Consider the following 144179-nt stretch of genomic DNA (forward strand, 5'->3'; position numbering starts at 1 on the left):
GACTCCAACCCAAGACCTGAATTGGAAGCATTAACAAGGTTTGGGAAAAGAAGGGCTTTGAGAAAGCAGAAGAATTTTCACTGCTATTGACAGAAACGCAGCAATGCGGCTCCTTTGCAGCATCCCAGAATTCCCAGGGCAAACCCTGAGGGCCCAAGCTGGGATTTCAAAGAATTCCCAAAAATTAGAGCTGAATGGCCTCAAGAATGAGGGACCTCCCAGTAACTGTGCTGGTCTCCCACTTGAAGCTTCAGTGTGAATTATTCCTCATTTTCCCCCTTTCAGCCATGTCCTGGCCCACCTCAGGTGGTTTTTTCCTCTCACACAGCTGCTTTTCAGCTCTGGTCACAAAGAACACATAGAGATAGGGCACGCTTTGCTTAAAATGCAAGCACCAACACAATGAAATACAAATTGCGCTTTGTTCCATTGCCTGCTGGTTTTCACCTGCACCTCATCACCTCACACCTGGTTACAAAACTGCCTGTGTGTGTTAATTACACCTGCTTCTAATTAAATAGGAGGTTTGCTTCAACTGTTAATGCTCTGATTCCCAGATACTCAATGAGGAACCTCAGGACCTGGCTGAGGATGGGCTGACAGTGGGGACATTTTAGGTGTGCAGGCTGGATGTTCTGAGATGTTCTTCAAAAATATTGGGCAGGGTTCAGACACAGCAAGAAAAAAAAAGTCAAATGTGAATTTGACTTTCCAGGTTCTTGGAACCTGACCTGAGCCACAAACCCAGACATGAAATTTATGGGAGTGGCCTTTCCCACAGGATGTCTTGTCATTGTTTTCCCTCACACCACATGTTGCTCCCCATAATTTAAACATCCATACCAGTCTCAGTGGCAGCTCAGGGCAGCTTCAGCCTGAAGCTTTATGGATATTTAAGAAAGAAATTTCATTTTATCTACTTGTAAAGACTCACTGCATTCTTTGCATCATGATTCAGATCCAAGGAAACCTCTCCTGACCCTCTGTCTTCCAGCTCTGGGGACAAAAAGATTTTGTGTTGGCATGTGCTGCCACCTAATGATATGGAAACCAAGACTTTGGAAGGAAAAACCACAGAATTGCATAAAAAAAAAAAAAAAAAACAAAAAAAACCAAAAAAAAACAAAACAAAAAAAAAAAAAACAGCTACAGGAGGGATTTGTAAATTTTATCACCTGGAACAGGGAAGGGCAAGTCCATGTATGAAAAGCTGAGGGTAGAACTGGGTGTGAGGTGGGGATTGGATCCAAACCCAGGTTCAGACCGCTTCTAACCAAAAGGTGTCCCCAAAGCACCGCAGAAATTCTGCCCACAGGTTCTTTGTGGAGCACCTGCAGCCCGGGAGGAGGCTACCCTGCAGCTGAGAGCTGCACAGGAGCCTTCCCCAGGGAGATGCTGCCTCCTGCACTGCACAGGGCACGCAGCACAAGCTGCTTCCTACAATTCCCGTTCTGAAATGGGACTTTCAGCTGGGAGAAATCGGATTTTAAAGTCAGATTTCACTCACTATATCCTTGAATAAGAAGAGAGAAATCTGTCTTGGATAATTCCATGTAAATGCAAAGTGGTGGCTGCAGCAGGAAGCAGAATTCTGGTGTGCAGAGTTCTCTGCGTTTCAAGGTTCCTCAGACAGTTCTATCAGCCCTGAAATATCCACATTTCTTTAGTAACAAGCCCAGAGAGGCAGAACCACATTTCCTGCCCCCAGTGCTGCCTCTTCACTCCATCCTGCCTGCAGACTCCTCCCCAAAACAGAGCTAACAACACAGCTTCCCACAGGCTGGATCATTTCACACAAAACCCCCAAGCTCTATAAAAATACAGGTAAATTGAACTCCTGCAGCTGAACAGATAAAAAAATTATTTTACCTTGCTACAACAACTCAAAGGATACTTAGTATTAGGATACACAATAGGATTAGTCCAGACTGTGTGTTACAGTCCCAAAAACCCACACTTGGCTTTGTCAATATCTGCTGAAAAAAACCCTTTAATTCCAACAATTTTAAACCACTTTACTTGAATTAGACAAATAATTAGGATTTTTTAATTAGCAACAGCACTGTAATACACAGAGCAGGCTTACAATTCAACCTGCAGGGGTGGGAGGTGGACAAAACAGGGGTTTGAGGAGGCTGTTTGCCAAGGGTAGGAATAATTAAGGGAAAACTTGCACATTCCGTGAATCTAAAACTTGCAAAAAATCTGCCAATTTGGATGACAAAAAGGCCTCTGAAAACACCCAGAAACACATGGAAAAAACCAAAAGCTCCAGAAGTAACAGCACTAGAAAACTAGTTGGAAAATAAAGCTGCCACCCCTCCTTGCTGTGTGCTCAAGGAAAGGAGAGGCCACAGCTCTCCTTCCAGCTTCTTCCCAAAAATCCAACTTCTTCCTGCCTTCTCTCCTTATCACTTCACTCTCCTTCCCCAGTCATGGTCATCATGTGCAGTCAAATTCTTTTAATTAATCCAATTACATAATAGCCCTTCCCCTTCTGCTTCAGGAGCAGAGGCTGCAGTGGCAGCTGAAGATGTTGAAGGGGAAGCTCAGATGTTGGGAAGGACAAAATGGTACCTACAGGAGGTGGGAGAGGAGGAATCTGTGTCCCAAGAACCCAAAAGGTTTCCTGTGAAGTCTCAGGAAAGAGCTTGGCAAACACACTGAGACTTTTAAGTATAACTTGGGCTGGTTTGCTGGAAATAATATCCAAAGATAAGAAGGAAAAATGAAAAGCTGATTTGTCACTTGTACCACATCATGCTTTCACCCCTGCAAACAGCCCACAGAGATTCCTTGTTCCTGTTTTATCTTAATCGCCTATTCTGCTCTTACTTCTGTCTTCTGAGCTGGTTTTTTCTGTTTTTCTGAGCTGAATTTTAGGTCTCCAGGTCTTTAACCTGTGATTTTTGCCTGCATTTCAACCCAGACAAAAAAGCTGATTTCACCGGGAAAGGAAACCAAAACCAGGCAAGGTGCTAAAGCCCAGAAGAATTCCTGGGCAGATTTCTGTTGGAGTTTACACATTTGTTCTTCAAAGGTGATGTGGGGACAGGCTGAGGGGAGTCCTGGGTGTCTCCAGTGCAGGCAGAGCTCAGCTCCTGCTGCTCCACAGAGGGCTGTGAGCACAAAGGAGGCAGAGGAGTTCTGTAACTTTATTCAAATAAATAGAGAGGCCATGAGCATTTCCCTGGGGTCTCTCAAATGGTTAGAGGATGCAGCCTCCTTTTTGTCCCAATTTCCTGGCTTCATTTCCCTCTCTCTTTCCCCATTGGCTGAGATATGTGACAGGTACAGACTTCCCAAATCACCTAAGACAGACCCCTTCTAATGTATAGCCCCCTTTTTCTTTTCCTAAGGAATTTCTGGTTCCTCCCATTGCTTCTTCCATCTCTCAGCATCCAGCTTTACCCCCAGTTTGTGAAGACAGACCCTTCTCACTCCTTTCAGTGAGTCTTCCCCATTGTTTTTCACGTCTCAGTACCCAGCTTTATTTACCACCCCCCCAGTTTGTTTTTAAAGCCAGCTCTCTCTCATTCCTTCCACTCTGAGCACTGGGGAAGGCACAAGGGGCCAGGGCTTGGCTGTGCCCCGGTTCCCTGCCCTGCTGGGCTCCAGCCCTGCCCTCCCCGAGCCTGTGGGTGCCAGGGCTGTGCCACCAGTGCTGAGCAGTCCCACGTCACTGCTGCTGCCAAACTTAGCCCTGGCCCTGGAGGTGTCTGCCCAAATCGCTGCTGTTTGCTCTTCTGAGCATGGCATGCCTCCATTGCAGACAGCTTCCAGCCCTTTGGGAAGAGGACAGGGATGATTCATCCGTGAGGAGCAGGGGAAGGAAGGGGATGGTGTCAGCCCCGGCTCTCAGTGTTCCTCAGAAGATGTTTTACAGCAATGTTGAAGAAAAGCTGCTGTGCCTCTTCCAGAGTGGAATGGAGGGGGGATTGAGGGGCTGGATTAACCAGCACACTCCAATATTTTGTCATTTACCACTGCTAGCAAGGAATTCTTGACTATCCTTGGGCTTCTCTTGTTTAATTGGAATACCACAAGGACTCCCGAATTCTAAAAGCCATGGAGATCATCACAGGCTGGAAAGAGCCTCTCCATCAGCTGATAGCAGCACCTTGGGAGAAACAGGGGCCTGGCTGTGGCTTCTGGCACAGAGTAAAACAGCACAGAAGCAGCCAGGAGTGGCACAGAGAGGAGTGGAAAGGTTTTGTCAAAATCCACAGCACATTTTCCTTATTAGAGCCAGGCTTGGGTAGCCAAGATGAGAAAGAGCCTTTAAGAAAAGAATTTCATTTCCTGTGTGCAGGCTGCTGTATAAGAGAGCGCCTCAGGGGGTAAGAGCAGAAATTTTCATGAGTGTGTTGTGTACTTAGCAAGAATTTCTCCCTGTTCATGGGCCAGAGATGTGAGAGAGGATCATAGAAACCTCATAGTGAGGTTAAGCCTCACCCAGCTCCACCCCTGCCATGGCAGGGACACCTTCCACTGTCCCAGGCTGCTCCAAACCCCAATGTGCAACCTGGCCTTGGGCACTGCCAGGGATCCAGGGGCAGCCACAGCTGCTCTGGGCACCTGTGCCAGGGCCTGCCCACCCTCACAGGGAGGAATTCCTGCCCAATATCCCATCCATCCCTGCCCTCTGGCAGTGGGAGCCGTTCCCTGTGTCCTGTCCCTTCATGCCTTGTCCCCAGTCCCTCTCCAGCTCTCCTGGAGCCCCTTCAGGCCTTGCAAGGGGCTCTGAGCTCTCCCTGGAGCCTGCTCCTCTCCAGGTGAGCACCCCCAGCCTGGCTCCAGAGCAGAGGGATCCAGCCCTTTCATCACTTTTGTGGCCTCCATTTGACTTATTCCAACAGCTCCACATCCTTTTGATGCTGGAGGCCCTGAAGCTGAACACTCCAGGCACCCAGAAGAGCATAAAAGCATAAAATCAGAGCACAAAAGATCATGGGGGGCACAGAGCTGGGGGTGAGGCCGTGGCCGGGACGTTATTTCATTTCAGTTCAGCAGCTGGAAGATGCAATTCCCTTCCTGTGGCATCTCCCTCCAGCACCAGCCTCTGGCTGGGCAGGGAGCTGGAGGCACTGGGAGCTCGGCTCGGGCAGGGTTTTCATCCCCAGCAGCTCCTGAAGCCACTCCCTGCATGGCTCTGACTGTGCCAGTGGCACAGAGGGGCCCCAGCAAAACCAGCCACGAGTGCCAGGGAAGGGCCAGCAGCAGGAAAGTGGTGGCTGGTCAGCATTTATATTTATATCTATATCTATCTATATCTATATCTATATCATCTATATCTATATCATCTATATCTATCTATATCTATATCTATATCATCTATATCTATGTCATCTATATCTCTATCATCTATATCTATATCTATATCTATATCATCTATATCATCTATCTATATCTATATCTATCTATATCTATCTATCTATATCTATATCATCTATATCTATATCTATATCTATATTATTTAATTTATAATTTTATATTTCTACTAGTTATATTTATATTTGTATTATTTATATCTATATCTATAATCTATACTTTAATTTTTACAAATTTCAAAATTTTAAATTATTTTTATATTTTAATTTCTCTTTTATATTGTAATTTATATTTGTAATCTTTATATTTACTTTTGTTTTATATTTTAACCTATATTTATTTATATCTATATTTTATATTTGTATTTAGAAATAATAAATATAATATAATATAATATAATTAATATAATTAATAGAATAGAATAGAATATATATGGCTAAGAGAAACTGAAGTTCCCTGGGTCTATATCTATATTTATTTATATCTGTAGTTTATATAGATATTTAGATATTTTATATATATCTGTATTAATAAATATCTATTCATATAGATATAACTATTATATATATTGATTATATATTTGGATATTTATATATCTATATAAATACATAGTTATCTACCTAAATGTATATATCTATTTATATCAAAATATCTTCATAAAATATAGGTATAAATAAATATAGCTCTAGACCCCAGGGAACCTCAGGTTCTCCCAGCCACAGATTTGCTGCATGACCTGAAACAAGTTGCTAAACCTCCTCTTGTTTCTCAGTTGCCCACTTCACGTCAAGGGACACTTGTTTGCTCTGCCAGGGTAGCTCTGATTATTTCATTCATTAGGGGAGTGTCATGCCAAGCACATCGATATAAACTAAAATACACAGAATGGGGTTTGCCCATTTCCTTTAATTTTTGAGAACAAAGTAAGTAGACGAAATCTTGTGCCCTTCAAAACCAAACAGAATCTTCCTTTGTGTAAAATGTTACACAAACCTTAGTGTTTGTTCATTTTTATTGTATTATTTTTAATAATTCTGCAAATATTTCAGAAAATGGCAGTTTGTTCCTACTGCATAAAAAAATCATCACCACACTGCTGGATTTTTTACATTTTCCCCTCATATAATTTCAAAAAAACCCCCAACCACAGTTAGGCAATTTACCCTCCCACTTCCCTCCCCACAAAAAGAAAAAAACAAGGTTTGTAATCTGTAAAGCGTTAAAGAAATCAGCTATTAGGAGCACACAGAGCACAGCACATCAGCAACACCGGGGATGCTCTAGAGCACAGGTGAAATGTCCGTAGCAGCACGAGGGAGCAGCTCCTGGGCACGGCACAGCCTTCCTGCAGGGCTTGGGCAAAAAACCCACCGGGGCAAGGACCACAGCACTCACACAAAGCACAGGGAGCACTTTTTATCCTACAGCGGCGTTTATGCCAATCCCAGTGATGCTTTAGGATTTTAGCTTTTGTATTTTTCAATTCCTGTGCTGCATTAGTGCGTAATTTAAATTCCATACAGGGTGCTAGTTATTGCCTTCAGGTTTTATTCAGACACAACAGTTCCTCTCTGGGCCTGGAACTCAAGGACACCTCACTGCCTCAGGCCCCACAAAGTATAAACAAAAGTGAGCTGGGGGAGCAAACTGGGGGTAAATGACTCCATGACCTGCAGCTGGAACTGCAGCGTTAACCCCTGATGTGTAAATGGCCCAAACTGATAATTGTGTGAAAAACTCGTGCCCATCGCCCACCTTGGGTGCAGCCTCTGGAGGCTGTGGCTGCCCAAGGCTTTAATAAATACCCACTTTATTCTCCTAACCCTGCCTGCCCTCTGCTCTAGGGGCCCTCTAAGGCAGCAGTTTCCTGTCCCATCTGGAGTGCCAAAAACACCAAGGCATCACCTTAGCCCCTGTGGAGACACTTTGTGCCCATGGGTGGCCTCAGGAGCCATGGTTCAGGCACTGAACCTCTTGGCACTTCCTCAGAATCCTGACTGCCGAGGGAATGACACTGAAATCCAGGCCAAGCACAGCCGAAAGGTTCTCAGGAGTCCTGAAATCCAGGCCAAGCACAGCCTAAAGGTGCATCTCCCTTTACTGATCAGAAAACATCTTCCCATTCTCCTTGTGAGGGACCGTAACCCACCCAAGGCCCACGTGTGGCTTCGGGGCCTTGGTTCTGCAACCTGGGTGGGTGGAGAGAAAGCCCAGGAAGGGACAGACACTGGGTCACAAGTATTCCTGATTTGTTGGGGCTTCCAAAATGTGAATTCCTAGATTTTGGAGTGTCAGTGTCAATTCAGTTTCTTCACTGTATATAAATCAATCTGTGGTTTCAATTCTGGGAACATTTCTCTGCTGGTTTTCCCATGGGACTGAGTTTTGGCTCCCTCTGAGGGAGGCACAAAATGATGGCTCTGTGCTTTCCTTAATCCAGGTTTCTTCCAACTGTCCTGCTCCAAGCACTTCACAATGGAGACATGCAAACAGGACTTAGAGGATTTCAAGTCCTCTGCTAGGCTTCCGCCTTGCCACACACAAAATAAAGCCCTACAAATAAGATAAAGTAAAAATGAAATGGCTCTATTAGATTTAATGAAGTGACTCAAGACAAAGCAGTTCCATAAAAATGCTTTTTTTTAAGAAGCAACAGCAAGAGCTCAGAGAAGTGCTGACTGCAGGTACAGTTCTAGCCAATATTAAGATATATTTAGTGATTTTTAGGGAAATATTTCCTTGGGAGAAGGTCAGGAGACATTTCTGTTTCTTACATCTCCAGGTGCTGTCTGAGCTCCAGCGGGTTGGATTTGCAGAGAAGGCAGCAGGTTTCATGACATTTCTTCTGGGCCGTCTCTTGTCTCTGCCCCCAAATCCTGTGCAGTGCAGGATGCTGTTCCTCCACAGGTTTCTCACACAACCATCAAATAACAAAAACAAGCCAAGAAAAAATTGTCCAGAACAAATAATAGCGTTTGGAATATTATCAGGTTAAAAAACCACTTCCTAAGACAGAGCTTAGGAATTTTCATACTGGGGCATCTGCACACTTCCTGGCACAACCATCCAGCAGCTGGATCCACATACAAAACCAGCTTTAAACCCAGGGTTTTAACCCTAACCATTCCAGAGCAAGGCCTGACTGAAATACCCATCACTGCTCCCTCTGTGCCACCGAGGGGTCACAAGAGCCCTGTGTGAATCCCCTCCCTGCAGCACACAGAAACGACCTCCTGGCACTCCTGCACAGATAAAGGACATCACCCCAACCTTCTGCTAAAGAAATTCCTGCTCTGACTTCAGTCCAAGCCTCCATCCCATCCAGGGCAGAGGAATCAGTGCCTGATCTGAGAGGACCTGGAAAGGACCTTGAAGAGGAATCAGAACCCCAGGAGTTGCAAGGATCATCCAGTCCAGCTCCTGGCCCTGCACAGGCAGCCCAAATCCCACCCTGTGCCAGCAGAGGAGCTGTGTAGTGCTACACATTGGCACTGTAGGATCCTGGATTCCTTTGGAGGGCAATGAGTTGTACAGACAGAGAGAACCCTGAACCTGGCCCTAAACCTGTTCTTTTCCCCTCAGAACATCTCCAGCTCTGTGGAATAACCTTGATCTCCTGTTGGAGGAGCACACACAAACACAGGTCACTCCAGGGAGCAGGAAGTGCTGGCCAAAATTCAGGAGCAGCCACCCATGAAGGAAAATGGAAAGGTTTGGGAGCACATCCTGTCAGAGACCAGGAACTTACAGCAGCAAATTCAGAGCCCTTCAGAACCAGCCTCTATCCAATCTCCAGGAAAACAGTGGCTCAGGATGGGCCTGTTCCACATTTGCAGCCCTGCTGAAGGCGGTGGAGGGTGGAGGGAAGGAGGTGGGAGCAGCTGAGGCGCCATCAGCACCACCAAACTCGCCCTGAAAGGAGATTTCTTCCCAAGCAAACCACAGGACAGGCTGGTCCCCTTTATATACACACATGGACAGCTGAAATGGGCTGAAATGCTTACAGGTTAGAAGGTCTATACAACATTACACCTGCCACAAATCAAAGTAGAAAAGTTTTACAGCACATTATACAGGTCCCTCTAAAGTCTAAAAAAAAAACCAAAAAAACAAAAAAACAAAAAAAAAAAAACAACCCACATTGACTGGAATCACCATATTACAAGAAGTCATCACTAACAGACCATATAATACTATTTCTTTTTCTTTTACAGAATCATTACAGATAGAGTAATTTAAAAAAATCACTTTTTAAACAAGTATACAATTTTCACTTTAAAATTAACTGGTTAATAAAATTCTGTGCAAAACAAGCCAGCCTCTATAATTAAGTGAATTTATTTATTTCTTTATACAAAAAAAATAAAACAACAAAAAAAAGTTCTTTCAGAAATGCGTCTCCTTTTCTGTGATGGTGGAAATGGTGCCATCTCCTTTCAGTTTGGCATCGCAGTCATTTATTGCTGCAATGTAGGCTCCTCCTCCGAGCTTGCCCCGCATTTTCAGGTCTGAGCTAGGTGTAATCAACTTCCTGAATTTCTAGAAAATTGGAGAAATTGGAAATCATTACATTTTTCTTGCTCACAGACACACCCCTCTTTAACAGATTGATTATAAAAGGCTTTTCTCCTGCATGTCTGCCTCTAATTTATTTCCCTGTTGTGGGCACACCTTCAGACCCGCAGGCTGCACAATTCTGGATAAATCCTGCCAGGCCAAAGAAGGCAAAGCTCAAACCAAAGTGAATTTTTATGCTGATTTAATCATCCCCTTTCATGAAGACTCTCAGCACTGTGTCTGCTCTACAGCTACATTCTGTTTCTCATTTTATCATCAATGATGTCCACTGGAAAAAGCAAATCAACCAGAGACAGCCGAGGTGTATTGAGCTGTGATAAAGCAAAATCTGCTTTCTCTTTTCTAGCAGTGACATCCACAGCAAGGTTGCTGCTCACAGCAGGAGGTTGGCTCCTCAAGAAGCTCCCAGCTGTGATTCAAACAATCCTCTTGTCATCCTGGCAGGGAAAAGATAACGACCTGTCTGCAGTGCTGCAGCTCCAGCAAAGTCTGCTCACCTGCAGGGACAGGTGGGGCTGCTGCATTGAGAAAATATTTAATGTTTAGATTTGTGCAGACTTCCCTTTTTGACTCTCTGAGACAACTAAATCACGGACAATTCAGTTCCAGTGAAGATTTCCTAGGCAGTCTCCAGGCTGTGTTTAATCAGCTGAATGGAGTCTTTGCAATATGGACAAAGTGAGGCTTTTCTGCAATGTTGGAATCCCAAATGGCTGAAAAAGGTTTTTATTTTTGTTTCTTCCACTATTGCTTCCTTCACTGCCTTTCTTTGGAGTTCCCACAGAAAGGAGCAACCTTCCAAGCTTTAATTTGATAATAATCTCAGCCTAGACCTGAGCTAACTTGACACCAAATGTCAGAAGATTCCACTGAATCTCTTTATTTGCCTGAGTTTCTCATTTAGAGAGCTGACATTAAGAAAACTGTCCAGAAAATGGGTGTGTGGGCAACCCAGCTCCTGAAGAAAATCCTGGCAGCTCAACAAAAACCATGGAAAAAGGGAATGGCTGGTACAAACCTTGAGGGATTTGGGTGATGTTACAGACATTTTAAACTACAAATTGTGCTGGGACAGAGCACCTTAAATTGGTTAGTTTACCACTGGCAGCAAAAAGCCCAACAGGAATTCAGAATAAAGCAGAGAAAATTGAGAATAAAGCAGAGAAGGTTCAGAATTCTCTTTGCAGTGGCGGCTGAGAGCCCTAATGCAGGGAACAGGGATGTGGAAGTGCTGTTGTGATTAAAGGATGCAGATGAGGACTCCCACCCCCTTCCCAGCTCTTTTTCCAGCACCACTGATCTGCAGCTCTCTCTCACCTCCATGAAGGTGCCTTCTGTTTTCCAGAGCTTGATGCAGATCCACAGCGGGATGCAGACCATGGAGGAGAGTGCCATCATCCACCCGATGCCATAGCCCCAGTCAGGGTAGATGTACACATTGTTGTACTTCAGGGGCTTGTATTTCACCAGGAAAAAGATGAAGATTCCCTGAAACAAGCAGAGATATTGTCAGAGGTGTTTGTGCAAACCCTGCGTGTTTAACAAGGATTTGGCTGAGTGTTTAGGCCAGGCCAGGCTGCCTGAGGAGGGAGAGCAGGGAAGCTCTTCACTCAGAGCAAAAAACCCACCAGCAACATCCTCTTTTCTGTACAGCTTAAATAACACATCTCAGAGGCTCCTGCAGAAACGAGCAGCCTCTCAAGTTTAATCCTATTTACCTCTTGATGACAATAAACCCTGCACTTTGATGGCAAACAGCACCTGGGCAGGAAAGATTAAGTTTTGCTGCAGTGAACCAGCTGTGATTAAGTAACATCAGCTGGGTTCTCTCCAACCTGTCAGGATGAAAAAGGAAAGCCAAAATTTTTGAAGTTGCTTTAATCCACTGTGTGTATCTGCAATGCTTTCATCCTGCCAAAAACCCTAAAAAAATCTGTCTAAATTTCTAATCAAGCAGCTTGGACCATTTCAATGTATGAAATAGAGAAAAGCTACCATGTAATTTTCTCCAAAGTGGTGAGACGAGTGCACAAGAGCAAATGGTATAGAGGTCATTTCAGATTTGGTGCAGATGGGTCAGAAATTTTCCTAAGTTTGCAAATGGGAGCCTGGATCTCGAGGTACCCCAGCTGCTGTGGTTTGCAGTTGCCATCACTGGAGTGTTACACAGCTGGAAGGGGTTTGGGCATCTCATCCTCAGTTTTAAGGGCAATCAGATCATGCTGCTTTGGAACTTTGTCCCTGTGACACTGCCACAGCTCTGCAGAGCTGGCACCAACTTCCTTCCCCTCCTTCATGCCTGTGGGATGGGCTTTTGGCTCTTCTACTACTTTTGAAATTAAAAAATGTCTTGTCTCCTTTGGAAAATGTTCACTCCCCCCCAAAAACAGAGGAGGAGGGAGGGGAAAGCAGCAAAGGACCCAGCACAAGTCTGGAGGAGCTCGAGCTGTGTGTTGGCACACAAGGTGCACCAGCTACAGGGAAAAACATCTCTCTAGTTCTGGCAAATGTTCATTTAGGGCCCTGACATTATTTTTTTTTATGATTGTACATACTGAGATTTTTCACAGAATATTTAACAATTTTACAAATCCTACAGAGTGTTTACTACATAATTAATTACATATAATTTAAATACATGCTACAAATCAACAGGCATTTCTCTCAATTATTAGCAGCAGCAAAAATATAAAAAACATGTTCAGAATATCATGTTCTTTATATCTAAAACAAGTGTTTTGGACATTCTGTACTTACTGCACAAATACCTGGAGTTAGGACCATCCAGCACCACTTAATCAACGACACAGGTTTGTACCCAATCATGTCTTCAATGTTCTCATAAAAACGATTGCTGCCTGCCCAAAAACAAAGGAAAAGCAGATGTAGAGTGCACATGGAAAGGGTTGTCCAGGTCAGGATTTAAAGCAGTGAAGAGAAAGCCCAGACAGAGATGGGAAAGCTGAAGCTGCCCCTCTTTCCCTGGCAAACTCCTCCCTGCAATCTGCCCTGTGCTGGTGGCAGGGGTTGATAAAAAATTCCTGCTGCTATAAAACTTCTGGTGCTATGAAACTTTTATTTCATACAGATCATTGTATCTCTTATCAGAGAGGGAGATTTCATTAGTGTGGCACAAGCTGTCACAAAAATATGAACATTTCATTTAGTCCTACTCTCCTTTTTCCTCCACACCTTGAGTTTTGCTTCCCTTCGAAGCCAGCATAAACCTAATATATTCTGCTTAGCTGGTATATTCTCTTCATTGTGGAATCAAGCTGTAAACAACCCCAGTCAAAGAGTATCTATTTTATATATAAATATGTTGAGATGTTATATTTAGATGCTACGAGCTCATGTGTGAACCCAAGGATAGCTGGGCACATGTGATCTGCAGTTGTGTGGTGCTTTACAAAGTGAAATTGTCCAGAGTGTGCATCTTTGTGGAGAAAAAGGAATTTATGACTTTTTTGGGGGTGTGAGAATGTGGAAGGTCCCATTCCATAAGGGTACAAGGTTCTCACTTTGCTTTTATTCAAATAGAAAACTTTGATAATAAAAACAGAGCAATTTTCATGACTCACCATATACCCAGCCTATGCAGACGCACTCAAATATGGCCACAAAGAGCAGGCACATCCCACTGGCTGCATAGGAGTCAAAGAGCTGGAAGACATACATCCCACCCTGGAAGAGAAAATAGGAAAGGGGAAAAAAAATGGGTTGGCACTGGTGGGAATATTTCACAGCAAATCTCTTTTAATTACACTGTCAAGCTGTTGGCTCCCTGGCAAGCTTCCTACTCAAGTTGGTTTCTTCTTGAACAAAGAATATTAATTTCTTGGGTTTTTTTTATACTTTTCACTTCTTTTAGGGTGGTAAATCTGGAGTGGAGAGAAGTAAATTTGATTTTTTTTCCAAAAATGCTTCCCCACCTCCCTGCTTTTCCTTCTATTTGTTACCACATCAAGCTGTAGATATTCCCAGGTGCTTCTGACCTCCAGATCCTGGTTCTGTGTCTGTGTTATTAATATGTAAAATAATTAATTAAAATGTGGGGAAAGAAGGTAAAATCTGTAGATACCAAAATCCCTCTCTGATGGTGAGGGACTACAAAATGAGTAAAGTGACCTAAAAAGTGTGAATGTAGCTCACAGACTTGAAGCCACATGACTGAAAAAAGTATTTATTATTTGTCATGAAGAAAAAGAATCATCCAATCAATAACATTATGGTTAAAATAATTAAAATTATATGGATAATATTACACTTCTTATGTGAGACACAATCATTTATCACGTCTGCATTTAATATTGAAATAATGAGGAGGAGGAGTTCACAAGAGAGCATTTCAATGGAAAGGAATTCCAAGGAAGGAAAGAGGCTCTTGAGACAAGCTCCTCAGCTGGAAGGTAATGTTTCTTGGGGAGCTCATATGACCCATTACATCTCAGACAACTTTCTGCAGATGGAAGAGAATCCTAAAAATAGGGAGAAAACAAAATTTCTACTGCAAGGTCATCATGGTGAGGCTCAGCAAACACCTGAGCAAAATGCAAATTTAGAAATCAACCAACTAAGACAATACAAGGTAAGGAGAACAAAACTCCTGCATGGATATTCCTGCAGTTTGGAGAACTTCCTTTTCACATTTCAGGTTTATATTTTTTTTAGCCTGAATATCTTAATATCTTTTCACATTTCAGGTTTATATATTTTTTAACCTGAATATCTTAATATCTCTCTGTTCAACATGTGCCCTGTGGAGGGGTTATTCCAAGATTTCCCTTCTTGCATAGCAAGGATGATTTATTTCACTGAGAATAAGAATGATTTACAGATAAATATAAAGTCAATAAGTATATAAAATTTCTGTTCAATGTGGTATTTCACACAGAGAATCATATCTCTTATCAGAGAGGGAGATTTGATTAGTGTAATTAAATATTAATGTTCCAAGTTCCAAATTATTCCAAGTAGGAAGGGACACATCAGAGATTGGCTGCACTGATTGACATGGCTGATGATCTGGAAACCAAAGATGGTTTGATTTTCTCTTTTCACTTTATTTATCTTCTTTATTGTTCTTTCCACCCAAAATGTGGTTGTTCCTGCCCAGGGTAAGCAAGCAGAAACCACGATCAGTGTGTGTGGCTGGCTGATGCAAAGCAGATGGAATTTCCTTGGCTGGGCTGTGTATTTTTTATTAAAACATTTCCTGAGCTCAGCTGATAAAACAAGGCCACTTCTCCTGTGGATATTCTCAGTTCAGTCTGAAAGAAAAGGAGAAAGATTTCTGCCAGGCTAAGCCTGGGTAAAAGTCCAGGAGGAATGTGAACCATCTGTTATCCTGTTTTCCGTTCATATTGTTTATAGATATGTTCTTACCACACTGACCTAAGGCCAGTGTACCAATCAGGTGAAATGTTTTTACTCCAAGACCAATGAACTTTGTCTTCATGATGTTCTCTATAAAAGAGAGATGTACTTTGAATAAACGTTCATTCTTTGTCTTCTGAAGATGGAGTCTTTTCATTCCCGTCCCTGCCTCAACAGTGACATCTCCCATTTCAAAGGTTACACAGGACCTGAGAACAGTCTCTTAAATATTTTCTTGCCACACTCCTGACAGGGAAATGTGTCTATGGCAAAGGTTCTTGTGCTTTGTCTGTGGTGATTATAACCACAAGTTGTTCCCTCTGAGCAGGGCAGCTCTTACCTCAGTTAACATGATGAGGCCGAGGAAGTAGGACACGACGGAGAGGCCGAGGATGAGCAGCTCCCTCCTGTAGCCCCTGCGGAACACCTTGGGGTACATGTCCACCACAGCTGTCACGATGCTTTCCACACACACAAACTGCAGCAAAATACAGCAAAGATCCAGTCAAATCTGTCTCCTCTGCTGCTGGCATTGGGATTTGCCACCTAACACTTTAAATATCCTCCTGTGTTTTCATCACAGAGGGTGGGCGATCCCTGGGGATGCTCCATAAGCTGAAAGGAACATCTCCCAGTGAAAAAGTCCAAAGTTATGGATTTCCACCAAATTCAAACAGTAGGATTCGCTAATATTATCCCAGACTGCATTTGCCCTGTAGCAGGTGCACTAAATGAAAACTAAACCTTTCAAATGTGGCTTGAATGGGAATTAAATAATGTACAAATCCTTCATGGGATCATGTCACTCCAGGCACTTTTGCCAGTTTTGCCATGCATCCTCCGACCTGCTAAAGGAGCAGCAGGGTTTGGGGGAAGTTCTCTCCATTTACCAGAAAAGAGAAGTTCCCCAGAGCTGTTGAGTGCCCAAGCCAGGTACCTCTAACAAAGGAGGGCAGGAACATGCTCAGTGTCTTTAAACATCAAAAAAAGCAAAAGACTCAAGCTTCTGACTCAGGGCTCTGGAGCAAGGTTTCTAAAACAGGCCCCAAATTAATACCCCAAAATAGACATTGGAAGAGTCAAGTGCAGAATCCAGGAACTGCTCACTTAAAAAAAAAAAAAAAAGACTTTTAAGAACCTGTTAGATCATTAAAAAGAGCAGTTATTAAAACATTAAATTTAAGGATTGGAAATGTCATGCAGAACAAGCACAGCTGAGCTTTAGAATCATAAACTTTCTGCACCCAGTCATGCCAAGGGCTGAGCTGCATGTTAAAAATCCCAGGAACTTCACGTTTTTCTTCAAGCAGCTTTTATAATTTTTACAGTCACACAGGGACAACAACTTCTGTGCTGCCCCTTTGCTGTAGGATATGACTACACATTTCTTGCTATGGTATCTTGCAGTAAAAATATACCATAGAAAATGACATTATCCCTATCTGATATTCAGCTTCAAAATTCATTGCAAAGTGCTTTAAAAATGGGCTGGTATTTTACTGAAGCATGAATTTTAATCAGCCCTGTTGAAGTTCAGACTGATTTCCATGTTAATAATGAAAGCTGGAGTCAGGCTGAGCCAGCCTTTGCAGTGAATCATGAAGGAATATCCAGCATCACAACTCAGATCTGAAATAGCAAAGAATTAGGTTAGGGTTCAGTCTTTCATCAGGCTGATGCTGTTTAGCTGTGACTTCCACCTGTTGGGAAGGCTGAAAACTCATTGCCATGGGGTTTGTTTCATACCTGGCTGTCCAAGCCCAGGAAGATGAGCATCATGAAGAACAGAGCTGCCCACAGAGGAGACAGAGGCATCATGGTGACAGCTTTAGGGTAAGCAATGAATGCAAGTCCTGGTCCTGAAAAGGAATAAAGAAATGAAAGGTTTATACTTGTGTGGGAGTCTGAGATGCAGTTCAGCTCCTCCAGAGCAGCCTGAGCTGTGGGAGAACAGCATTGCTGACACCAAAAGTGTGGCTCTGGCTGAGCAGGGCTCACTCAGCATCACTTATCAGACTGCTTTATCTGAACACACCCATTTTCTCACCTTTCCTCTGCCTGCTCCCTCCCCCATCCCCTGTGGGAGCTGAGAGTGAACAGCAGTGTGGATGCTCAGCTGCTGGTCAGGGTCAGCCCACCACAACCTGATTCTTCTGTCAGGGCAGATAAGAGGAACTAAACCCCAGACTGGACTCCTTGACAAACTCTACATCTCTCATAGTCTAAACAATTGGTGATGAGGCTTATCAGAAATGGCACAACCCTGCCTGCACCCTGGCCAAAGGATTCTCAGCTTCTGTTCAGACATCCCAGTGCTTTCTGTTCCCCTTTTTTGTGTGGATGTGAAGCTCTACAAACATCCCTGAATAAATCATAGCCTGAATAAATCAAACCAATCACAGTGATTGCCTTATATAACTCAGGAACATATCCTGGAGTCTTCACTTTTCTCTTAACTTGGTGCGAGGCAAAGGTTGGTTCCCATCCTGCTGTGTGTTTTGGGGTGCTGCTGCTGTGTGACATTGGCTACATGTTTAGGGAAATCATCAAAACAGAACATCGTTGTAACAGCACAGATAACTTCTCAGAGCTGCTAAGATACCTTCTCACCTTGCTCATGTTTTTCTGGTTTTATTTATCAGCTGCTTTTTATGAAGCCGGCCAGCTTTCAAAGCAGGGGCACAAAGGGCCTCTCCCAGCCACTAAAGGAGAACTCTGTGCTCCTGCTGCAGTAACTTTAGTGCAGACCTCTCACACTCTGCTGCTTCTTCATTTAAAGCAGCATTTACAAGCTCCTATAATGAACTGCAAGCCAGTTGCATGGAATTTAGGAAAAGATAAATATTTTCCATGATAGCATCAGTGAAACCCTGCTTGTTTTGCAGTTTTCCTGGGATTACCTCCATGAGAGTTATTTTTCCTCCTCAATAGCTCAGCATTACATTGAGGACTTTTTTTTGGTAGTGGTTTTTTTTTTTTTTTTTTTTTTTTTTTTTTGGTTTTTGTTTTTTGGGGTGCAGCCTCTTGTTCTTTTTCTTCTCCTTGAGGATGTTACAGCCACAAAGATGTGGAGTAACTTCCATTGGATGCCCTGTCAGTGGTGGTTGTGGATGGTTAATTTTTCATAAATCTGGTCCTGTGTGCCCTTCTGATTTGTCACTTTAACAGCTGCAGCTTTTTTTCTTTAATATCCTTTTAATTTTTTTTTCCAGAAGGAATAAATATTTGTGTATTTCAGTCTGTCTCATTGAAAGAAGGTGGAATGCAGGTGACGATTAACAAATAACTGAGTTTATCTCTGCTACACAACATTCTGGATGCTCAGCTGGAGAAAGTTTGTGTAGTTTGTGACTCCCTGAATTCATTAATTTGTTCTCTGCACAGCAACATTCATCTTTTTCACACAAATGTATGGCCACGAAAATACTTCAGAACTCCTCCTGCAGCAGTTATTCCATTGAGTCAGCTAATCCACAGGCCATGGCACAGACTCTGAACTCAGGCCTCACCCTCTGGGCATTTCTTGTTAACTCAGAAATCTGCTTTGGGAACTCACCTGATTCTGCAACTTCTGCAATGGGCACGCCTTGTTCATAAGCCATAAATCCAAGAACTGAAAAGATAGCAAAACCAGCAACAAAGCTTGTGCCACTGTTCAAGCAGCAGAGCATGATGCAGTCTCTGAAAATATAAATAAAAAACACTGCAGTTGATCTCCAGAGCTGGGGTTTCTTCCATCCGCTGAGCCAGAGGACTGACAGAACCCTGGGCTGCAGGAATGGAAAGCAAGTTGTTCATTAACAGAGAGGTCCCAACTCAGATTATTCCTGAGAGCAACCAGGAATTAGCACGTGCAGGAGGACACCATCAGAATATCCTTGCTTATGTTTTAACTGCTGGAGTTGCAAACCTCTTGCAAGTCACTTGCTGTTCTCCAGTAAAATTTTTAAAAAACATGTAAAACTTTGTCAAACATAATAATTGTTAAGAACAATTTCTCCATGATAATTATACTAATAGATTCCAGAGGATATAAACTTATTAATAAACTCTATGAAATGGTAACATTTGTTTCCTGGGGAAAAAAAAATCCCATGGTCAGCTCCTTCTATCCCTGTTAAAGAGCATTGGCAAAATACATCCATGTAAAATACAGTTTGGTTTCTAGACATATTTGAGAGGCCGTGGTAATGAAAAGCACTGCACATAATCTGGAAGTGTGTGCATGCCTAAAAAGGTGTCTAAAAAGAGGCAAAGGCAGTGCAGGGACAGAGATGTCTCAGACAAACACATCCCACACTTCAAACCACGGCAAGGACAAGGCCAAGGTGAAGAAGGATTTCTTTGCCCAGGCTGGAAATGTCACAAGAGTAAATCACTTTAAAGAAAGGGAAGATCCTCTTGCAGAAAGGTGTGATTTCCCCCAGAGCCCAGGGAAATATTGTTGTTCCTGCTGCTCTGACATCTCTCCAGGCGTGACAGAGGATGAGGCAGTGATGATTTATGCTGACAGTCACTCCTTGAAGACTTTGCAGAGACAGCTGTGTACTTGAGAAAGTAATAACCTAACCTGGATGTCTGAGGTAAATTAGAAACATCTGAAACACAAGGCAAGCCTAGACATGTCTCAAGCTCATCCCTTAATCTGCTTTATCCCCATCCCTCTGTGGCTCTGAAGCAATTTTTTGTGCAAGTTATCAATAAGAAGAAAGGACCCTGTAAAATCCAGCAGGTTCTGAACTCACAGCTTCAGTAATTCAGTAAAGGATCACATCTTTGTCACAGATTTGCTGTTGAGAATCAGAGACAATTCCCACTTCAAAGTCCTGGCAATTATTCCCTCAAAACTTCTCTGCTGATCTCCCTGCCTTGCTGTTTGTCTCATTTAGTATTTTTACCCTGTAACAGCATCTCATCAGTTTTTGGAGCTCAAAGTGAGGTGAGCAGTTTCAGCATCTTGTTCCTTCCCTGATGAGCCCTGCAGTGTCTCCCACATGTGCCCAAAGTTCTTCTGACTGCCCTGGGATGCCCCTGAGCACCAGGCACACACATTCCCCTGGCAGGGAACACCTGGGCATTCCTGAGCTGCAAAGCCAAAGATCAGCTCAGCCTCTGCGCCATGGGAGGCTTTGGCTCCCTCTCATCACCTCAGCTACACCTCACTGTAAGTATTATTCTGTGAAGGTTTATGTTTTCACAACAATTTCAGGATAAAAATAATCTCTGTGGCACAACATCTACAAATTGCTAAAATATGTCCAGCAATGAAAAAGAATGAATATTCCCATTTGTAATGGAGACTCAGACATGGACAAGTGCAGTGATGTTCACACTTCTTTCATGCCCTGACTCTCTCTAACACTGTTCATTTGCAGTGAAATACTTGCTGAAAATACAATTCTAACCTTTAATTATTTGCTTTTCATGTGAAATGCTCCCCGTAGTTATGCCCAGCCAGGCCAGTTCTACACTTTGGATGTTTTAAAGCAAAACAGCAATCCAAAATAAAGGACTGAGGAGCACAGAGGCCTTTGTGCTTTGCAGAGATACAAAACAATGAAAAATCCCCTTCCTGACCTTCTCAGTGAATTTCAGCTCTAAAGAGCTCTGGAGGGACACTCACCCCCCCTCTCTCACCTCAAGAACTGGTGAATTCAACACCAAGAAATTAAATCTGAGCGTGATGAAACCCAGTTGATAAGAGAGGTCAGAAAGATGAATTTTATAATCCTCTGGGGTAAAAAGAGAGCGTCTGCTTTGGTGGGGATGCAGCCAGATGATGCCTCCACTGAGCATTGGGCTGTTTTCTTCAGATAAGATTTGGTTTAGATAATTCCCTGCTTCAAATGCAGTCAAAACAAGATATTTCCTTCTTAGGAATGCACTGGCACAGGTTATTTGAGAGCTGCTGGTTCCTGAGTGGGGGCTAAAGGCTGGAGCCTCTGGCAGTGAAGCCTCAGGTTTAGCTTTCATATTTTCAGATTCTGTGCTGCTTTAGTGTGTGGGTCTGAGCTTCACATCAGGGGATGGTGAGCTCTCCTCACAGAGCAGGGAGACAAAACAATTCCTTCTCCAGCTGGGCACCAAGGACAAATGATCCAAACCTCAGGCCCAGGAGCACAAACAACGTGGGCTGGAGAGAGAAAAACAAGCAGGATGGGACTGCATGGGCTAAAGCTGGCATGGGACAATGAACTGCAATGTGCAAATGGAGCAGAGCTGATCACAGGGAGAGCCCCCGGGAGCGCTCGTGCATTTTGGGACCATTTGGGTTCATCTTGGGTGCAGCCCTGGCTGGGCTCTGGTGCTGCCCAAGGTGGATCCATGCAGGAGATCCTTTTAATAAATCCCTGCTTTATTGTTTGGCTCTGTTCCAGCCTCTGTTCCAGCTCAGCCTTCTCAAGGCATCAGTTCAGGGGCTGCTGCTCTCTCCTGCAGCAGGGGCAGAGCCCAGCTGGACAGTCCCACAGAACAAGAGGATCCCAGGGATCTCCTCTCTCAGGGAAGTCTGCAAACCACAGCACTGGGGTACAAATATCTGCAAGATAAATACACATTTCTCCAATGAAATGGGGAAAAGGGGGATTTTCATCCCCTCCAGCCAGTGAGGTTCCAGTTCTTTTCAGGTAACACCACCCCAGCTGAATCATTTCATCCCAGGGAGGCAGTCACAGACAGAAAACTGCTTCTCTGGGAACCCTCATAAAAATATAACCTCCAATTTCCCTTCCCTTGGCTTTGCAGGAGTTCTACCAACCCCTCAGCTCCTGGTTTTTATCCCATAGACATAAGTACCCTGTAGTTCAGGGTTTTTTTTTCAGCTATGGGAAGAAAAACCAGAAAGGGGATTCAGATCCATTGATTGTGAAACCAATGAGCTTTAAAACACAAATGCTCAGGAACCATTGGAAGGACCACATGAATTTTTCATGTGCACCCTTGGCAGGAGGACATCAGAGCCTGACTGAAGCCCAGATTGATTTCAAGTGAAAGGAAAACTTCAAATTTTTATGAAAACTTCACATTCTTCCAAATTAAACTCCTGCCAATCACCTGAATAATTCAAGATGTGCATCACTTCTCCTCTCTCTGCCTGACAGGCAGGACACTTCTGAAAGTTCATCCTGCCTTCCTTAAGGAGCCTCTCTGAGCCCTCAGAGCCCCTGGCATCCCTCCAGTCCCTTCCTTGCCTTTATGGATCCCTCAAGACCCAGTGAAGTAATTCCCATTTCTCTTTTCCTCCTCGACTAGAAACTTGACAAAGGACAAGTCTTACAAGTTTTGTCCACATGTGAAATGACTCCTTTATCTCCTGCTCCACAGTGGGAACAGGGGAGCTGACCCTGGGCTTGTACCTGGGAATGGATTTGGGATTCTGAGCTGGATAAAAATCAGAGGAAACATCACAACACCTGTCTGTGATCCCTGTGGGGAAACAGTGCCAGGGCTTTCACCTTCTCAGAGGAGTCACTTGGGATGCAAACTCTGGGACATCCAGGGAGGAGCTGTTTTTATGTTATTCAATTAAAGATATGTAAGGATGACAAAAATTCATTTCCTATTCAAAGACACGAAGTGACTTTTGCAATTCATTTACCACATTAATGAATTTAATCAGGTTTAAATCTTAAATTCACAAGGCCCACGTGCAGTTCAGACTTTCCCATTTCTCACTGAAACACCTCTTGCCATTATTTTCCACTGCAATTTTCCCTTAAGATAAAAAATGGAGTAAAACAGAGCAGAAAACGTTGATGTTACGATCAGACTGTGGGAATTGCAGGAGAAAAAAACCCCAGCTTGATTTCAGTTTTTTAAGTGCTGGTTAGAATACAAAATTGTGGTTTTCACATCAGAGCTCTGTTTATGTCTTGCCCTGCCCAGCTTGGCCACGTTCTGCTCTTCACTGCTGTCCTACCCCTTCCCTCAGACTCATTAAAAATCACATGTCAGGACACATTAACATTTATTTCCTAGCTGGGAAATTTGGAAAATGTTTTGTGAGGGGAATTGTGGGGCCTGGATAGAGTAAAAGGTGTCTGGCTGCAGCATCCTGCTCGGGAGCTTCAGAGCAGAGTTTTACCAGCTGAGCTTCAGGCTCAGGGGGAAGGAAGGAAAATTCCATAAATCCAAACTCCTGCTTTTTGTAAAAAAAAAAAAAAAAACCCAAAAACCTCAGGAAAAGCATTCCTGCACTCTTTGTGGCACTGACATTTTCTAGCTGGGATACATCTGGAAATAAATAAAACTAATAAAAGAAGAGAGGAGTGGTGCCTTTGCTAAAACTTGTGCTAATTAGGGAAAAGATTCATTAGCAGCAGCTCTGAAGGTTGTAGGGATCTCACACCACTTTCTGCAGCAAAACATTCTGTCTTGCTAAGACATGGAAAGAAGGAGCATTTCCTAAAACTGCTCCTGAGGTCTCCAAGCAAAAATGTAATTTAGAATTTAAATATATTTGGCAGGGGGGTTGTTTAAGATTCTTTACTTTTGCACCATGTTATTTCCTTTACAGAAAAATGAAATTTTAATTCTCTGTCTGGAGATCTTAATGAAGTCACTACAACCAAACTGTCCTTGTAGGAATTTTAGGAGAACAAATTCAATAACCATGAATTCCAGAGGAAAAGACTACTGCTCATATTCTGCCCATGCCAGTATCGGGGAACAGGGATTTTGTGCAAATCAATCCTTTGGGCGTTGACTCAGGAGAGATGAAAACCTCCTGAAGTCATTGGCAGTTCCCTCCTTGGGAATACAGAGATAAGCCATGAAATGCTCCCCATTCCCTCTGGGTTGGGGCCTGCAGACTCCCCAAAAAGTGGGGAAAAGTGGCATTCAGAGCACAGACCAAACTGAGGTGATTTTTAATGACAATTTTTGGTAGTACTTTTTCAAAAGCAGCTTAAGTAATGCACACACATTCAATGATACCTGTCTGAAATCCATGTATTTTTATATGAAATGTCTATCTCTGTGTGTGCTGAGGGGCTGTGGAAGGCTCAGATTTGCCCAAAAGGGATGAAAACACCACATTTTGGAGCAGAGTTCCTCTGGAGCAGTTCCAAGAAACATTACAGATATTTATCCTATAAAAACGTGTGTGTGTGTGTTTATGGTCATCCATGGAAAAAGGGGAAGGGAAGTGATTCCAAATGTCACCCCAAGAGCAGAATTCCAGCGTGGAGGCTGTTACCTGTAGCAGTTGTTGTTGTAGTTGTTGTAACTCCCCAGGGCAGTCAGGCACCCCAAGCAGATGGCGTAGGAGAAGAAGATCTGTGTGCCAGCATCCACCCACACCTGGAGACAGAGAGCAGGGAGAGCTTCAGAACCCAGCCAGGAGAAATCACCCTCCTGCCAAATACTGGCTGCAAATCTGCACAGGTGGCCCTGCAGGTTTAGAGGGTCTGGCAAAGCTTTTACAAATCAGAACCTTAAAAAAATAATGTACTGAGAGGGAAGTTCCCCTCCCCTTCCCAGCTGGTCTTTACAGGCTCAGCCTAAAGGGAGACAGAATTCCTAGAATGAAAAGGGAGACAGAATTTCCATTCCTGGAATGGAAAGGGAGAGAGAATTCCTAGAGAAGAACCTCACCCATTAAATTGATTAATTTCTTTAAGATAGTTTTAGTAATCGCAGCCTAAATAGAATCACCTGCATTTATCTCACTCCCGTTGGACAATTATTTATTCAAATTTTAAAATTTAGTGTGAATAAATGCTCTAAAGACAAAATGTGCTATTCCTAGATAATACATAAATTAAGCTGGGGAAAGAAGGGATAACATATCCAGGGAAATGATGTTTTCAGCAAACTTTAATGGATCCAACAGGCACAAAGTTACAGTTCTGGTCACGCTACAATCAACAAATAAAAGTTCTGTAGAGTTTAATGAGTCTGTAGCTTTGTAATGCTATTGTGGGAACATTCATATCCTAAAGTGATGCAAACAATTTTAAATCAGAGAAAAGGAAGCATGAGTTGACACAGTGAGATTCTTCTCCTCAGAGCAACCTCAGAACATTAATGAGCAGGTTCATTTTACGTTAACAGTACTGCAGCAAAGCAATTTATTTCACTTGACCAGTGTGGGTGTGTTCCCACTGGAGCTGAAGGCACCCCTTGAAGTCCTGGTTTTAACATGAGAGTGACATGGAGAACCCAAACCCACAGAGCTGTGATCCAACAAAATCCTGCTCCTGTTTTCCTGGGATAAATGATCTCTTTACGTCCTTTGTTAAAGCAGAGCAACCAAAAGAGCAAACCCTGAGTGATGATCAGGCAGAGGCTGTGCAGCCACTGGAGCCAGGGAAGAGGGAGCACAGGGAATGATTTCAGTACTAATAACAGCCATCAAATCCTCCTAAACACACGAAGGGGATGTGTTTGTTTTACAGCTCATCAAGTGAGACCTTGCTCTCTGGAGCTGTTGACTGTTTCTGTTTAGAAATAACATTAAGATCACATTTGATTTACATCAGAGGCTTAAAGGGTTTTGTTGCTGTCACCCCGAATAAGACACAGCTGGTTACATCCCAGAGCTTCACCAGGAAAAGCTGCACACAGAGAGGCTTTTGACAGACAGGCTCTTTAACAAGACTGGAAGCTCCCAAAAAGCTGTGAGGAGCGTGGGTCAGCTGAAAATGCTCCGTCTGCAGGGCCCAGACAAAAGCTGGGAGACTGGATCAGCACACGGATCCTTCCCTTCCCTTCCTGCCCTCCCCTGGCTGCAGGGCAGGGCACTGAGAGGGGCAGCAGCCCTTCTGCTGGCACAGCCCCACCGGGGGGATTGTCCCTGGAGTGCCAGTCCTGCTGCACCTGGGCCAAAGGAGAGCTGTGCTGGAAGGGAGCAGCTCCAGAGCTGCTCGAGCACAGGAGCAGAGAGCACAGCCCTGTGCCCAGACAGACAAGCAGATCAAACTCTGGCCACAAGTGATGCTATGTCCTTCAAAGGAAACAAAGACTGTCACATCCCACAGGGAGTCAGCCTGAAAAGTGGCAAACTCTGAGAAACCTCTTCTGCAAAGAAACAGTCACATATTCTGTAAAACTGGAATCAGACTGAAGAGAGGTTTTGTTCCACTCTATGACATCAGTCTAGAAATTCCCTCAGAATTTAGGGCTGATGTTTAAATAGGAATGGACAAGCAATTTAATTTGCTGAATGGAATAATACAATCTGTATAGCTTCTTTTGGTTTTATACTCCGAGAACAAGTGACATTTAATTCGTTCAGGTTTCTAAAATGGCAAGAAAGGATCAGCAAACAGGAACATAAATTTAGAAACCACAGGTAGATTTTCTGTGGCTGAAAAACCCGAGAGCTGGAGTAACCCTGGTGTAAACTGCCAGACACACCAGCACTTTCAGGCCCTGAAGGTGACATTTCAGATCAGCTCTCCATCTCATTCCCCAGCAGCCAGGGACCATCTGATGTTTAGCCTCGGACTGCAGCGCTCAGTTCGTGGCAGGAGAATTTGGTGAGGTCTCAAATTGTTCATTAGTCTAATTGTTCATTAGTCTGTGTCACTCCAGCTTGGTCATTCCCAAAGGGAACCTCAGGGGAAGTTGTTCTCATTCCAACTAGATGGGCTCTTGTAGACACCAGTCCCAAATCCAGGTGCCATCCAGGTGCCACCCACCCGGCTCACGGCCACAAAACCATTATGGGATATTTCTGAGAGGCTGAGTCTGCCTTAAACCAGAAGTTGTTCCCCTTTCTGTGCAGAGCAATGACTTTCTGAAGGGCATGGACACAGAGGCAGAGCAGGGACAGCAGCTGGGACCAAAGAGGACATCTGACTGAAAGGTGACCCAGCTCAATACTTCTCTGCCATGAGTAAAGTCCAGAGAAAGGACCTGAGAACACCAGAGAACACCCTGTGGGTGCTTTGTGAACTTTGGACCTTGAAAACCCTTAGGTCAGTGATAATAAATTCAATTTAGCACTCACAAACTTAAGATTGGAATTGTTTTCTAGTTTCTATCAGCTCCTGCCTTAAAGGATGGAAATAGAATTTTTTAGCTTTATTCAATTAATATTAAAAGTTTCCATGCCCAAATGAGATTAAAGCTCAAAAACTTTGATAACTAATACTAATATTTGAAAAATCACAATTTCAACGGACAGAACCTTACAAAACAATAAACAGGAGCATTTTCTACTAAAAATGGAAAGTGCTGCTCTGCAACATCCAGCTCTTGAGTCTGGCAACGCCCCCATTTTAACTCTGTCTGGGTGACCTCAATTTGGCCTTCTTGTGGCAGGTCTAGGACACAATCACCATTTCCATGGATGTTTTCTCTGCCCAGGGAGATGAATTGAGCTGGCCAAACACAGGATGCTGCTGTCTGGAGGATCCCTTGCCTCCTTTGTAGCTCATGCAGTGAAAGCAGGATAAGGAAGAAAGAAGGGGGATGTGCTGTAGTGCAGACAACAGAGCCCTGCTCTGGAGAATTAGGTTCTTTTCATGTCCCTGCCATAAAGTTTCTATGGGATGTTATGTCCATAAATCACTTCAAGCAACCTTTTCTCACATGCTTCTTGACTTGGCTATCCCCTAATGGGTGTCCAAAGGGAAGGAGAAAGTTATTGAGCACTCACTGCAGCAGATGAAGTGAATTAAAGTCACTTCTTGAACAACTAAAAAACTCCACAGTTTAACAAACCAACTTCAAATTGAAAATCCCCAGAAGAGTGACAGCCCCTCATTTTAGTCTCAATACAAAAGTCTTTCTGTCAGTAAGATGGGGTCATGCCATACACTGAAAATAAAAGAAATTAACTATCTGAAGCACACAGCCAGTGCAGAATTAAGTCCCGTTGCAAGGCTGAGCCAGTTTTTTTTTTTTTTTTTTGTGATGATCAAGCCTTATGCAGTGAATTTAGAGGGCCAGTCAAGGGGTGAGAGGGATAAAACAAATATTGCATAACTGTCCTGAGATGACCTCAGTGCCTGAACAAAGCAGAGACCTCAGGGACAACCTGTGATGTGTTGATGTTGATTATTTCCATCATACATGGAATAAAAAGCAATTCCTTCAGGTGGAATAAAAAACAATTCATGGAATTGTTGTTTCTTTTGGAAAAAAACAAAATCACAGAATAAAAAACAATTCCTTCAGGTGAGCACCTGAAGGAATATCTCAAATTCCAGGGGTTTCTCTAACTTTGTACCTTCCCTTTACTTTCTGTACTCTCTGGATATATTTTGAACAAGCTACAGTGCAGGTGTTACAAAATCTTTCTGTGGATGCAGGAAGCCTCTCCCAGGACACTCTGACTTTAACTGGCACTTCCTCCATGACAAACAGCTGAATAACTCAACAATTTTTTTTGTAGTTGTGTAAAAAAAAAAAGTTGTGTGTAAAATTATTCCATGCCTGGGCAACATAGGAAAATCAGGCAGATATTTTCAGTCTGATCCTCCCAGAAAATAGGCAGGGCTTTTTAAGAAAAGAAATTATATTCTGTTGTCACCTGAGAAGGTTCATTTTACAGCCCATGGGCTGCTGTGCAGCTTCTCTTGTGTGGGTAAAGCAGCACACACATCCCCCCTTCTCTTTTCTGAATTCCATTTCACAGGTTTCCGTGAAATTCCATTTCACAGATCCGTGGGACACTGCTCAGGTGGCAGTCTGGGGTTCCAGGGTCATGGCTGAGCTGCCACATCCGAGGGTCTGCATGTGAACAGGAACAACAACGGAGCACCAGGAGGGTTCTCCCAGTAAATAAAATCAATATATTGGTTTTCTGTCTGCCCCTGGCCTTTTCTACAGCCCACACAGCTCTGTTTGCTCACTTGAGAATTCCTGTCAAAATCAAAGGTATTAATTTCACATTGAAGCCCAAGCACTGGCTGGAATCTGCCTAAATATCCACTTTTTTTTTTTCCCGTAGTTCTTAGCAGTGAGGTTGAACAAGAAAGCTGAAAACATCCTTAATTCCAGAGTGTAAATGACAATCCCATCATGAAGCACTGCCTGAGACTATGGGAGAGCTCACAGACCAGTTAAAACCTGTGCTTGCTCTTTAAAACATGATGTTCCAAATGTTGACAGTCATTTATTTCCCATTTTGTTATCAGAGAAGGAGCAATCACTCCAGGTTTTCTTTTAATTTAAATTATTCATTACTTTTTGATGAACCTCAGCAGTGTTTGTATTTTAAAAAGCAGTTTGCCTTCGGTTTCAAATGAGAATTTTAAAAATAAAGCCATGGCTGTCAGGAGATAATAAATGAAATTTCAAGGTTAGGGCAGAGAATAACTGCAGAATTTTATCACCAATGCCTGAATAATGCAACCTGTTGACAGATAGGTTTAGGCATGACAGGACTGTAGGAAACCATCAAAATGTGAAGTCTTGACCTTGAGGTAACACCTGCACTTAAAGAGTGACCCCATCAGACATGGGGCAATTAGCAACAGGTTTAATTAGGAGCACTAACAGAAGCTTTTGGAGAATCAAAGCATTTCAAAAGTACCTGACAGACCTATCCCTAACAAAGGCTTCCTTCCTCTCCTCTGGAATGAGGTGGGAGAGGTTCAGGGAGTGCTGCCTCTGGCAGCTCCAAGCACTGCTGGAAGAGCTCAGAACAATTTCTGACCTAAACCATAGGAAACCCCCAAAATAAATGTTAAAAAAGAAAAAAAAAAAAAAAAAAAAAAAAAGATAAAAAATGCAGTTTCTAATAGCTTTTGGAAGAAGGTGAAGTCCCAGTTCCACCCTATGCTTTCATCTCCAGTATCCTGGGAAGTTCTTTTCCATCAGTGGATCATTCACTGCGAGGAGCTGGGTTGAAAACCAGGGGGAATTGTTGTTTTCATCCCACAGAAAGCATGGGGTGCTGTGACATTTACATTTTTTGTCAGAGAGACATAATTCTGTCTCTCAGGAGAAGCACAGAGAGAAGAGAAGAAAACAATCTTTATCTCTGCTCCTTTGTTTTCCCCATGTGGAATGTGGTGTGGAGATTGTTTACCTGCAGTGATTGCTGGGTTGGATCCTGGTGAAGGTTGTTTGGGGTCAGTGACCAGTGGGATCCAGCTGTGGTTCGGGCTCTCAATAGAGTCACGAGTTTGTAAGTAAGAAGTATGTAGAATAGTACAGTATCTCTTTAAATAGTATATTAATGTAATATAGTGTCGTTTTAATAAAGCTATCCTTCAGACTCCTGATCTGGAGCAGACATCAGCATTTCTTCCTGAGTCAGGGGTTGCCTGATTCCCGATAGGGTGCTCATGCTGGGAACCTCCCCAAGAAATCCGGGTTCACTCACATGGAGAAACAGATCCCACCAGGGTGGGCTGACCTTGCTGAACTTGCCCACAAAGCGAATTTTAATATTTCCTATTTACAACACTCCTTTTTCCAGCTTTACATCCCAGGTCTCTCCAATAAAGGACAATTTTATCCCCGAGCTGAACTTTTGGTGACACCAGGGAACTGAGAGTTATTCTGCTGTAATGTGCAATGAAAAGAATCATTCCCTAAATTGCATTTTATTACACTCCTCTGTTACAAGTCCCATCTTTATGTATATATATAAATATATTTCCAGGAATAATACTAAAAAAGATAGCAGTGGAGGACTGAGCATTTTACCTCTGATCTTATTCCAATAAAGTGATTTTTTTCTGGCTTTTTCATTATAAAGAACATCTAACCACATCTCAGCCTGCTCTGTTGGGCCTGGTGTGGCAGTAGGGGGGAAAGTGAGAACTGCACACACTGGGAGGGAGACATCAGAGCTACACCTGGCTGCTTCCTTTAACACGTCCCATGTTCCTCCAACTGAAAAATGTTATATATTCACATGGCACCCCCTACAAAGGCAGGCAGAGATGCAGTTTGGGTATTTTCAGTGCAGAGTGCTTTGTGAAAGGGATGGAGGAGAGGCTGAGGCACCACGTCTGCCCAGCTGAGCAGGAGGGTGCAGCACCTTCGGATTCTGCACAAAGAACAAACCACAATTCACTGCCACCAACCCAAATCCTTGTGCAAAGGCAGGAAACGTAAAACCAACCACTTTGCATTTACTCTCCAGTCACTCTCCTGCAATCAAGTGAATTTTTTACTTAAATAGCAGCAAACATAGAAATCAGCTGAGTGTCTGGGCTGTGCAGCTGCCAAAATACAGAATTCAGAGGTCAAAGTTCTGTTCTATTCACAAAATAACCCAAACACTTGGGAGATGCAGACGTTCAAAGGGAATAAATCCATTCCTTGCATGCATCCTGCTGTTCCCTGACTAGCAGCACACTGATTATATCTCATTCTTATCAATCCTGCAGGCAAAATCAAACAGGGAAGAATAAACTTTATTATCTCCATTTTCCCACATTGTCAACACAGTTGTTGTATCTGTATAGTTTGTCATATTTGACTAAAAATAGTCAAATATGAAAATTTATTTGACTATAAAATAGTCTCAGTATATGTTTAATAAAAAAAAATACTACAAATCTTCTGAACAGAGTTAATTTAAGAGACATTTTGTGTTTAAAAATCAGACAAAAGAAGTTATTTCATAAAATTAAACCAGTTAATCTCTGGGGTCCCAATGAAAACCTTTTTGCTGAGTATGAAAATACAGTTTTCCACTGGGAACTAGAACCTTGAAACATCCAGTGAGTAAACCAGACTGTTATAATAGAATTTCAAAGCAGAATATTACTTTAGCTACAGACACCGGTTAAATCCCTGAGGATTTTTAAGATGCTCTTCACAATAAACGACTCTGGATGCCACTGCCTCAACAAACACAATCTCTGATACAACTTACTACTGATATATTTATTTTCCAATGAATATAGCCCTTTAAAAGACAGCCTTCAACATCTTTTATCCTCTCTGCATTTATTGAACCTCTGCTAGGAGTGTGAATGTAGAAAAATAAGGCTATAAATCAGACTATCCACTGAAGGTGTGCCTCGGGCTGCTTGAAGTGGCAGCGCTTGTGACAGCCATCGATGTAGAAGTGTTTGGTGTGGTGTTGGCCGAGTGAAGCTCAGCTCCTCCAGGCTCCTCCAGATGGCAAGAATAGCACAAAACTATCCCTCAGTTATCTCCAAGCAGCCTCAGCTCCAAGGAGTTGTGGCTGAGGGCAAAGCTGGGGTGCCTGGCTGAAGAAAATAAAGGAAAAACCCACTGGATCCAAGCAGCCTGGCACCATCACCTAAAATAAATTAAGCTCTTTAGCCCCTGCCCCCTGTCCCCAAATGCCTTCTTGGAAAAGAAAAAAAAATAATTTATCTTTCCCAACTCAGTGGGAAATGCCATTAAATGGGGAACTAAACCCAAACATAATATGAGCTGTGCATTGTGGGGAAGCAGCAACAGAAATGGTGAGTTTTGGATGCAGGAGTGAGTTTGTGGCTGAAGTTTACTACCCAGGGCTTTCTAAACAACACAGCTTCTGAAAGCAGAGCCTTCATTAGAGCAGGAAAACAGCACTTAAACGGCCAGGCAGAAAATGGCTGAATTAAGCTCTTTTCCCCTCTCTTTAATGGTAGTGATTTTCAAAAGATTCAAAGTAGGTTAGGGGAAGAATAAAACAGCTATGTTTCTAGTGTCTACCTGACAACAGCTTTTGTAGGGGTGAATAATTACATGAAAATCACTTCCTTTCCACCTCTCTTTGGGGTTTCTGTGGGTTGCTAGGCAGTCTCTCTGCTACCTTCTGCTAATGTCACTTCCAGAGGGCTGAATACAGTAAATTCATTGGGAGAATGGAAACTCGGGAGAAGAAGGACCTAAATACTCGAGTTTTGTTTATTCATTGCTGCCTTTGGAGCCCAGCACTATAGCTGGGATCACTTTACAGGTATTGAAATGCTAATTTCCCAGGGGGTGTTGTCAGCCAAGTACCACCCAGTTAAAAAGGGACAGGACCTTCCTCCATACTGGAGCCACACCAGTTGCATGTTCCTGTGGCAGCATCCAGTTTGGAAAATCAAATGCTGGAGCAAAGCAGGCTTTGAGGATCCTGAAGGAACTTACAGGAGCAATTCCTTCCTCTCATTGCTTTTCATGAGTAAAACATTCCTACACTCCTTAATCTAAAATTTAGGGGTATCTTGGTTGCCTTGGTGTGATTCCAAGAGGAGCAGCCACAAGGTGCAGTTGTACTTCCCTGAGTAAATCATGAGGATGTTCACAGAGAGGAGGGGGCAGAAAATCCTGGCACAAGGTGCAGTTGTACTTCCCTGAGTAAATCATGAGGGTGTTCACAGAGAGGAGGAGGCAGAAAATCCTGGCACAGGTTCCCAGAGCAGCTGTGGCTGCCCCTGGATCCCTGGAAGTGTCCAAGGCCAGGTTGGACAGGGTTTTGGAGCAACCTGGGACAGTGGAAATTGGAAAGTCATGCCCACCCCAGGAGGTGGCACGGGATGATCTCTAAGATCCTTTCCAACCCAAGCCACTCTGTGATTGTGCATAGGTTAAAAAAAGAAATAAATTTCATCCAAAGATTCCTCTCCACTGCAGAGTGCTGGCTGAGCAAAGTGGGGCTGGAATGCTCCCTCCCGAGAGCAGGGATGAATGGCTGTGGGAAGGGCAGCAACCAAACCCAGAGCAGGGTTCTGAGAGCTCTGAAAGTGTCTTTGATTTCCACTTTCAGTCTCCTGAGCCTGGGATTCTCTTTGATTCATTTTCATCCTCAAAGTCACCTCCCCCAGCCTGGCACAACAGGAGACAGGGAAATCCAGAGGCTTTGAATACATTTCCCTGTCAGCATTTTCTCAGGGCAGGACTCAGATCCTTTGAAATATATATCAGCTTTCCATTAATTTAGTTCTGGAGCATATGGAAGGAGATACCTGGCAGTATAAAGTATACAGAATATCCCAGAGATATTACTCATATAAAATCATTTATAACCTTATGATAAGATGATTTTGGGGGGAAAAAAGGTATCTGGAACAATTTTGTGTCTGTGTGATAGGAAACAAAAATTGTATTCAGTGGATTGGTAGCTTGACTTTGGGAAACTGACAAGCTGGAAATATTTTTAGAAAGATATTGATATTTAATCACAATATCTCCTTTTAAAAGGTATTGATAAGAGGCCAAGTGTCATAAAATCCCAGTACCTCTTTTTCTTCACTTCTTCATTTCTTTAAAGTGCAAAATTTCAGGGCAGGAGGATGCTTTGCATTGTTCTTCTGGGGTGTTTTGGGTACGGAAAACCATCCCACCCTCTGGCAAGGCAGAATCACTGACTGAGCCTCCCCATGGTCCAGTTTGCTGGGGAGCCCTCTTGCCTTAAATGCATCATAAGTTCTGCCTTTTCTACACTTTCATTATATAAAGCTTCAGGCATTTGAAAATATTTTTTTTTCCATTCTGTGTATGGTATGGAAAAAGCACAAAGAATAACCATTGCTTTTCTTTCTTTTCCCATATTTCATATATTTAATGTATTTCCATGTATATTTAATATATCTTCAGTCCCAGAGACACCAGAATTTACCAGGTCTTTTAGGCAGCCTGTTAATGTAGTTTCCTATAAATTATAAATAAAGATGCTGAATTTTTAAAAATAAATGCAGGAAGTGCAGTCAACTAATTTTTAAAATGAGGGTGTTGATTGGAGTTCCACTTTACTGAAACACTACCTACAAGTGCTCTCAGGATGAGAGATTTGGCAGCTCCCACATCCACCAGAATGCACTCACAGGGGTTTCAAAATATTTGCACTTAATCCAGCTGAGGCATTGATGGGAGAGGTGACCCTGAGTAATTTCTGCACCACTCTGAATCCAAACCAAGATGGTTTTAAGGTGTTTTTTCCTCAGATATTCTATTTGTGTTACATTTGCCAGAAAGCAGGGTTCTGGGGTGGGTTTGGCTTTTAGGTTTTCAGAGGGTGCAGGAGATTTAGCAAAGGCAGTGGGGCTCCATCTCCTCTCACCAAGCTGATCACTTCAAAATATCCAATTTTTCTTACAGACCTGCTCAATTGTAATATCCCACTGACAAAAACCCTTCTTTATTTTGGCTTTTTTATTAACTCCTTACTCTCTTTAGTTTTTTCATCATCCTTGAAGGCTGAGGAACACTGGAGATACCAAACACAGCATCCAGCCCTGATATTTGAAGTATTTGCAAAGGGGAAATGTATTGGTTATGATCATTATTCACAGACTTCATTCAGAAATGAAGGGGAAGCTGTACTTGGATTATATAATATCAGGTGAAATGTTATTTAATCTAACTTCTTTAAAAATAATAATTCACAAGGATTCTTTTTAAGCCACCTGAAGAATACTTATCTATAAGCTGAATTCCTAACAAAGGATCTAAAAACCCTGTTCAAAACAGAGAAAATACAGTTACAGAAGCTGAAGATAGTTTGATCTTAAATTCTTCCTTTTCTTGAAAGCAGCCTAAGTCTTGTATAAATATCTGATACCAAAAGATCCTCTCAGAGTTGGTTCAGTTTCTGCTGGGAAAAGAGAACTGCTGCCTGTAGAACAAAGCCTTTGCACCACCACAGAAGGTCACATATCAAAAGCATTGGTTTTCCCCCAAAACACTGCAGTTCCCTCCTTCAGAGGAGCCTATTTTCTCTGTTTCTTATATGAGGAATGAAAACCATTCCATTGGGGTTTTTCCTGCTCTTCAGGAATCCCCAGGGACTTTCAGTGAGCCCTGAAGATCCCAGACCACTTCAAGTTCAAATTTAAAGCTCCATATTTCACCTACTTCCATAATTCATCACATGCAAATGTCTCTGTGTGAGGCAAACGTACGTTTAGCACTGTGCAGTTATAAAAAATAGAGAACAGGATGCCCAGAAAATAAAGAATCTGTTGCATCACTACTGAAAATTGTGCATTTTTGCATTTCAAATAGATGAAGCTTCTGCCGTGTTAGGGCACAAAATTAAATGAAAATTTTCCCATCAATTTCCAGGAGCTTGGATTTTACCTTGCTTGAATTTGTAGAATTAGAATTCATGAAAAAACAGAAATGTAACTAAAAGACTGATTAATCAGCTTCTTTTGCTTGCAGAAATATTTTATAAGCTAAATTAAATATGTAAAGAGTTAGTACATAAATATATTCTACTACTCTAAGGTAACATTTGGCAGATGATGGGCTTGAGGACACAATATACACAGTAAAAACTAAAAAAATGAAAACTCATCCCCTACATTATAAAGACCTTAAAATTGAGTTGTGTTGGAATAATCAGTGTGTGCTATAAATACTCATCTAAATAAAAAAAACCAAAAACAAACAGCCTAGAGGAATATATTTCAATTTTCTGAGCAGTAAATCAAAGTTTGTCTCACCAAAGCTTAAATGTGTTCATTAGAGCTTTGTTCCCCTCAGAAATCCCTTAGAGGACAAAACTGCCAAAGGAACCCTGAAGGTGGCAGTGGGGTATTAGGCCAGTTGGAGAAAATGGGGAAAAATTAACTTATCCAGAGATTCTCCCCTTGGATAAACTGTCCCAAAGACAAAGATATTCCCTGCTAATATCCCTGCATGACCTTAGGTCACCCAAGGCATTAATTATGACTTCAGGTATGCAACAAACACCTCGTAGCTCCTGATAAAAAAAAAAACCTCCTTCAACTGGACAGTTTTGTCAAGGGATATCTGAGAGTGCTTTGGTTTTGCATACCAATAATACAGATTTTTTTTTCCCCAGGTTGCATCCTGCAGTGAGCTCTGACAACTCTGCTTAATTCCTTGGATGAGGATGTGACAGGCACCGGCAATCCAGGGTGAGACCAGCCCTGGTGGAAACAGCTCTCCTAAACTGTGCCTTGATGCCTTGAGAAGGCTGCCCTGGAACAGAGGCTGGACAGAGCCAAACAATAAAGCAGGGATTCATGAAAAGGATCTCCTCCGTGGATCCACCTTGGGCAGCACCAGAGCCCAGCCAGGGCTGCACCCAAGATGAACCCAAATGGTCCCAAAATGCACGAGCGCTCCCGGGGGCTCTCACTGTGATCAGCTCTGCTCCATTGGCACATTGCAGTTCATTGTCCCATTCCAGCTCCAGCCCATGCAGTCCCATCCTGCTTGTTTTTCTCTCTCCAGCCCACGTTGTTTGTGCTCTTGGGCTGAGGTTTGGACCATTTGTCCTTGGTGCCCAGCTGGAGAAGGAATTGTTTTGTCTCCCTGCTCTGTGCAGAGAGCTCACCATCCCCTGATGTGAAGCCCAGACCCTCACACTAAAGCAGCACAGAATCTGAAAATAGAAAAGCCAAACCTGAGGCATCACCCTTCTTGGTTACACATTTTTTTAAATGTTTGTTTGTTCTCACATTTTCTACAGCAGCAGTTCCAACACTAAAGGCTGTTTGGGACAGTAAAACTTCATTCCCACTTTCTCAGATCAGATTAAATCCCTCCCTCAGTAACTCCTCATAGGGAGCTGGGGATGTTCAGCCTGGAGAAAAGGAGACTCAAGGGTGGCCTTATCACTCTACACCTCCCTGAAAGGTGGCTGTGCTCAGGTGGGGTTGGGCTCTTTCTCCAGGAACTGACAGAACCAGAGGACACAGCCTCAAGCTGCACCAAGGGAAATTCAGGTTGGACGTTACGAAAAAGTTTTTTACAGAAAGGGTGATAAAGTTCTGGAATGGGAGGTGGTGGAGTCACCATCCCTGGATGTGTTTAACAAAGCCTGGATGTGGCACTGGGTGCCAGGGTTTAGGTGAGGTGTTGGAGCTGGGTTGGACTCAGTGATCTTTGAGGTCTCTTCCAACCTGGTGATTCTGTGACTCTGTGATTCCTCCGTGCTGGGGAAGATGTCATTGATGCTGAGTTAGGTTTTCCTGCTCACACACCTCTGCTGTCAGAGCCTGCAGCCAGCAGGTGATGGTGAGGAAATCTCTGTCTCCTGCCTCCCTGGAGAGCAGAGGAGCACTCCCCAGAGCACAGCCCCCACCTCTAGCTGCCACCAAAACCAATCCAAGCTGGAAGGCAAACGGAGCTGGATTCAGCAGTGTGGCCCTGCCCAAAGGGCAAGAACAGATTTCCATAATCAGCTACCCTGGCACAGTGCCCTGGGTGGGCACCTCCACGCTGGAGCCTGGCCCAGCTGCTGGAATGGTGCCACTGGCAGCTGCATCCCAAAAATTAAGAAACCAATGGAGTTTCTATAGCAGTACCAGTGCAGAATTCACCTCACTCTCTCTCCAGCCTTCTGTGCCTTCTATATTTGGCATTGGAACTAGCACAGAAGCTGCTGGTAAAGCTTAGAAACAGCAAACAAAAAAGATAAACTCCCCCCAAGAGAGATTATTGTTCCTAAGGGTTTTTTTAAGTGGTCAGCAACCACGTGGTTGAAGGTGAAAGAAGCCTGGGTTTATATTCAAAAACACTTTGGAAAAATCTGTCACTAAAAGCTCTTTATAAACTTGAGCAATTGTGGTTTAAGAAAGTCACTGTTGGAAAAATCTCTGGGGAGCAACCTCCTGGAAGGTGCCAGGGGACTGGCTGACCATGAGCCAGCAGTGTGCCCTGGAGAAAAGGCCAGCAGCTCCTGGGCTGAGGATGAGGAAGAGTTACCAGCACCCTGAGGGAGGTGGGTGATCCCCTTCCTCTGCCAAACACCACAAATTCAGAGCTGGGATCCCAGTTCATGAGAAACAGGGACTTACTGGAGCCCAGTGAAGGGCTAAAGATGTGGTTGAGGGGCGGCTGCATCTTGAAAAACGTGAAAGTTTGAGAGGTTGAGAGAGCTGGGACTGCACAGGTTAGAGGAGAGAACTCGGGATTCTTGAGTATAAATAAATGTGTATAAATAAATACCTGGGATACCCTGTGTATCAATAAATACAGGGAATCAGTTCCTTCTCAGAGGTGCTGACAGAAGGACAAGAGGCACAAATTGAAACACAGCAAATCCCATTTAAATTTAAGAAAAACTTGTGGAGAGAGTAGTAAAACCCTGGAACAGGTTGGCCAGAGAGAGCTTGTGCAGTCACCACCCTTGGAGAGCTCAGAACCTGACTGGCCATGGACTTTGGTGGGGTTTGCAGTGCTGGGTTTAGGGTTGGACTTGATGGTTTCAAAGGTCTTTTCCAACCCAAGTCATCCTGGGGTTGCTCTGGTTGAACCTGCTTTGGGGAGCTCTATTCAAACTGGAATTTTCTGCCATTTGCTTCACTTTAATTTACACTTTATTTTACAGCAGGGACACAGAGACTGCCCCAGCAGGGTGGACTCCCCGGGACAGGGCACCTCCCACTGAAAGCTGGTCAAAAACCAGCCAGAACCCCAAATTAAATCTGGACTCTTGTGTTTAACAGTTCACAATTGGCCCATCTGTAATTAATTGAATTAATTGATACTTTCACCTCCCACATCCTCCAGCAGGGAGTTCCACCATTTAGTCATTCATTGTGTGAAAAAGCACATTCTTTTGTATTTTTCTAAACCCACTACATCTCCATTTTTATAGACTTTTGCCAAAGCCAAGGCAGGGCTCCAGGAGGACCTCCTGAGTTCCTGGCTGAGTGCCACCCAAACAGGGAATGGTGCCTTGGCTCTGGAATCAGGAGGGCTGAGCTCCATTTCCAGGTTTGACAGTGTGTAAAAGCTTTTTTGCCTTTTTTTTTTTTTTTTTTGCTTTTTCACAGGAAAAACCCATCAGTGACTGTTGGGTGTATAGTCCTACACTGCTATTTAATGAGCATCACAAATAAATACAAATCTCTGAACAGCCACTCCAAACACTCCGTTTTCTACAATACCTCCAAAACCATGGCCCGGCTTCCAGTAATTATCCACTAAGTAACACTGTTATAATTTGATTTATTTAAAAAACCAAATTTATTGCCTAAAGACCAAAAGGAAAAAAAGTTTTTAATTTAACAGAAATGTCTGTAGAAAACCCCTCAGCTAAACCCGGTGTTTAATAAACCCATTAAAAAGGCCAAGTGACAACTTCTGACCCACCCCTGTGTCACACAAAGAAAAACTTAATTGAAGGCAGCATTGATTTCATGCTGCCCACAGAACAGTCCAAATATTGCCCTTCACAAGCAGAATGAAAACTGAGTGTTTAGGCAGAATAAGTCCTAAAGACACAATTAAAAGTTAATTATCTTTTCTAAAGTAACCTCAAAACAGAGAAATGAAATCTGGGGCAACACATTGCTTCAAATATTGGTAGTGACAATATGGGTCACCAATCCAAAAGGACAGACAAGGAAGTATTTAATTTTATTCTAATTTAATGCCATTTCGGTCACTCAGCCTTCCTTAAAGCTACCGATGTGGATAATCCCATGCTAACTCAGCCAAAATTGGCCCAGAAATCTGTGAAAATCCATAAAGCTAACCTAGAGCATAAACCACTTTATTAAAACATCCTTTTTCATTTGAGAGCCATCATTTTCTGTTTAATAAGATTTAATAGAATGGAAAGGATTGATATTACTTTACATCAAGACATGGAAATAAAACTGTTTTTTCACCTTTGCTAGTGATACTAGCAAAAGTAGCAAAAGTGAAACTAGTTTCACTTGCTAGTTTGACTTTTGCAAGGGATACTCATTAGCTATAAATACATTAAAATGTGTTCAGCCAATACAGAGGTCATGCGCTGTCCTTTTTTTATTGTTGCTAAAACCAGATATCTGGGGAAAGATTACAGCAACAAATCCCAATTTTAATCTAGGCAGTTAAAATGCATCCCAATTCAAATGGCTGGAGCACAGTGCCATGGGAATGCTCCCCAAAGGTGGCTTCCTCTTCCTGTTGTCCCCACAGGAAGCCTGGGAATCCCAGCACCTCCCCTACCCTGCCTGGGGGTCACAACGGCTCAAGGACACCTCGAGGAGCAGCCAGAGATGGAAAACCAATAAATGTCTGCAAACACCACTTGTGGGTGGATGGATGTGTCCTCTCTGAGAGCAGCAAACCCAAATGAGTTCCACCATCACTCATGTCCCTCAGCCAGAACAATTCCAGGGAGCAAAAGTAGGAATCCACCGGGGCCACCTCACCACTAAACCCTCAGCAGATCAATTCTGTGGCAGCACAAGCAGGGAATTGCTTCGGAATCCATTGCAGTGACCTCCTCTGAAATGTAGGTCACAAAACCTTATAAATTTATTTACTGCAGCCTCAAACCTCCATAATCACAAATACACACTCTACTTTTTTTTTTTTTTTTTTTTTCCTGTAGCCTCATCCTCAAATTCCACCAATGAAAGTACTGAGCAAACAACAGTCATTGATTTTGTCATTATACAGAACCGTAGAATAACTAAATTAAGCTTAGATTCATCTCTCCCCATACTGCCAGCTCTTATGTGGGAATTCCACAAGCACAGCTACGGAGGCTGTGGGACCACAAGCCCCAGGAAGGAATCTGGGGTGGCACCCTCAGGAGAAGCTCAGGTTCTGTGGCTGAATGAGCAGGAGCCCAGCTCTGGGACTGCAGGGCAGAGATGATAACTCAGGGTGGCCCAGCCGCCTCTGCCTTAGAGCTAATTGCTGGTGAATGGTGGCTGGAATTTGCTTGGAACCAAACCAAGAGCCTGGCACCCACCCAGGCTCATGTGCCAAGAATCTCTGAGATTACTCCAGAAAGCTCAGAGCTACAATTTGTCCAACCAATCTCTGATTTTAAGAACTAATTCCTTTTTTAAAGGGGTGTTTGGGATTTGTGGTTTCTCTCAGTTACAAACCACTGAGAGTCCCCCTGACAATTTAGGGAATTTAAGGAGCTACTGACAGCATCCAGGCAGAAAAATCAGAATGAGCTCCCCAAGTAATTTTTATAAATAAATACAGGGAGGGATCAAAAAAGACAAAGCAATAAAGGAAATTTGGTTTAGACCTTCAGGCACAAGCTTGTGTTCTGTACCCTGTGACAGATTTGTCTGGGTGAAGTTAATTAAGAAAACAAACAAAGCACTGCTGATATCCTGGGCTTGTTTTAAAGGCTTATCTGAAGTGTTCAAAGAGTGATTTAGGGGTGGTTCCACCCCAAAACCATCCTTGGTGTACAGTGTCTGTCCCTCAGAATCACTCCTTGGATGTTCCCCCACCATGGGAAGGACCTTTGGCTTCTCTCTGGTCCCTCCAACCTGCAGCACTCCCTGCACAGAATGGAAGAAGACAAAAAGGGACCATGGGTTGGTTTATTTCTCTCCCTTTCTCAGTTGCTGCCAGCTCACTTAGTGTTGCCTGCTTCAACTCTATGTTTTGGAAATATGCACTCATCTCTTACTTTTACTTGACCATGGAGCTGATGTAAAAATTTAAGCCAGAGCATAAAATTTAAAAAACAAAGCCGCAAACAAACAAAACCAAATCAACAAAAAACAAAACAGAAACAAAACAAACCCCAAAAACCCCTAACAAACCACCTGAACTACTTAAAAACTAAACAACATAACAATCTGCAGATAAGTGGAGTTCTAGAAATACAAAAATACATTTATCAACAATATACCTGTACTGAAAATCATTGTCTGCTCAGTGTCAAAATGCACAAAAAAAGTCGATTAAGCCCTGTGTTATTTAATTTCTGCCTGATTCACTCAAGCTGAGGCATCTCTGCTCTGGCTCTTGGGCATTCCAAGTGCTCCACAGGACCAGGGCAAAGAGGAATTTCTGGGACTGATGATTTATAGGAACCAAACTAAACTTTTCCCTCCCCTGTTCAATACAATGACCCTGAACCACCTCACCTACATTGTTGCCAAGACCAAATTACCAAACAGATAATGAAAATTTGGAATCCCTCCTCCTCTGGCACATTTTCTGCCTTCATCACCAGTTACTCACTGAGGGCTGCTTCTCTCCACCAGATTTTTTGGTGCTGCCATCATTTCCCACCTCTGTTGTGCTCCCCTTCATGGCTGGATAAACAAATTCCCTGAGCCCCCCAGGCTGGGAAAGCACCAGGAGCTTTTTGTGAGCATCCCCCAGAGCGCCCATGTAGTTTTATTATTTTACACAGAGGGATTTAGAGCATTTTAAAAGCCTGAGTTGTTTTTAGAGTGGCAGGAGCTGTGTACCCAAGTGGTGAATTTTAGTAAACAAGCCACTCAACATTCACTGGAATTCTGCTGTGAGCCTGGGCCTTTTTCAAGAGAGCTGGGCAGTGGAAAACCTTGCATTTATGCCACAGAGCTGGCAGAAACATAAAGTAATACTGAGATCAAGACAAAAAACGTGCTAGGATAAAAATTGCCATTTAGAAACCGTATTCAGGAGCTTACTTCTTGACATTTTGCCTAATAAATGTACAGACATTGATCAAATGTTTAATTTTGCAGAAGAATGAGGCTTCAATTTAATTTTATTTGCAAATTTGTGTGAAACATAAAAGCATTTGGCCAAAAACTGGAAGGTTATTTGAGAAGCTAAATGCTGTTGCTCCATTTTTTAAATTAAGCATTTGCTTTTTAATTCCTAAGCAAGGTTTTGTTTCAAAATGTAGTGATAAGTAAAAATAAAGAATTCAAATGTTTAAAATAAAAATACTTTTTAAAGCTCTGGTCTGTGTGAAATGTTTTCTGTTTGTTCTGCTAAAATATCACTGTGCAAAGGAACTTGTGTGCAGAACCACCAAGAACCAGATCCCGTTTCCCATTTTTAGGGGTTCAGCTGCACTTTTTGATTCAAGTATTCCCTGGAATTGACCACAAACAAATGAGAGATCTGTGAACCCTAACCCCAAACTGCAGCAATAGCTGCAGATTTCCTGCCAAATTTGTAACACTTTTTTTCCATGCATTTCATTCCCTCTCTGCTTGTGACACCCAAAGATTTTCTTCTCTTTTCCTTATTTACAGACCTATGTTGCAGCAGCACTCTGGGGTTGGCCCTGGTGGGACAAAGCCCATTTTATTATCTCTGTTCCCCAGTGGCATCAAAAGCTGTTCCTGCAGCCAGGATTCTGGGGAGAATTCTGGGAAAATTCAGTTTATTGAGCTTTATTGAGTGTTTAAAGCAGCTGCCTATAAAAATCCATATGGAAAAATCAATTTACATGTGGAAACTGAGATTGTGCACACAGCTAAGGAAGGTTTTCCTTAAAATATTCATGATTTTATAGGAATTCCTGTATTACAAAGTTTTCTGGGATTTAATGTTAACACACGAACATGTATCTCTTTAAAGACTCGTCTCAGAGGAAAGAATATGAAGTCACATAATGCACCACAGCCAAATGGGAAATTAGGAAAATGTTGATTTCCCACCCTGTCATTTATCCCCACAGGCAGTTTTGGTGGTATCACATCAGTGTGAATATATGGGTGTGTGTTTTATCAAGCAGAAGGGAGAAACAACTCTGCAATGGGAGGTAAAGAATAAATTTGGGACAATAATCCAACAAATAATCCAACAACCTAAACCAACGTACAGCAACACAGCGGAGTAATTTATCCATAAGGAAGGAAGAGGCAGCCTTGCAGGAAATCCATATTTAAGCAGCAATGTCCCACAGTTTTTAGTGGAGGCAGTAAATGCTGAGGGAAGCACCTTTCAGCCTCACAGCCAGCCCAGAGCAGGCTCCTCTCCCAGGGCAGCTTTTGGGGTGCACTCTCTACTTTTCAGCATGTTTGCCCAGCCCTTTTTTGTTGGCTTATTTTGAGAGTTCAGCTGTTACTTCAGTTCTAGGGTGGAAATAAAAAGAGTTTCAGAAATGCCAGGGGGATTAGAAAGCATTTTGTTGTACAGGTCTTGAAAGATTAATCTTTAGGAGCACTCAACTTTTTAAAGAGCAAATTCCAGATTTTCTGCAAGAAGCATGTCATTCCACCAGTGTGGTAATCTTATCTTTTCCTTTTTTCTCTCATTCCTCTGTAATAATGGAATTATGAATCCTACTAGCAATTCTCAAAATAGCTCTCTATTTCCAATGTCTCAATTTATATGGTATCATAAACCCACTTGCATCACAGAAATAACATGGAATATTCATTTTCTTCACTTATTGACTCCCCCCACTGTGTGCAAACTCCCTTGTTATTATTTCCTCATTAATATCCATCTGTCACTTAGCATTTTATCTGAATTTCATCTGAAATATGTACTTTTAACAACAGCCTTTCTCTGCTAGAAGACTGGACTTCTAAAGTAGCTGAGAGAGTGAAGTCATTGATATTATTTGTAATTGGAACTTTAAATGTTCCAATTTAGGCAAGAAACAGCTCTCTAAGTTTCTCTTGTATTTCTTTTCAGGTTCCATCATGAAAGCAGTGGGAAATCTCTGGCTGTCATGCCCACGCTCTGAGTTAATGTGTGGATCCTGTCTCCCTCCAGTGGCAACTGCACCAGCCATAAAATCTGATATTAAAGTGCAATTAAAGCCTCTCTGACACTCAGATGATGCCTCCCCACTGCCAAGGTTGCTAAGGGGTTGCAGGGACAGCTACAAGAGCATCCATGTGGCCCAAAAATTCCAGAGAAATCCCAAAATGAGCCAATTCTTCCATCAAGTCTCTTCTCACTGCCCAAGCCTGCTCAGCTTGCTGCTGCTTGAGCAGAAACACAGGGAGAAACCATGGGGAGAAGGAGGCAAGTCGTTTGTTCAGGGCTTGAAGTAACACCCTGGAGCCATAACAGGAGTTCAGAAAGCACATTTGGCACATAAAATTAACAGTCACAACATTGTGCTGGTGAATAAACCAGAGCTGTCTGGTGAGCCATGAAAAGGTGAGCACTGACACACCCCAAAAGTTTGTGTATGGAATTTAGACTGAGCCTTTCCCACAGAACACTGAAATTTGCCCCAAACCTTTCCACTTAAATGCACACAAAATTTTTGCACTTAAATATTTCCAAAACATTTGCACAATATAAAACCCAATGTGGTGAGCAAACACTCCAGGCACCACAGGGAGTTATTTGCTGCCCCAGGAGAAGCCCCTGGGTGTCTCCATCCCATCCTTTTGAGATGTGTGCTCCCAACCAGATTCCTGCCAGAGAATGGGATGCAGCTGCCTTGGAGCAGGGAAATGCAACGTGCTCCCAGGTTGGCCCTTCATTTGGGGAAATTCATTCCCTTGATTTGGGGAAAATGGGCAATTCATCCCAGGAGGGATTTCTGCCCTTGTTCAACACCTCTGCCCTTTCACTGCATTTGGGATTTGTTGTTCTCCCCACTCTTTAAAGCCACATAATCCATAGTGCAAAATCTGCAGGACATATTAAATGAAATAATTCCTCACTGGGGAGGTTATAAACTGCATTGTAGCAAAAACACCTTTAAGCATCACACTGGGCTGAATCCTTGAATTTCATTCCTTACAATTTCAAACCTCAGTAATTTGTAATGATGGTGCAAACAGCAGACCTGGAGAAGAATTAATTCTTTTCCCAGTTTAAATTTGAAAATTTAAAGCTTAAATTTGGGTAGGGGATACCTACCTAACAGCAACACAAGAACCTCACCTCCAGCAGCAAGGCTTTCTCCTTTCACTGAGAGAACACTTTGAAATTTAGACTATTGCTTGTTCAAAGGTCCAGGCAGAGGGGGAGTTGTAGTTACACAGATAATAAATTTGACTGAGGATTTTCATCCTTGTAGACTTTGTATGGATTTCTCACTTTCACTCTTGTTTTAATTTACTGCAACTCACACCTGGTTCAGACTGAATACCTGCTGAGGGAAACAATCCAGAGAATGGGAAGAAACTGCGAGGAAAAAGAGTAAATTCCATCCCCTTAGCAGCACTGGACAAGTGTGATAGAAGCTGGACATCTTTCTCCTCTCATTGCTACTATTTTTTCCCAGTTAATTTCTTTTTTTTTTTTTTTATTGCTGCCCAAACTCTTATAAAAGGCAAAAATGCAGTAAATCACTGAAGGCTTTACTAACTTATTGGTGCCAAAATTCAGGATGTGTGACCTGTCTCTGAACCATTTTCCCAAGCACTATCCTTAAAAACTCGCCATCCAGTATTGAAGATATCCTAATGGAACAGTTTTTCATTCCACTGCAAGTTTTTCCCTTAGGGAATCATGGAATCATTAAGGTTGGAAAAGACCTCTAAGGTCGTTGCCTGTCACATTTCAAAAACAAAACAAAAAAGCATCCAAAAATTCTCCAGCAAGCAGAGAGCATTTCATTGCCAACATCTGAAAATCCCAAGGTTTCCATTGTAAGGATCAGCAGGTTTAAATGCAGGGCAGGTCTGAAATCACAGCTCAGCAACCTGGATTTTCTGAGCATGAAAGCACCCGGAAAAAATGAAATCCTAATTTCTTTTACAACCTTTTCTTTTTTGAAGAAAGCAGAGCAAACATTTATGTTCGAGTGCAGTGTTTGCTCCACTCTTAAAGGCAGAAAAGAGGATTTTCCTCTGCTTTGGAAAAAGGCTTCACTGGCCTCGAGGTGGCGATAGGATTGTGGATTCCAGGGCTGCAAATCCTAAAACTGAGTCAATCTGCATGACTGCTTCTCCCTAGAGCAACTCAGCATCCCTAAATTTTGGAAATTAGGAGTTAAGGGAAGAGACATTCTCAAATGCTTTTGCAGTTTGGGTTTTCAGATCAGGATTTAAGGAAATATCACCTCCACACTGATCCAGTATTCCCAAATTTCTCTCACCTGTATGTATATTATAATTAGACTGATTGGAAAGCAATTGTTTGCAGTTTTGGTTAGCAGCATCTTTTTAAAATATTGTTATTTATGTGCTGAAACAGATTAATATCATGTTAAGGAGGGGAAAAACCACCACCATAAACTCATGCTAATACAAAAATTAAGGAAATGCAATGAAAAATTACAATTTCCAGGGGGAAAATAAACAATGTGCATTTATTTTAGAGTAACTTTCTACCAGAAAAAAAAAAAAGTGTTTTCTCTGAAATAGATGTACTAAAATGTTCTATTTCTCTACAACTATACATGAAAACAGCCTAAATGCCACAGAGGAAAAAGCATTTTTTGAACCAGAGGTCAATGTAAGGAACAGAGGGATCTCAGCAGTATAAAATCTATCCAGAGCAAGTGGGTTTTCAGGTTAAGCTGATGCTCATTGCTGTGCACTCATGTTTTGGTAATCATTTTCAAGAAGGAAAGTCCAGTGGGCTTCAAGCCAGCCAGCCAAGTCTCAATGCCAAGGAAATTTATGGGCAAAGTCCTTCTGGAAGCCATCTTCCACTTGTCACCTGTACATCCCAGCTGCCTAAAAGTGAATTCTCCTGGCTGAGCTGGCAAAGAATTGCAGAAATGTTTCTGCCACCACAAATCTTATTGCAATTTTAACCTTTTCCCACTGCAAATAAAAGATCTGAGGAGCCTAAAATCAATTTACCTGTCATGGCTCTGATTTTCCTGTACCTGATTAATTTGGTTTCGTTCTTCAAGCTCAACATTCACATGAGAGTTTATCAGAGAGGAGCTACAACCTGTACTCTTCCCACAGAGAAAGGGAAATCTGTCAAAGATTTTGGAAATCAGCTGCTCAGTGCAATTGTGGCTGTGTTGACAGATGCTCTCGTGAATATGTTCATTAAAACATTTCACAACTTTAAAATTAAAAAAAAACAAAATAGCAACTTGGCCAAATTTTAGCATACAAACATACAATAAACAAGAAAGCTTTATTTTTATTTTCCTCCCCTTTTTAACAACCCTCTGTTACAGCAGGGGTTAAACTGATGTGATTTTCCATACAATTTTCCATACTGTTACTTCCTGATCCATCAAACTGCTACATCTGCCCCTCCCTAAACTTCTTCCAGACACGAATGTTTGCAAAATCCTCTTACAAAGAACCAAATGTTTTGCCCAGAACAGCTCAGTGAGCACACACAACTACAATCACCTTCAATCTGTCCAGGGACAAGCAGAACCATATTCTGAGTCAGGCTTGCACACAAACCCCATAACAATCCCATTAACTTGCAGAAGCACTGCTTTTGTGTGAGTTATAACTCAGCAAAGATCCCTTATTTCAGCTATAAACAGCACCTGTATCTCCCAGATTAGGGCAGAGGGATGTATTTCAAGCCAATTTGAGCATGAAGATTATTGAGGCCTTTTTGTTGATGAAGGAAAACACTTTTGAGGCTTAAATAGAGCTCCAGACTGTTGTAGCTTCCACTGATGCAACACAAAGTGATTGGTATGAGCTGTACACATGACAAAAAATGGCATTTTCAGAGGGAGGAGATTGGGTCTGCTGGAGAGATAGAATATAAAAATGAAATGGAGACCAAAGCCCTTGGAAGCTGAGGGGAGCTGCAAAGATGAATAGCTGCTCACAAAGCTTTAACCCACCATGGAATGCAAATAGCACAGAGACAAAAGAGTCCACAACTTCAAACTGAAATGAGCCTTGAAGAGAAATTTCATTTATTTAATCCCCAGTAAACATAGCTGGCTGTGGGGCTCAAATACCTCTCTGCTAATGCAGACCCAGCACCCTCCCTGAAATATTATTGGAACAGGCCTGCAGCTGAAGAGGAAAACAAGTTCTGCTGTCCACATGATTTATGCTCTGGCATTAGGGAGTAAATCCACTGACATGAGTAAACATGGAAACTGCAAGCACAAATCTCCAGGTAGTTTCAGTTGTGCTCCTTGGCAAAAAGCTCCAGAACCAATTGGCAAGAGCTTTATGGAGTGGGGGAGGTTATCCTAATATCTGTGGGTTTGAACATTAAATTCTACATTTCCATAAAATGGAGAATGCCTATATATCCATCTTATTACCATTAAAAGTTGCACTAAAGCAAAACAAAAGGGTGTTTTTTAAATAAAACTAGTTGTGCCAAATTCTAGTTTTAAGTCTGAAGAACTAAGCTTCCTCTATTTCTTGGGAAGTGACTAAAGATTGCACGCATTAGTCTGAAATCTTTCTTCAAGTACTGAACTAATTATTCCCAACAAGGTATTTCAATTTTGGTGGAATGACAGTTTTTTCCAACACAAAAATAATTCTCTAGAGCCAACAAATACTACAATTCAGTTACCTGCATTGGTGTTCACCATCTCTGTTGTGGCACATGTTACTTCACCTTCTTTCCACTAAAAGGTGTTTAAAATCCAACTAAAGAGCAGGAGCTTGTCATTGGAAGTCTCCCTGAGCCTGAGGAGGAATTGGCTCCTGAAAGCATTCCCAAAAGGAATTCCAGCCCACATGTGAGGAGGGACAAACAGACACAGCCCACATGCCTCCAGCCCTTAGTGCTTCCCAGGCTGCTCCCACCAGCCCATGGCTTTACAAATTGTCAAGGCAACAGGAATTTCTTTACAAGAGGCACCAGGACAGTAAATAAGCATATAAACCCTCCCTGGGGCTGGCAATCATGTCCCTTAAGCTGGCAATAATGTCCCTTAAGCTGGCATGCCCTCCCTCAATGACAAACATGGCAAGGGTGTCAGTGGCACGTGGGAAATCCACAGGCAGAGCAAAATCCTGTTAAGAGCCTCTAGAAAAGCACCGGGCAAGGGAAGGAAGGAGCTCTTAAACAGCAGCACTGACCCCTGCTCATACAGAGAGTTCAGCTCCCCTGGGAGCAAAGGCTGGGAGAGCTGGGATTGTTCACCTGGAGAGGAGAAGCTTTGGGGTGACGGAATTGTGGCCTTGCAGGGCCTGGAAGAGCTACAGGAAAGGTGGAGAGGGACTTTTTACAAGGGATGGAGGGACAGGGCAAGAGGAAATGGTTTCACATAGACAGGGCAAGGTTGGATGGGATATTGGGAAGGAATTCCTCCCTGGGAGGGAGGTAAGGCCCTGGCACAGGGTGCCCAGAGCAGCTGTGGTTGCCCCCTCCTTGCAAGTGTCCAAGGTCAGGTTGTGATGCCTCAGGTTTTGGCTTTTATATTTCTCAGATTCTGTGCTGCTTTAGTGTGTGAGTCTTCATATGAGGGGATGGTGAGCTCTCTGCACAGAGCAGGGAGACAAAACAATTCCTGCTCCAGCTGGGCACCAAGGACAAATGATCCAAACCTCAGCCCAAGAGCACAGACAACGTGGGCTGGAGAGAGGAAAACAAGCAGGATGGGACTGCATGGGCTAAAGCTGGAATGGGACAATGAACTGCAATGTGCCAATGGAGCAGAGCTGATCACAGTGAGAGCCCCCGGGAGCGCTCGTGCATTTTGGGACCATTTGGGTTCATCTTGGGTGCAGCCCTGGCTGGGCTCTGGTGCTGCCCAAGGTGGATCCATGGAGGAGATCCTTTTAATAAATCCCTGCTTTATTCTTTAACTCCATCCAGCCTCTGCTCTGGGGCAGCCTTCTCAAGGCTGGGGGTTCAGGGGTTTTCTTCTGCTACGGGAAGAAAAACTGTAAGGGGGATTCAGATCCATTGATTGTGAAACCAATGAGGTTTAAAACGCAAATGCTCAGGAACCATGGGAGGGACAACAGGAATTTTTTATGTGCACCCTTGGCAGGATGACATCGGTTGGACAGGGCTTGGAGCAGCCTGGGACAGTGGAAGGTGTCCCTGCCACGGCAGGGGTGGCACTGGATGCTCTGTAGGGTCCCTCCCAGCCCCAACCACTCCATGACCACACAGACACTGCAAGTGGAGCAAAGCCCAGGCTGTGGCACAGGATCAGGGCACCAGAGCACTGCTGGGGAAGGCAGGGAGATCCTGCAGCTCCAGCCCCACCCTCAGGGGTGAAACACCAGCTCAAACCAGGCAGAACAAAGCGGGGCCACCCCTGTGCTCAATAAACAGGGCAGAGAATTCCCTGTGCTGGCTAGAAGGAGTTGGGGCACCTGGGGCTCAGCTGGACCCAGGCTGGATTGCTGGATTCACTGCAGGCTGAGCCTGCTGGGAGGTGCTGACAAATATCTGGGAGTGTGCCAGAGGATCCTGCCCTTCCCTGTGTGCCAGGGCTCATTTCTCAGCTGACCTGGGGCCACCTCTGCTGCAAGTGCAGCTGGAATTCTGCAGCCAGCACTGACACCACTCCCCCAGCCCTTCCACTTCCCATCTGTGCTGACACACAACACGAACATTGTCAGGTCCAAAAGACACAACCTGATCAAATTTTCATCTAAACTTTTCAATCTTTTAAAAGATTATTTTTCCTTCTGTTTTTTTTTTTTTAGTTTGGTTTTGTTTTAGTTTTTTTTTGTTTTTGTTTTTTTCTTTCTGTATAAATATTACTTGTTTAAAGCAAACGTTGCAGATATTTCAGATGCCCAAGGAAATTACCTGAAGGAGCCCCTCTATTGTCTTTTATTTTATTTAATTTTATTTTTATTTAAACAAAATACATGTCTAAAATAAGCAGGGATTTTAAAAAAAATATGCTGACACATCTTCAGTAAGCAGATTTAAAAATTCATTTTGACAAATATTCCCAAATTCCTTTCTGTCTGTTTCTCAGGATCCATTTAATAATGTAATAGCCTCAGGAGAAATACTGTGTAATGTCTTTTACAGTGCCAAAGCAGATCAGTAAAATGCTGTCTGCAACCTGTCAGGTTCTGTAGAGATTGTGTCACTTTTTCCCTTCAATATCACGCAAATGATGGACAATAACTGTTTTATTGTAATCCTCCATCACTGGAAATAAAAAAATCCCACAAACTTAATCCATTATTTCCACGTTCTGCTCTACATTGGAAGTAACAATTTCCTGGTTTGAGCACTTCATTCCTCCTCGGCTGCATATTCTGCTGTAAAGACAGCAATCATCTGAATGAATAATTTCTCTGTTAATTCTGCCTGAGATTTAGATTTGGAACGAGCAAAGAACAAAAAAAAAAAAGCAAAATCCCAGTTAAATTTGTTCCCACTGAACTGGTGGCAACGCTCTTGTCCCTCAGTGGCAGAAGCACCAACTGCAACTGGCTCTGAAAATCCTCATTTATCAACCAAAGTACTTTCCAATTTAAAAACTGATCTGTTCCAACACACAGCATGGCTGTACAGGCCCGTCCCCAATTCCACATCCCCAGTGAGGAACTGGGTAACTTTCATTTATTTAGTTCTTTGCCAGCTGTTTTTTCCTCCTCATTTTAAATCAAAAGTTGCATTTAACAGAGGGTAGTCAGCAGACACATCCATTTGATGGCACTGAAGGCCTTGCACCTGAATCTCTGTAATATTCCCTTGCATTTCCTTCCTTCTCTGCACTGCTGTGCAGCACATCCACTGCTCCCTGCACATCCTACACGCCTGGAACGTTCCACCTGAGCAAACATTGGGATCTGGCAGAGGCAGATTCCTTCCCAGGTTGTGTTGGGAGCATTTCCTCTCTCATCGCCATCAAGGAAAAGCCAACACCATTCATCTCTGCAGCCAAGAGAGGCCAGGGACACGGTGTTGGATTTAGCTCTTTTCTGACCCAGAGGTGAGGCAACTGAGAGGTGTTTCAAAAACTTTTATTCCATTTCAGTCTCATGGGAAGGGTGAGACAATGCAGATTCTATAATTCACGCCATCACAATGAGAAGTCAACTATTTTTTAATTACACTGTAAGCATTTCTTGGCCTCTCAGCTTTTTGCCACACCATTCTGTAAGTGCCTTAAAGCCAATTATCTAAAACTACCCCTTGTGGGTCCTACCACAATGCATCTTTCATAGCTCTATTTCTCCAAAGTATCCAGTCTTTTTTGCAAGGCCATCCTTTGAAACTTGTTTCTACTTCAATTTCTCTCTCAGCAATATCTGTCCTATTCCATGGTATTTCTAAGCCAGCATTTCTTATCTCAAAGTTTGCATACAGATGCATAGAGTCTGGGCCTTCTGTCAGGCTTGGAGAATTCTTTACAAATTCATTTCCCACAAAGGGATCTGTGCAATCCCCCAGCAGTCACCTGCTTTCAGACTTCAAACCCAAGGGGCTCTTGCAGTTTTTCCCAGGCAGAAAGGCACCCAGCCACGCAGCCATGGTCCTACCTGTGGGTCGGAGAGCCGGGAGATGTCGGGGTAAAGGTAGAACTTGATGCCCTCGGAAGCGCCGGGTAACGTCACCCCCCGAATGAGGAGGATCATCAGCATGATGTAGGGGAACGTGGCTGTCACATACACAACCTGGGGAGGAAACAAACATCAGGAAAGAATGCTCTTCCAGCTGCAGCAAAACCACCTTCTTTTCACATCCACTGGAGGAAATGTGCTTTGGGTGCCTTCGTGCGGGTGGTTTTTGTCCTCCACCCATATTCCCTTCTAAACTCTTCAGGGCTTGTGGGACATGTCAGCACTTTTTAATAGAGATTGGGAAGTTCTCTGTCAGTGTATTATTTCCAAACACATGATAACAGGTAATTGATTACATATGTTATAACAATACAAGCAATGGATTCTCAGTCACCCTAGAATTACTAAACTGGTTTCTCTTCAGGCTGCTCTGTCTGCATGTCTGGGATTCAGGAACAAGCATTTCATCAAACCAAAAGGTTAAATTCTATCCATATTTCCTTGGTATTTGATAGAGAACCCTTATCTTACAAAGAACCTTCAGGCAAAACTTCTGAGGTGCTGAACCCCAGCAATTTCTGTTTTCACATAGATAGCCACACTTTTTTTTTCCCAGAAATTAGTTTGTTCTCTGCATGGGCAGCAACAGGAAACCTACAAGAAGTCACATTTTCCAAAGGAAAAGCGAAGCAGAATTGGTCCATTTTCACAATCCCACACCTGAAAGCAGCACATAGCTACTCAAACTCAGAGAAGGAATAAATAATAAATTCCATGGCACTATCAATATTTTCTTTAAATGACAACCACCTCTCTATAAATGTAACTCTCTGTAATCTCCTGTGGCCACGTCCACCTGCCTTGCACCTGCACCTGCCACTTCCACCTTACTCTTACACCTGCCTTGCACCAGTCAAAATTAGTTAAGCTGCAAGAATGGAAAAAAATAATTTGGTGAAAAATACAACCTCAAAAAATGTGTGTTTTAAACTGAGGAGACCAATATCTGTCTACTATGTTAATGAAAGGGACACATCAAAGAATGACCTGTGAAAGGATTCTCAGACATATTTTTGTAATTAATGAACTGAAATTGGATTTTCAGACTATTTAACCCCAAACATTAAATGATCTCCTGTGCCTCATCAGGTACCCTCAAAAATGGAGGAACTCTTTTACTTCAGCAGGTGAGTACGCTGTGCTGGGAGAGAGCCATTCATTCCCATTTTCTCCCCCTCCCGAGGAGCTCCTGAGGTGAGGCAGGATGGGGAATTTAGGAATCAGTGCCATTATTAGCAGCATCATCACATCTGTGGGGCATTAAAAGTTTCCTGAATTGTTTTCTTTTCTTTCAACACATCGAACCTCTCTGAATATCAATGTGAACACAACTGTTTCTAATTACACCACATCCTATTTTAATTGACTTTAATTGCTTGGTATGTTAATTTGCATCCCAATGCTCAAAATGCTTTTTTTAAACCCTTCTCAGAGCCATGCCAATGTTTAAGCAGTTGGAAACAAAATAAAAATTTCTGGCAGGCGAGTTTTTGCACCAAGTTCTCCTCTCAAAATGTGCTTGAAAGAAAAATTTACAGTGATATTTAGACATGCAAGTAGGTGGAAATGCACCCAACAACTGAACTATCCTTGGGTGCTTAACTGAAAGTACATTGGAACCAAAGACCCTGAGAATGAATATTTTATTGGCTGCCATGAGCTTTAAGTATCAAAGAATAGGAAATATGTTGAGTAGCAAGTACTGGAAATTTAAATACCAAAACCTTAAAGAGGCTTAGATGTCACTCAAGGTTAATATATAGATATCCAGGTACCTACGAAATGATTTCATGAGTGAGGCACCATAAAGATTTTGAGAACTGAGTTAGATTTCAGTTTTATCTTTTCATACCTAAATATCTTAACAGCACAGATATGTGCCTGTGTTGCAATTTGTCCCCTGGGACTGCTGAACTTGTCTTAAACGAAAAGGTGTGTTTGTGAACACTCCAGGCAGATCATGCTGCAGGGTGAGGCTTTTGAGGATAAGTAGAAGAAATTCAGGATAACCCTGCTGAGAATAAGGAGGAAGATTTCCATGCGGTGAACTGAGCCCCAACCCATGGAAATCTCAAAGCTCCAGATCAGATTTCATTGGCCAAAGCTCCCACAGACCACAGCAGCCTGAGCTTCACACACTTCCTCACAGCAGCATGAAGCAGTGAACCTTCCTCCTTTGCCTGGCTCTTGCTAAGGACACACAACCAGAATTCCTGAACTAAATTTCACTTGGAGGCCAGGAAGGTGATGGAATTCTCCCCTGCAAGCTGCAATGTTCAAGCTTGTTTGCACTATAAAGAACCAAATTTTATAAATAGGATAAAATTTATCTTGATGCTTCAGGAAATTACTGGCTTGCTAAGCCCTGTCCCCTAAAATTCTCTACTGCTCCCTTGGGCTGTAAACACGAGGAATATCAATGCAGGAATTGCCAGAGATTTGCCAGAACTCACTATTTAAGTGTTTAAGGAAAATCAGACCTGCCCCATGCCCTGCTCATCCTTATTTTTCAGAGAGTGTTTTAAGCTTGGTGTAATCTAACTTTATTTATTTAAGTACTTATTTGAGACCATGAGCGTGGAGAGCCAGAGTGAAACTCCAACTGTGCCCACACTGCACTACACTCCTGCAAGGAGAAACTGCTCAGGAACCAAAATTTCACCCAGTGATGCGATAATGAAAAGAGTATTTTTTATCCAGGGGAACAAATTGGCACAAATATAGAAATATAATTATCATACCCCTGCCTGGCAGCTCTGCTGTCTGAGTAGCCACACCCAGGAACCACCAATTTGAGCAGGATTTCCATCAAAAGCTTTCAAATTGTCCCACAAGGCACAGTCAAATTAGATTTGGCCTCACTGATATTTGCCAGTTTCACAAATTCTGACTTCCTAGATGGTACCAGCAGATGACAGACAAGATAAAAGATTTTCTTTTGCAACTGCCATGGGATAGTGTGAAATATTCCATGCAGCATTGTTGGGAAAAAAGGCTTTGGTTTATCTGACTCTGCACCATCTACAGAGCTACAAGAGACAACTGAAAAGGGAGATTTTCCACATTAATTGGATTTACAATGGTATAAAGGAATGACAGCTGATTCACAAGGTTTTTAAAAGCACGTCAAAAGGGGGAGAACATTTGAGGTCCACCTACATTTTAAAGGTAACATTTCAGATGCAGAGAAAGAAAAACAAGCAAAAACCCAAGAGAAAACCAGGTAAGTGGATTTGTACAACTGGAATGAGGGGAGGGGTTAGAACCAGCACAATGGCTGATTTTTCTATTTTCCCTGTGTGTTTCTTGGATTTATTCAGCATCATCTTCTTTTTGTCATCTTTGTTTATCCACAGAGGGAATCTTGCTCCAGAATAATCCTGCTAAACCATCCTTAACCAGATTGCCTATGAACTGCAGAATCCCTTCTAAATTACCACTGAATCATGTGTGAGTGCAGGAATAAATTCAAACCCCAACAGCTAAGAATATTTCATGAGATTTGAGGTCTGAGAAATAAGTATCCAAAAGGAAATATTCATTGGGAATGAAAATTCAGTGAGATGAGCCACAAAAGAGGGGCCAGGAGAGGACACTGGGTGAAGGGATGGGAGCACCTGAGTGATCACAGGAAGAAGTTTCCACATGAAATAATAACTGCAGAAAGGAATAATTCCAGCACCACATCACACTGAGGTCATTGCCTGGGACACAGAAAAATCCCTAGCTGGCAGAGCTGTGCAAGTCCCAGTTTTTTTTCACATGGTGGTGAAGGCAATAAATAAATAAATGAAAGTTTGAGCCCCGCTGGAATGGTTTCCTTCACAAGTCAATGAAAAATTCACTCCAAAATTCATTGAGTCAATTTAAAAAAATCCAAATCAAAATGTTCTGCTTAAATTTGGTTTGGCATTCTTTTAATGGAATGGGCAGAAGGGAGTTCTCTCTTGAATGAAAAATTCTTTAACAAGCCAAAGTTGTTATTTAGAAGCCTTAATCCCACATTAAAAATGGGTGAAAAAGCCTATTTTCCATATATTTTTGCGGCACAAATTATTCTTTACATTGGGTCTGACTTTATACACTTTTCAGCACTTCCCAAATTCCATTTCAAATATTCTGTGTTCACAAAACTGCCTGCCTGTAGTCCAAAGTTCCAAAAGATAGAGAAGTTATGGTGGAAGGCTGAATCCAAAGTGCTCTATTAGAAAGCCAGGCATGCAGCTAAAACTGGAAAACCATGAGGAAGCACCAAGGGCAGACAATATCCATGCACAGCAGCAGCTCATTTTCCCAGCTGAATTGAGTGAACAATTCACTTTCATGATGAGCTACTTCTCCCCATAAATATTCCCAAAGCAGCAGCAAGTTTTCTAAATATGTGTAATTTCCCAGCTCGTTCCAACAGCTGGGTTTGCTTCCAGCCTGCCCAGAGCATTAAAATCAAGATCTGTCTTCTTTCTGCTAGAATTGCTCTTCAGGCTTGGTAGTTCTTTTGATGAGGTCTACAGACCTCCTACTTAATTTAAAAAAAAAAATCAGTGTATTGTCTAGAGCTAATGTAAAGATAGATTTCCTTGTATGTGAGTAAAAATTCTCTTATTACCAGATCCTGCCCCAAAACATTCATTTGTAAGTCTACCAAGAACAGAATATGCAGTCAAAAATCTCAGTCATGGAGACCAGAACACACAAAAGTACCCATAGAAAGTGTAGAAACAGTGAATTTTATCCCATTATTGGAATCATTTATGTGATCATCTGCATTTAAACACTGTAATAAATTAAACTAAAAATAAATAATAATGGAAAATAAGTTTATTCTTAAATTATTAAGAATAAATAAATGAATAAATAAATCATGGCAAATGCAGTTAACCAGATTAATTCTTGATACATGCACAGCTTAATAATGACCTAATCAGTGACAAATAATGTGCCAACAGCTTCAAAAACAGGGGGAGTGGTCATAAATAATGGGCTGGATCCTGAAAAAAGACTTTAAATCATAGTTCCTTTTATTTCAAGGATTCATTCCAGCCTGAATAGGCCTTGGTCAAGTTCATAGTACCAAATTCACAGTAAAATTTACACATTGTACAAATCAGTTCAGATTATGGTGACTGCTCTGAAGTGTTTTTAAATGTTCACAAGTGGATCCACACTAAAAAAGGATCAACCTGAACTAGAAACTGAGCGACTGTTGGAAATGTTTCATTCATGTTATTACATTTTTGCTGTCATTAAATACCAGAAAGAAAAGCATTTATCTATTTCCTAGATCAGTATCTGTAGTAAATACAACTCAGGAGCTCAGTGCCTCCTCCCAGTGCTTCCTCAGTCTCCAAAATTATATTTTCCACACTCAACATTAATCCTCCACTCGCCAACTGTTCTTAGAGGAGTTATGGTGATAAAAAATTGAAGGCTGCAACAACTCTCAACAGCAACAGAGCCAAAAATGTGCTCTCCATTTGCTGGAAAGTGTGTTCCTCACGTTGTGAACGTGCTGCTGCCACACTGCTCTTACAAAAATGCCAACAGTTGTAAACACTGCGTGCCCAAAACAACTCTGGGAAGCAGGGGAAGGGCTGTGCTGGAATTTCTCAAAGGCAGAAAACCTTCAGCAAAACCAGCACCACGATTTGGCAAGCACACACAGCTCTCCCAGTGGAAATACAAAAGCAGATTTACAATGCTAAATCCTGGTGTTATTGTCCCTGGCACCTGGAATGTCTTTGTGGGAGGTTTTTCTTTAAAAGCAGTGGATGTTTTAGGGTTAGAGGGGTCTTTACCCAGAAAAAAGTTCTTGATTAAGTTTATTATCTCCACCATTAATGGTGCTGATAAACCAGTGAAATAACAGCATCCTATAACTGTAATTTGATTTCTTGTTTAACATTCAAGGGCACAAAGAGGAAGAGCTGCCCTCTGGTTGTGGGGAAGGGCTGTGCTGGAATTCTCAAACACTGAGAGCTGCAGAAGACCTTCAGCAAAACGAGCTCTATGATTTGGCAAGTACACACGGCTCTCCCAGTGGAAATACAAAAGCAGATTTCCAATGCTAAATCCTGGTGTTATTGTCCCTGGCACCTGGAATGTCTTTGTTGGAGGTTTTTCTTTAAAAGCAGTGGGTTTTGGGTTTTGTGGGGATTTTACCCAGAAAAAAAAATTGAAGTTTATTATTTTAGCACTGAAGTTGACTGAAGTTGATTATTTTATCTCCACCATTAATGGTAATGAGAAACCAGTGAAATAACAGCATCCTATGACTATAATTTGATTTTTTTGTTTAATATTCAAGAGTACAAAGGAAGAGCTGCCCTCTGGTTGTGGGCAGGGAGAGGAAAACTGATGGGGAGGAAGCAAATTGTTTGAGCTCATCACTGCAAGCAAAGTGTTTATGTAGAGCTCCCATCAAGGAGGGAATTTGCAGAGCCACAAATATCTCAGAATTAAAGACTTCTATTTAATCAAGTAAAAGTCAACTTTAAAAATCAATCAGGAAGAATTTTAAATATAAATTAGGACTAATTAATCAACTGAGGGTTGGGGGTTTTTTTCCATTTTGTAAAGGTATTTAAAATGTACAAGCTTTTATAAAACAAAGCTGTTCCTTTCCAGAACCTTCTAGGATTTTCAGAGCTCTCAGTGCCACCTATTTACCTTCACAGACAAACCTGATACTATGAGTTACACATATACCCAGAAGTTTGCATTTTGCTTTAAAAAATGTGTAATATGGGATGCCTATTCCCCACAGCAGCCCCGTTTCTGTGCAAATAATTCAGAATTAACCCACAGCAGCACCTGAGTTCCCAGATGTGTAATTGATTTTACACAGGCAGAAATAGGGGTTCAATAAGGCACTACATGAATTGGAATTTTTACTTATTCTAGACAGACCTTCCAGTTCTTACTCCTCAGGTCCTGACCCATCCTAAAAATGTTTAACCTTCAAGCAGATAGAGATGCAAAGCTCAGGACAGGGCAGGAGGTGATTTTTCCTGTCACTCCAAAATGTGTAAGATCTTAAGTGTGCATTGGAATGGACTCAAAATTTTTGGCCAACTCCTTCTCCAGGTTCAGGGTTTGTTTGCCCTGTCACTCTTCCTGGAGAACATGAAACTGGGTTTCCTGGAGGAGTGTTGTCCTCATTATTAGGGATTATTAAACTCCCTTAAATGATTAGTTTCAGTGAATCAACATTTTCCAGTAAGTTTCGGATTTACCAGAGCATTCCTTATCATCTCCAGGTGAGATTCCTGCTTGATTTTCCTCACTTGTCATTCAAAAAACCCCTCAAACAAACAACAACCAACAAAAACACACTACCAAATGAAAATCAACACTGAGGTAAAAAAAAAAAAAATGCTGGATGAAGTCTGGGAAGTGGAAGCAATGCTATGGCCAAAGGTTTATAGGGGAGGTTTTCCAGCCAGAAAAAGGTACAAAAGGTGGCCTCAAAAGGTAAAAGGTGCCAGCTGGAAAAGATCAGTGTGTCAGCCAGACTCTGCTGTCACCAAATAAATGCATAACATTGCAAATATTAAAAATACAGAACATTAATTCAATGGTAATAAGATTTTTCCCTAGAATTTTGCACCAAAACTAATCATATGTGAGACTTTCTTTGAAAATTATCCTATCAATCGTCCAAGCACTCCAGCAGGTTTGGTAGTGGACATCTCTAAATCTAGCAGTCACTTCTGCAGTTTTCTGGGCACCACAGCACTATTTAATTTGTGCAGTAAATGCTGGGGGGGAAAAAGATTTGTAAACTGGCAGACAAAGATACCCTATAGCACAGCCACGCCTTTTTGTCTTTGGATGATTTTTGTAATCATGAAGCTGAAGGAGAAGGGTCAGAGCTCACCAGGAGGGGCAGGGAGAGGCAGCTCTGATTTCTGCTCTCTGGGACAGGGACAGGAGCCAGGGAAAGGCTGGAGCTGGGCCAGGGAAAGGTTCTACCCCAGAGGGTGCTGGGCACTGCCCAGGCTGCCCAGGGAATGGTGACATTCCCGAGGCTGCCAGAGCTCCAGGAGCTCCCAGGGATGCCCAGGGTGGCATTGTTGGGGTGGCTGGGCAGGGCCAGGAGTGGCGCTGGGTGATTCTTGTGGGTCTCTCCTAACTCAGGATATTCCCTGATTCCATCAACTGTCTTTTCCCTTCCCAGCAAAACCATTTCGTGATTCTATTGGGAAGTTCAGGACTTTTGTAGGAGAATAGAGAGCTCACATTTCTGTGGGAAAAGGTGTGTTTGTGTGCCCCCAGCCTGCCAGGCACTGAGCAGCAGGAGCTCTTATCTCCATGGTGACAGCTGAGAGATGGATGCGCCGCGAAGCATTTGCAACACCACTTGTGCATTAAGTCTAATAACAAAAGCATAATAAACAGCCTCACCACTCAGACTAACAAGCATCCTTATCATCCTGACCCTGATTCTCCACATTTCCCTTCCCTGTGGCTCCTCCACCCCTCCTAATGCAGTTAGTCACACCTTGACTGAGGGTTTATTGCCCTCGAAGCAGCCTCTAAATGTAGCTGCTAAAGCACCTCAAGGCTGGCTTGTAGGACACCAATCTGACGCTGCTGCAACTAATTTGTGAGTTTGAGAAGAAAAGGTGACGTGATGCATAGAAAAAATGAGAGGGATCACACGATAAAACCCTTAGGCTGGAAGATAGGGTGGCTGAGGAGTACGTGACTGCCACTGATTTATTTTTCTCTCTTAGGGAAATGCTTTGATCTCTCAGCTCTCCCTTCAAGCCCTCAGCTCGGCAGAGATCTCCGAGTGGATGCTTTGGGGAGGTAAAGGGCCGCTCCCTGGGGAGCACAGACCTCTCGCTGTGCTCATCCCACACCTGGAGCACCAAGATTCCAACCTCAGCAAGGCACTCCAGGGACAAGGGACACACAAACCAAAGCACAGAAATTCTCATTCTTCCAAACACATTTTACAGCCACAGGAAAGAACCCCGAATTTTTTACTACACTTAATTAAGAGCAGTGCCTTACACTTCCTACAACACAGCTATCTAGTAATTGTCTCAAGTGTCTGCTCTCCATGACACAACCCAGCCTACAGAGGAGGTTTTGAGTTTCTTCCTTTCTTTTTTGGAGCACGCAGGTTTTCTCCAGCAGCAGGAGTGAGTAGCAGGTGCACAGCAGCCAGCTCCCTCCTGGGGATGTGTTTTAGTAACCAGCCCAGCACCAGCAGCTGCCTTTGTTGCTCGTGAGGCAATTTATTTCATTTCATTAAGCTTTGCCATCCTTGGGAGCGAGTTTGGATCTGAGCCACGGGAGCTGACACTGGGGTGGGATACAGGACTCAAGTTTGTAAATCTCACAAGGACAGCCTTGTAAACAAAACTTGTACTACAAAGACATCTTCACAATGGAGATAAAGCCAGAAAAGTGGACTTTGCTGGCTGCAGAAAGCAGAGACTGCCTTCCCACTGGCAGGAATTTTGTTTAATATAGCCTTGGCATAGAGTGTCGTGGGGATGGATACCTAAAATTGCAGTTAAGGAGCCAGTCCTAAAGCTGGACAGATTAGCAGGAGCTGAGGACAAACGACCTGTGTGAAAATAAGAAACTGCAGCTATTCTGTTTCATGGGAAGAAAGATTAAATTGGAGCAGCCTTAGGGAAGTCAGAGCTATAAATGTTTGTGTATCCCATCTGAGGGACCCTGTGTGCTCCTGCAGAAGAAAAGGTGCAAATAATATTCCAAATACACAAAGCAAGACTCAAGAAAAGCAATATTTATTGCAATTTCTGTGCAGAAATTCTGTGCACACATAGAGACCAGGACATGGCAACCACACAGTTTTGGGAAATGCAGCTTTGGAAACCCCTCAGTTGTAAATCCCAGCCAGCAGCAGTGCCCTGCACCTGCAGGAATAATATTTTAACCCTGGCACGTGCATCAACAATGATAATAAACTGGAAATGTTATATTTTGGCTCCTGTTGGGTGCTCTGCTGCAGGGAATCGTTCATTGATTCCAGGGAAGGGGGGAAGAGGATGGGTAAGGAAGGGTCGGTTCTGAACCATGAAGAGATCATACTCTGAATAAATGACTGCAACTGTCACATTTCTGACACATCTTTGTTGGGTCAGTGTCATTTTGGTAATGAGGTAAAAGTTCCTGGTAGCCTCAATGGCAAAAAGAACCCGAATTTATTACCTTTAGCCAAACACGAAAAAAAATCAGTGCGTTTTCCCCCCAGGGATTGCTGTGTTCATCTGTGCCCTGGGGCTTTCCCTTTAATTTTGCAACAATTTTCCCTGCATTGCCACAGCAAATATCCCAGCTGGCCCTCCACCCTCTGTTCCTCCCTTCTGCTTTCTCATACTTCAAGTTCACAGACCAGGTGATTTCTCTGCCCAAAACCTTTCCCATCTGCATGTGCCCTGAGCTGTCCCTCAGTGCCCTGAAACACTTTTTACTCCCTTCAGCTGTGGACCAGGGCTTAGATCCACCCTAAATATTCACATAAAATTGGGTTTCCCCACTAAGGTGCAGCTGGGAAGGACTGAAATCATGAAGACACGATTTTGATTGAAGTTTCCTGTATGAAACCTTCCCCAGCTGTCAAACAGAAGGTCGGGAAAACCACCGAGAAACACAAAAATCTAATTTTTTTAACAAACCCGAGGTGTCCTTAAATGCTCAGAGCACAGGAGAGTGGAAATAAAAATAGTTTTGAAAGCTCACAGAGAGGAGGCGGAGAGCAGGAACTCTGCATGCATCTCATGAATGTTCTACTTTCCCCCTTTGAATACAGACATCAGCCTTGGCCACTGTTAAAGCTTCTCCATGAAGGGCCATTCTTTGCTGTTACTTCAGCCTAAAACAAAAGACACTTCAGGAGATACAATCCTTGCTGCCCAGTTCCTTTTCCTGGGCTCCTACAATGGGCCCTAGTCTTTTTTTTTTTTTTTTCCTTCCACACATCTTTCTCTTCTATTTTTTTTTTCTGGTTCTGTCCCTTTGCTCCTTCTTTCTGCCTCATTGAATCCATTAAGGCCTTTAGATGGCCTGCTATTGAGAAATAAATTTTCTTTGGGACTAGTGACTGAGTCTTAACTGCTGGCAAGCAAGGCTTAACTCCTGAGGGGAGGGAAAATGATGGGTAAAATATAGAAAAAATCATCTCTGAGTTTGGGCTCTTCAAGCACACTGGATACTCAGCAGTGTCTTGCTCCTCAAGAAAGAGGAATAACCTAATCCCAGGAATTTTCCCACTTCTCTCATGCATTAATCTTGACACAGTGAGCTCTCTTTCTGCTTGCATTTCCCAGCAGATGAATATATTCTCTTATATTAGGGTCACATGCCAGGGAGATTTACACAACTGGTAATGACAAGGCCTCAAGAGAGGCTCTGCTATAAGAGAGGTCCTCAATTAACACAGAATTACCCCCAGTCAGAAATATTAGCACTGTTCAGGCCTATTTTTTTATTATTTTATATTTTTATTGTTTTCCATCACAGAATTGTTGGCCCAGTTCCATAAGTGTAAATCTAGTGCCTGTGCATGCAGAAATAGAAATCCAAATCTCACTTGATTTTCTTCCTCAGTTTATATCCCAGAAGTAGCGAAAGACATATTAGCTCCCCTTCTTGGGGTTTTTTCCTGCTTTGTGACTCAGGGGCTGGAGACAGCTACAGAAATTCTGTGACTTTTTCTGGCTGCTGTTACAGACTTGCTGCAAATCTTTGGGTAGAATAAATAGGCTCCAAGCCTTACAGAGAGGTAGGCAATTCAAGCCAACCAGCTTTAAAGCTTAAAAAAGTATGTTGTTCTTTGGAGAAACCATTGAAGCTTACTGCTTTGTATTTGAAATTCTTTGTTTTAGGCAGAAAAAACGATCACACTTGAAAAGAACAGGTATAGGGCTGAGTTATTTGGTTCTCCTCATTACATTTTATTATTTTTATTACCAAAATATTATGAATAACAATAAGGTTGAGCATAATTGGGGGGTACATAATTCATGGTGTGGTAGATTATTTCAAAGCCACCAAAGCCCAGTTCAAACCAAGAGAGCTGAAATTTGCCTCAGAACCAGGACAAAAAAACTTCAAAGTTCTGAGAGTGACAGAAATCATTCACAAAATATAAAGAAATATGAGCTGGAAGTGTTTGGGGGGGGTACAAAAAGAACTTCTTATGTCTGGATAATGAAGTTTTCTGGGGATGTACATCCATGAGCCATCCCCTGCTCCTCTCCAGGTGGAGGAGGGAGCAGAACTATAAAAACAGAGCTAAGGGGGAATATTTGGAGTTCAACAGTGAGAGGTGACACCACACTCACCCAGCCAGCAGGGCCCGGGAGCTCCCATTTGGCATTTTAAATTGTTCACAAAAATTCAGGGCATTTTCCTCAACAGCAAAATGAAAAATAAATTATAATCAAAAGTTAACTACAGTTGCAGCTTTATTTTATATATTTGATTTAGTAGTGCATAGTGTAGAGTTTAACTTGTTGGAATGGAATAAACCCAGCTCAGGTGTCTATTTTATATTGAATTATTCAGAACTGCAGCCTGGGACAGGTGGTCCTCAAAAGCATCATGAAATGAAGAAAAACCCAGGGCTCTCTGCCTTTAGTTACACCTTGTTAAAATGTGAGTGTGAATGAAGGATATCTTAGTACATTTCCTTGGCTACCTCAATTATTCCTTACAAATGGTCCAGTTTTCAGTGACTGTTTCCTGCCCATCACATTGACAGATTAACAATAATGGCAAAACCCCTTTTCAGGACATGTTTCTGTTATTGTTAAGAGGATTCTATGTCAAGATGTCCCAGCAAACAGGCTGTACCTGTTCTCTTTCATCTCTGTTTTTTTGACAGATATAATTAATTCAGACTTCCAAAAATTTCCTGGCCCTGAACCGGCCCTTCAGTGCCTTCAGCTCAGCGAATCAAAGTGATCCATGGCACTAATTAACAAGTGAGGAACAGTGCAGCATTGCAAAGACAGCAGCTGTGCAGTTAGGAAATGAATTTCTGTGAATCACAGAATAATTGATGCTGGAAAAGACCAACCCTTGACCCAGCTCTGCCAAAGCCATCACTGTCCCCAAGCGCCACATCCACGTGTCCTTTGAACGCTTCCAGGGGTGGTGATTAAACCACTGCCCTGGGAGCCTCTTCCTGTGCCTGGTCACCTTTTCAGGGGAGAAATTTTTCCCAATATCCAACCTAAACCTGCTGCAACCCGAGGCTGTCTCCTCTTTCACAAAAATCCCCTACAACATTATAGGCTGGGGACGGTGTGGCTGGGCAGTGCCCAGGCAGAAAGGGACCTGGGGGCACTGGTCGACAGCCGGCTGAACATGAGCCAGCAGTGTGCCCTGGTGGCCAAGAAGGCCAATGGCTCCTGGCCTGGATCAGGAATGGTGTGGCCAGCAGGAGCAGGGAGATCATTCTGCCCCTGTGCTTGGCACTGGTCAGGGCACACCTTGAGTGCTGTGTCCGGTTCTGGGCCCTCAGTTTGGGAAGGACATTGACACACTCGAGCACATCCAGAGGAGGCAACGAGGCTGGTGAGGGGCTGGGAGCACAAGCCCTGTGAGGAACGTTTGAAGGAGCTGGGGTTGTTTAGCCTGGAGAAGAGGAGGCTCAGAGGTGACCTCATTGCTCTCCACGACTTCCTGAAGGGAGGTTGTAGACAGGTGGGGTCGGTCTCTTCCACCAGGCAGCACTCACAGAACAAGAGGACACAGCCTCAAGCTACGTCAGGGAAGGTACAGGTTGGATATTAGGAAAAAAATTTTCACCGAAAGAATAATAAAGTACTGGAATTGTCTTCCCAGGGAGGTGGTAGAATCACCATCTCTGGATGTGTTTAAAAAAACACTGGACATGGCACTTGGTGCTATAGTCTAGTTGAGGTGTTAGGGCACAGGTTGGACTTGATGATCTTAGAGGTCTCTTCCAACCTCATTATTCTGTGATTCTGTGATTCTCTCATCCTGTTCCTTGTTCCCTGGGAGCAGAGCCCAACCCCACCTGGCTGTCAGATCATTTAGAGAGAAATAAGGTTCTCCTTGAGCCTCCTTTTCTCCAGGCTGGACATCCCCAGATCCCTCAGGGAGTTCATCTTAAACCCCTCAGACTGATCAGAGCTTTAAATGCACTCAGCAGCCTCTTCAGGACTCTGGCCTAAGTTTTGTATGTAAAGGTTAAATTAAATGCTCAAAGCAGGAAATATCTGGGGGTCTGAGTGGAACCTAACTTATTTTCCTAAATGGAACTTTTAGAGAACATTACAGGTGAAGGCAATAGGCACAATGGCTGGAAAAAGAGAAAAAAAACACAAGCAAAAGAGTAAAACAACAGATGATGCCCTCATTTGCACATATTCAACCCTAAATCCTGCTTCTTGTGGTACCTGCAGCAGCAGAGTTGTTCCTTTGAGAAAAAAAATAATTCTCTGCTTTGCTCTGGTGTTTGTAACTTTTCCAGTGGGGTGGTGTAGAAAGTGAAACACTTTAATGAATAATGAAGGTGACCAGGACAATATCAGAGCCTCATCCTTTTATGTTTATATTCAAAAGCTACACCACCCAGAAATCCTGCCAGCTCATTGCTCAGGGTTTACAACGAGCTGCAAACTGAACAGTGGATCTAGAGATGCAGTGGATATCCAGTGATAGATCAGGTGAGAAGGCACAGAGGAGATCCTGTGCAATCATGAATCTGTCACTTTTTTGACTTCACAGCACTATTTATTCAAGCACCTTAGCTCATGTTTCTGTAGAGAGAGAAGCCACATCAGATCTTTGGCTCATGTAGCACAGCAAAACCTCCCAGCAGAGCTCCCTGGGCTGTGGGTAACAGAGCATCTGCAGGATGGAAAGGGGCAAAAAGTGACTGACAGAGCCCCAGTATTATCAAAGGCTTGATGACAGCGTGCAAGACATTTGCAAATCTGATTATGACCTGAAAAGCCAAACAGATTTATTTTAGAGCAATATCCACAGCCTCTTGGCTCTGGGTCTACAACATCCCTGCTCCCAGCTCCCACAGTCACCCTCTGTATTTACCAGCCTCTGCTCCTGGGGCAGCTCTAAAATATATCCCATTGAGAGGCAGCTTAAATTCACACTAAAATATATCACAGCTTAAATTCAACACCTTCTAACATCAGCAGGAAGTGGAAATTCAGGGAACTGAGCACAAAGAGAAGGAAAGGATCAAAATATTCAGAAGTCAGAATCAGACAGAATAATATTCAGTGATTATGGCATGTACAGTAGTTCCAGGAAATGTTAAAGAATGGATTCCTGTGAGATTTTTCTCTCTTGCAGCTGGTTCTGCACAATGAGAAGGATTTCTCATCACTTATTAACCAGTAACTAGTGCAGAAGTAAGAAAGAACTATTTGAGTTTAGCTCTGGCAAAAGGATATTTGCATGATGTTAACAAGAACCCGTTCAAAAAGACACAAAATATATGAGAATTGGTCTCAGTATTCATACAATCAGTGTGATATTCTAATACTCAGTACAGTCCTGGAGGGAGAATATTCTTTGAACACTTCACACCAGAAAATGCTGGCTTGGTGTTGAGTCATAGCATGACAAAACCTCATCTACAGTTTAATTAATGTGCTGTGGGTGGGGTAAAATGTTCTGATATCAATAAATTAAAAATGATGCAAAGACTGTGGGGGGTTTTAATACTTTTGATTCAACTTCTCCGCATCTATAGCACAAAATTCTGAAGCACCTCAGTGCTGATTACCTCTCATTCCCCCTCAAGAGGTCCAGGCAGGAAAGCTAGATTAGTTTTAACTTGAGTCTATTAATTTAGATTATTAATACAGAAGTCTTTTCAAATCAGTAATTGGAGACACTCAAACCCATGCTCTGTAGTGACACAGATGATACAAAAAATGGGCTTTGATTTGGGCTGGATAAAAAATGTAACAAGGTAATAAAAAATAAATAATTTTTAAACAAAATTAAATATTGTAATGAACTAACATGTAGGAAATAATTAATTAATGGAGGCAAATTAAGCATTGGAGGAGGTTTTCCCAAGACATGAGCAATCCCTGTCCTTGGAGGTTTTTAAGCTGCAGCCAAACACCAAGACAACAGCTCCAAGTTCAGTGCTGAACCTTCTTTGACCACAAAGCTTCACCAGAGACATTCCAAGGTCCCTCCCAACCTTTGCAATTTTATAACTCCAAGTCCCTGCCAGGGTTTCAGACCAGGGATATCAGCACAGGACAGGGATGTGTTGATGCACCCAAAAATTAACAAAGAGCAGGAAAGAAGACTTAAAATGTTCTTCTATAGCTGTGAGTCCACCAGGCTCCTCCCTTCAAAAGGAATGGGGCAGAAGTTGCAGAGAGACACAACTGAGGTCAGTGGAAGGCTTTGTTTGCAAAAACTCATGAAAATAAAAAATAAAAAGGAAAATATTAGAGTTACTGCCTTCAGCAAGTAATTTAGGAAAAAGTACATTGGCAGCCTCTGGTGTTGCTCTTTCAAAGTTTAAAGCAGAAGGGCATTTAGCTAAATTAATAAATGGATAATCAAGATGCATAAAAGAACAGGTTCCCTTCTACCTGAAGATTTCACTAATCAAATAGGAAGATAAAAAAATTAGGGAGACTCAGCAGCTCTGTGTACAATATAGAAAAACTCAGAATTGCCATAACCAGAAATCAAAAGTATTTTGGAAAAATCAGGTACTGAATCAAACACAATGATCAGAGACTGGAATGATAATTTAAATGTTTAAAAAATTAACTTTCTTCAGTCTTCTACAGAATTCTTACCTCATCTTTGGAAGCATTTGATCTCAGCTACTGAAAACTCTTCTCCATGAGACGGAGATCAGATATTATCAAGCAAATTTCAAAATACACATCAAATTATGGTAATTTGAGAATATTTTTCTCCTTCTGATTTTGAGTTTCTCATTGAAGGATCCTGTATTTTGCATATTTGCAACATTTAAAATGTGAAAGCTGGCACACAAATACCTTCAGACCTAAGATTGGATAATTCAAGGCAAGAAAAGCTTGAATAATTAAGGACAAGGACCTCTGAAAGGGCACAAATCTATTTCACCTGAAAGCTGCCAGAATCACCTGGATTTATTCTGCTATTTCACATCTGTTGGAATGGGAAATGGAAATGCTTTGTGAGAAAGTGATGAATTTCAAGAGCAGTAATGGAAAAGTTTGGAACACCCTGTTAACAGGGTAATAAGCACTTCCTCTGGAGTTAAACTTTGTGTTAGGCTTAATATATTTAATATCCTGAAATATTAAATATTCATGAGCTGTGGAAGTGCTGGTTGGAGAATGATGGGGTTATTTTATAACAGCTTTTAAGGCTTGGATTCTTTTTCCACTGTGCATTAGAATGCAGAGTAAAAAAGAGAAAAAGGGTGAACCAACCTCCTGAATATTTCACAAAGCACCAGTGTGTGGAGAGGACACACCTTCTCCCTCTCACCTGGTTCCCCTGTCCTGTTTCTTTCCACTGTCCTGTCCCACAGACACCTCCCTTTGTGAAAGTTTCAGAGGTGATAAAACTTTAAGTTTTTTGCTTTGAATAAATGTATTTTTTGATTGAAATTATTCAATCCAATTAAAGTATGTCATAAATTTAACAGACTGTTATATTATTATAATAAAAAACCCCAGAAGTCAATTTTAAATATTTCCTGGAAATGAGCATATAATAAATTCAATTTAGTGGAAAGGCTTATGGATGAGCTTAAATATGAATTTTAGAAATGGCATTAGATTTTAAATCGAAACTTCAGCCCTGAAATCTGCTACATCATTTATATTTCAGAACATTTAATCCATTTATAGCATTCCCAGCACCTGAGTGCTGTCTGTGTTTTTAAGCTGGGATGTTTGCTGCTCTGAGAAGGCAGTGCCAAGGCCCAGATTTCCAGAGATTAGGCTGGGAAAAGTGGCAAGTGGAAGAATATTGAATAAACAGTGCATTAAAAAATTAAAACCAGTAAATCTATACCCAGGGACTAAACTGCACTGCAGAAACAGAGCTGCAGAAAGGAATTATCAATACTGGCTAGGACAGATCCTTCCTGAGAGCCATGGACCCTCTGGAAAGGCAGATTCATGGGTACCACAGGCTCTCCTGAGAAATGTGGGAATTCCTCAGGATTCTGGAAACAGAACACCAGCTCATGGCAAACTGATTTAAATGGTGCAAGTATTTCTTGAGTCTGCCTCTTACAGAACCCTGATCCAAATGTTTTAAGCTCGAGACCTATTAAGAGGAATATTGGGCATGAATTCCCGTCTCTTTGCACTTCTGTTGAAAGACTAGAAGTTATTTCTGCTTGTTGAAAAGTTTAATATCCCATTTATTGTGCCCAACACAGGCTGTTCTTTCCCAAGCTGACCTCAGCAGAGAGGTGGTTATCAAAATCACACTTAAATAAAATCCATTTATTCCACCTACCTAAAGCTGAGGGTTTAGCTAAGCCATCAGAAAAAGAAAAATAGAAAGGTCAGACAGGTTATCCACCTTCAAAGCACAAGATCTGGTTCTGGGGAAATGCTATAAACTGAAAAAATGGAAGAACAATAAAATCCTGGATGTAAACTCCAGAAATGTAAAATAAATTCTTTCTAAAGCCACTCCAGCCCCTCCTGAGGCCAGGATTGCTCCCAGTGCTCTTTCTGTGAGTGCCTGTGGCCCAGCCTCGCGTGCGTGCACACGCGTGCAGCCACGGAGCCTTCCCCTGCACCCCTGGGACAGATTAAACCATGCTAGAATACATTTCCATCCGCAGACATTCCTTCTGATGGAGAAAATAAAACCAGTTTTGCTCAGTTTCATTTCTTCCCCACCAGCTGCAGCCCCTTAGAAAACTCCAAAGTGCCCGTGCACCTCCCTGAGCCCACGTCAAAGACGTGAGGACATTTATCTTGTCATTCCCTTGGATCACTTTGGCTTCTCCAGATTCCTCTCTTTAGGATTTTCCCCCTGCCTCTAAACTATTCATTCTCATCCCAATGCCTCAGGTTTTGGCTTTATATTTTCAGATTCTGTACTGCTTTAGTGTGTGGGTCTGAGCTTCACATCAGGGGATGGTGAGCTCTCTGCACAGAGCAGGGAGACAAAACAATTCCTGCTCCAGCTGGGCACCAAGGACAAATGATCCAAATCTCAGCCCAAGAGCACAAACAACGTGGGCTGGAGAGAGAAAAACAAGCAGGATGGGACTGCATGGGCTAAAGCTGGAATGGGACAATGAACTCCAATGTGCAAATGGAGCAGAGCTGATCACAGTGAGAGCCCCTGGGAGCGCTCGTGCATTTTGGGACCATTTGGGTTCATCTTGGGTGCAGCCCAAGGTGGATCCATGCAGGAGATCCTTTTCATAAATCCCTACTTTAGCTCTGTCCAGCCTCTATTCCAGCTCAGCCCTCACGAGGCACCAGTCCCTACCCCTGGCAGCGTTTCTCAGCAGTGATTTTCCCTGCAGTGATGGAGGAGGGGCTGCAGGAATCTCTGTGTGCGTGTGGAAATACTGGCATGGGAAATGCAGCAGCACGTTGAGTGGCACAGTTGGCAAGCTCACCCAGAATCAGCGACTGAGAGCAGCCAAAATGCTGGTAGTGTCAAAGGTGTGTGCAGCTGACAAATTTTCTAAATTTCAAAAATCCATTACGTTTCAAATATTTCATTGATAAACAGAGGTCACTAAAACAGAAACAAGAAAACCTCAACCACAACCCAAACTACATAAGAAACAACTGAAAATTAAATGTTTCAATGCACCAGTTTTGTTCCTTTAGTTCCAGCATGAGAAATCAGTGCCTTTTTTAGATCCTCCCTCCAGATCTGTGCCTCTTTTCCTCTCTCAGTGTAGTTGATTATTCACAGATTCTGCTCAGAGCTGTGGCTGATACCACTCCAGAGGCAGCTTCTTCCTCACCCCATGGCTCCTTCTCCCTGCTCCCAGGATTAAGTGGCATTCACTCCAAAAGTGCTAAATATTTTTATTTTTCCCCATAATATGCCCATTTTGGTCCCTCTGTGAGTGCTTTCATTATTTCTGCTCTTGGTGTTCAATCTATATTTTTAAATTCTCTTTTGTGTGCATCAAAACTCAGTGACTCTCCTGTGGGACCGAGAGTTTTGACTCCTGACAATTTGGGACAAAATCCAAATTTTGCAGAATTTGTGCACAAAAATCAACAAAACCTGGTTTCTGTCCAGTAAAGCTCATTGCTAAATCAACCAAAAGAAATCAAAACCACCCAGCCTCACCTAAGAGAATTAGAGAAAAAGTAAATCACTGAACCAAAAGGAACAGAAAAACACAAACAACTCTTAATTACAATAATTACACTTCCTCACACATGTAAAATTCTCCTGTTCTGGTGGAAATAAATATTTCAGCCTCACCTTTCCAGTGGATTTGGTTCCTTTCCAGATGCAGAAATAGCAAATAGTCCAAGCAGCCAGGAGGCACAGGGCGAGCTCCCAGCGCAGATTCCCAATGTGCTCAATCCCATCAGAAATTGCCAGCACCCTTCGTCTTCCATGGGAAAAAAGAGGGGAAGAACATTATAATAATGAACTAAAAGAGCATTACTGGCGAATACTGGGATAAAACTGTCTTAGTTAAAAAAAAAAAAAAAGATAATACTGAAGAAAAACAGCATTACATATGAAAAACCAGGATAAAACGGAATTAATTACAAAAAAAATTTGTAATATTGAGCTAAAACAGCACTGCATGTGAAATACTGGGATAAAACTGACTTATCTACAAAAAAAAAGATGATAATATTGAAGAAAACAGCATTACATATTAAAAAACAGGATAAAACTGAATTAATTATGGAAAAAATTATAATATTGAAGAAAACCAGCATTACTTGTGAAACAATGGGTTAAAACCGAATTAAATTGATTCAAGGACTCCTCTTTACTCACTACTGAAAATACCCCAAGCTACAGAGGAAAGGAAGACAAAAGATAAAACCAGAATATTCCCAGTGTTTTGTATCTGGTTTAAAATGAACAAATGTTTCACTTTTTCAGGTCAGCCACAAGATTTTAATTTTAGAACAACTTTTCCTTAAAGTCAAAGAAAAATAAATTCTTTAAATTAGTTACCAAGATATATGAACCAAATATAAATCACTTCCTAAATAAATGTTTTTTTCAGTTTGATTGGTTTTCCCAAAAAAAAAAAAAATTCTAACCTTTATTTTTACCTGTTAACCTTAATTTTCATGAATTTCCTTTTGTAATTGGAGCAATAACATTAAAATATTTCTTTTGAAAATGTCAACATTTTGAAGCAACAAATGCACACACCAAGACATTCACATAAAAGTTTTGAGCACTCAACCTGTAATAAACCATCCTGAGCAGAGATTTCTTTAAAATCTGTCTTTCAAGTTAATAAAAAATTAAATATATAAATTATAAATTAATAGAGTTAAAGTTATAAGTTAATAAATAAATAAAAATTACAAATTATTACAACCACAGACTTGTAATCCTCTCCTTCCACATTGTGAGTGAAAACAAATAAATGATTTTCACTGCTTTTAATTGATTATATAATTAATGTCTACATAGGTGTACACATAATTTAATTGCAATTTAGTAGAAAGGTTAAGTTTTAAATTCACACCAAGCAAACTACAGTTAAATATATAAAATAATTATTTCTTTTGTATTTGGTTCAGTTATTGTCTGAGGTAATAAATGTAGGAATATAAAGTCTGATCCTGTAATTCCAGCCAATAAAATACAACAGTTAAACTGTATAGAATATTTATATGAAAATATATTTATATAACTATATAAATAAATATACTATTTCTATAAAATAGGAATATTTAAATGCAATACAATGAAATTTTTAAAAATGAAAGAAAGGAGGAATCTGCTCTGTCTCTGCTGTCACCCTTAGCAGGTGAGGATGAAGGGAAATTCCTGGAGTGATGGAGTGGGAGGGTGGAGGTGCCAAGAGGGAAAATGGAAATACTGAAGCATGCCCAGGTTTCACAGGGGCCTGTGCAGGTGCTGCAGCACCTGGGCAGGTTCCACACCTCCAGAGCTGCAGCTGCTGCTCCTGATGGAGGCAGCCACTCATAAAATGTGTGCTTAAAATTGTCCCTTTAGCTGGGGAATGACAGAATCAACAGGTAAAGAAAAATCCCAATTAAAACGCAACATCACAGAATTTATCTCCATATTTCACAATTATAAAGACTGATCTTCCCAGTCAAAAAACAAGTGGGCAGGAAGTCAACACAAACTTTTTGAGTATTATCTGCTTAAATGTAAAATTGCTGCCACCTTATCCACATCTCCTCCCCATCCAGGAATTGCTTTTATTCTTCAAATATTTATTCTTTAAATCTGTATTCTTTAAATTTTTATTCTTTAAATCTTTATTCTGCAAATCTCCCACCAGCCAGTTTGGGAGAGAAGTGATCCAGCACAGAGCACCCTCAGCTAGCCAAGACCTGCAAAGTGCCTGAAGTTCTCTCATCAAAATGCACCCAAATGAAGAGAGGTGGCTTTTAATGAAGGGTTATTTTAATCAAGAAGAGGAAGGGCATAATTGATATCTGCAAACAACATCACAGAGACATAATTACACAGAGAGGTGATGAAATACATCGTTAAAATTCAGGTTCTTCTAAGCTGTTTGACAGATGAACGTGGAATTTTACCTAGGATGAAGTCCACCCTCCTTACAAATTTTCATCAAAACCCAAATGAAGTCCATGCATTCTTAGATCACTTGGAAGATGAATTAATTGCAAGAGAACCAGAACAAAAACTGGCATAATATGATAAGAAAATGAATAAATAATATAGGACAAAAAATAATAAAAGGCCTTTTAAAGCAGTACATGTTTAAGATGAAATCTGAGACAAAATATTTATGGTTCGGCCACAATAACAGTGGAATGGAAACCTTCTTCATTTAGCTATACTTTCACTGTAAACTAATAATGAAAAAAATTCCTTATGTTTTAATCAAACCAGGTTTTTTATGGCTATTTGGATTTATTTATGTATATGTGAACCTAAACACGAGTAAGGTTCCTTTTCCAAAATGGGTGTGCAAGTCACTTAAATTCCTACACTGTTCTTCCCCATCTGCAAAACAACTTCATAAATAAATGTTCTCTCTCTCTCATGATTGAAATATTTCACACACCAAAAGATGCCTTTGCTTTAAGAACACAATTTTTAATGAAGGCTTGAGATGAAGATTTTTAAAAGCAACCAATTCCTGGGAGCAGAGAGTCAGAGCTCAGAGTTTTCTGGATGCTCTGGAAGTCCCAGAGAGCAGAGACACCTCCTTCACCCACGCAGGACTCTTGGCCTGATACTTTTGGAAATGTCACAATGGCAAATTAATGGGCTCGCCACAATTAATTATCCCCGCGGGTCCTATTTAAAACAGACACGTGGTGCCAATCAAAGGGAACTGTCAGCACCATAATGAGGATTTAATTACCCTGAAGAGCTGTCAATCGCTTTGGATTTCCTTTGTTCCAGCAGAAAAAAGGGTTGGTGTTTCCCTCAGAAAGGGAGCAGCAACAAGTCCAGAAGCTCTAATTTATCTATAAGATAAAATGTATGCAAAGAATGGATCCAAGGAGGGGAAAGTCCTGCTCAGAGGCCAGCAGGGAAATCCCTCACAGCTCTCCCTAGAGCCAGACCTAAACTCTGCTGCTGGAACCATCTGAAACAGCAGCAGTGGATGAGGTTTTGATAGGAGGGAGCAATCAGAATATGAAATTCTTTTCACAAAGCCTCAGTTCAGTCACATCTACCCCTATTCTTTTATTATTCGACTGAAAAAATAGGAAAAGGGGAAGCATTTTGGAAATATATGATTGCCCCCTGTGTCTGAGAAGTGAGGTTGATATTCAGGAGTCAGATCACAGCTCTGCTCCTCAGCAGTGCAGCTTCTACCTAAAACCTGCCATAAATCACTGAAAACAACGACAAAAAATGTTGTGTAGCTTCTTCCAGTCCTTCCTCCTCTTCTCCTACCTGCAAGAGCCCTGCACTGCCTTGTTCTCCTCAACTTTCCATGCACAGAACACAGAAACAAGCAGTGAAATCAGCACCGAATGTGCTCCTCTCTGATTTGAAGGAGCAAACACTTGAAAAGTTCTGTAGTAAATCTATAGCTCAGCTGCTTTGCATCACACTTGGATGAAAAGAAATAAATAATTTTATCCTGTGTATCAAGACTTGTTGAAGCTGAGCATCTTTTAAATCCTCTTAAATCAAATAAGAAATAACAGATATTTCATTGAAATGTCTTGAAATTCTCACTAGAATTCACTGCTGCCACTTCTTTATTTGAAGAAATTATTATCAACAATATTCCTTGACAGATAAAAGCCCAAGGACCTGGGAGACCACAGTAGCTGGCAGTACAGCTGCAGGTAACCATTTGAATTACTCCAGAACATCAAATCCCTGCTTGGTACAAGTCAGTTTAAGCAGAATTTGCTGGCAACAACTTCAGTGTGAAACTTTGCTGTGAGAAAGATCTGTCCTGCATTGAAGACACAAATCATTAATTACTGTTGGATCTCATAGAAAACAGACATCAGTGAGAGTTTGAAAGTATTTATTGTAGGTATTGAGCTTGTTTTGCTGTTGTAGCTGTTTAGGGGGTGTTGTTTTGTTGTGTAAAAATACTCAGCACTTCAGCCCCTCGAACCCTCCCAGAGGCTGGGAGAGAAGCCAAGGGATCGGTGGCACTTGAGCTTCTTGGGCAGAATATTGAGGGAAACACACTCCACTGCCATGGGGGGAGTTTGGAATCAAAGGTTAATTCAAACCAGGGCAGGATTTTAATTCAGTAGTAGTAAAGTTTTAATTCTCCACAGCATATCTTGCTTGTAAGTAGAATATTAAACCCCAGCCAGAGTGGATTTGTGGTGCCTCACACTGTGCTTGAAGGTTTCCTTGCCTCTGATCACACACATTTAAATTGGTTAAATGCTAGTGAAGATTCTTACATTTCTTCCTGTAAATAACACAGAATAAGAGTGGCAAAAGTTCCAGGAATCTAATGAATAAAAGATAAATTCAGGGGGAATAATAGGGCATATCTCCAAAGAGGGGCTGTCAGAAATGCTGAGCTCTGGTCACAAGGGTCTGTACAGTTGGGCTGAACAAAATCATGACAAAATGACTACAGTGTAGATTAATTCTACTTAGGGTAACAAATATTGTAAGCCTGGCTTAAATCCCACTTGAATCTAAATATAAATGTGGTTTAAAAAGGAAATAAAAATGGATAGTCAGGATCTAAATAGTTAGAACTATAGAACTAATAGAACTATATAAAGAAAAAATTCAGCATGTTTTCAGTACACATAAAATAATAAAATAATGAACCCAGGAAAAAATTAGACCTTGTACAAGGACCTGGTGCTTCCCACATGCCAGGGATACCCTGTTACCAAGGGTTACCTCTGTTCCCTCAATTCACATCGCTGCACGTGCAAAATTTACACAGATAAAATCCCACTGGGAGATGATTTCAACAAGTATTAGATACCTACTGAAAATGGGACTAATTTGTTTGAGAAAGTACTAAAAGACATTTCAATTTGGTGCCTCAGTGCATGTGAGAGGAAGAAGGGCTCCTCTGTTGTTGGAATTGCTGAAGAGGGGAAGGTTATGAGATAATTGAAAAGCAACCATTCCACCCAAATTTGAAAACAAACCTTCTGAAAGCTTACACACTATTTATTGGCTATGGGAACACTGGATTTCCCTGGGAAAGAGTGTCTTTAATAAAGTTGGAGGAGCTGGAACAGGCTCTTGAATAGAAAGAGGATTAACAGCTGCCAACACATTGTTGAAAGGAATGTTCTGGGGCACTTCTTGAGTTATTTCATGATTTGGGAAGCTGAAGAACAGCTCCAATTTATTTGAGGAAGGTCCCTTCATGTTCCCACTTTTATTTGGAGCAGTTTCCAAGACACTTGGCTCTAAAAAACCCAACAACAAACAGCAGCCAAGCAGAGGAGCCTCTTGAGGTGCCTCGTCCATGGGGAGGTGCCCAGCCAGGAGCTCAGGGGCAAAGCTCCCGTTTACCCTGGGCCAGGCTCTGCCCTCAGAGCATCCTGAGGGCATGAAAAACAACAAAATCATGCAGTGCCCCTCTACAGAGCCCTTTATGTTTTATATTTTGGTGCACTTTTATCCCTGCACATGTCAAACCCAGCCCATATTTACCTTCTGAACCTTGTCACTGAGATCCTTGTTCAAAAATCATAACACACCTGAGGGCCAGTGCTGCACAGATTTCTCAGCAGTTTAGGGGAAAAGGATTGAGACCTTTTAGACATCCTCTATTTTTGTGTGAAAGTGAATTTAAGTTTCTATCTAAAGGCATTTCCTTAACTCAAATCCTTCTTTCTCCCATTGCACTTTATGCAATTAATATTCATTTGTTTCTGTGAAAATGTATTGCTTTGAATAGTTCATACCCAAATGCATTCAGGTATCCTTTGCAAATACAGTTTCTGACTCAGAAACTTGAGCAGATATTACTGAACTCTGAAAATTCAGTATTCCAATCCCATGCACCAGAATCCTCTGTGGATTCTCGAAGTGCCAGGAGCTTTCCCATGCCAAAATACCTGTCAGGAAGGTGAGACATTTCCCTGTGGCTGTCTAATCTGACCTAATTGCTGTCTAATTTGGGAGAGGCAGATCCATGCAATCAGACTGCAGAACTCCAAGGTGGAAAAGAAATAGCTGAGAAGGAAAGAACCAGAATTGGTATTGAAAGAACCAGAGAACACAAGATAGTAAAGATTTGAGATATTCTTCACTGCCTTATCTACTTATAGGATAACTTTGGAAAATGATACTGATAAACTTAAAAAATCTATGCTGAATGCTAAATATAAAACTGAAATCAAAAGGCTGGCAGCTTACTTCACGAAATTCTTGGATTTTTTACTTAACATAAACATGTTTTATATAGATCAAGGTAAAAAATATATCCTTCAAGAAAAGGAACCTTAAAAGAGTGTTTTTAATTCTTCAGTGAATTCATTACTGAATTTCATGTACAGGTTTGCAAGATTACTCTTCTCAGGTGTGGTTTGTTATTTTTTGACACTGAAAATGTGAAGAATGGTGCAATCTTATCTTAGAGAGCAGGTATAAAACATTCAATGTTCTGGAAATATCAAAGCTGGGAAATATTTTTCAGCTTTAACACCTAAATCCTCTTCTGTACATTACAGGACTGTAAAAAATAACTGTCAAATTAGAGACTTTTTGAGTTTCACTGCATAAACAAAAAGCAATAGTTAGAAGATCACATACCTCTGATGAGGGACTTGATCAAAAATGTGTGGGAGACCTCTCCCCTTTTCCAGGAGGAGAACACATATTTGAGCAGTGATAACCTTGATGAGTTTTAGCCCCAGAGTAGCACAGAATCACAGAATGGTTTGGGTTGGAAGAGACCTCAAGAATCCCCCAGCTCCACCCCTGCCATGGCAGGGACACCTTCCACTGTCCCAGGCTGCTCCAATCTCTGTCCAGCCTGGCCTTGGGCACTGCCAGGGATCCAGGGGCAGCCCCAGCTGCTCTGGGCACGTGTGCCAGGGCCTGCCCACCTTGCCAGGGAGCAACTCCTGCCCAATATCCCATCTAACCCCAATCTCTTTCAGTCTGAATCTCTTCCCACTTTTCCTGGCACTCCATGTGCTTGTCCAAAATCTCTCTCCATCTTTCCTGTAGCTCCCTTCAGTCACCCCAAAGCTTTTCCTCCAGGTGAACAATGCCAGCTGTGCCAGCCTTTCCTCCCAGCAGAGCTGCTCCATCCTCTGCTCATCCTGGTGCTTCCAGCAGCTCCAGGTCCCTCCTGTGCTGGCCTAGGGCTGGACACTGCTCCTGCACTACACAAAGGACACACTGAATTCAGCAGGACACGACTCAGGCTGCAGTAGATTGGTTCTGACCTTACTTCCACCCAAATCCTACAATCTGGATTAGCAGGAGAGAAGGAGGAGCAGAGACACACTGAGCACTGCTTGAACCTGCTTTGTCTTGCTGCCCTGAGGAGCTCGGTGACACGATGATGACATGGGCAAGAGTGGCACAGTGACAGCTTTAACACCCTCCAGAGAGCAAATATCTGACAGAGATAATGCCTTCAGAAGACATTATTCCTTTCAGACCTTCTTTCCCCTCCTCTAGAGTCTAATATTTGGGAAACAAAACGTGGGCTGGTTGTGCCAGGTGTTTTCCCAGGGCACTGGTGTGGTAGTCACTGAAACACCTCCAGAACAAGCACAGCTACAACTGCAAAGTTAAACAAATCCCAGTGGATTTTTTTTGCACATTTAGTCACTAAAAGTGTTTAAAACTGAGAGAGCCCAGACGCCAAACTGTCCCTGCAAGTCAACATGAGGTGACACTTTGGCTTTTCTGGAATATCCAGAGTAAGAGCTACAGGCTTTGTGCAGTGTCCAAACCTCTCTTGTGAGGGTTTATTGGAAACTCTAAAACAGGAAATATACCCACAGGTTTCTAAAAGAGCTAAAAATGGTCCTTGACAGATATTGCTGGATACCCACGTGTACTCCCCAACCATCAGTGCTCAAGGATTACAAAGAAGGAGTTCAGCTTTTAGAAGATAATCCATGGGTTACAGATTGAGAGAAATTCATTGGAAATTCTTTAAAGTGTAAGACGTCATTTCTGCAAATCCACTGGATTCCATACTTGGCTTGTTTCTCAAGGCAGCAGACAGACAATTCCCAGTGGTCACATTGGCAAGAATCCCTCAGCTACAGCATTATTCTGAAATATTTACCTCTTCCAGCAGAGCCAGTGTGAATTACACATAACAGAATGAGTCATTCCTGCTTGAGCCACATTTGCTGCTATCCAGCCTAGTTCCTTCTCCTTAAATTCCTGCCAGGATTGAATGTTGTTCCATTCATTACTCATTTCTACACACCTCCAATTAAAAAGTGAAATTATGCTTTCCTCTGCAGAATTTTCTCTGAAATTTCTAGTACAGCTTGCAAAACCTGAAAAGAATGACACATTTCTTGTGTCAACCCCTGTCTCATGAAGGTCAGTACAGGTTGACTGTATAAATAATAATATAATGTAGACTAGTGTATATATGTATAATAATAATAATAATAATAATAATAATGCATAAATATACTATTTTTTCAGTACAGGTTGACTGTATAAATAATAATATAATGTAGAATAGTATATATATGTATAATAATAATAATGTATAAATATACTATTTTTTCAGTACAGGTTGACTGTATAAATAATAATATAATGCAGAATAGTGTATATATGTATAATAATAATGTATAAATATTTTTTTTTTCATTTTTATATGTGTGTTTCTCTCACACTGCAACAGTGAGGGATAAACACAGAACATCCCATTCCTGACCTATTTTCATTACCCCTCTTTCACTGAAGTCATGGCAACTTCTCCTTAACCAACCCCAAGGGTTTAATCCTGTTAAATCACTTTTTGTGCTGTTCCACTCACCTCTGCTCTACAGTCTCTTTTCTCAATATATCCAATGACTCCTTCAGGCTTTTTTGTAATTTTCCCTCTTCTCCTCTCTGAAGAAGTCATCTAGCAAGAAAAATCTCCCTTTTTATTCACCTTGGGTGGTATAAATTAGCTCAGCACACAGCACCAGCTGTGAGCTGAAAGCACCCAGAAGAAATCAAGTCAAGCTGATGTCTCTCAGAATTTGTGTGGAGCCTTTTAGAAAACCTGTACAGTTGTACTCAGCTTTTCACTATTAATTAAATGTTCATCAAATGAGAACTACTGAGCACAAAATATTGAGAACTGCTGCATGATCTTGTAAAACAGACCTTCACAGTGAGTTTTTCGTTACAAATTCATGTAACAAATGAATGGTGATAAGCTCTTATCTCTTCCTCACAGAACAGGCCAAAAGAAAACCATTACCTGACTGGCAAAAAAAATTTAAAAATGGAAAAAATTCCTCTGTCGACATATTTCTTATCTCACTGGCCTTAAACTCCAGTCACAAAAAACCCCTAAGATGTGAAAAAGAGTGGGGGCACAAGGAATAAAACATAACTTACAGCTCAAAAGAGAAAAAAGAAAGTTGCAAATGGACAGGAGTTATTTTGGGAGGTCTCAATGCTTTGTCCACATTTGCAGCTCCTGAGTCTTCATAAAATATCACTCTGCTGTAGCACTCACAAATTACAGATTATTAATTAAATCCAGATTCATTCTACTGGATCAATTTTTCCTTTATGAACTAAAACCTATGAACATCAGGTATGAAAAAATTGAGGAAGAGCTGTTGAAGGGATTTGGGGGATTTCAGTGGTTTCTTTGCACCCAGAGGACAGCAGTGCCCATGGTGCTGTTTCAAGGCCTGCACTGATCGGTGTCCTGGAGTCTTTCCAGGAATTCCAGGGTAATATTTCCAGGAAGTCCTCCTGACACAGCAAAGCAATTTTGCTGCCATATAAGAATATAGTGCAAAACAGTGAAATAATTAAAAAAGGTTGTTTTGTTTTGTTTCTTTCAGCCTGTGCTCATTATAATTTTTACACAGAAAAAACACCTCTCCTTTGAGCATTTAATCTGATTTAAAATCCCAAGCAACCACCCTGTCTGTTAACATCCTGAATGTTCAAAGCCATATTTGGGAAACACACTTAAAAAGTGTCTAAACATTTGATTTTTCTCATGATGATATTTTTTCAAGAGCCAAAAGTAGACAGAGGCTTGATGAATTGCATGGAAATCTATCCTTTACACAGTACCCATGCTGAGATGGCCAAAAACCAGAGGAATGTGATTCCTGTTAAATGATGTTTTCAGTTGCGCATCTCTAAAATCCCTCTCAGCAAAGCCCTTCCCATTCCCAATTCTAAGACAGGGAATAAATATACTGGAAACATTCCTGGACATTTGGAAATAAAAGTCTCTTCTTTACTTGGATATTTAAGGGATTACAGAGGTATGAAAAACATGCCTTGGAAGAGCTCCATGTGATTTGTTGGCACTTCCAGTCTTACACATCTCTTTCCTGTGGTCAGCCAGTAAAGAAAATAATTCCTGGAATGGGCAACTTTGTCAAAAATGAATGGGACTGTCCAGCTTGCCCTGTGAGGAGCTACTGGAGGGAACTAACTGGTTTCAGGCAGCAAATGGCACCAGAGGCACCCAACTTTCACTTTTTCAAATTTCACTATTTATCTAGACAGTTCCTAATTTCAGTTTTCCAGAATTAAGTTTGTGTAGATACTTACTACTTTCACTTTTCTAGAATTAAAAGGTTGTGTAGACACTTCCTGCTTTCACTTTTCTAGAATTAAAAGGTTGTGTAGACACTTCCTGCTTTCACTTTTCTAGAATTAAAAGGTTGTGTAGACACTTCCTGCTTTCACTTTTCTAGAATTAAAAGGTTGTGTAGACACTTCCTGCTTTCACTTTTCTAGAATTAAAAGGTTGTGTAGATACTTCCTAACTGCAGTCTTCCAGATTTAAGTTTGTGTAGACACTTCCTACTGTCAGTTTTCTAGAAGATTTAAAAAATTGTGTAGATATTTGTAGGATGTTGTACATAACAACTCAGGAAAAAGGGGATGAGCTGGTTTTATAATTGCATAAAACCAGATATAGCTGAAGGGAGGCCTTTCAATGGAAGAGTTTTAATTAAAAAATAATTTAAAATTAAAAAAAAATTAAAAAATTAATTACATTTTAAAAAATAACTATTTTTTTTTAACCCCACACAAAGAACCCAGCAAACCAACAAGTTACGAGAAACAATAAACCCCTGGCAAAGGCAAAAGAAACACTCCTGGTTATTTTGGCTCAGGCTGCTCCTGGCTGATTTGGCCAAGCCCATCATGGCACCACTGAGGTTTTGCTATTTTAGACCTTTCACTTTATATTAATTTTACTCCTTCAAGCAAAATGTGCTTCTCTCATGTAATTCTTTCCCTACAACAGCACAAAGTGCATTTACAGATGTACAAGTCTAAACACACATTCCTATCTTAACCCCAATAATGAAAATGCCCTTATTGGTTGCAAATAAAACAGATTTGCCATTTCTCAGCAAAACTGGATATTTAAGCCAGCAGCTTCTAAAGATCATAGTTTGCAAGCACCTCACTCAGTTTCTGTGCATGTTTACCTACCATTAGTAGCAACAATGGCATTTCTAGAACTTTAACAATTGTGCAATTAAGGGATATTTTAAGTAGCTCACATATGACCTTTGCTACAAAATTTAATTTCTGGTTTTGACAGCACTGCAAACCAAAACTTGACTGTGTATTAACACAGGAACCAACCAAATGCTACAAATTCCCAAAGCAGTAGAAAGTCAGGAGAATTTGCAAACTTGAAGGTCATTTTTTAATCATCCATAGCAAAAGCATTATGTATGACAGGAAGTGTAAAAATCAAAAACCATGGAAGTTCATCCACCTGGCTTAGGGTCCAGCCCTCAATACAGGAAAACTGGGCAGCATTTTGATACCCATCCGTTTGCCTGTTTCAGCTGAAGTCAGGCGAAGTCAGTGATCTTGAGGCAAACCCAGATGGAGAGCTCACGAGGCTCCAAAGAAAAAGCAATTTTCACACGGCCCCTTGAGCTGGGCAGCAAGAGGAGGGTCTGGCACTGTTTAATGTCCTACAAGACACCCACAAAGGGGCTGGTTCGGGGTGGTGCTGGATCCCCTGGGCACTGAGCAGGCTCAGCTCACCCCTGACTTCTCAGTGTGCTGGGGATTAACCACAATGTGACTCCTGCACTCGTCTGTGGCCTGAATGAAACAGGAAAATCCTCTTTTTTGACTTTGCAAGGAAAGGGTTTGTGCCTTTTCCTTTTTGCTGAGAACAGCCCCTTTTCTTTTAGCCCAGACAAAACCAATGTTTTTTCTCACTAGGCTTTAGTTGGAAATGCTGGGGATGTGTCACCCCCTCCAGAGAGTGACAGGCCAACAAGCAGACCTCCTTTAACAGAGCACCAACTTGTTGCTACACAGCCAATAAAAAACCATTGAGGTGGAATCAGCCACAAAACCGTGGCTCTTCTTTCTGTGCAGCTCCCTTCCCAGGCACTGGAAAGCTCCAATTCCTGCCCGTGGGGACAGACTGGAGCAGCAGCCAAAAGGGCACCCGGGCATGGCTGCAGCCCCCACACCTGCCAGGCAATTTCCTCTCCCAGGAAAGCAGAAAAATGATGGAGCAGAGCATCTCCCCTCTGTTTGCCAGGCTGCAAATACACCCTCACCCACAGCCAGAGTGCTTTTTCATATCCTGCTTTACTTTACCAGTAATTAGCAGCTACCACTATTAATTATTTAAACTTTGGACGCCAAAAATTCTATGTGCCACGCCTTGAAAGTGTGATTATTACTTTTTCTTAGAAAATCCTTAAACAAATTATACAATTGGGATGAGGGAAAGGCCATAGATGGGAGAAAACAGGTCAAGTCTCTGAGTGCTGGCACAAGTATGAAAAGAAAAGTGGAAATTCAGGCTCTTGTCTGTCCTTTGGAACACAGCAACAGAGCATTTGAAGGATAAAAAGTGAATTTTTATCAGTTTAGCTGCTTCCCTGTGCACACAGAATTTGGAACTTCTCAAGGCTGCAGCTTGCAAGCCCTTCTTGAGTAAGAAATCCTTTAATCCCCTAATTTTGATCAGCTGTCAGTGGTGTCTGCACACCCAAATGAAGCCTTAAAACACTAATAGGGATAGATATTTCTAAGCAGGAAAAAAAAGAAAAGAGTGTCCAAACTGCCAGGTTTTGCTGCACCTCCAGCAGGATCAGTCCATTTTCACTTTGTAGCTACAGGGAAGTGGTTATCAATTACAGTTTCACAAAAATATTTAAAGTTTTGAAGTTTAATGAGGTTCTTTGGAGTGTACCAGAAGGAAAACAGCACCTAGGACCTGCTGCAGGATTTCTCTCTGAATCCTTTTTTTGGTTGGTTTGTTTTAACAAAGAAACCATCCATGCAAGACAAAAATTAAACTTTCACCCTCTGTGTGAGACAGTTATCAAAGCAGGGAGAGAAGATGAATTCTCAGAAGTCAGAGTATTCCTGCTAAGGGAGCAGCATCTTCTGGGTGCACCTGAGAAAGGGGAACTGGAAAAGCTTCATGGCACTGCCACGTATCCTCTGCCACTTCTGCCCATGGCTCGGTCCCTGCCTGACTTGAGCCACAGCTTCAGGACTTGCCAAAGCTGCAGAAGTAGCAAAAGTTACAAATATTTCAGCAGAAAGGCTGGAGTTTGGGTTTGCAACCCTCAAGCCAGCTGAGGATTTGGATTCACTTCCAGTCATGAATAAATAAGAGGTGAGCCTTACAGCCTAGCTGGTGGAAAAGACTTAGCAGCACCAGGTAAGAGGGAAAAAAATTCCTTTCCAATGCCAGAAATAAAGATGGTTTGGGCCTGGTGTATTTATTTACACACTTAAACCCAAATCCAACTTGTCTCCCTGCTCCCAACCTCTGGTGGCACTTCGAGAATGCAAATGCTGTGTGAAACAACAGCCTCAACCTCCTGAGCATGAGGAGCTCTCAGACTGGGAGCACTGCAAAACCACTGGAGAATTGCTGAGTCTCTTCTTGTTAGGCTGGGCTTAATTAAAACCATCTGAAGATAGTGTGATTGCCCTAAAAGGCTGTGGCAATGGGAGAGGGTTGTGAAAGGAAAGCTGCAGCATCAGCCTGACACTTTACAAATGCAGGGCTGAGTTTCACATGTAAACAGGCTCACTCACAAAAAGCCAACAGGATCACTGTGCACAAGAATTACCACTCTAATCCACAGATTAAATCAACAGACAAAAAAAAAAACCACAAAAAAATCCTACAAAACCCCATTTTTTTTCCCCTCAGCCAACCCTTCACACAATAAATTGGCTTTATGTGGCCACAACTCAGGGGAATTTCAATGGCAGCCTTGGCATTGCAGGGAGCAAAGTGTGAAGGTTCTGAATGGCTGTTCTGAAGAAACCTGGAGCCTCCCCCTTCCCTACTCCAGCAACTCTCCTTTTTACTATCTGTTTCAACAAGCTTACAATGAGTTTAGGGCTCCTGGCAGCAGAATTTACAGAATCATAAAGCAGCATCACAAGAACACCACCTCTAGCTGAGGGAAATAACATTGCTGATAACAGTTATCTCCAGACAAAGTAATTCTTTTAATAATATTCACTGTGTATGAACTGCTCTGTTATCTGCTCTTTATACAGAAAGACCCTGCTATGCTTTTATGTCTGATATTTAAGACATAATTTAATTATAATCTTAATTCCAATTAGTTATTTCAAGGCAAAAATCAATCCTGATTTTAATAAAGCTCATTCTTTCACCATGAAGCTAGTTTTTCCTGGGTTTTTTTTCAATTTCATCATAACTACTTCAATTTCAAACAAGGCAAACACCTTCCTTAGCAGGAAGAGAATACATTTATTTCCTGTGTGCAAAACTATGCAACTCCAGTTTTACTTGGACAGAGAAAGTAGAAAAGTTTAATATCTTAAGTTATTTTGGCCAGCAAACTGTTAGTGTTACAAAATGTTTGTCTGTGACACAATAAGGAAAGATATTTCACATAAATAACAGATAATTTAATTCACCTTTTTTTTTTTTTTTTTGGTGTTTGTGATTTTAAAAGGTTTGGAATGTGTATTTTCAACTTTTTATTGACAAGACTGTAAAACCAGCTAGAGAAAAGGCTAAATCTGATTATCCCTTCTAGTTTCATAATTTATTCCTGACTTAGCCAAAATCAGGTAGGGAAATATGCCCCAAAATTGAAGGAATTAAAACCCACTGCACCTTGATTGCAGGTGGAGCCTAGAGAATCTTGTTTAGCTTCATTTTCAGAGATCTCTGAGAAGGGACGTCCTTAAAATGGATTTGTATGTGCTTCAAAATAACACAGACCCAGGAATTCAGGCACTCCAGAGATGAGCACTAACACAAAATCCACAAAACCATAAAAACAGGAGAGTGTAAAACCATAAAAACAGAAAAGTGTGAAACCATAGAAATATGAGAGTGGAAAATTTACTCTGTGCCCTCCATAGAACTGAACTAAACAGTTCTTACTTCTCTGGATAGCTGGAGTTACCATCAGTGGCAGAGTTGGGAATATTGTTGAAAAATCATATAAATGCAGAGGCTAAATTGGCTAATACTTGAGAAAATATATTTTGTTAATTTATTCACACTGATGTTAAAGTCTTAATTCTCGTTATCCCAAAGAACCATAACAGATTTTTGCTAAAATAAAGTTGTAGCATTAAGTGATGCCAATTGAGAAACTCTTGTTTATTCTGAAATATTACCTGTGGGTAGATATATTTTGATTTTAGATGTTAGGCTTTCAGATTATTGAAAATTTTAACAGAAAATAAAATTTCACTTTTACCCAGGGAGTGCATATGACTTTCACATAGTTCAGGTTTAATTCAGTTTGGGGGGTTATTTTATTTTTAAATAAAACAGCATTATTTGCTGAAATAACTAATGAAATCTAAGTTTACTGATGTAGCAAGAAAAAGAGATACAGGCAGACAATGGCACATTCTAAGATTCAAGGAAATTATGTCAATGTAGAATTCTCCCTTCAAGGAGTTTTAATTCCTGTTTTTTTTTAAGTGCAGCTGTTGCTGTCCTGAACACAAAACAGCATCTGTCTTAAAAATAAAATTAATGGGTCCTCAAGAAATTGCAGTAACCCAGAATTGTGTAACAAGCTTTGCATTGTGAAATCGCTCAGAATTCAAAGTAACATTCCATTTCTCTGATTGGCTTAACACACGCTGCACCCTGCAAGGAACAAATGGGAGGCTACACTGCACTGATTAAATATTTATGGTCAGAAAAAATATGTCACCACAAAAGCAGATCATCTTCTGCAAACATCTGATTTTCTTCCCTCAGTCTAACAAGAAATCAGAGTCGGGGGGACAGGAGAGAGTTAAACTCTCCTGTTATTCTAGCTGAATAACTAACACTTACAGAGTCCTTTAAAAAATAATGAGATCCAGAAGCCAGAGTATTAGTTAGCTGAAACAAGTATGAAGATGTAGCTCTCAAAATCCTAAGGGAAGAAACATTTGGAAAAAAAAAAAGGGGGGGGGGGGGGAAAGGAATATTGTAAATCATCTTCTTTCTTTCACCTTTGCCTCCTCATTAGTATGGGTTGGAGGCTCTTTCCTCCAGCAGCAGGAGCCAAGCTCCCGAGCAAGTGGCACACTTTGTTCTATGTCCTTTCAGGATATGGAATTCCTTTCCTTGTATCCTCTCAAAAAAGAGTTAAAAACTCTCATTCTGTCTGTGGCTGGATAAGAAAATTTCCAGCTCAACTCACATCCCTAAGTGCTATAGGGTTACGAGGTATAAATGGTCAAATACGTAGTGGATAGTCTGATCAAATATAAAGTGAGCGCATAGTCTGATCAAATATAAAGGGAGTGGATAGTCGGATCAAATATAAAGTTTTTGTGCACTTACTCCCAGAATTCCATCACTGGAGAAGTGGCATTTTGTAAAGAGACTTGACTGCAGTTGCTCATGTTGAGTTTTTGAAATTCCACACAGTTTTCTAGAAAAGAACCAAAAAAAGAAGGAGTTTGCTATGTTGACAAGCAAGTACAGTTCTTGTTAGGTCCCACTGTGTGCACCTTGGAAAGCCCCCTCTCTGCACCACATTTTCTGGGTGGGGTTAAAGGGTTTCTGGGGGCACTAATTGCCACATCTGCTACTTCTGCAGCACCAGGTTATGATAACCCAGAGAAACATCCATGAGGACTCTCCTACAACACTTCCCAGAGGCACAGGGCCAAAAAACCCCCTCAGGCAGACGAGAGAAACATTGAGGCAATGGATTGGGAATTCCAACGTGCTCCTACTCCCATTATTATTATTATCAATTATTATTATCACTATTATTATTATAATAATTATCTCTAACACAAAGGGCAAAGCAGCTCAGCACTGTGGAGCATTTGAGCAGTGATAACACCGGCTGAGCTCCTTTGCAGGGCTGCCAAAATTGATACCAAAGCCTTCCACATCCACTGGGCCCAAAATTACCTCCCTGATAGAAACTAAGATTTCAGGCAGCTTCAGGTGTGCTCAAAGAACACAAAAAATGGCCAGTTAGTGAAAACTATGAAAGACAACATTTGAAATTGGGCTGTATATAAATAAATAAAATAAATGCAAAATTTCAGGAACATGGGAACAAGGATAGTGGGATAAGATCCTCCCCATGGATGTTTGGGATCTAGAGACTCAACAAGCAGAGAATTACAGATATAAATATCAATGAGAGGACAGATGCAGAGCCCTACCCTGCAAACCTCCTGAATACATACCTCATCCTTCATGCAGGAGGCTACTTTACATGCAGCAAGGATTATTTATGAGACTACATTTCCAGAAGTAGCTTGATGAACATTATCCCTCAACATCTGGCATTTAAAAGAGCAATTCCAAAGATCCACATTTAATATTATTCCCTCTCCATTCAAACTCCTCCTGACTTCATTAGAGTGAAAGAGCAAGATTGCAACCTGTCATCAGGTCATTCTCTGCTGCAGAATTCACTCACTGTGTTCAGGGAGAATAGATATGATTGCAAATGAGAGTCTTGGGATTTAGCCAGATCTTACAGAATTAACAAATCCATAGTCTTTTTCTGCTGACATTATATTCTAGGGGAGTAAATGCTTTACAATGACCTAACCCAAAAAGGTCCAAGGCAGTTTCACTCCGGGTTTCCTTTCTCTTGCTGCAGTGGGATGAGATTGGCCCATTTGCACAGATTTTGCTACACCAATGGCTTTATTCAGGACATTTCAAGATAATACTCAATCACCTGGGAGGATTTTTGTAGTGGTAATCTCTGCTGAGGTCATACCTGTATTCCATTCGTGGCCACAGGAAGCCCAGGGAAGCTCTGTAGTAAAGCAGTTGAACAAATAGAAGATAGCCCATGCTAAAATGATGATGTAATATACATTTAGGTGTGCCTCTATAACTTGGGTAGCATAGCCAATGCCTGGAGGAGCAAAGCAAAAAGTGAGATATGAAAGAAAACTTCTGCTTTTCAGGCTGTATTTAATTTAAAAACAAAAGCTTACTCTTAAGTATAGCTTGACTTTGGTTTTAAAAGTTTTTATTTTACTTAAATAAATTTTTAAAAATATTTTACTTAAATATATCTTAATTTTGATACAATTTATTTCATTTTACTTCAAATGGAATGCTTTCTTTTGCAGTAGAAGACAGAACTGTTACCTTCAAAGAGAGGGCACACTTTCCTCCAGCATGTGATGCCTCCTTCACTTGTAAACTGTCCCAAGGCCGTCTCCAAGAAAAATACTGGTATTCCACAGCAAATAAAAAAGACCACGTAGGGGATGAGGAAAGCACCTGCCAGTGAATATTGAGGGGGTGTTGGTTATTAGAATGAACAGGGCTCCTCAGTAGCACAGTGAGGATTTTTCCATTACAGGAGGAATCAGCTGTGAGCCATCAGTGCAATGCAGGAAGGTTTACTCCTGCCCCAAATATCCAAAGTTTACCTGTAAGCCAGGGCCATGGACTAAAACAGACCAGACCAAAGTTCCTCAGCCTAAAGTCAGCTCAAGAGTCTCTCAAACACAGAAAAGATCCCAGCTATGCTCAGCTCAAAGTTCTGCTCTGTCCAGCACCACATCAGTCTGCACCCCTATCCTTGCTTTTTTCAGGGGTGAGGAAGTGTTACAGATATTAAATCTGAGAAATCCTTTTCATGTTATTTATAAGATAAGGATTGAGAAAAGGGAATGAGGAAACAAACTTCAGAACGACTTACAAGGACAGAAAAGCAGGGCCTGGCCTTATCAGGCAGAAATACTGATGTGAAATTCTAGGAAAATAACAAAGCATCAACATTTTGGTTGGATGCTGACAGAAAACTCCAGCACAGGTAGTGAACCACAGCAAAACCCAAACACAGCACACCCACACCCTGCAACAGCTGCTGTGCTTCAGTCACCCTGATTAGAAAGCTGAGACAAATAAATCCACCTGCTCTGATTGAGTCTCATCATCTCATCACCAGGAGCCTCTTCCCTCTAGGAAATTTCCCTAGAGATGAATCCCAGGTGCCCCTCAAGCAATCCATAGGGATTCCACAAAGAATGGAATACTTGCATGGCTTCTCTGGATAATTCACTGGCCAGTATCATCATACACACTATCACAGTGAGTTTAACAATGCAACTTGTGGAAATCCAAAGTACCAGCTTGGACTGTTTTCCCAATAGGCATACATGAGGAAATTAGAAAACATCAGGATGCCCAGCTTGCAAAAAGATCATGTTCCAAGAAATAACTCATTTTAAACACACAAAGAAATTAATTTTCTTCAAAACCTGAACATCCACAGCCTAAACTTACGGATGATTGTTCCTACACTTCCTGTTATGACTTGGAGTAAGTGCCAGAGAGGTCACACCTCACAAGTTCCAAACTACAGCTTCTAGATTTGTTCTGTTTAAAGCAACTTATTTCACAACTAGCTCAGATATTTACCACTGTCTTCCCCTAGCACACACCAAGGAGTTGGATGCAGCAGATTTAGCACTAAAAACAAACTCCGGTCTAATTCCAGCAGGGGGTTACACAAGCTCACAGACTGAGCCTTCATTGACTAAAACTGGTCAATGGCAAATGTCCCATGGTGCCAGGACATGACCAATTAAATCACACCCACTTATTCTGTTTTGAAAGAGTACAGGGATGATTAAATATGATATTTAAGTAATTTCCTTTTCATCAAATCACACAAAACAATGATGAAAATTCTTTCTACCTCATGTTAGTTACATCCTTTAAAATGATAGCATCACCTTTTGACAAGCTGGCACACACCTACAAATGGGCACCTAAAGATGGCTGCAGGAACCAAAAAATTACACACCAAAAATATATTCCTGTCATTTCCTCTGCCAAAAGTTCTCTGGGAACACTTTGACCATCACCAAGAAAGGGTTGTGTATATGATGTGCAGCATGTTAATTTTCAGGATCTGGTGGCAGCATTCTCTAAAGAGCTGAACTCTTGTTACCTAAGTTTGGCCAAAATACAGAGACATAAAGAAAGGAAATTCCAACAATAAACACAATTTGCACGGCAGGATTTGTCTTGTAGAAACAGCACACAAAACAGGCTAAAAACCATCCCCAAGTTCAGATAAGGAGGGACAAGGAATAGAAAATTTGGCACAGCAAACAAACCCATCAAGGGGCAGATCAGTGCTTATCAGCCCTGAACATCCTATTTTTCTTCCAGCCTCTGTGTTTACACTGCCACTGACTCAGGCCTTAAGTGTGAGGAATGTTGAACCCAGTCCACAGGATTCTAAACTGAGTTTGTAATTTACTTTCCTTTCTTCATTGCTGCCCAATGTGCTTATTCTCAACTGTCATTTATCTTATACAGTTTACAGTTGGCTATAACCAATACATGCCACATGTTACACTCTGTAGAAGTTGAGTCTGCTCTTTTCTCTCTCAAATAACATTCATATTTTATATTTATTAGGGCTTGCTCTCTTCGAGTAACCTGTAGTTTTACATCTTCCCCTGTCTTGCTGTAGGAATTGGGGAAGTAGTGAGGGAAAAAAAAAGAACATTGAGGTATAAAAAAATTTCATGCAACAAAGAAAATAAATTTAGTCTTTGTGGCATTATTAGGAAAAAAAAAATTCATCCTTTCCAAAGCACACTGCTGTGACAAATGAAGTGCTGTCTTCTTTTCTGTGTCAGACAAACTTAGTTAAGTCTGCCTGGGTGTATATTCACATGCAGAAGACAGCGTGTACTACTATAACTGAACACTGGCTTCTCCTGCATGAAAAATGTTCCTGAAAAAAATGTGTCAATTTACTAACGCAACAGCAACTTGTAAAAATAAACCACACAGTGTTTGGAGAGAAGGAAAGAGAAACACAACGATTTTTCTTAGTTGTCAGATGTTTAATGCTTCCCTGTCTGCACACGCACTGAAATCCTGAACACGTCCCTCTCACTAGTGCAATAAATCACTGCAAAGCACTCTTAACTGTTTCATTCCCGTGTTTAATTCCCATGTAAATCCACACGTGATGCCATCTTACCTCCTCCATTCTTGTAGCAAAGATACGGGAATCTCCAGACGTTTCCCAACCCAATAATCTCCCCTGCCACAGAAAGCACAAATTCAACCTTATTGTTCCAGTGACCTCTTTCATGAACTTTCTTATCATTGCTGTGGACGAGGTTGGTACTTGAGGCTTCTGGGTCCAAAGCATCTTCTGGCTTGCCATTAATTATAGGAATAGTCTTTTCAGCTGTCATGACTTTTCAGCCTAGTGGAGAACAAAAGAAAAACACACAGGTGTGTTAAGACACTTGCTGGCACTGATCTTCAATGCCTGAAATCTCCCAGGGTGGCACTGGCTTCTTGTAACCTATGGAAATCTGCGGGTGAAAATGAGGGAGGCAACTCCACAAGGCTGGAAAAGTTGTAAGGCAGGGGAAAAGGAAAAAAAAAAAGGGGGTGGGGGGAAGAGAGAAGGTTTTATGCAAGAGAAGGAGTAATTCCAAGTGGTGATAGGAAACTTGCTAGCAGAGAAGGAAGCCTTTCAAAAATCCCTCCCCAGGCAAGGATCCCAGCCTGCCTGACCTACCAGAGGACAGGGATCTGCCGCACCTTCCGGGCGCGCACCTGAGCCCGGGAGCGCTCCGGGCTGTGCAGGAGGGCTGGGATGCCTGTGGCCTGCCTGCAGGAGCGGGTGGCTCCGGGATTACTCACCCAGGGCTCTGCCCGTGCCTGCGCGCCGGGGACAGGGGCCGGGCTGTGCTCAGCGCTGCCTGCGGGCGATGCTGCGGCTCCGGGAGCGCGGGCAGGGCACGGCCGGCCGGGGAGGAGGCGTTCGGGATCCCCGGGAGCCGGGAAGCCTCGTCCTGCCCTGCCGCTGCTGGCGGCCCGGCGTGGGTTGTAGGATGCTCCCCGCGCTCTGGAGCCGGAATTTGCAAATGCTCAGCCCTCCCCGGAGCGATGGTTTAACACCCGCCTCCCCCCTCCGCCCACCTCAGGCTGTCCCGCCAGCTCCCCCCTCCTTCTCTTCCTCCTCCTCCTCCTCCTTCTCCTCCACCCAGCATCACCACCAGCATCACCAGGCGAGCATCACCACCGAGCATCCCCGGCTGCGCTCCCCGCCCGCGGGCAGGGCCGGGCCCGGCAGGTTGGCAGCCGTGTCCCCATCCCCATCCCCATCGCCATCCCCGGCTGTCCCGGCTCTGCTCCGCAGCCCTCGGGCGGGGATGGGACCGCGGGCAGGGCCGGGCCCGGCAGGTTGGCAGCCGTGTCCCCATCCCCATCCCCATCGCCATCCCCGGCGGTCCCGGCTCTGCTCCGCAGCCCTCGGGCGGGGATGGGACCGCGGGCAGGGCCGGGCCAGGCAGGTTGGCAGCCGTGTCCCCATCCCCATCGCCATCCCCGGCGGTCCCGGCTCTGCTCCGCAGCCCTCGGGCGGGGATGGGACCGCGGGGACAGCCCCGCACCTGCAGCGCTCGGGGCTGGCGCAGACCCCGCAGGTTAAAAAAAGGAACCCGCCGGGAACAGATGACACAAACTTCAGCTGGAAAGGGTGGAGGGGGGAGCCGGGGGACAGACGGGATGAAAAAATAAACGGAGGGGGAACATTTGGGAAGTGTGGAAACAATGTGGGCGCTTTCGAGTTCCACCAGGGAAATGCAGAAGCAAGCAGCCCATGTGGGCATTGCTAGCTGGGACTTGGCTTAAAATTCAAGCTGTAAAAGAGGCGAGAAGAGGGAAAAAATATTACAAATGGGTTTGCTTCAGGTTGAATCAAATATTTCAAATAGAGATTTTTTTTCCATCTAACCCTCTCCTTTTAATTTTTTTTTTAATACGTCAGTCATTTTCACCCTGTTTCTAAAGCCATATTAAATACCTTTTCTTTCTTCATCTCTGCAGCTTTTCCTTGGCAAATGGCAGCACCCAAGGTTCTTGCTTCAAATCTTCCCTCAGCTCCACACTCTGCTGCATTTATGATCAGCAAGGCTTTGCTCTGCAAGTCCAGGGGATGCACTTTGGAACTCACGGGCTCCTAAATCCAGGATTCTCTGCTGGAAATGTCCCAAAGACAGTCAGATCTTCTTCCATGTGAATCCCCTCCCTCTCACGCTCCAGCTCCAAGGGCTTTTCCCACTGTCTGGCCACCTGTTAGCAGTGCTCATGGAAGACAATGCAAAGGTGCCCATGGATAGATTTTTCAATTAACTTGAGTTGACTTTGTACCCTGCCTGTACATTAAACATTGGAGCTTCTGCTGTGGTTAAAGTTTTCAGGATTCTGCATTTCAGAGATGCCTGTCACAAGAGTGGGTGCTGGGGCCTCACCCTGTCAACTCTCTGTCACATCAACCCTTGCACCTAACAGGTGCAGGATGAGCCTCTCCCTTTCCTTCTTGATGCCAGCATTTACAGTTCTAGTCAAACCTGTCTTGGGAAAGGAGATTTGCCAGAGGGAAAACTGAAAAAAATGCAAAATTCTTATATTTTTATTTTTTTAAAGCATCCTTACCACAGATATTACCAGAGCTAGGTTTGATTTTGGGTGGTATACTTGTGGTTTTTGTTTTCAATGCAGCTGTTATTCATTAATTGAGGGTGGAATAGATCAATTTTTCCCAAGTTGACTTTGCACAAATTAAACTCAACTTGGAGGGTTTTTTTGTTGATTTTTTTTACCTCCTTCTTCATCTTGTTTTCAGCAGGGATCAAAACAGACCCCGCTTTTCTGTCTTCCAGCCAGGCCTAGCAGGCTCAACAGGATACACTTAAACATCAAAGCTGACAGTGAATTCTCATTTTATTCCTGAGAGTAATGCTAAAAATGGAGGGAAGCTGAGGGACAGTAAACATTTGATGATTCAATATAGAGGAGAGACCAACCTTCATCAAATAGATTGATGATCCCAAATTGAAGGGCCTGCTGCAAGGGACAGTCTGCAGGCACATGCTGAAGGTGTTTATTTGCTGATTTGTTCAGTATTTGAAATGATTAATTCCTGCTGTCAAGTGTTTTATCCACTGCTGTATTCCTGCACCAATTCCCATTCAGTCTCCTCCCAACTGAAGTGTTTATGGAAGTAATAGCTGGTTGCTAATCCTTGTGAGCACTTCCCAGTGTCTGCAACAGAAAATGACAAATTTTAGACAGGCTGAGAACCCTGTTTTTAAATCCTGGTGGAGCCTTTGCTGTTGCAGTGAGGGAAATTCATTGGATTACAGGCCAGGTGTCAGTTCATGCTCTCACTGTGTCACTGGTGCTCCTCATCAGGAATTCCTGCCTGTTCCTCCCAGCCTGTTGGGAGACCTACACGAGCTTCCTGGCCATGCCTTTCAGGCCCCACATTAAAATGATGTGCCCTAAAAAGCAATTCAAGTTCTGCTTTATTCAGGTTTATCTCCACGCTCCCAAGGAATCCTTTACAACTCTGTGCAGCAAGTATAGGGGAAATCAGATGTTTCTGCTCACCAGAGAATGGTACTGTGAAGTACCAAATGTTCCAAGGCTACATTTATTTAGATTTATAAACTAAAATTAATCAAGAGAAGTCATTCATACCTAGAGTAACTTGGGAAAACATCTTCCAAGAAAAATCCACATACCCACAGGATTCTGCCAGGCTGCCAAAATTAATGTCAGCTAAAGTTATGTGATAGAGCTTTGGAAATTTAAAACTGTGTCTTGGCTCATTTCTTACCCTTATTTTAACTCTGGATTTCTGTGTTGTTTCTGCAATAGAAAATCCTGTGACAATATAACTGGGGGGGGGAGGGGAACAACAACCTTCTCCAGATTTAAGACCTTCAATTTAGATTTGCTATAAGTAAAATCTGCACAAGCCTTCTATAAAGATTTCATAAAGCTGGACTCTTTGTGGGTAAATAGCTACACAAAAGCAAAAAAATACTATCAGAATTTCAGCAGTGATAATAATCTGACAATATTTTGGATCAAAAGCCTAAAATCACAAAGCCATTTGTGAACAAGACCAACACATTTACCTGTTTTATTCGAGGCTGACTTCAATCAAAAATGGGCTGATTTGTGCCTAAACAGTTTTCTGTAATGGGAAAAAAATATTTCTTTGTGGCAGATAATTTTAAGTAAAGCACCAACTGATTGGCTTCTGTTTAGAAAGGCTTAACCCCTATCATTGTAGATATCTCTCCATCCAATTTTTTGCCTCTCATTGGGTGAGATGCTGAGTTTTGGGTTGAGGAGAGCAGCAAAAATCACTTTTCCATCTATTGATGTTGCCCTTCCCTTGTCCCCTGCTTTCAGTCTGAAATCTGTATTTTGTTACCTTCATTTTATCTTGTCTTTTATCTTATCTTTGTTACCTTCATCTTCTCTTCATTTTACCCCCTCTCCTAGACAGGAGTGGGTGAGAATATTCTAAATGGGGGATTTCTGCTGCAGACTTATGCTGATCCCCTGGAAAAGGTGGCACAAACTGGGGGTTCCTTGAGTTAATTCATCCATTCCCACTGTGCTTTAGGGAAGCACCCTTCTGCTAATGGGTAATGGTACCCTGAGTTTCTTAAACATGAATTTTATACACAGACAACACTTGGAAAGAACTTCCAATCCTGGTAATCCACAACTTCCAAGAGTTAGCAGTCACCCATACTAGTGAACTGAAATCTAGAAAATGGCAAATAAATGACAGCACTAAATGAGAAGAAACTTTTGAAAGGTTTAAGTGGGACTTATAAGTGAGACCAAATAAAAGAAATACCAAAGAGACCTCAGGAGAACTCAATGCATAACACCACAGCTGCCTATAGTCAATTGTTGTTGCAGATGAGGAGCTGAATTTGCACTCTTCATGCAGGTACAGATGTTATCAGCATGCCCAGTTCACAGTTACTGGGAGCTGCTCCAGCCTGGAAAAGGAATGAACTCTGAGGAAAGTTTGTGCTCAGCTCCTCCGGATATATTTTCAACTATATTAAAATATTTTGTATTATTAAAGGTACGCAGTGAGCAATGTCAGAATTTAATTCATGTTACAGAAGCTCTCTGCAGGCACGTAAAATCTTTTATCCCAGAAACTCTTTCTTCCCTGTTGTAAAGTAGGGAAAGGGGTTGCTTTGTGCACAGGATGCTCCAGGTCAGAATGGGAAGATTGTTAGGAATTAAATTTCAAGGAATTGAATAACTCTCACACCTCTGGTAGGAAGAAGCATCTCCCCCCACCCTTAGGTGGTCCAATGCCCTTTGTTTCTGCAAGCAGCCCACTGAGCCAGGCTTTGGGTTAATCCTGGAATTTCACAAAACCAACTTGCCTTTGGGTTGAGTCTATAGCACAATAATTGAAAAATTAAATTCCAGCTTATAGATGAAGATTCCATGCTATGAGGTGTCATGCTCAGCAGTAAAAAATTGGGCCAAGAAGGAGGGAGGACAATAATCTGGTGATGGTATTTGTCTTCCCAAATATCCCATGGGATGAAGTCCTGCCCTCCCGGGAATGGCTGAACATCCACCTGCTGATGGGAAATAGGGAATTCATTCTTTGTTTGGCTTTGCTTGCACGTGCTGTGTTGCTTTACCTGTTCAAGTGTCTCCATCTCAGCCCCTGGGCTTTCTCATCCCATGAGTTTTCCCACTTTTCCCTCTCTGATTCTCTACCCTGCCAATATGGGAACTTGTGCAATATTCAGGTTCAGTGAGGGGTGGCAGCAATACTGCACACTCTGCCAAGTGTTGCTTTAAAATACATTAAAATCAAAAGCAAGTTACCATTAGAAACACAATGATGGGTGTGAATGAGGGAGTGGTTTGGTTCTGTGTCAACCTGAAGCAGGAAAAAAGCTCCAAAAGACAGGTCAACGCAGAAGGAAGATAATTTATTTTTCTCCTCAGTGCAAAACAATAAGAATTATATATAACCTCCTAAAATTTCAACTCAATCACGTTTTACTTTTGAACTAGAGTGCAACAGCAGTATATTGCCTCAAAATTTAAAAAGAGGTCCCATATTTTCAGAACATTTCCTTTATGGAAGTCTTTTTGGCCGAAGTTGCATGTCAGTAAAGCAATGTAATTGCCTGGAAAATATTGATTAGCTCTTGTCAAACACCCCCTCTGCTATTCAGTATTTCCATTTCAGCACTGTCAGCATCCAAGAACTAGCACAGGAGTTTAACTGTGTGTGTTAAGTTCTCTAAAGCAGCCCCAGAGCAGTCCCACAGACACTGAGCCACTGCAACAGCTCTGCCACATAAATTACATGTGACAACTTGGACTAACTCAGCAAACAATCCTGTCCTGAGCTGTCTGCTGGCACATTGCTAATTAACAATTAATTGCCTTCCACAAGACTCCTGCAGAGCAGATGATGTGATACTGCAGATGTTTCAGCCAACTTGTGTTTCTCTGCAGCGTTGCAAAGTGCCCAAAGATTTCTTTTACTGTTCTGATTTTTGTAATGGTATTTTTAATCAGATATATATATATACTCCTTTTGTTGTTTTTAAAAATATGTTGCAGTATTTAAATACTGAAAATCCTCTTACTAAAATACTTTCTTTACAGCTGTGAATCATCAGTTGTTGGTTGACACCTGTAGGTTTATAACCTAAAAATTGGGTCAAAATAGAACTTAGCTGGCAGACCAGGAAAATAAATTCTTGTGAAACACCACCCAATTATGCCCAGCAAAAGCAACATCTCTGCTTCAAGAGCCAAAAGAGAAAATACTCTCAAATTTTATTACATCCACTTACTAAAAATGCATTGACTTCTTTGTCTTTTCCAGCTAAAAGAGAAATATTTTATTGTAGGCTAATCCACTGGGAAGGCAAATGGAGCACACACAAAGATTATCCAGAATTTCATCTCTGCTGGATGATTATTTTTCCCAATGACTTGTTAAAGGTGAAAAAGAAACACGGTGAGAGAAGAACCCTCCAGCAACAAGGCAAACCTCACATTTAGGTGCACAAAGCTGGGCCTGGAGGAACAAAGAGCAGCAGGGAGATCCTGACTTGGCCGGCACAGATTCCAGAAGCCTGATAAAGGCTGTGGTGGGAGGGCAGGAGGAGATGTGGGAATTGCTGCTGCACTCCTCTGGAAGTGGATGAACAATTCAGGCACAGAGGACAACATGTTCCTATCAGTGGGAAAAGCCTTCCTTGCAATTTTCAGAAAACCCTGAGTTGATTTTACGTTCTTCCCCCAGCAGGTGCTGGGCACTGCCCAGGCTCCCCAGGGAATGGGCACATTCCCAAGGCTGCCAGAGCCCAAGGAGTGTTTGGACAACACTCCCGGGGATGCCCAGGGTGGGATTGTTGGGGTGTCTGTGCAGGGCCAGGAGTTGGACTGGATGATCCTTGTGGGTCCCTTCTAACTTGGGATATTCTATGATTATTTTCATGTTTCGGGATATTTCTGACCATTCCTACTCCTTCTCATCTCAGTTCCTTTCCTATCCACAGGAAAACTGAAACTAATCCTACAGGGTTTGACTATGCTGTAAAGAAAAGCTTAAAATACACTTGTCTCCAATTCTTTTCCAAGTGTCTGGCACTGAGGGGAATCATCACTCTACCAGAAACCCAGAGCCTAATCCATGGAAAACTGAATTCAGGAGAGGAGAAGGAATTTTGCTGGAGATCATTTTATGCATAACTTCTGCCTGTTTTTGACTCTCTCAACACCCTGATGTTTGTAGAGTGACTTATAGGTAATAAATCAGGCAGAGAGAAGACATCCCATATCACCCGAGACATGGAGTTCTGGCTTCACAACAGCAGGAAAAAGAAGTTGGGTTTCTTTCTTTTTGCAGTCTGTAATAAGGAAGGCAGTAGTAGAAATAATCAGTTGAGATTCTGTGCTCCCACAGAATTTAAGCACAATATCTGGTGAATGGAATTCCCAAAGCAGCACCTAGTTCTTAAACTCTTTCTCTAAAATTGACTTGCAATTTTTTAATAGGAAAAAATCCCTATGCCAAGGAAGGCTAGGCATATTAAAAAAAAAAACCAACCAATTTTTAGGAGTTTAACTTTCTCTGAATATTGTTCTAGCCATCATTTCCTCATGACTAGAAGTGTGTAGTTAACTAAAACAGGAAGAACACAAAGATCTCCTTATTCAGTGTCACTTTTACTTGTCCCACTGGGAAAGGAAGATTTTGCTGATGGAGTCAAGGCAAAAAAGGCTCACCTAAAATGTCAGAGCATGAGTGACAGTGACACATCCACAAATACCACATCTTTACCAGCCCTGGTATCACAACCATACAATTTTTGGGAGCATCATTCTGTGCTTTGCAGTCAACTTCTCCACCTGCTCCTGAAACTAAATATCATTTAAGAGTAGAAAAATTGCACCCAGAAGAGGAAAATTTCCTCTGCAGAGGTCTCCATAATCACAAACTTTTAACTTCATACAGGCTACAGAATATGCTGCAAATAAACGCAATAAAATTTTCCACCACTGCATCATTTACAAAACTTTCAGCATATTCAGCCTGAAATTAATTTCTAAATATACTTGGCAGATTTGGGGTTTAAAGGTCAAGTTTTCAGGAGCTAAATTACTGAGGTGGCCTTTTCTGCTGAAGAGGGGCAGAATATGGCACTTGATTCATTGTTCGCCGTTCAAAAGGGGCTTGTGCACCTTGGACATTGATTGTTTTGATGATTAAAGTAGCTGAGACTGAGGAGATTTGGCTTTATATCAGTAAGTGCTTTTATCTTTCCAGAAAGTGTGAGTTTCCTCAGCTCATTACTGATTTACATGCAGAATAAAAAGCTGTAATCCACATAGTAATAGAAATAAAGGTTTTAAATCAAGGTTTTCTTCTGAGGTTTGTTTTTAAACCAAGCAGGGAGGGTGTGGAGCAGCCAGCTCTTAGTGCAATTAATTTCAGGTCCTTGTTAGTAATGATAAGAAAGTATTACATTTCAGATGATAAGAAAGCATTACATTGCAGCTGCTTGTGTTACATGGATTTTTGATTCTAACTTGATTCCTATTTTAAGTTTCTTTAAGCTTATTAAGAGTTTCCCAGCTCAGCCCTGGCTTTTACAAGAGCCTTGAGCAAGGAGCAGAGCAAAGTGTCCCTCTCGTCCAGCCCTTGGACACACAGGGATGGTTCAGTGGCTTCCAATGAAGGCAGAACTTACAGGTGAGAGAGCCGAGTTTATACAGAGCTGCTGCTCTGGAAACTTTCTCCTGTGCTGTTGTACACTCAGAGAAATAACAATTCGTGTTCATTTGCTGCATGGCCAATAAATCTGCAACAGACTGCACTTGTTTAGCACGGATTTTGTGAGCTGTAACACAAATCATTATCTACCAAATATTTCTATACTCTGAAATGTTTCTGCAGGCTGGGGTTTGTGCACTGACCTTTTGGCAGGGCTGTGTCACAGCACAGTGACCCATGGAAGGCAGCACCATCGCTCAGCAGGAGGACACACTGCATTTTGTGTTGATTCATGAGGGACAATCATGGAGCCATGGAACATCCTGAGCTGGAAGGGACCCCCAGGGATCACTGGGCCCAGCCCCTGCACAGACCCCCCACAATCCCAGCCTGTGCATCCCTGGCAGCGCTGTCCAAACTCTCCCGCAGCTCCGGCAGCCTCGGGGCTGTGCCCATTCCCTGGGGAGCCTGGGCAGTGCCCAGCACCCTCTGAGGCAAGAACTTTTCCCTGATCTCCACCCTGAACCTGCCCTGGCACAGCTCCAGCCCCCAAAACTCTTTGTTCACACTTTCTACCCTTGTGCATAGAGAATTTTTTTAAGCACAGGGGATCTCCGTGATTTCTTGAATGGTTTCAGTGCCCCTTTGCCAACAGCATCCTGAAATCCTGAGTCCTCTTTTCTATTTGCAAATCAGAATCCTGGCCAGACACAGAAAACAACCCATCTATGAGTCCATTTGATTAAAACAAAATTTGGCTGCTGCCTAATGGCTTGCTCAGGAAGCATTTGGGTTGCATTAAAATGAAGAGGCCAAAGCAAGTTCCTGAGCTGCATTCAAAATCCAATGTTAAAGGTCAAAATACCAGAGTGAATGGCACCTAATCTGTGGAACAGCTTTCAGGAACTCTTTTTACCACCTTCAACATTTACCACTCTATTCTTAGCTGAAGCAGATGTAAATTATGGTCTCCTATTAAAACAAATGAGATATTCAAGAAAACTTCTTTGAGGAAACTGGAATAGTTAAATGCAATAAACTTAAGACACACTTGAGTTCTGTAATTAATCTTATTTTCCCATAAGTAGTTTAATTTAATGAAGATTGTTGTTTTACAAGATATCATTCTAACATAGATGTTGCTATCACATCTTTGTCAAGTACAATAAAATATCTGAACATCTGCCCAAATTACCATTTCAACTCTAGAAACATCTTCCTATTCCAATTCTAGTCTGAAAATAACTTCTCACTCTGCACCTACAACTATGAAGAATCTAAAATAATTCATAGTGCTAAATATATATTCTAAAATTTGGGGGGAAAAAGTATTTAAGCTTTCCATGATCCAATTCCTAATTTAGATTTTTTAGAAGTAAATGCATCTTTCACCTATATTTTTTTAAAAAAGGGTTACATTATAGTGTATGTTGCTTACAGTTGGTTTCTTCACATCTTCCTCTTACATTTGAAGGCTTTAAGATTATTTTAAAATTCCTTTTCCCAAATGATTCCTCATCAGTTGTTCCTGACCCTGTGATACTACCCCTGCAAACCCTATACAGCAGGGCCTTACCCAAATGGAAGGATTTCCACACAACTGTAGCAAGTTAATGTTCTTGTTTTATTTAAGGACTTGGGGGTGGAGTGTTTAAAAAGCAGCTCCTGGTAAAATTCCCTTTCAATAACAATAATGGACTTTCCTTTCTCATTGGTGCATCCCTAAAGTATGGAAAAATGAGTCCCTGCAAACTCCAGCCCAGTCCTGAATACGACACTGAAAAATAAACAGCAAAAGTTGGACATTTTAAAATATTCCTCAAACTTTGTTGAGTATTTCATTCTCTGTTACAGAAGTCAGGCCTTATTTTCCTGGGATTTTCTACAGCAGGGCATCAAAACCCTTGCACATCTAAAACTCTCCTGACAAATTAAGGCTCATTTTTCTTCTGCTTTGAATTAATTTTTCTCAAAGCTTTTGGGGTTTTTTTCAAAGTAATAGATTCCAAAATTTCTCAGTTCACTATTTTGAACTAAAAGGTTTGAATGGAATAGTCCAGCTGGATTGCCCTGTCAGCATTTTGTCTTTATTTCTCTTAATGATCAATAATGCCTCCCTAAAACAATTTTAGCTATTGGTTTGCAAGGCAGAATTACTTGGATGTAATCAGATACAGCTTTTCCATTAACTGAAATGTGTCTCTGGGCCATAAAGAGTTCTCTGTGGTTTTACAACATTATTTTAATTTATTATTCAACATATTTAATGTTATGCATTGTATTATTTAATGCATTATTTAATATTTTAATATATTAATTAATGTTATTTAAAATATTACTTAACATGAGAATAATTTTACTTATAAATATAATGCATAAGTATTTTATAGGCCATTTTAATTCTAGCATTATGATTTTGAATTTATTGTTCAAGTTGCATCTTGCATTTAGTTCCTTCACTCTAGATTACCATAAAATAGAATCACAAATACAAAAAAATATATTAAAAAATCCTACATTTACACATGATTAATGACCTAAAGTTTCCTGCCCGTGGCAGGGGAAAGAGCAAGGTATTTCCTAAGGTCCTTTCCAACCCAAACCATTCTGGAATTCTCTGAAAATGGGCATTCCATTCCCACTGTCCTTTTTATTAGTATTGCCTGATTTCCTAAATCATGTTCCAAACCAGGCTGTGTTTGCTCCACCTCTGGATGAAACAGGTAACTATTTATATAGAATATTTCTAATTTTCTATATTGTCTCAGGCTGTTTCTACAGGTGCTTTCTAAAGATGGTAAAAATGGCATAAACAGCAACAATTCCTTGCTAAGGAATGGACTTCCTCCATTTATTTCTGTCATTAGCTTGGGAGCACCGTGCCTAATTGCTGCAAGGAGAGGTTCACAGAGCTGAACAAAATCTTGGCACTGCAAAAAGAAACGGAGCCAGGCTTGCCTGCTTTCCTGAGCAGCTCTGAACTCTGCCCAGATGTGCTGGGATCCAATAAACTCCTGAGGGGATCCCTGCAAACAGAACATTCACCAGCAGCTCACCCACTGCAGTGGCTGGAGCTGTTCTCCCAGCACTGCTTGGATGCTGGCAGATAAACTGATTTAAAACCCTCACCTGGACAGAAATAGGTGATAGAAATGGAGATGCAGAATTCTTAATTCATCAGGGATGACGTGCAACAGTGGATTAGTGAGAGAGGCAGCAGCGAGGAGAGAGAATTCCCACAGGAATTTTTTTATCTGGGTGAACCATGAGAGCCCTAACATTACATCAAGGAGGAGAAAAAAATCCCACAGGAATTTTTTGGCTGGGTGAACCATGAGTGCCCCAAGATTACATCAAGGAGGAGAGAGAAATCTCCTCCTTGATTTTTTTATCTGTGTGAACCATGAGTGCCCTAGTGTTACATCCCTGTTTTATGATGCTTGGTTCAATCTCCCACTGACTCTAGGAACAGCTTAGAAAATTTTTTGTATGACTACTCCCCCAAAGAGTTGAGATCTATGATTTGTAGCTGAATCTTCATGGCATGAGTTCTTTTTGAAAGAAAAGCCTGCTGTTGTCACCTTGTCCTGTGTTGGCAGGACAGAAAGGAACTGGGGTTTTTTAAGTGTGTGATCTGCAGCAGTGAATTTGAGCTCTCAACCATAAAACCTGCTCCTGTCTCCCTGAAACCTGCTTGCTGCAGCTCTGACAGGTATCCCAGACTGCTGGAGATGCACAAATTCTCCTGACCTTGCAGCTATTGAAGGAGAGACCTTTCCAAGGAGCAGCTTTCCTCCACCCCCTCCCACCCTCGAGTGGGCTCTCTATTATTACAAAATGGGTTTCTCAGCAGGAGCTGCTTGACAACAAAATGGGCCCTTGGCTCAGCCACCTGATGTTGTCAGAGCTGAATATCTGCCTGGAACAGGACTTGATATTCCTTAAAATCAGTTCATTAACTGTTTGACCTTTTCTACTTCCTAGGAAGATAAAAGTGTCAATGCCAAGCCAAAGCACAGCCCTGGACCACCTAGGATGCTGTGACATGGTTTATAAGCAGGGACGTGGGTGAGAGCAGAGCCTGGGCTGCCCAGAGAGGGCAGGGCTCCAGTGAAACTGCTAAAAGTCATTAACATTCTCCAGGACTGTGCTGGGAGCCTCAGTGCCTCAGAAATGCCCTGTCTGCTGAGCCAGGGCACAGGCAGTCCCTGAGCCCAAACATCCCCCCGTGCTGGAGTCCCCCGCTGCCAAGCTGCCTCTGTGGTTATCACTTTTACAAGTGAACAAAATGACTGGAAAACAGCAATAATTCTGCTCGTGCTCCAATAATGCACATTTTGTGGCTGCTGTTAGTCTCAGTAACAGGGTAAACTGAGCAACTGCAAATCTGGGGATTGCATTAACTACAGTGCAATAAGGGCAATAATTATGTTGATAACAACATCATTCAGAGCATTTTCACATCCAGTGACATCACTGATACATGAACAAAAAAGGTATAAAAAATTATTTTCACCCTTACTGCTTTCTTGGGTTATTTTCCAAGGGTTTTTCATGCAGACCATCATGAATTTGTCAACGACTCAAGCAACCAAATGACTGTGTGGCCTTGTTCTGTACAAATCCCATCTTTCCTCTGCCTGCTCATTATCAGTATTCCCTAAAATATCAGCAACTGCAGCCTCAGGCCTCAAAGGCCTAACCCATGCTTAGCTTCAAGCATTTAAGAATTCCAAACAGCAACATCTCTTAACAACCAAAATCCAAAATTCTGTTTTTACACAATTGTTATGCACAGACGTGACCAGTTCTGGCCACCCACAGAAAACAGATCCTCCTTTAGCCTCTGGAACCACTCTGCTAAAACAAACAGAAAATGAGTTTTTACTGGTGCCAAATCTGTGTCATTTTCATCTCATTTCAAGTTGAGGAAGAGTTTATTTTCCTCCCGTACCAAGTCGGAATGATTAAACATTTACACAGTTCCAGAAAGACTTCAGAATAACTTCTTCCAGCATAGCCAAAACCAAATCAAGATTTTGGATGAGTGTCAGTTCAAATGATACTGGAGTAAAAAATGACAATTGAAAGGATCCTGGAGTTAAAAATAGTTTGGATACAAAAATTACAGTATAATGGACATTGATTTACCACACTCCTGTAGCCTAAAGTCATTGATCTATTTTATGCAAATTTGTGTTGTGCAAATACCATTGAGAAAAAAAGGAAACTTTTTTTTAAATCCACAATGATATTGATTTCAAATGCTATTATACAGAGAGGAGTTAGAAACTGGGGTCTGGACTTTACCTTGTAAAATGAATTTGAGAAGAGGCCATGTGGGTAAAGCTGGAGTCTCCTAAAGCACTTTCATCTCTAATGCAAGGGGAGTTCTTCAGCACAGAACACCAGCTGTGGGATGCTACAATACCAATACAATAAAATATCAATAGAATAAATTATCAATACAATATCAGCCAACAAAATCATGAGGTCCTGCCTGTGCTTAAAAATAATTAGAGACATCCTAACTCCACTCCCAGATTTTGTAGATAAAAATTACAAAACAAACTTTAATCTAAATTCAAAGGAAGAACAGACAGGAATTTGGCAGCACTGTCAAAGCCGTGAGTCTTGGTGGCATCCCTGGGTTTCATTGCAAAGGGAGGGATCAGAGCAGGTGATCAAACCAGTTCCCCTGGACTAATTCAGTGATTTAAATCAGGTGTGATGGCCTGACCCCAGCTGGCAGATATATATTGCTGTATTACCTTGATAAACTCCATTTGCATGCCAAAGAAATCATCTGTTTCTTCAAAAATATTTACTCTGAGAAAATGTATTTTTATTAACAGATTTCAACTGACTTCATGATATTGTGGTTTATGGAAAAAAAAAATACAGGTATTCTGCCTCTAGAAGGCTGAAATATATTCTTTCCATCAGAAGAGGAAACAGGCAGAACAAAGTTACTTCTCAAGCAGAAAATTGCTGGATAAAAAATGCCAAGCAAAGCCAACACTCCAAACATGATATTTATATCAAGCATTGCTCATAAATATCACCTGATAGAAGGGCAGGGATTCAAATCCTCTACTAATTTTGTCTATTTATCTTTCAGCAGAAGCATCTTGTTTTCATTTGCTCTGGAAAACAAAAAAGGTCGAAGTTGTTATACTAAAAATATATTAATTCTTATAATACCAGCCAGGGCAGGTGAGTGCTTTTATTGCCCCACACACCAGACTGAGCAGTCAGTGCTTTGGAGCCCCTTTTTCCACTTTGAAAAAGGACATTCCTGCTCTGTCATAGGGGGTTTGCCCAGTAAAGGGGCAAACCCAGCAGTAACTCTCAATAAAAATAAAAAATATGTTGACAATTACAATGTGACAGAATCAGTTAGCTTGATCCTTCAGAAAATGTCAGCTTTGCCTGGCCAATTCGAGGACAAAAAAAGGATTTTGTTTTCTATTATCTTTGGAACACTTTGAGTGCTAATCCTGCTATGCTGAGCAGGACTTGGGGATATTTCCTCTCTAAATCCACACATTTGCTGTTATACTCTCAGCCCATTTATTGTATATTTCAGTAGCTTGCTGGGGTTTATAAGTAATTATCGCTGGCCCAAACTCTATCAAGCTCAATTCTCCATAGGACAATAAGGGACTATTTTTGGTCAATAAAAATAATTTCATCTGTTATAATTTCATTGCATGGCCCCATTTATCTCCTTACATTACAGTCAAGATGATTCGTGACTGTTGCAATTGGTTTAATTATTTTGGTAATAGTCTTCTGAGTTATCAAAAATTATTTTTCTGCAGCACAATCATTTGAAATCCACAGGAATCTAAAACATACAGTTTTTTAATATGTAATATATTTTTAATAGATATACTAATAAAATAGCAATATGTGGATGAAATAGCTTAAAGAAGAAATGGAATTTGCTTTTTCTTTGCCTTTTCTGAACATGATTGAATGCAACAATTGTTCAGTGAGGATTCACTGGGTTTTGTGGCTACTGGAACACAGATTTTCTATACTCTTGGTGGACAAATTACACCAAAATAAACTGCTTGGAAGAGTTTAGCTGACGTCTATTAAAGGCAGTTAAGTTTTATGGTTTGGCTGATGAATAGCTCATGAAAGATAAAGACCCTCAATCTTCTATAACAGATTTCAGTCTAGATCTGCACACAAACTGCGGGAGAGATTTTTAATAATTCATCTGTAATTTCACATCACTGCAGAAATATTTCTAAATGCTGTTGCTGTCCACAAAGAAAAATGTTATAACCACCCTCATAATGCTCTTTGCAGGTTATAATTTTCCTTGCAGCCAATAATAATGACTGTAATAAGCAGTAGGAGATGGGAAGGCAGAGAGAGTTTTATTTGCATTTATTTATAGCATTATTTAGACAGTGGCTAGAGCAAGTTAGGAAAGGATAAATTGGTAAGGCGGTAGCACATCACAGATAAACTTTTTGGGGAGAAAAGATGTGGGAAATCATGTTCAATTAAAAAAAAAAAAAAAACACTAAATGTGGTGGCACTGCTGAGCTTTAATGAGTTAAAACACTCCACTATTGATTGCTTTGGAAATCCATCACATTCCACTGCAGTAGCAGCAGAAAATCTGTGGGTGGAGGTGCAATATCAACTGTGATAAAAGAGAATAGCCACCACAAAAATCCCAGGAGATTATAAACCAAAGCTTGGCCAAATGTTTGCACAATGGAGGAGCCTCATTTCACCTCCTTTGCGGGGAAGAGGAAGGTTGGCTTGTGGGAGTTACTCTGTGGTAATGGTCAGTGTGCAGACCAAGATTCTCTGAATTTATCTGACATTTCTTTTCCAGTTTTCTCCTGCAGAAATATTTCCCATAATAGTGGGAAAATAGCTATCGCACTACACAGATATATTCATATTTTCCTCGTGGTCCGTTGTGTCTTTGAGCACCAGCACCCCAAGTCAAAGGGATTCTCCAATAGTAAAAATAAAGGGTAAAGATCATCGTGTAACTAGAAATCAACACTTTTTAAATATAGACTTCCTTCCATGTAAAGGAAATGCTACATTTCATATGTAACTTCTCTGGAAGAGCAAAGCAGTGTGAAGCCATTTGAAAAACAATTTAAGTGTATCCATGGACATGAGAAAATTCACAACTAAAGTTACCCACATTATGGAAAAACCCACACCTAATGGCCTTATGGGAAAGATACGTGTATCTAGCACAAAAGAGGTATCTTCCAATATTCCCTGTGGAATAAGCTGATCTTTGAACGTGGAAAACGTGGAAATCAAGAGCTGCAGCCTTATAATTTTTATTTTTAATTAGGAATCATCAGGGAAACACAAAAGTTTGTGAGAGGGTACATTCACTATGAGAAGTGAATTATTGCTTAGCCTTGGTACACATGACCAGACTGTAGAAACATTCAATCCCAGTGAATCAATTAAGCTTTGTTACTTCTCCATAATTAAAAAAAAATATGTGTGGAAACTTGTATTACCACACCGAATCCAAAGACAGTGTCTGGAAAACACACAAAAAATTATTCAATGTTAAAAAAAAAAAAAAAAAAAAAAATTGTTCATAACTTCCAGAATATTTTGTTCCCAGTCTGGTCAACACTTTGTTTTACAGACATGAAACACACGAAGTAATCTATATTACATGTGCTCATTTCATTAAAAAGTAATTGAGTCACAGAGTTCAAAAATATCTGTTACAAAGAGAAATACCTTGAAGAAAATGGTCTAAAGTTAAAAAAAGCATTCCTTGTCAAGAATTTCGAGCTATATTCATATTTTTTTTTCTTCCCATATCATTCTCCTTTCTCAAAAGGAGGAACGGAGCAGCTTTACACTGATCTAGTGCACCCTGCTACTGTGTTCTTGAGTTAGGTCTTGGAAAAGGACTGCTAGCTACCTGATGGGGTTATTTTTAGGAGCTGAATACATCACCAAAGTCTGTTCTGCATTCCCAGAGCCAGGCCCAGGTGTCACACGGAGGCTGGATGCGTTCCTGAAGCCCATGGGCAGGGATCCAACGGTGACGGTGCATATCAGGCTGACACGGAGCAGGAGGACTGCAGTACACACTGAAAAATTGCTCCAGGCAGCCAGAAAACATGCCAGAGAAAGGAAAATGTTGGAATAGCTTCGTTTGTGTTCATCCCTGTACTTCTTAGCGAGAAAGTAGGAATGGGAACACACTAGTAGGAGTTTAATCGCTGGGATAAAAGCACAGAAGCTTAATGGGGCTGATTAGAGGAACAGAAGCTCACACACACTTTGTACTCTGAGCAGGAAGAGCAGTGCTCATCCAGAGGGCAGCCAGCATCACTGAAAGGCATTTAAAAAAAAAAAAAACAAAACTTGTGAGGCTTTGCACTCATGTTACAGTTCAGGCACTCACAAAAGTGCCAAAGAGCAAGTGTTGATTCCTGAGAAGAGAACAACAAGGACAACAGAAACACCTTCAAGTGCCGCCACCAGGACACCAACTGTGCCACGGAGCGTCCTGGGTGGGGAGGGACGCACAAGAATCATCCAGTCCAAGCCCTGGCTCTGCACAGACACCCCAACAATCCCACCCAAGCGTTGTCCAAAGGCTCCTGGAGCTCTGGCAGCCTGGGGCCATGCCCATTCCCTGGGGAGCCTGGGCAGTGCCCAGCACCCTCTGGGGGAAGAAACTTTTGCTGATCTCCAACCTGAACCTGCTCTGACACAATTTCAGGTCATCCCAAATCCCTAGCCACCACAGAGCGGCTCCTTCTCTTCCCCTCAGGAGGAGGCCGCAGATCCCTGCGGCCTCCCCTCGTCCTCTCCAGATGAGCTGCCCGAGTGCCCTCGGCATCTCCTCACACAGCTTCCCCTCACGGCCCTCCGCCATCTTTGTGTTCTTCCTTTGGACACTTTCTAGTAGTTTAATCTTCTTTTTATATTTTGGCACCAAAACCGTCACACAGTACTCCAGGTGAGGCTGCCCCAATGAGACATGAGGGGTCAGAAAATTAACTTAGAGTAGAACAGGACAATGCCCTCCGTGGCCCGGCCGGCCGTGCTGGGCCTGGTGCCCTCAGGACACTGATGTCCCCCCGGCTGCCAGGACACACTGCTAGAGCCTCGCAAGAAATATTTGCACCTCAAACCCCATCCAACGCACTGACTTGTACTCACAGTTCTCCTCTGGGACCTTTGCTAAGTCACCTCTCTCTCATCCTTGGGATTTTTGGTTCAGGTGTCAGTCCTGTTACGAGCAAAGCCTTTTCCTTCCATTGGAAGCTCCCGGGATGAAGGCTTTGCTCCAGACACACACTGTGTTTTGGGGAGGAATCTTCCCTCTCCCAGCGCAAGGTCAGCCTGTCCCAGAGGGTGGAAGACCCTACGAGCATCCATCCAGTGCCACTCTCTTCAAAAGGCAAACTGGAAGCGTATCCAAGCCGTATCGTTTGTGGCAAGATGAAGGGAAGTCTAATTTAGTATAAAATGTTCATATTTGACAGTAGTTAATTAATCTCAGCACTAATGAATGTGAAGATGAATTGTTTGACTGTCTGTTCTGTCCACAACACTGGTAGCCTTAGATGAGATGCTCTGGAATTGCCTCTTTATGGAAATGATCCTGATAGAACAGGTGGTGTGAATTTGTGAAGAAATGATTCACACCAAACATTACATTAACTGCTATAACAACATAAAAAGGATTAGCCCAGGAGTAGAGGCACAGTACCGTTCCAGATCACAACTTAAGCCTTGAAATTCAAGTAGCTTCACTACAAATATGTGAATGAAGCACAAGATTACAGGTTACCTCTGTACCCTCCACTCCACAAAACCACAGTAACAATTTTTGGCCACATACTCACAATTAACAAGAATTAAACTTTTGTTTATATAGTGAATTTCGTTGTGGATGATATATTCTAAATTTTTCAGTCAACCACTACTAAAAAGTGCATTTCCAATGTATGAACTGTACAACAGAGCTTTCCAAACTCAAAAAGGATGTAGCCCTATTACATTCTAGCATTTGCTTTTCCATTTGTTTTTGAGAAATTTATAAAAACATATTGGTTTAACTTGTATACCCTAGAGTTTGTTTGAATGCAGTAAATTGGTTTAAAACCACTGGAGCAGTGATTGACTCCTGTCAATCACAGGAGCACAGGCGGTGCTGCAGGATGAGAGAGGAGCAAGTCTCCAGAGGGCAGGAGCTGAGATTGTGAGGATTATCAGATTGAAGGGTTTTCTGCTGTTTCCCCGATTTTAGCATTGCAACCCCCCTGAAAACAGAGGAAATATTTGCCCTTGGAAGCAAAGCAGAGTAATTAATGAGTTGTTAACGAGGCAGTAAAAGCAGGAAGGTAAATTGCAAACCCATTTAAGAAGCCAAGCTACAGACAAGGGTAGCACTATGCTATCCCTTTCCGAGAGCTACCAAAGAGTAACAGGCAAGATGCTCAACAAAAATTCCTTTTCTGACTGCCCTCCAAATTAGGCTGGTGTACTCTGTGTGCTACAGAAATACTTCCTCTGCTCACCTCTGGCTCCAGGTCACTTGCTCACCCAGCACAGTGGCCAGAGTGTTAAAAATAAATCAAATTTAAAGTGAACAATCAAACCACTGCATTTCCAAATCCCTGTAGTTTTTGTTAAGTGGCTGTGATATTTAAATCTCAATTAATGACCATTTGATCAGGAAGCCCTGCTGGACAGGGCTATCTCCCAATTTATAACTCAGAAGCGAAGGCCCAACTGCTTGTCAGAGGTCCTGTGCATAATTAAGTGATCAGTCTCTCGACTTCTAAAAATGTTGTGGAGAACAAAAGATCTCTCGCCCACAGAAAGACAGGCAGCTCTTGGCAGTCCTCACCATCATTTATGGCAGCAGTAGAATCCCAGCAACCATGCTTAGAAAACCACGTGCTGAATTTAGTGAGAAGTTCCAGCATTGTTTCAAACTACTATGGAAATGGAAGGGTTCATCTCTCTAATTTGTACAAGCAGTGGAACCTCAGTGGGTCATCCTAGAAAAGGCTGATTTTACCTGAACTTTAATAACCTAAAATACCCAGAGTAACCTCCATCCTCCCTTTGATATTTGTCATGGGCTACCAGCCTAGGAGATTCAGCATTTTCAGTTTTGGGGCTGGAGAGGGGAGGCCCATTGTTTATCTAGTCAGACCAGGATCCCTGTTTGGTTTGGATGAATTACATAATGACTATAATCAGAATCTGGGGATGGTTCATAGATAAGAAAACACAGGCAAAAGCTTTTGTGCAGCACTAAGTGCTGGTAATTAAGTATCACCCATTCTTCCCTTTATTTGGTGAAACTACACACAGAATATCAATTAAAATTCCCAAAGTGACCACCATGGAATTCAGTCCTCCCCCTTCAACCAAGGTGACCTAATTTGACTCATCTGAGTTTTACTTTAATCTCCATAGTGCAACCAAATGTATCCAGCAAATGGGGCAGGACATCTGTTCACACAGGAACATGTAGGAAATCCAAACTCATGCCAGGTGTTCACATTTGTCTTTTTGTAGCAGGATTAGGATGAAGTTTCCTTACAGAACTCATAAAAGTTGTTTGCTGGTGAAGATAAAGGTGGCTGAGGAGCTGCTTGACAAATGTGAACTGATAGGGGCTTTTGGAAAACATTGTTCAGGTATTTGGTTTAAAGAACAGAAAGGGAAAGTTGAATTATGCTGAAAGTTTGCCTGGAAAATTCTCACCTTGGGTCTCTGGGAATGAGAGGAGACTCCTCAAACTGAGGCAATGCTTCCCCAGCCCCAAATCCCTGCCCCATTTCCTGGGAGTGGGCTTGGGAAGCAAAGGTTTTCCTTGTGCCCACTATGCAGGTACAGATACTTATTTGTGGTAAAATTTTCTCTTGGCTCCTTCAGTCCTTCTCACCTTGGAGGAGCCTTGGCAGCATTTCCCCAGGCACAGGCAGGTGGGAGCTGCTCCCTCGGCTGTGTGAGCCTGAGAAAAAAGAGACACAACTCCCAGCCTCAGCTTTTATCTCCTCCTCACGCTGGTTTTTAAGCACAGGTGTTGTGGATTAAGGATAACAAGGAGCTGTCCCTGTGCTCCCACCTGATGGTCCCCTCTGGTGCTCCATTTTCAGCTGTCTGATTTCAATTACACCAATTAACCTCAGGAAAAGATGAAGGCTTGCTGGGGCTGGGGGATAATTTTCCTGAAGCCACAATGTAAAGGTGTGACCTGGGTAGTCTCTTGTATTTGATGTATCCCTCTATGTTCTCAGAATTTACCAGCTTTGCAGCAAAGGAGTTTTGAGCTCTAGGACACACAAACGATGGATCATGGATGGAACAAGCCCTTTAAAAAAGCTTCTCAGTGCAACCTTGTTTTGCTGTAGTCTTTATTAAATATAACCTGTGTATTAAATTTATAAATGTAACCCATGCCCTGGCTGTATCGAGGCATTCCTGCAACACTCTCCTTTTATCCAAAAGATGTCTGGAAGAACCTGTGGAGGGGAGGTTTCTCCACCCCCTTCTGGCACTGGCTGCGGTTCCTAGCTAGTTTTCCATACCATTTCCAAGCTGTTGGTTGAGGGACAAACCATGAACAGCCCTGTTCCAGGAAAGCAGAAAGTCCAGAGCATCCAGGAAACACGGGATAGAGATCTGGGGCGGAACAGGGCAGTGAGGCTCATTCCTGATAGTGGCACTTGTTTTACCAGCTGAGAAAGGCAGAAGTCTAAACTGGGAATAGAAAAGGGAGAGCTATCCAACTTTTTACCCCCAAAAACTAAAACTGGCTGCTGCTGAAGTTGTCAGTTTGTAGCAGGGGTGTGCAGTCACCATGGGAAGCATATTTAATACACATCCATTGAGCTGAGAGCAAAGCTGGTTTGGCTTGGGTTTTTTTCTCTTTGGTTAGGGTGTAGTGGGTGTTTTTTTTTTGTTTTTGTTTTTTTTTTTTTTTTTTTTTTTTTTTTTTTTTTCTTGTGGTTGTTTGTTTGTTTGTTTGTTTGGGGTTTTTTTGGCTGGTTTGAGCTTGAAGTTCCTAGAGGAGCACATCTGTACCAGCACAGGAACAGGCTCCCTCTGGTGGCTCATTTCCATAAAAGACATTTTTTCCCAAAAAAAGCCGTTCTGTGCAGTCCAAACAATTGGAGTTGGCCGGATGAGATGGAACCTGTTTGAGAGCACGTAGGTTCAGGAAGGTCTAAGGTTTTTTGTAAAGCACTGAACAATTAATTCTTTTATTATGAGGAAAGACTTGGGGGTTGTACAGGCTCTTTGTTGTTGCTATGCAGGCTGTGAAAGCATAGAGGAATCTTCATTTTTAAAAAATAAAAGCTTTTTAAAACAAGTATATTAACTTGGGAAACAGTGAAACAGTGTAATTTTATTTAATAACGCTTAAAAGTGCTGATTATTAATTCCACCCCCACTTTATTTGAAGAATTACCTCCTTGTGATTACTTCAAAGTTGATATTTGCTACTTTTTGGAGGTATAGGAATAGAATGAGGCTTAGAATAGAAATTTGAAAGACTTTAACAGAAACAAACTAAAAGCATAAGAACTTGGAAGAGTTGATATTAGACATGTACATGTCTTTTAGCTCAACAAGATGTCAAAATTAAAAAAAAAAAAAAAAAACAAAAAACAACAAAAGCACATCCCACCTTAAAAACAAAAACCCAAAGGCCCTGTGATTGTATAATCAACATCACTGCACAGCTTCCAGCCCTTGCACTCGGCTATTCAGCCTTGCTCCCATGTGGTCCTACCCCAGATCTACCAGATTTTGACTGAAGTAGTTAAAATTTCATACGTGGCTAAATATAGCCTGCCAGTCAGGAAATGCTGCATGGGTGGGACATTCCAGCAGGGCAGGAGCAGGCATGGAGCTGGAATAAGTAACCCAAGCACATCCAGAACATTTTACACCACACTGCTGTTAACTCTGGCCATGGCTGACAGCTGCTGGGGCTGCACCTGCAGCGGGGAGGAAATGGTGTGTGTTCATGCCATCTCCATGTCGTGTTATTGATACAAATCTCATCAAGGAGAACTTTGATAGTTCCTAGTTCTGGCTGTAAATATTTTGGCTGCAGCAGAACAAACTCTGGGTCAGAATAGGCTTCAACAAGTTTTGGTTGCTTCAAGTTTTCACCTCACCAAATATTATTCCAAAGGATTTGTTCCTGAGTCTCTGCAGAGGATGATCCCTAGTTCTGAGGTTGCCCTTTGTGAAGCATGAATCCTTCTTCAGTTTAATATTTCATAGAGTTACAAACTGTTGGAAGTTATTCCAGGATTGTTCCTCTGCTTCTTGTCCCCTTTCCCTTAAAACCTGTCGGAATTGTCAGAATGGTACTAAAGAAAATTGTGCCTTTAAGAAATGTTCTTCTGTCAGTTTGTTTTATATTTTAGGCCAATCTCTCCAGAATCCTTACCTAACCTTTACAGTGCTGGAGAAAGGGGAGGGGAAAAAAAGGTTGCTAGGATACTTGAAAAAAGGCAAATTAGCTGCACTAGAAATAAAACAAAAGGATTAAAAATCTCTAACCTTTTGAGTTAAACACTCAGTTCCAGCCACTACCTAAATTTCATGGTCCTTCTTTTTGAGACAAAGGAATGCAGAATGTCATAGAGCCCAAATTTCACAGGCATATGGGATTTTAAAGCATTGCCTCACTGCATTAAGGTTAAGATATGACAAACTCTATGGTAAGTTTCTCCTGCTGTTGGCAGAAAATTTGGTAATTATTTATAAATGTATATATTTCTGCTTCTTTCCCTGTTTGGAAGTGGAACTTTGGAGTTTTAGCTATTCTATAACACACTGAGCTCAGCTGAGCAAAGCTGAGTCCCTAAAACCAGGTAGAATGTAAGGCTTCAATGAAAGACTTACTTTTGGACAGAGCTGTGGAGTTCTCTTTTTATAACACTTTAGTTCTACTGAACTTTTCTCCATTTATAACTTTGGCAGCAAAAAGTCCACAAGGAAAGTAAAGCTGAAGATGGAGATTCTTTCCCTTCACTAAAATATGCACCACTGATTGAAACACTGACAAGAAATCAACCCTTGCATGTTTTCCTTCATCTTAAGTGTAGTAACGTTTCTGCTTATGTCAAGGAAATCTCATTTTACTTATTGAAATCCACTGCAGCAGACAGCTCCAATCCCCTGCGTGAACTCTGAGGCAGACCCCAGCACTCATGGAGAGCTGCTGGGATTATCAGAGCACGTCATTTTCAGGGCTCTCCATTCCACTGAGCTGAGCAGGTTTTGATCAGATCCAGGCAAAGGATGAAGCCATCATTGCTCTGGCCCCTCCAGAATTTGGATGCAGCTGTGATTTGTAGGCCAGCAAGCACATCTGCTTTGATGGCTCTTTCTTCTTCCTTTTTTGCCCAAATAATGCCTGAAGCAAAACCCCAGTGTGCATGGGAGATCTTCAGGAACACTCCACAGCCAGGGCATGTTTGGTGTTTCGGTCCAGAGAGATCCTACACGACATTTACCCTGAGATATTAAGAAGAAACACAAGGCAGAGGAGTGTTGGGCTTTAACAAACCAACACTGTGGATGAAAATGGAGCAGGATTTGCTCCTTGCTCAGTCCCAGGTGGGAGGAGTGGCTGGCCTGGGTGCAGGATGGAGGGAGGGCAGTCCTGCCAGCTGTCTGCTCTGCAGATGCTTGGCAATGAAAGGCTCCTCTGCCTCTTCACCTTGGCAGAACTTGTCAGAATTCCCTTTCCTGGACAGCCAGTGAGAACTTTAGAAACTTTCAGGGAGGAAGAACGCTGCCAGTTTCACAACCAATTCCCATGGCTGCCATTCCGATATCTGAGGCCAGCAAGGATTTGTTCTGCACCACTCCTGATGCCACAGAAGTCACAAATGGAAAGTTGGAGCTTCCTTACTTACAGGAGGAGTTGGAGGTCATGATATTGCTCTGGCTTGACTATTTCCTTTCTCCAGCTGAGGCAATACATAATATTCCAGACAAGAAAAATGTGTACCAGCAGCCTTCCCTTGATGTATTTTCTCATTTATCTCTTTGACCCTTTTAAACCATGGAATTTTTTTCCCCCTCTTCTTCCTCTCACCCTGATGTGAGTCACAAGAATGAGTTTGCAGGTTTTTTTTTTTAGTTGTTTTGTTGGGTTTTTTTAATTAAAAACAAAAAAGTATAATCTTTGCATGCATAAATGGAACTGGAGTAGTGACAATCTGAGACGGCAAATTGGGAAGCATCCGAATGCAGCTGCATGAAGAGAGAAAACAGCAAATTGGAATGGAAACACATTTGGATAATTACAAACTTGCCAAATCAGGACATGTAAATTTCCTTAAAAAAAAAAAAAAAAAAAAAAAAAAAAAAGCAAAAGATGTAATACTGTTGTGTTTCTCCAGTGATAACTGAATTAAAAATGCAGCGGCTGCAATAGTACAAAGCTCAAGATTTAAGATTTTCAAAGGAAAATGAGCTGTAGGAATGAAGAATTACTGAGGTCTAACAGGTCATTTTAAAAGAACTCCAGAAGAGCAGAGCCAGGGCATTCCATGGGCTCACTGCTCCCTAAGGAATGGGAAGCAAAGAGCATCAGCAGCCAGAGCCCTGCCCAGAGCAGCCACGAGAGGCAAGAACAGCCCCAGAGATGGTCCCAGGCTCAGCCAGAAGCCCAGGGCTGCAGACAAGCCATGGAATCCTAGACTCAAAGATCCCAGAAAAAGCCATGGAATCCTAGACTGAAAGGATCTCAGAATAAGCCATGGAATCCTAGACTGAAAGGATCCCAGAATAAACCATGGAATCCTAGACTGAAAGGATCCCAGAATAAGCCATGGAATCCTAGACTCAAAGATCCCAGAATAAGCCATGGAATCCTAGACTGAAAGGATCCCAAACCACTGAGGTTGGAAAAGAGCTCCAAGGGCAGTGAGGCCCAGCTGTGCCCCATGCCCACCTTGTCCCCAGCCCAGAGCTCCGAGTGCCACGTCCAGGAATTCCTGGGACACCTCCAGGGATGGGCACTCCAACCCTCCCTGGGCAGGTCCCAGGCCTGAGCTCCCTTTCCATGGGGAAATTCCTGCTCATGTCCCACCCGGCCCAGCCTGAGGCCGTTCCCTCTCCTCCTGTCCCTGTTCCCTGGGATTGGATCCCAAATATTCCCGGCCTGTCCCCTCCTGGCAGGAGCTGTGCAGAGCCACAGGGTCCCTCCAGAGCCTCCTTTTCTCCAGGCTGAGCCCCTTCCCAGCTCCCTCAGCCCCTCACAGGACTGACACCCTGCCCTTCCCCAGGGTCACCTTTCTCAGGAACTCAACCATCTTAGGAAAAAAAATATTATAGCAATTTAAAAACCATTAGGTACAAAACAAAACTTAATTAATTTTTCTATTCTAAAATCCATAAAATGCCTTTTTTTTTTTTTTTTGTAATTTTAAAGGGGCCACATACGGTGCAAGATGTTGGTTCCTGGAATACTTTGTTTGATGTTTTTGTGTGATGATCCTCATTTCATTGGCCATGCTTTTGAGAGGATATTAAATAGAATATATATTCTCTACAGGATAAATAAACTTTTAATATGCCAGACTTTTTTTTTTTGGAAGGATGGGGGATAATATTAAAAATTCAAGCCATCAAAGTACTTAATTAAGCCTCTAGGAATTTCAAATTATTTGTTAGGGAGCCGGAGTACTTCAGAATATCTATTTCTGTTTAAGAATCTTAAGATTCAAATGATTGGTGTCTCTCTTGCCCACTCAAAAAGATCAAAACATGAACTTGAATTAATTTGCTTTTATTCAAGCATATTCAACGTGCTGGAGAAAAGAAAAAATGTGAAAATATAGTAGGCATGGCCACAGATAAACTTTTAGTAATCATTTGTGTTTGGTAGGAAAAAATTCAAAATTAGGCATGTTTTGGGGTAAAAAAAAAAAAGCATTTATAGTGTGAATCTCTGCTCCAGCACTGAATTCCTACTATTACAGCTTTTTGATGATTACAGCAAAACGGAACAGAGTGTGTTGTTGTGTGTATAAAATTGAAATAAAGTCTGGGAGGATCCAGCACTTTGGATTTCAGTGTAAATAAGACAATTAGGAACCTAACAGGTAGCATAACTTGGGAATGTGGTTGCTGGTTTTGCTGTCTTGGTTTTTTTTTTTTTTTTTTCTTGTAGAAATTCCTCCAGTTTTTAATCACCCTTTAAATCTTCTCCAGGGTAATTAGTGAGGGCACTGAACCCTAAGGAAGGCAGGCTGCTGTCCCACATAACCAGAGGGATAATCATTCCCACTGTTTATTTTCTGTGCTACCCTTCATTTCCATCCTGCACCATTGTCTTAATCCACATATAACTTTAACAGAAAATAACAAATGCCACTAATTTGCTCCTAAATAGCTTTTTAGAATTGCTTTTTATTTCCCAAAAATGTGCAGCACAGGTATTAAGTCTCACTTAACTTTCAAAGCACAACCCAAGAATTGTAAACACCTTGGTGGGCAAACTCTGACAGGTGAATAATGTGAGTACATCCTCCCACAGGAAAGACTTTTTCAGGGTGTTGAAAATCTGGTGGTTCACACTTCAGCTTAAAAAGTAAAACTTGGGTTTCTCTGAGAAGCTATTTTTGTACAACCTGTGCAGAAATAATGCATTAAACCACTTCAAAATATGGGGTAGTGATCCCACAACTCTGCACTATAAAGAGTTTTTATGCTTTAATCAGAATGGGATGCAAAACAATTCCTTGGTGATATTTTTCAAGGTTTCGGTGGCTGAAATTCAGGTTTTATTGGCTGAATTTTTTAAGAGATGCTAAAAAGACATTTTTTGCTTTTTCCAGTCATGTGCTGCACAGTCAAGAGTAACAGGGGAAAGGGGGAATGCCTTCTGGGATTTTATAGCACAATCTAAAAAATATAGAATTCTCTGACAGAGACAACTCTGGAATTCCTACTAAGCTGATACCTTCCCATTCCCCAGAACGCAGCTAAATTTTTAAATACAACTTAAATATAGAAATAAATGTACTTCTATAACATCTGTAGGAACAGGGGATGTATTAATACTAATCTGGTCTCAGTGTTTCATGTTTCCAGCAGGAACTAATTCCATTTTTATTCTCTTTATAAGTTGGTATTAAGAACTTTGCAAAAGTCTGAACAAGTCCTGTAACACTGAAGTGTTTTCAGGGGTTTCTTCTTCAGGGATGGAAAGTTTCTTCTTTTTCTTCTATGGCCAAACAGGAGTTTTCTGTCCTTTTTCCCCTGAAACAGGAGGGCAGCGAAATGCAAATGCCATCAAGCTGTCACCTCAGTCCCTGCTCCATGTGGGTTGCACATCCTGTCCACTTCCAGCAGGGATAAAATCTGCACACTGAGGAGTCTGTTCAACCCTCCCCCTGGGCTGTTGTGACCCCCAGCACCTGCCAAGCTTTGGTTCCCCCTGCTCCCAATCCCTCTCCTGAATTCCCCTGGCAGGTTCATCACAGGACAAGTCGCTAAATTCCTTCTTGCTGAAATGTCTCACCCGTAGGATGTTCTCTCATTATAACCACACCACAGTGCCAGGATAACTGCATTAATACCTCAACATCTCTCTTGTTTAGGAGATGGAGCTATGCAAGCAAAGTATAAAATAAATATTTCAGAGGGGCAGTTAAGAGGCAGAGCGTGCAAGACATGAAACTTCCGTTGAGCTCCTTCCAGAGACTTTTAAAAACATCCTTCTTCCTCTAAGAACATATTTAACTTGTTCCTCTCCTCTGTGTTTGTTGGGGATTTTGCATAATGCAGTGTCACTAGAAACTTTCTGTCTAGCTGAATTAAGAACCACCAAAAGTCTCTCTAGAATGGAGTTCCTGAGTGAAACTGAAAAGACTAAGTGGCTGAATAACTTTTTTAATTAAAAAAAAAAAAAAAAAAAAAAAAAAAAAAAAAAAAAAAAAGAGGATATGGCCAGTTGCTTTGGAAAAAGGGCCATTCACTTGCCAGAGGACTTGGAGATCTTCAGACCACCCAGAAGGCAGGGACCCTGCCAAATCAAAACCCCAAGGACATCATGCAGAAAGGGCTGCAGTTGGCTCCCAGCACTATTGGGATTTTACTTTTTATACTTCAGTGTGTAGAGCCATAAAGAATGTCTGGCAGTGAAACTTTGTATTTTATCATTAATGAATCCCACCTGTCTGAAAAAAGGGGTAAGAGCAGAAGCAGAGATGAGGTGATCACTAGGAAAATCAGTTCTGCAGTAGAATGGGATTGGGAATGCCAGGAAGGCCGAGACCTCCTGCTCCAGGATGCCCATGCCCTACACAGCACCCAGGGGAAGCTGCAGCAGCTGGAAGAAGAGACCACAAGAACAGAGACTTTTGTACCAAACAGGGGCATCACTGGTGCCTCTCAGTGAATTTTGGGAGCTGACACATGACATCACCCAGAGCTGAGACTTCTGCTTGGGGTTTTGCACTTGCCATCCCTGAATTTCCAGCTATGCCATTACTCTGTCCCTAATTAAACCCAAATAAAGAATACTTGTCAGGCTTTAGAGCTATTTGTTGTGAAACCAGCTGCACTGTTAATAAATGGGAGAGTAGCACTGTCAGGAATGTTGCAGTGTAAATAATGGTGGCAGTGGCTGTTCTGGGAATGTCTTCAGAGTTCCCATTCTAATAAAATCAATATTAAATTGAGGAATATTAGAGTGAGGCCTTGTCAGGGCTACCTAAATCAGAGGCAAGAGAGAATTAAGAGAATCAAAAGCAGTTATTTTTATTGAAGGGTCTTCAGGTACATTTTGGGCAGACAAAGCTCCCCGGGGGCTACACCCAAAATGGACCACGGGTCAGGGGTTTTTATACTTTTATAAGTTTGGTCCATTTGCATTTTGGGGTTAATCTTCCAGTTCCAGCTCCAGGTGATGAAGTCATTTACCCCGGGTTTGCTCCCCCAAGTCCCTTTTGTTCCCATCTCTGGGGCCTGAGGCAGTGAGGTGTCCTTGACTGCCAGGCCTGGAGAGGAATTGTTGTGTCTGCCCCAAATGGGAAAGCTGCAGCTGGCCCTGGGTGTGGAGTTTGGAGTCACACACTAAAGAGCTGCAGGACTGCAGATAGATGGAAAACACACAAGCTGAAATCCTAAGGCATCAAGAGCACAGTATGCACTTGCACATAAAGATCTGATAATCAGATAAAACCTCTGCAATGTTTATAAAGGAGCATTCCATGCTCCTGAGCTCATTTCCAAGGAGAACTGGAGAAACAGTTGTTATCTTGCATGGCTAGGGGATGCAGCTTGCCCTGGTGTGCTGTGAAAGCTGGGCAGCAGAGCCTGCCACTCCCGCGCTGGGACTGTGTGGCAGCACCTGCTCAGCAGCACCAACCTGCCAAATACCAGGGACAATTCATGGCACGTGCCTGAATCTCCATTATTTCAATCTGTGTTGGAATGAGAGCAGTGCTAACGATGAGAATAGCACAAAAAATGCAATTTTAGCCATTTGGAGGTGCTGGTGATAACTCAGATTTACAAATACTTTTACTATACTTGAAAATTGTAGCTGCCCATTTAGTCCAGGCAGAACAAGGCCATGGCAGGGAAATTCACTGCTCTGAGGGATGGCTGTGGCCTCCACCATCTGCACAGCACCTCAGTCAGTCACATCAGGGGCAACAAGACATCCATTGAGACAAAATTATAATTCCTCCCATAAATATTCCTGGAAGTTTTCGAGAGTGAAAACATTCCTGCTCCATTTTTGTTATTTGAATGCTCTATTTATATAGTGGAGTGTTAAAATACTTAAAGTCCAGACTACGATCATCTCCTTTGACAACCTAAGTGGGTAGAACAGCCATACGTATTTTTTCTGGTAATTATTTGAGTTCTAGACCAGCTTTCAGAAAAAAAATCCTGTTGCAGTTAAGAAATGCATGTGTAAGAGAGGTAGAACTTCAGGAATTTGTCACAAGTGAAGTAATATGTCACTGGCAAGTTGTGCTTTTATTTGACTGCGGGGTTTTGGCAGCCCCAAATTTAGATTTTGATTAATAAGTTAATACATTTCTTTTCTTCAGAAGTAAGTTCCAGTATAATGTTTCTGAATGCAAAGAAGACCTGAGCACCCCCTAAAAACTAAGGAGGAGGGAAAGATTAAACTTCTGTGTGAAGAAGATAGGAAATAATTTTTAAAAATATTTTTAAACCATATTTTGGGGGAAGGATAATGTTTTTTCAATTACATATATAATTTTTTTTACAGTATTTGATGACCTGGCTTGTCAAGCTTATTTTTTGCTAGTCCTGATCCTAAGCTATTAACGCTAGTCTGAGCATTCAGTTGAATAATCATTGAGTAATGGACAGAAATGTTTTCCTAATATTTTTGTAAGATATTTGATGAGCAAAAGGAAAGCTTTGTGGACCAAATATATTCATAAATTGAGGCAGATTTGTACCATTTCAGAGAAGGTCCTGAGTGTGGGCCCTGTATTTCATACAGTGGCACTCTGCAGGACTTTGAGGTGACTGAGCAGTCAAATAAATGAAAAAAAAAAGTAAATTATTGTAAAATAATTGGTTTTTGTGAAGTGGACAAACAGAGGTGTAAAAGAGAGGGTTCCAAGAGTTCCTACACCATTGAAGGACTTGGGGTTTTTGGTTGGGATAGTACTTCCAGAAAATAAAATTTCATCCTTAAAGAAATCTCTGTTATTTCATCATGCACATGAGGCTTTCAGCTGGATAATACAAATATTTTGGGGCTTTATTCCTCTAGTGCAGCCACAAAGTTAATTTTTGTCACAGCAACATTGATGCTGTCTCTTGTGTCTGCTTTTCACAAGACCACAGAAGAATCAGACCTTTTCTTATTTTTTCTTACTCTATTTCAAGATGACTGACAAGGAAAAGCTGCTCTCTCCTTCACTTTGAAAAGGTAATAAAGCTTCTTTGGTTATTCATTGTACACAGCTGTAAAACCCCATCAGAAATTAGGAAAGGTTTTCTTCACAGCATCAGGAGGTTGGAATAATTGAGAGAAAAAATTATATTGCAAAAATGTCTTGCACAAAGCATACTTTACTTTAAAATATATTAAATTGCCTTTATAAATGCAAGTACTAATTCTAGTGTTATTTAGTGCAAAACCAGGTGCTTTGGGTAGGACTAGGAAAAAACAAGTCACTTAGCTCTAATTGCTGAATATTCTTCTTGAATACTCGATTTAGAAAGCCCAAAAGACCAAATTGTTATTTGAAAACTGACAACATTTGATTATTCAACTGGATAAATTATCTTAGACTGAGACAAGCTGGAATTAAGATATTTCTAAAACTCCCTGAGAGCAGCTATGACCATTCCATTAACAGAATTGTTGTGCTGCTTCTGCTCAACAATCCATTTCATTTTCCTTTCCTGTCTGATGTAGTGGAGATCACAGCCCTCCAACATGTGCAATTTAAGTTTTCAGTGCTGATGACAAGTTAAAATGGAAAGTAGTTTTGTAAAATTACGAGTGTCAGTGCAGACAGAACAGAACAATGTAATTAACTGCAGAGTCAGTCATTAAAGAGAGAGAAGAAATGAAACTGCAAATCAGCTGCAAAGGCAGACTCTGAACTTTTGGCACCACAAATTGCTAATTCATTATCAGCATTGTTGTTATCAGCCCTCTGAAATGTTTGGCGACCTTTAAGTTTAGAAATGGAGCTTTGGAAGTTTGAGAAACTCAGGAAACCACTAAAGTTGTACCTTTTATTTTTTCCTTAATTGTAACAGGTTTTCTATTTAAACACAGCAGCTGTGCCCTTCAGACGATCAGTTTTGTGGGATCACTACATAAATTCACAGAAGACCACAACAAACTGCATGAAGCAAATCCATAAATATGGTAGGGAAGTGTTTTGAGATATCACAGGCAGAAATTGTTTAACTAGAATCTATAATTGCTTCTAAAGTTATGGGTTTGTAATGCTGGAGCAGTAATTGTTATTTTTTAACTTCTGGAAATGAACAGACAGAAAACAAACAAAACCAAACAATTTGGTTCCTCATTGGAAAAAAAGAAAAAATTAAAAATATTGGGTTTAACCATCGATAGTTCATGTCAATAAAATGCTTTTGAAGGATGGGAAATAAGGGCATGGAGGGAATTATGGGCTCATTTCTCAGTATTTACAGAATCTGCCAAGGAGAGTTGCAAAGCCCCCTACCTAGGGAGATAAAATCATGCAAGGAGTCACAAATTCACAGAACTGCACTTTGTACAAACAGACACTGCTGCATTTAGGGCCAGAAATCACAAATTTCACCTCCCAGCAGAAAGTCCAGCCAGAAATGCTGCAAGGATTTTCTGCATTTGCTGTGTCCAAGAGAGTGATAAATGTTTATATGAGAGACAACTCCAGCAGAGAAAGTTTAGAGCTTCTCCATGAGCAGAAAAAGTGGGAATTCCAGCACCCAGCAAAAATAAAAAAGTGGGAATTCCAGCAACAGGATCCCCTGGTGGTGGGGTTGCAGCACCCGCATTTATGATTATTATCCTTACTCCTCTCTGTCAGGAATTTTAGGATTTTGTTTTGGGGTGCATTTGTGCAGCCTGCTGTTTTAGATGAAATTTATTAGGAATTTTAAGTCTGGAAAGAGTATTAGACTAAATCTTATTTTCTCGCAAATATTCCCATTGCCTCTATTAGTTACTGGGGACAGGAAGAAAAACACTCCGAATTTCCCTCAATTATTTTAATTCTGGTGTACATTTTATCTATAAAACTCCTCCCTTTGTATCCAGCTGGAGAGCAAATATTTTAAGGCCCAAGGAAGAGCTGAACAAGAAAAAAAATCAAGAACAGGAATAATCTGTCAAGCAAAACAAAGCTTTTTCAGGAGCTCCTTCTTAATTTCTTTATTATGATCCAAGCAGATGAAATGGCAATTTTAAGAGTTAGGAAAGAGTAGCAACAACAGCAACACCACCATGAACTAGGGGCAAAGAAACCCTGACCTCAATCTTATGTTGTTTTTCTTTTTAATGTACTTTTTTTGCCTGTGTGTTGTTTACATAAAAATGTATATTTATTTTTATATTATTTATAGTCCCTGTTTGGGCTATTTTTAAAAGCCCATCTACCTCTAGTCAGCAATGCAAAACAAGTGTGATTCAAGAGAGCTCCAACAGAGGTCTTATTCTTTAGGGAAATCAGATTGAGTATGGGCTTGAATAAATTCAGGTTGCAGCTCCAGCAGCCTGTGGGTGTCTGTGAATGGCTCATTTTGTATTCCAGACACACTGTGAGATACAAATGCCAACCACCAGAGCTGCACTACACGATCAGGCTGTTTCTCCATCTTACAGCAACCACTTCCTTTCTGAAAACACACTTAAAAATCCTCTGAGGACAGAGTGCTTCATTTTGGGAATTTTTCCTCTTCACTGTTGGTTTTTTCTTTTTTTTTTTCCTGATTTCAACTCAAATATTGTCTGCTCACGAGCAGAACTGATATGGGGGAGAAACATTGGAGTTTATCTGTTTTGGCAGATAAGAGCTTGCTGCTGTGATCTGTCATTTGGGTAATTTTCCCCTTCAAAGTGGGAACTGAAATTCATTTTGCTGAGATTTCCTTTGAAACTCTGCATGCAGGGAGGCAGGGTTTTCCCACAGGACAAAGTGAGAGTTATTTCACCCCACGTTAATCGAGACTCCAGCACCCAGGGCCCCCAGATGCCTTGAGAAGGCTGCCCAAGAACAGAGCTATAGAATAAAGCAGGGATTTATGAAAAGGATCTTCTCCATGGATCCACCTTGGGCAGCACCAGAGCCCAGCCAGGGCTGCACCCAAGATGAACCCAAATGGTCCCAAAATGCACGAGCGCTCCCGGGGGCTCTCACTGTGATCAGCTCTGCTCCATTTGCACATTGCAGTTCATTGTCCCATTCCAGCTTTAGCCCATGCAGTCCCATCCTGCTTGTTTTTCTCTCTCCAGCCCACGTTGTTTGTGCTCTTGGGCTGAGGTTTGGATCATTTGTCCTTGGTGCCCAGCTGGAGCAGGAATTGTTTTGTCTCCCTGCTCTGTGCAGAGAGCTCACCATCCCCTGATGTGAAGCCCAGACCCTCACACTGAAGCAGCACAGAATCTAAAATATATAAAAGCTAAACCTGAGGCATCACCCCCCTCTGCCCATCAGCTGGACTCACTCACACACGAGGCAAAGCGAGGCCCTTTCCCAGCAGCAAGCCTGGGGTGGCTTTCAGAACAAAAGAAGCAAAATCATCCTGATTTATTTCTGCACTGAGCATGCTCCTCCAGCTCTAGGCGTCATGTGATTCCTTGTTTCCAAGGAAACAACAGTGATGCTGAGCACATCCTCTCCTATCATGAACTGCAGGAGGGTTTGGGGATTCCCCCCCCCCCCGAGAATTTTTTGAAGACATCAACCTGAAATAATTTGCTGCACTTGATTTGCATTGATTTCTATTTACAAATATGTAATTCTTCCCACGAGTAGAGGAGATTATCTAAATCTACACTGAAATGAACTGCAGGAAATACATGGCATGGGCAAATTAATTTAATTATATTTAGGATGGGATTGCCACAGTTGACAAGGGAATGAAGATGTTACACCATTGTGATCCCTAGATGGGGCTTTTACTTTGATTCTTCAGAGGCATAATTTGCATTATGGCTGATTTGTTATTTAAAAAAAAAAAAAAATGACAAAGCAGCTGCTTCCAGTGTTCATGTCTGGAGCACTTGGAAAACACTGAGGAAAACAAGGGGGGAAATGGGAACAAATCTGAAAGTGTGGCACACCTGAGAGAAGTGGTGCTTCTGCCTATCAGTGGATTGGTAAAATAAAGAAAAAATGGATTTACAGATTTACAGGAGCTACAGAGAACCCTTTGGTACAATGATAAGGTATTCCTGAAGGATGCTTTTTCCCTTCTTGTTAGAGGCCTGGACTTTACCACCCAGGACAGTTTTCATGGCATCAAACTTGTTAAATATGACCAGAGAGTTGCAGTAGTTAGGTTTCCAACTTGAATCCACATTCTAAAATATGGACTGCAAGTTTTCATTTCTTTGTTTCTTTGTGTGAACAACACTAGTACAAAAAATGACATTATTAAATCCCCCAGAGAGTATCAAATTAAATTCTAATTAAAGTGAAGAAATCGACTGAAACAGAAATGGGAAGTGCAAACAACCCTTATTAAATCTATAAATACAAAACAATACAAATTCAGGGAATTTCTAATGTCTGTTATTAGGAGCATTTGTAAGAGGGCTCTGAGGTATGCAGACATTAATTCTTTTTCATGAAAACAAATACTCAGGAGATCACCAAAGCACCAAGAAAGGAGCCAAGCAGCCAGTAATTTTTCTATGACAAGGCAGGCAGAAACTCCAGGGATTTTCAGAGGCTAAGCTGATTCTGTTTGGACACTTAATGAAAAGAACATAATTTCCTCTGCCATGTTAAAAATCAAGCAAGATACTGCAGAGTTTGTAAGGCTCTGTTAATATCTGCCAGCCTTGGAGAAAATGTCCAGGTTTTTTGGAGATCACATTGGGCTGCAAGTGATTTCTGCCTTATCTCCAGTGGGAAAGCTGATAACGTGGCCAATATGAACTGTCCCTCTCAACAGGCAGGGAAAAAGAGAATTGGGTCTGTGCTTTAGGAAGGGACATTTCAGTGACGGGATTTAAGCAGGTAATTTGATCTAAACACACTTCATTTGTCCTGCTGAGTAAAGAGAATCAGCATTGGAAAAGGCAATTTACTTAAATGCTTCTATGCTGAGTAAAGAATCCCTCACCAAGGCCATTGCCTGTTTACAGCCTTTAAAAATCTTACCCAGGAAAACCTCTTTCTTTATTATGTTCTATTCAAAAGCACAGAAATATTCACAGAAGGGAAACAGCTCTGTGGAGGTTTCCAGACAAAAATATTACTCCAATCAACTCCAATCGGCTTCAATCAACTGGTTTTACTGGAGGTCAGGAATGAGCCTCAAAAAAAAAAAAAAAAGCCTTAGCAAAAAAAGGGCCTTAAGCAGGTAATTTAATCTGAACACACTTAATTTGTCATATTGAATAAAGAGAATCAGCATTGAGGAAGACAATTCACTTAAATCTTTCTGTCCTGAGAAAAGAATCCTTCACCAAGGCCATTGCCTATTTACTGCCTTTGTGCTGAGTTATAAAACCTTCCCCAGAAAAGTGTTCTGTTCAAAAGCACAGAAATAGACACAAATTCCTCAAATGGAATATATATCCTTTATATTCCTTATGGAAAATATTTCTGTGGAGGTTGCCAGACAAAAATATTACTCCAGCTTCAAACAACTAGTTTTACTGGAGGTTGGAAATGAGCCTAAAAAAAAAGACCCTTAGCAGTGGGGACTCCCTGAATTCAATTTAGCTGCAAAATACTTGAAATTTTCCTCATGAATGTAAATTAAAATTAAGAGCACTTTTTCCAAGTTGAAATTGTCAAAAGATTGTTTGATTAGACTCCAGATTAGAAAGCAAAGAGGTGGAATTTCTGTGGTTTTTTACAGAAATTAAGGACATTTGAGGGCCAAACCCAAGGCCATGGTGAGTTCCACACTTTTCATTGATGACTCTGTTAGAAAGGCTAGAGTTGATGAGCTTTTACTCTGAATTCTTTTCTATGCAATTCTCTATTAAAATAGAACAAAAAGGGATCAGAATTACTATTTACATTTATATCAAACATATAAAAATTTAATTGATAGAGGAAAAAATTTTTACGCAGCTGCATGGAAAGCAGAAATCTCTTCAAAGTTTGAAACACTTTTCCAGCTTTTTCTTCTGCTTACAAATTCAAGAACTGATACTTGCAGGTTAAAACCTTGACAGGAAACCTCAAGGGATTTAAGATAAAGTGTTTCTGCCCAAAATTTATTTTGGGGGGGGGAAATTTAAGCATTTCTTTATCTGTCCATGCACAGTGAGATATTAAGAAAAAATTATTTCCTTTAGAAGGTCTCATGCATGCATGTAACACAGTAAAAAGAAAACTTGAGAAATTAAAACTCTCGTCCTCCTGGGACATATATTTTGTTTTGGCTTCCACTTTCTGATATCCAAGTGTACTTAAATTTAGATGGAATAAAACACTATCCTGAGTATTGCAATCAAAAATGTCCCTTATTAACCAACATGCAAAAAACTGTTGCAAAAATCAACATTTTAAAACAGAACATGTGATCTTATAAGCTCTGATTGAACTTATTAAATATTGAATAATTCCTTTTTCAGTACTGAAAGCCGCAATTAGTCCAGGTTTACAATATCACCATTGGAAGATTAATTTCACTTTGGTTTAAAAAAAACCCAAAACCTCTGCTGAAAATATTCTGCTCTTGAATGTTATCCTGAGTTGGCCTTGATCTCTAGAATATCCAGTCCTGGGAACTGAACCGGGGTCAATTTGAAAGCACAGGTTATGGACAAACTGGCAAGAAAACAGTTCTGCAAAGCAATTTTCCTGTTAAAAATCTACATTTCTGGGCATTGCTCTTGCCTGAAAGCTGCTAATCCATTTACTCTGTATATTCAATGCTATTTTCTTGAACATGAATACATTAGAAAATAATTTTCTTTTAGTCTTCCTTACAATATTTTCCTCTTTGTAAACATTTTAAACTTTTTTAAATGTATTTTCTATTCTACTTGTACCTTTCAAAGCTCAAAAAGCCAAACCCCCAATTTTCCAGACTTAAAATGATCACTCTTTCAAGATTTTTGTATCATCTAGATCTAAATCTGGACATGACCAGCTTCATTTTAAATGAAAGCTCTATGGGGAAAGCCCAGGAACATAAATCAATTTGTATTTCAAACAATTTCAGAAACCAAGCAGAAGGAAGTCAGATATGAGAATTTGCTTTGGGACCATTTCTGAAGCATCACTGGAGTAATTTATTGGAGCAAAGCTGGAGGGTTGCGCTTTTCCTGAACCCTATGTGCGCCTTCAAACCCTCAATTATGTTTTTCAAGTTTGGAAAACTCTGCTTTTGACAGGAAATCCCCAGGAATCACAAAGAGCAGAGTTAGAATGTTCTCTTGAAATCTGAAGAGTGTAGAGGCCAAGCTGTCAGGCAGAAATAAGAGCACAGAACCCTGTGCTGATGGCAATTAGCACAAATAACAAGGTGGCTCCTGCCCAAAATTCCAGCAACACCTGGGCAGCACGACTGGCTTCAGAGGTGTTATCCAGGGTGAAACAGATTCACATGGGAACCTTGTTAGTTTATTTAGAAGCAGAAACCTTTTTCCAGCCTATTCCCAGGCTGGGATTTGGTTGAGTGCCTCTCATTAGACTGTGTGATGGTCTAGGGTGACACTTTGTGGCTAATCTGAGCAGTGAATTATCAATTGCAAGTCAGGTCTTGGAATAATTTGGGAAGAAACTGATGTCACCTCCTGATTAAAATCCTGAGCAGGCAAGTGGGGAGCTTCTCAGATTTTGGGAGCATGTCTGAACCATTCTCAAACCTGCACAGAGAATCACCTGACATAAATCCCTGAAACAAGGGAATGATCACACTGGAAGTGCCTTTAACAAGGACAGAAGAGATTGGCTATGGGATAGAAAGGGAAAAACAACTGATGGAATTTCTTTGTCAGTGTCCTCTCAATGCCTCAGGTTTTGGCTTTTTTTTTTTTTTTTTTTTTTTTTTTTTTTTTTTTTTTCAGATTCTGTGCTTCTTCAGTGTGTGGGTCTGGGCTTCACATCAGGGGATGGTGAGCTCTCCTCACAGAGCAGGCAGACAAAACAATTCCTTCTCCAGCTGGGCACCAAGGACAAATGATCCAAACCTCAGGCCCAAGAGCACAAACAACGTGGGCTGGAGAGAGAAAAACAAGCAGGATGGGACTGCATGGGCTAAAGCTGGAATGGGACAATGAACTGCAATGTGCCAATGGAGCAGAGCTGATCACAGTGAGAGATCTCACAACCGAGCCCTCTTTTGCTCCCACCTTGGAGCCATGCAGACAGAGCCACGACTGTGGCTCAGTACTGCTCGGGTGTGGCCTTTGAGGGCACTTCAATAAATCTCCTCTTTATTCCCCTTAACTCCATCTAGCCTCTGTTCCACTCCTCGAGGCACCAGTTTTGGTGACCCAGATGGGACAGTGAGGCATCTGGAAAACCCTTGGACCCAGCATTCCCAGAGGGGCCCAGCTAAGCTCCAGAGGTCCTTAAGGCATCACTCTCTGTCTGACATCAGCTGTTTTTCCTAGGGTTGCTAGGGAACAAAGAGCAGCAGCACTCAGTCCCTTGCCTTGACTTCTCTGTGTTAGCCTGGAGCTCAGTTTGGTCTCTTGGCTGCTGCCCTCCCTCACACACACGCCTCCTCTTGCCCCATCCCTGCTTCTGGCTCACCACCCACGCGGACTTGTTGTGCAGATAACACCACACCTCCCTATTTCCATGGATTCTCCTTTATCCCTACAGCTCATGGCTGGCCTCACGCAGCTTTGGGGACAGTTTCTTTCAGCTCATACACCTTGAAGGGAACATAGCTCAGAATTCCACAGATTTCAACATAGCTTCACCCTTAGCAATCCAAAGTCATCAACTTGTGAACTTATCCAAAAAAAAATCCCTTCAGAGGAGTCAGTGGTGGGTGCAGCCATAACTTTTAATACTGCAAATACATCAGTGCCTGTTTAAATCTTCCAGCATGCACCCAGCTGGGAAAAACAGTCCCAGCGTGACACCTTGTGCAGCACCCTCCAGGAGAGGGGCTCAGCCTGACAGAAACCACCACTCTGAGTTGCACTACCATGCTTTGAGAGCATCTTTTGTTGTCCTTCAGCTGCAGGTCCATTTTCAGGTACCACTTGTAAGATTTAGGGTAGAAAAGTGTTTGAGGCTGTTACAATGTGCAGGCCTCATCCATTGCAGCAATGAGTAAGGGCTTTCAGAATTAGTTCAAGCATTTTGTTTCATCTCTACATAATTAGATCCTGCTTTTCTCTTGACTTAAACTGTGAGTGAGGCTATTTCAGCAGTGTTTACACTGAAATTTCTCATCCCAGTTTGCAGCAGTGTTTCCCTCAGAACTAAGGTGAGTCTGGCTGGATTCAGAGACCATCCTAAAGCAGATTTTCTCCTTGGCTGCTCTGCTCATACTGAAACCCACAGCAGGAAAAATCTCATTGTACTTCTGGGAAAGGTCCTCCTTTGGTGTCCCTTCACAGCTGTTTTGTGTTCCAACCGTTGCCACATCCACTGGTGCAGTTTGGGGTCACAGTCCTTAAGTCCTGCAGAGCCACAGAAGTTTTGCTGGATAAGTCCCACCTGAGACATGTCAGATTTCAGCCCCTTCCTGAGCTACCACTGCTGCCCTTGGAATTTCTATCCCAAGAGATCACTTTTACAGCAGAACTGTCCTTTTCCAAACAATTTCTTTGTTCAAAGGGAATTTCTGGTTACTTTGCGAGACACTTTTCCTTGCATTTATTACATAGGGAAAACCAACCTGACAATTTTGGTTTTCCCTCACTTGAATTTTAACAGTAACCTGTTAATTTTCTTAAATTCTTTCATGGACTATATCACTATTGAGACATGAGTATCCCAGTGGGTTTTCCACTGGCAGGATGCTGCAGTGTCCCTCTGTTTCCTTGCCACAATGGTTTCAGCAAACAGAGCAGCCTGATTGCCTCTTCAAAGGTGTGAAATCACAACAAAGCTGTTATGATCTGCATAAACTGTGGGTAGATTTGAAACTCTGCAGTTAAAACTATGATAAGAAAATACAATTAAAAGATCAGAAGGGATTTAATCTGTTTAAATGATTAGAAATTAATTCAAACCTGCTGGAAGGTGCTGCTCTCCTGCTTGAAAAGGGTTCAGAAGAGCTCTCAGTCTGAGTTTAGCCCTGCATTTATCAAATATGTGAAGAATTGGGTTCTTGTACCTGGGGCACAGAGCTCTGATTATAAAACCCAATTTCCAGTTTGAATTCCTGCACACTCTGCAATGCCATAAAGAATTCTCCACTTGCAGCTGCCCAGACTCCTGGGAACACCCTCTGAGTGTTCTTGTGTCCTTTGTCCAGTGAGTTAAGCAGGGTGGGTGACAGAATTCCCCCTCTGGAGTGGGGTTTGTGATGTGTGGGATGTTTATCTGTGCTTCCAGCAAATCCTGCACAATGCTGGGAATTCCACACAGGAGCTGCTGGATCTGGTAAAGCCTCCTCTTTCAGCTCAGTGGAAAAAGAAAAATGATTGGATGAACTTTTTCATCTTTGCCATCCTTAACCTGAATGCTTTAATTCATCTTTGTGAGGAAAAGTTTTAAGCATTATTTCTCATAGAATTAAAATTGTATTACTCCATCATTAGACTATCATCAACCTTTTCTGCAGCCACACTGAAGCCAAGTGGAAAAGAAGAAGCACAAAAAAGAAACAAAATCAGAGAATTTGGATCACCACATTCATTGCTATTGAGCATGGTTTGGGTTTAAAAAAAAAAAAAAACCTCCTGAATAAAACCATAATTTACTGATATGATTTTTGGTTGTCCTACTTTGATAAACCAAAATCAAAATTCCACCCACAGCAGTTAAAACAAAAATTAAACCAAAAATCACCCCAACAAAAAGAGGTACAAAGAAAAGAAGGAAAACTGATCAGAAAGCAAAAGCAAGTCATAGAAACAGCTCTTCCTTTTGATCAGAGTAACTTCACATGGAAGAGACTGCTTCAAAGCTCAGCAGTTTTCTGGGAATTATTGAAGCTTGAGGAGAGTGTTTCAAGTGATAATCTGCTCTTTTCTTGGTGTGGACTGCACAAAATGGCCCTAATGAGATTCAGTTCTAATGTCACAGGTCTTTCATAGCCGCATTTTAATCTCTGCTGAGGGCACCCAGGATGGCTGAATGAACGGCGTTTCTATTCTGCAGAAATAAAAATTCCATTTGAAGATGAGATGAGATAATTTGTGCGTTTCTCCTCCACACAGAAGTGCTGCTGTGGGGGAAGGAGCAGGAATGGGATGTCAGGGTCTTCATTAACCTCTCAGAGGAACACACAGTGGTGGCACTTTGGTGACAGAGCTGTGCAATATGGGCAGGGTGGTGGGGAATTGAATGATGCCTTAGGATTTCAGCTTTTGTATTTTCCATCTATCTGCAGTCCTGCAGTTCTTTAGTGTGTAACTCCAAACTCCACACCCAGGGCCAGCTGCAGCTTTCCCATTTGGGGCAGACACAACAATTCCTCTCCAGGCCTGGCAGTCAAGGACACCTCAGTGCCTCAGGACCCAGAGATGGGAACAAAAGGGACTTGGGGGAGCAAACCTGGGGTAAATGACTTCATCACCTGGAGCTGGAACTGGAAGATTAACCCCAAAATGTGAATGGACCAAACTTATAAAAGTATAAAAACCCCTGACCCGTGGTCCATTTTTGGGGGGGTTTCATCTGCCCTAAGTGTACCTGAAGACCCTTCAATAAAAATAACTGCTTTTGATTCCCTTAATTCTGTCTGGCCTCTGGTTTTAGGTAGCCCATAAAGGCATCAGGAACCTCACTGATTTCACACTTTTGCCTTCTGTTGTTACTCTTAACACTTTCTTCCAACCTGGGGTGTCTCAGCTCCATTAGAAGGAGAATCTCTCCCAGCCTGGGCCACTGGCATGGTGACAAACGCCCTGTCACTCACTGGTGCCACTGTCAGGGGCTGCACCTGCAGTGTGAGGTGAGCCTGGGGAATCACCACGGCGCCCATCACACACAGGCCCTGCAGCACTCAGCCTGTACTGGGCAGGATTCAAACAAAAGCAGCTTCTGAAGGTTGAAATTCCCTCACTGGGGCACTGCTCTTGCACTGCTGCAGAGTGTTTCCCTCCTGTGACTCTCAGACCCAAACCCAGCCTCTCTGGGATGTCAGAAACCAGAGCAATCCAAATGTTGTGTCTGAAGGATGCTGCTGTGATTCAAATTCTGCCCAGTGCCCCTCCTGTCATCCCTCTGCAGCAAATGTTTCTCTGCTAAGATGTGCCACCCAGGTTAAGGGCCATGGCACAGAGCTGACAGCTTTACAAGCCTCTGTGGCACACTGCTCCTGTACAAGATCAGCTTTTCCAATCCAGAGCCCCTGAGGGCTCCTCAGAGATTGGTGGGACAAGAACAGATCACCATCGTTTCTGAAATGTGACATTGCTATTTATTTTTCATTCAGTTTTCCATATCAAACAGCACATCTGTGTCCTCTGGCTGGAAATCAGCTGGTTTTCATTCAGAAAATGGTCCTGGCATTCCCTGTGTCTGAATCCAAAACATACAAACCTTGTGCCCACAATTTGCTGCAGTTCTATGGCATCATCTCAACCTTTAATGCCACAAGAAGCACATAAAAATGAGTTGCCCACTTGCATTCTTTCAGTATTATAATCTGAGGAACACATTGAAAAACCTAATACATAAATTACTCCAAGATATAATAAGACAAGGGACTATAATTTAAAAAATATCACTGCAATGAGAAATCCACTGTGAGGAGGTTTTTTAAAAAAACAACCCCCCCAAACCTCCCTTAAATCTAAACCAACACATTCATGTCCTTCCTCTGCATGAAAAGATTTGAAAATATTTAACATCAATCCTAAAAAAAATGTACTGCTTGCATGGTCAGTGACAGATTAAGCACAAGAATGAGCAACAACAGTCTGATGAGATCATTTTTTCAGTGAATTTTAAGATTTATCAGAAGACTGAAATCTGATATTGATTTCCACTGAAGGTAATTCCTGTCTGAATCCTGCCTCCCTGTTTAGACAGCAATAACTCATTACTGCTAATTTGTGCTTTGCTTATACTCCAGGATTGTTTTTCATCACTGCTCATGGCTTCCCATCACTGGAGAGATCCTAAAACACCAAACAACTACAGAATTAAAGTGCAAGCCCACAGCTCCTGTGCACCCTTTCCTGGCCTTGTTCTCTGTTTCACAGCCCCCATGGACACTGATGGGAAATTAGGACGATAAATAGAGAAACTTGGGGGAACTCACAGCAGGGAAGAGGTAACTGCTGAAATCAAAGATACCTGTGCTCTATCAATTGAAAGCAAAGTTTAACTGAGATATCAAAAGCTACAGAACAATGCATTAACTTTGGAACACGGGAATTTTTTCATGGTTTATGTAAATTATTCCGATTATAGATCTCTAGTGCAATTTCAAACCAGCAGATGAGAAGCAAAAAAAACCAACACCAATAACTGGAATAATATTCCAAAGAACTGAAATAATGTTTGAGGATCCAGGCTACCAGGTTGCAAACATCTCTCATTGCCATCAAAGGTAATCATGATTTTGGGATGAGAGAAGAAAAGCAGAATTTCCTCACTGGGGCTTTGTTGTACTGTTCTGCCCCATAAAAGCCAAAATTTTACCAGGAAGTTTCTCAAAGTCTCTAATGGCAAACAGCAGAATAAAGGGAAAAAAAAAGAGCAAGGATGCGCCAGATTATCAATCCCAGCAGGGTGGGTGGGGAATGCAGCGCACAACCCTCACTGTTCCCTGCCAAACTCCCTTAGCAGCACCCTGCAGGACACAACAGCCGAACAGAAGGGAATCTCTCCCCTGAGCTCCTCGAGAAATGAAATGTTCGCTCGCTTCACCCCCTGCTCAGCTCCTTCGGGTTTCCCTGTCAGCAGCCCGGGCTGAGCTGCTGCAGTCTGTCCCAGAGCAGAGCTTCCCTCCCCTGCAGCTGCAGGAGCTCACAGCCCTGCCTGCTGCAGCCTCTCAGCCTGACCTTTCATCTCTAACTTGTGTTTGATGCTCCTCAGAGATGCAAATGCGGTGAACCTGTCACAGTTAGCAGCAGAGATGGTGTAGCTCCGAGGTCTGGATTTAATTGCTTACGTGCATTGGAATTTCTGGGTGTCTTTAAAAGATTCCCTTTTGGCACTGCTGTTGCCTTTGTCTGCCCAGCAGTCCCCTCAGCACAAGATTTCAAACACTTGTTGAGTTGTCTGGCTCAGCCTGCAACTGAGCTTCAGCTACTCAAGTCTTGAAAACCTTTTAAAATTATTTCACCTACAGTTTTGTTTAAAGAATGAACATTTGTCCTGTGTTGAAATTACTTGATCAGTGCTTTAGCATTTGGACTTTTCTGCCATTCTGACACCATTTAGTTGCAGCCTCAGGAGAAAAACAGTATTTTTTAAAGCTGCTACCGTTGCAAAAGGCATGATTTCTTCTCTTTTCCTTTCCAACATTGCCTGCAAAGTCTTGACATCAAAAGCAGCCATTTTCTTAGCCCAGGGGTATTCAATGACCATTAGTTATTTTTTTTTTAAGCCAGCTAGATTTTTTCTACTTTGACAGCATTTATGGAAGGATATTCTGTGGAACTAATTTACAAGGAGAGATCATTCGGGATGTTTAAGTACCTGCCAGTTTTCCCCGCTAAATCTCAGATTGCTGGGGAACCTAAAGAATGTTTTTTGGTTGTTTTTTTTAATAAATCCATGATTTGTAAAATGTAATGTGTGCATGAACTACAGAAGAAAACAAACTCAAATTGTGACCA

At 41.8% G+C, this 144179-nt stretch overlaps 1 protein-coding gene and 2 long non-coding RNA genes across 7 annotated transcripts; 1 reads left to right on the top strand and 2 right to left on the bottom strand.

The window, feature by feature from the left end:
• Nucleotides 1–6217: 6217 nt before the first annotated feature.
• On the bottom strand, nucleotides 6218–96662 carry SLC6A11 (solute carrier family 6 member 11). 2 transcript variants are annotated; one of them, XM_068201535.1, is made up of 15 exons: nucleotides 96443–96662; nucleotides 93577–93711; nucleotides 93197–93337; nucleotides 91786–91876; nucleotides 74622–74754; nucleotides 54105–54239; nucleotides 24482–24585; nucleotides 18842–18966; nucleotides 17032–17144; nucleotides 15626–15763; nucleotides 13491–13593; nucleotides 12667–12767; nucleotides 11227–11397; nucleotides 6715–9870; nucleotides 6218–6672 (listed from the first exon to the last, which is right to left on the bottom strand). In XM_068201535.1, exons 1-14 carry the CDS (start codon nucleotides 96660–96662, stop codon nucleotides 9718–9720), a joined length of 1863 nt encoding a protein of 620 aa, XP_068057636.1. In that variant the 3' UTR covers nucleotides 6218–6672; nucleotides 6715–9717. The 2 variants fall into 2 exon arrangements, with proteins under 2 accessions (XP_068057636.1, XP_068057637.1); XM_068201536.1 differs by lacking the exons at nucleotides 6218–6672; nucleotides 93197–93337; nucleotides 93577–93711; nucleotides 96443–96662 and adding an exon at nucleotides 92652–92816 and having other exon boundaries at nucleotides 7897–9870.
• A 6-nt stretch (nucleotides 96663–96668) lies between these two features.
• On the top strand, nucleotides 96669–99269 carry LOC137480478 (uncharacterized). The gene is made up of 2 exons (XR_011002934.1): nucleotides 96669–96831; nucleotides 98308–99269. It is a non-coding gene; the product is annotated as an uncharacterized lncRNA (long non-coding RNA).
• On the bottom strand, nucleotides 99187–115347 carry LOC137480477 (uncharacterized). Of its 4 annotated transcripts, XR_011002933.1 has the most exons (6): nucleotides 115291–115347; nucleotides 114507–114678; nucleotides 111631–111711; nucleotides 110362–110425; nucleotides 104133–104198; nucleotides 99187–99525 (listed from the first exon to the last, which is right to left on the bottom strand). It is a non-coding gene; the product is annotated as an uncharacterized lncRNA (long non-coding RNA). The 4 variants fall into 4 exon arrangements; XR_011002930.1 differs by lacking the exon at nucleotides 115291–115347 and having other exon boundaries at nucleotides 110362–110422; nucleotides 114507–115140; XR_011002929.1 differs by lacking the exon at nucleotides 115291–115347 and having other exon boundaries at nucleotides 114507–115140.
• Nucleotides 115348–144179: the final 28832 nt, after the last annotated feature.

This window comes from Anomalospiza imberbis, chromosome 11 (assembly GCF_031753505.1).
Source record: "Anomalospiza imberbis isolate Cuckoo-Finch-1a 21T00152 chromosome 11, ASM3175350v1, whole genome shotgun sequence".
Classification (NCBI taxonomy): Eukaryota; Metazoa; Chordata; class Aves; order Passeriformes; family Viduidae; genus Anomalospiza; species Anomalospiza imberbis.

What these genes read in the sequence shown, in the direction of transcription:
- SLC6A11 (XM_068201535.1), bottom strand. Translation starts at nt 96,662, where the DNA reads ATGACAGCTGAAAAGACTATTCCTATAATTAATGGCAAGCCAGAAGAT. An exon ending in CCAGTGATGGAATTCTGGGA is followed by an intron (nt 74,755 to 91,785) that starts GTAAGTGCACAA and finishes TTCCCATGGAAG; the next exon opens with ACGAAGGGTGCTGGCAATTT. An exon ending in TACAACAACAACTGCTACAG is followed by an intron (nt 18,967 to 24,481) that starts GTAACAGCCTCC and finishes TTATATTTTCAG; the next exon opens with AGACTGCATCATGCTCTGCT.